Source organism: Pholis gunnellus, assembly GCF_910591455.1.
Source record: "Pholis gunnellus genome assembly, chromosome: 2".
NCBI lineage: Eukaryota > Metazoa > Chordata > Actinopteri > Perciformes > Pholidae > Pholis > Pholis gunnellus.
The window spans coordinates 14,537,549-14,681,727 of NC_136536.1; the positions used below are offsets into that span (position 1 = coordinate 14,537,549).

General features: G+C 41.3%; 11 protein-coding genes across 13 annotated transcripts in view; 6 read left to right on the forward strand and 5 right to left on the reverse strand.

The window, feature by feature from the left end:
- Positions 1-6,403: 6,403 nt before the first annotated feature.
- On the forward strand, positions 6,404-10,879 carry mmp9 (matrix metallopeptidase 9). Its single transcript, XM_079169427.1, has 13 exons — positions 6,404-6,701; positions 6,993-7,231; positions 7,406-7,554; positions 7,678-7,806; positions 7,918-8,091; positions 8,215-8,388; positions 8,482-8,655; positions 8,751-8,906; positions 9,011-9,230; positions 9,325-9,464; positions 9,571-9,721; positions 9,930-10,033; positions 10,152-10,879. The coding sequence occupies exons 1-13, from the start codon at positions 6,564-6,566 to the stop codon at positions 10,274-10,276; spliced, it is 2,073 nt and encodes a 690-aa protein (XP_079025553.1). The 5' UTR covers positions 6,404-6,563; the 3' UTR covers positions 10,277-10,879.
- Positions 10,880-11,419: 540 nt separating this feature from the next.
- Positions 11,420-23,622, forward strand: LOC306709173 (zinc finger protein 335-like). Of its 2 annotated transcripts, none has more exons than XM_079177226.1 (28): positions 11,420-11,518; positions 12,800-12,993; positions 13,137-13,413; positions 13,532-13,609; positions 13,918-15,066; positions 15,208-15,390; positions 15,512-15,676; positions 15,770-16,025; positions 16,120-16,297; positions 16,394-16,506; positions 16,605-16,623; positions 16,764-16,880; positions 17,532-17,608; positions 17,792-17,952; positions 18,059-18,294; positions 18,414-18,513; positions 19,174-19,262; positions 19,372-19,628; positions 20,038-20,152; positions 20,244-20,441; positions 20,712-20,854; positions 20,967-21,106; positions 21,206-21,303; positions 21,414-21,500; positions 21,596-21,679; positions 21,779-21,838; positions 21,962-22,067; positions 22,900-23,622. In XM_079177226.1, exons 2-28 carry the CDS (start codon positions 12,802-12,804, stop codon positions 23,019-23,021), a joined length of 4,800 nt encoding a protein of 1,599 aa, XP_079033352.1. In that variant the 5' UTR covers positions 11,420-11,518; positions 12,800-12,801; the 3' UTR covers positions 23,022-23,622. The 2 variants fall into 2 exon arrangements, with proteins under 2 accessions (XP_079033352.1, XP_079033353.1); XM_079177227.1 differs by having other exon boundaries at positions 21,414-21,491.
- A 649-nt stretch (positions 23,623-24,271) lies between these two features.
- On the forward strand, positions 24,272-26,125 carry LOC306708352 (uncharacterized protein; the record flags this gene model as incomplete). The annotated part of the gene is made up of 6 exons (XM_079176180.1): positions 24,272-24,305; positions 24,401-24,706; positions 24,931-25,051; positions 25,212-25,330; positions 25,442-25,488; positions 25,613-26,125. 6 exons carry the CDS (start codon positions 24,272-24,274, stop codon positions 25,781-25,783), a joined length of 798 nt encoding a protein of 265 aa, XP_079032306.1. The 3' UTR covers positions 25,784-26,125.
- A 1,888-nt stretch (positions 26,126-28,013) lies between these two features.
- Positions 28,014-30,841, reverse strand: LOC306702048 (pepsin A-like; the record flags this gene model as incomplete). Its single annotated transcript, XM_079167541.1, has 9 exons — positions 28,014-28,151; positions 28,250-28,348; positions 28,568-28,718; positions 28,808-28,921; positions 29,008-29,204; positions 29,309-29,427; positions 30,082-30,199; positions 30,384-30,525; positions 30,786-30,841. 9 exons carry the CDS (start codon positions 30,839-30,841, stop codon positions 28,014-28,016), a joined length of 1,134 nt encoding a protein of 377 aa, XP_079023667.1.
- Positions 30,842-32,342: 1,501 nt separating this feature from the next.
- prok1 (prokineticin 1) lies at positions 32,343-34,507 on the reverse strand. The gene is made up of 3 exons (XM_079179019.1): positions 34,355-34,507; positions 33,247-33,372; positions 32,343-32,811 (listed from the first exon to the last, which is right to left on the reverse strand). The coding sequence occupies exons 1-3, from the start codon at positions 34,427-34,429 to the stop codon at positions 32,692-32,694; spliced, it is 321 nt and encodes a 106-aa protein (XP_079035145.1). The 5' UTR covers positions 34,430-34,507; the 3' UTR covers positions 32,343-32,691.
- Positions 34,508-42,296: 7,789 nt separating this feature from the next.
- On the forward strand, positions 42,297-44,840 carry lamtor5 (late endosomal/lysosomal adaptor, MAPK and MTOR activator 5). The gene is made up of 4 exons (XM_079179589.1): positions 42,297-42,427; positions 42,521-42,582; positions 43,858-43,975; positions 44,735-44,840. Exons 1-4 carry the CDS (start codon positions 42,393-42,395, stop codon positions 44,793-44,795), a joined length of 276 nt encoding a protein of 91 aa, XP_079035715.1. The 5' UTR covers positions 42,297-42,392; the 3' UTR covers positions 44,796-44,840.
- A 949-nt stretch (positions 44,841-45,789) lies between these two features.
- slc16a4 (solute carrier family 16 member 4) lies at positions 45,790-66,525 on the forward strand. 2 transcript variants are annotated; one of them, XM_079172632.1, is made up of 11 exons: positions 45,790-45,973; positions 46,315-46,409; positions 47,419-47,556; positions 51,299-51,431; positions 51,814-51,946; positions 52,098-52,241; positions 52,445-52,606; positions 52,748-53,407; positions 57,694-57,905; positions 60,764-60,857; positions 62,987-66,525. In XM_079172632.1, exons 4-11 carry the CDS (start codon positions 51,315-51,317, stop codon positions 63,193-63,195), a joined length of 1,731 nt encoding a protein of 576 aa, XP_079028758.1. In that variant the 5' UTR covers positions 45,790-45,973; positions 46,315-46,409; positions 47,419-47,556; positions 51,299-51,314; the 3' UTR covers positions 63,196-66,525. The 2 variants fall into 2 exon arrangements, with proteins under 2 accessions (XP_079028758.1, XP_079028759.1); XM_079172633.1 differs by having other exon boundaries at positions 46,318-46,409.
- Positions 66,526-71,596: 5,071 nt separating this feature from the next.
- Positions 71,597-74,353, reverse strand: rbm15 (RNA binding motif protein 15). The gene has a single exon (XM_079178140.1). The coding sequence runs from the start codon at positions 74,221-74,223 to the stop codon at positions 71,665-71,667; it is 2,559 nt and encodes an 852-aa protein (XP_079034266.1). The 5' UTR covers positions 74,224-74,353; the 3' UTR covers positions 71,597-71,664.
- Positions 74,354-77,749: 3,396 nt separating this feature from the next.
- On the reverse strand, positions 77,750-84,645 carry alx3 (ALX homeobox 3; the record flags this gene model as incomplete). The annotated part of the gene is made up of 5 exons (XM_079178210.1): positions 77,750-78,100; positions 78,280-78,405; positions 78,525-78,799; positions 82,274-82,589; positions 84,499-84,645. The coding sequence occupies 5 exons, from the start codon at positions 84,643-84,645 to the stop codon at positions 77,750-77,752; spliced, it is 1,215 nt and encodes a 404-aa protein (XP_079034336.1).
- A 21,927-nt stretch (positions 84,646-106,572) lies between these two features.
- Positions 106,573-119,996, forward strand: slc6a17 (solute carrier family 6 member 17; the record flags this gene model as incomplete). The annotated part of the gene is made up of 11 exons (XM_079178151.1): positions 106,573-106,873; positions 110,629-110,786; positions 112,469-112,595; positions 114,168-114,349; positions 115,193-115,303; positions 116,386-116,627; positions 116,739-116,931; positions 117,485-117,677; positions 117,768-117,927; positions 119,374-119,536; positions 119,634-119,996. The coding sequence occupies 11 exons, from the start codon at positions 106,573-106,575 to the stop codon at positions 119,994-119,996; spliced, it is 2,193 nt and encodes a 730-aa protein (XP_079034277.1).
- A 17,557-nt stretch (positions 119,997-137,553) lies between these two features.
- The window catches only part of kcnc4 (potassium voltage-gated channel, Shaw-related subfamily, member 4), a gene marked incomplete at both ends in the record, with an annotated part of 17,045 nt that continues 10,419 nt past the window's right edge, over positions 137,554-144,179 (reverse strand). Inside the window, 3 exons of the mRNA XM_079178178.1 lie at positions 137,554-137,621; positions 140,896-141,072; positions 141,883-142,819. Of these exons, the coding sequence (XP_079034304.1) occupies positions 137,554-137,621; positions 140,896-141,072; positions 141,883-142,819 (1,182 nt within the window). The remainder of the gene's footprint in view (positions 137,622-140,895; positions 141,073-141,882; positions 142,820-144,179) is intronic.

Below are 144,179 nucleotides of genomic sequence, written 5' to 3' on the forward strand. Positions count from 1 at the left end.
TGGTGAAGGGTACAAAGGTCACATCTGGCTACTTCATTAAGCTTCTCCCACAGGTCCTGATGGCGCTTTTATTTGAGATCTTTTGATGGCGACTTCAAAAACCTGCTTGGCTGAATAATATCCCAAATAACTGGAGCAGGGATAAAGGAGCCAAAACAAAAAACCCATTGCATGTATTTGCACATTTGATTCAATTCAGCCACATGATGCTCAGAAACAACATGAACCCACATTTGAAAAATGTGCAGATTTAAGCACTTAATCATTGTTGTTCAGTGTTCAGAAAAACATGCTTGATTAAGTTGGAATAACTCTGTTAATACATTTTTGCACAGTTTGAAAAGAATGTACTGTCAAATGTGCAAGATAGTTTAACATCTATTTTTATCATAAGCAACCTTTTTTCATTCTAGATTTGAGAACATGAAACAGTTGTTTGAAGTTGTTGATTATCTCGCAGAGATCTTCAAGATATGATCCAGAAAAATGTCCCCACATCCACATAAGAGCACACATTCAGTCATTGTGAATGTTGTTGTTTCCTTTATGAACTCCAATACAATGTACCTTTAGTGGTGAAGGAAGTATTCAAATGTTAAGGATGTAAAAGTAGAAAGATTGTACAAGTATTAACATCAAAATATACTCAAAGTTCCAAAAGTTAAAGTACACATAATGCAGAATGGCCCATTTCAGAATAATATATATATTATATTACTGGATTACAATTAGTGATGCATTAATGCTGTATACTTGTTGTATACTGCTGGCAATACATCATAACCTATTAGCCTATTTATATTATCTATTAATAGTATAAATCTGTAAAGTAACTAAACCTTTTAAACAAATGGTAAAAATGCTTTGCCCGAGGTAATGTTATGCTAGATCTACTGCTGACCATTTTGGAGATACAGGCAGAGTCATCAGCAAAATGTGTAACCACTAACAGTAATGTCAGGGTTCAAGTTGTTTTGCTGCATTACCGGAAAATGGCACAGTGTGTGCACCACGATCTGGGTTTTTGTCCTGGAGGGAAATGTTATATTTATCATAGGCCACGCAAGTTCAAACTCCGGCAACCCCACATACGGTAACAGAGAGCTCAAACGGCAGCAAACACACATCAAAAGGAGGGATTATTGCCTCCCTCAACAAGTCTGAACCAAAGTTTGCCGAGGCAGCTGAAGTGCTGAGCCTGACTCACTTCCTGCCTGCTATCAGCTGCTTTTCCTCTATCAGGAAGGGGAAATTCCCAATTTCTTTCCCATTTTCTGGGATGCTGGTTTTAAAAACCTGGTGAATGGACTTCCCCAAACAGGACTCTTTCTTACAACACAAAAGGCCTATCTCTAAAAAGGACTGTTTTTGTTTTGGTTAACAGGCCGCAGATTTTGAAAACAACTCTTTAAAAGTTCTGGAGGCGTTGCTCCATATGCAGTTTAAAAGCAATAATATTTGGTGCAATCAGAGCTCCCCTCGTGGTCCATGCTGTCACTCCCTTGTGGCTGTGCTTTGGATGGCAGAGGATGGAACGCCCATAAAGGCCTCTGCTTATGACTGGCAGTAATTAGCTTTTAACGGTGGTGGTGAAAGATGGCTGTCCATAAAGTCAACACAACTCCGCCTGCCTGGACTTGCTCTGCAGTGGCAGCCCACGCCTCAGCAGGCACAGTCTATACCCTCATGCATGGCTCCCGGCCAAACCCGCCTGCCGCTTTTTAGTGATATAATATAATTACAAATGGTCTACACTACAGTATCACAACAATATTATACCTCCCCCCCTGCGGTGGCCTTGTGGCCTACTGGAGGTTAAGCTGCCGACCATGAACCACAACGTGCCGGATCTCTGCTGCATGTCATTCCCCATCGCACACACTTCTCATTTCCTGGCATCTACTGCCACTATCTGAAAAAGGCAGCGAACGTCCAGATATATGTGTGTATCATGTGTATTTATCCCTCAAACACTGCTGTCATAATAATTTGTTCACACAGGTGAACCATGTGCACAACTAACTGTTCTCATAAAGTGTCAAAGTGCCATATGTATCCATAGAAAGTCATTGCAAAACGGATGCCTTCAGGACTTTGTCATATCCTGTTTCACTAATCAGTAGCAAAGTGTCCCAATCATGGAGAGTCGTGTAGATCATGTCGATTTTTGTTCTGCGGTTGCTCCCAAACAATCGGTGCCAGAGCAATGGGAAAGAAAACAGCGATAAGCAGTGATGGTTTATATGACATGCATCTTTTAACAGCTTTTATCACCTTGACATGCACTGTGCTTTGAACCCTGGCAGTGTGGTGAAACTTCCTTTCCCCACATCAAGATTGAGAAAAGTTGTTGTCTGCTAAGATTAGGTTTTAAGACAAGGTTTAAAGATGATAAGATTAGAACAACTTGTATCTACATTTAGTTTTGGAATGACCTGCTTACACTTAACCCGGTATTTTGAATTGTTCATCTTAGGTTGGATGTGACATGGACGACACACAACTATGAGGATCAATATTATCACTTCAATATCCTTTCAGCATCTGAAAGTACTGTCATGCATGTAATTGCATTGGCATGTTATTTGTATGACTCTGAATATCCAACTTTTCCATCTCACAATCTTTATAGCAGATTTATGAAATTGTTACACTGCAGTAAACAAGAAATATTGTCATAAGTGACTAATAGTCTAGATTTTTGATTAAGCGTTTGGTGAAGCAGAAGTAACCCTCCACGGAGACATGAGTCAAAGCTGTGGCCACTGGTGCTCCTCCGGTCCCATTCATATGACTGTACACAACTTTATGGTAACTGTTTAGAGTTTGTTCTTGGAATTATTTCTGTCTTACTTATCACGCTGACTTGTGACTCATTACAGACAAGCTGTTATATGAGTGACACTTGAGGGCTTGGAGGCACAACAAGGTTTCCGCCCTGGCCATTGCTTGTTTTGATCAGATTGTGTTTCGGCTGCCAGAAGTTTTGTTTGTTGCGCTCTGAGGATCTTTGTGTGCCAGTTTCACCCACAAGCATGCATAGTCTCTTGACAAATTAAACATATTTCGAGACAATACATTAGACATGCCGTTCATTATGGTTTTAGTTTCATTGTTATTGTGATAATGAAGTGAACAACATAGAATGACCAGAAATAAAACGAAACACGGGGGCAAACTCCTTGTAAAGCCGAAATAAACTGTTGTGAGAGTTTAGTGGGGTATAAAAACAAAGCTTTTCCCAGAATAACTGCAAGGCACAGCAGACTCAGCAAGGCTGGGTAAAGTACCTGGACGTGGTGTTGGAGTAACGCTCCCTCCACATCAAACACAGTCTCTATGTCCCACCGCAAAGTCAACAAACCAGTCTTCATAAAACACAACGCAGCTGAACGAGGAAGCAGGAACCACATCAACTGTGGCAGACAGGAAGCGATTTTTCATTTATAACTGCCTGCTAGAAACATACCATAAGAAATAAACAGTTTGCTTTAACAAGGCAGGGTATAAACTAAACAGGGCAGGTCACAATTAAGGAGAAAGTTGCAAAACTTTCTGTACAGCGCTGAACTGGAAACACTGAAGAATCTACCATCAACTAAAGAAATTCAGGGCATGAAACATGCTGAGTTTTGATGAGAACAAAGGGCATATGGTCAGAGTTTTCACCATGAGCTATTAAGGACCTTAAAATGCCAACATTTAGACCATGTCTGAGACATGCAACATTTCGTTTCAGCAGCTCCAGAAAAAATAGAGAGCGGTCACAAATGACGACTTTTGATATTTCATGGCTCTGTTGTTGCACGGTTAACCTAATCATAAAGATCCGTGAGCTGTGAGGGTCTTGCTGGTCTACTATGATATTATCCAGCTCTCTGATGACGCAGTTGGCCTCATATGTGCGTGGGGGTGTGTGCCAACAGGCTGTGTTGTGACTGAGAGCAATTTTGGGAAGTGTGCCACACAGAAATGTGTATTTTTTAGTATCTGTGCCAGATGTCTTTTTAGAAGCGAAGTGGCAAAACCTAATTAAATGTGGCATTTGTTAAAATGCATGGAGCCGTTTTCATTAAGCCTTTGACGCCATGTCAAATCAGTGGCAGATGTTTTCAAGGGAGGCATGGGGATCTACTGAGGAGCCACACATAAACAGAAATAACCTTATGATTGTGTCTGAATGACCATAAAAAATGAAAAAGGGCTTGTCTATTTGAAGCTGGATAGAGCTGCTTTCGTCTGAATTAAATGTAATCCATGTGGCCACAAATATACTTGCAATATGAACATGCGTTAGAGTTGGAGTTGGGTGAGTTGGGTTTCTTTTATAGAATACCATGTGGATAATGTGAGAGTCAGCAAAGGGCAACAAGCATAATAAAATGAAGGGAATTAACATTTTTGCAATCCTTCTTACTGTATTTTGACCGGTCAATATCTTTGTTAAAATCTGGAGAGGTATGTGTGTTATCAAGACTTAAACTTTAGAGATTTAAAATTGATATCCCCTGTGTAGACATACTGATCTAACAAAACAAATGATATGCATTATTGTGGCTGCTGCTCTCCGTGGGAAAATCACAACAAACAGTAGAAATTACATTGCCAAAAAGAGGAAGTACTTAATTAGGAAATGACAATGTGTTTTAAACACGTCAATATTAAGTTAGAAACATGGGGGAAGATTGACGAATGTGTCAAAATGTGTTATCATCAACCACATCAGGAAACCATAGATTCAAATATGAGGAAGGATACCTCCCTCATCAAACCGCAGGTCCAAAACTTCACACCTCCTCTTTATTAGGAAATTGATAGGTACAAATCGTCTTTGACCTTAAAAGGCAAGTCATTAGAGATAATGTGCGGATGTGCACTTCATTCTTTTCAACTCTCCAAAGTCTCAATTGCAGATAATACTTTTTTAGCCACCAAACATTTTTCAACATGGGCTTGGACAGGGACTTCCCCCTCTACTTAACATGGAGTATTTTGACTTGGCTCATCAGTTATAAAGAGATGTTTATTTTCCTGCATCTGAAAATGCATCAGAGCAACTGACTAAAGATGTTTGCACGGGAAGAAAGGATGTCAGCAGTGTGCTCATTGAAAAAAAAGCCCCTCATCTGCAGCTTTGGCCATTTATGTGGGAACGTAAATGAGTCATGACATGCTAGCTGAGACACATCCTTGCCCACAACACCTTGATGCTCACGTATCTCGAAATATCAACATATACCTACCCAGCACAAACACACTACTGAACAAAGTTGGTGATCTCAAGATTATAGATCAGCCAACATAGAAGTTGTTCTTTAGAATAGAAAAGTTGGCTACTTTTGTTTGTTTCTTGTTTTTTGTTTTGATTCATGGCTCAAACTGTTATGTAACACAAATGTGCATGAGAAACAGAGAAGTAATGTAGAACATACAGTCATATTAGGTGCAATGCTCATTGCCAAATGTTTAAGTCATTGCTAATGAATTGGCTCATCTTATGGAAGAAGCCAGTGAAGATGTTGCATCAGCATCAGTGTAGTGATGATGAAGCTGGTATTTCCCCAAAATCTGGCCAACAGCAATAATGTAATACTGCAAAAAATCCCATTTAAATACATTGGGATTTTTGAATCACCTCAATCATAGACAACTTAACGTTTACCATGCCAGAAAATAAAACAACTGACAGACATGATATTTCTGTAAGAATTTATTTTAGACTTGACCTAGTTTGATATTTTATTCAGTATCCAACTATAGGTAAAGAGGAAACTAATCTCTATTTATGAAAAGGGTGGAAGAAACTTTTCATATCATTGCTTAGACCATCTAAATAACAGAAGTGTCTGGCTGGGTCCCATGATGAGTGTGTTGTACTCAGGTAAAAATACATTAACATGACAAGAAGATCTTTTCACATGAAAAAGGATAACAAAGACAATGTACACTAAGCATCTACACATTGTGTTTATGCTCTCTTCAGGTTATTTCCTGAATATTTGTACGATGATTCATAAGATAATAAGTATATAAGTCATTCGTAATCTGGTTTGTAATTGGTTTGGGTTTTCAGGCAGCGTGCTTTACTTTATTAACATAATATGAATGCAATCAAAATACTTTTCCATAATTGGTCTTATTTACTAATGTCATTCTTCAACTCCTCCAGCTTGAAATATTTCCAACAAAGAACAATTAGCTAACCACTCACTAGCTGTTAGGTAAGGCTAAATGTGGACATTTTGGAAATTCCCCGTGTTCGTTTAACGTGCAGTCTGTCAAGATGTAAGTGGGAGGGTTGAGGTTAGTAGTGGGTGGGGGCGAGGTCAAGTGACTAAGACTTTACGTTGCATAAAAACAAGGTCCACAACCAAGGGCGGCACAAAGCAGAGACAACAAGAGCCACCAGTCAAAACAAAGAGGGAAGCCAACGCTGAAGGAGAAACACTGGGGATTGTCAGTGGAGAAGCTTTTTTAATAATTTTTGTCTAACTGAGCACTTGTTCACTGCAAGGTTCTTAGTTTATATATATTTTTTGCAGCAATCTGTAACAGGTCTCATCATGAGGTGCTGTGCTTTAGCTGTGTGTTTCATTTTGGGGATAAGCATACAGGATGGATGGAGCCTTCCACTCAGGTCCGTCTTTGTCACCTTCCCAGGAGACATCGTCAAAAACATGACTGATACGGAGCTGGCAGAAGTGAGTAGCAGATGGTTCATTTTGTCTTGATACTCTGAAATTCCCAAAACAGCGTGCAATCAAGCTGTGCAGGGATGTAATTACCTAGACAGAGACCTCTATCGTGATGTTAATGAAAATAAGAATATGCTCTTCTGAATTCAAGCTATATGAGGGTTTAAAAGTGAGAACAAAAACACTGGGAGATACTTTTCCAAACCTAAGTTTACTCCATAAGGACCCACTCTATCCTGCTCATGATATAATCACAATCTGGACTCATTATTGTGGTTTCTCATGTTCTCCTGCCAGGGTTATCTGACGAAGTTTGGCTACATGAACACGCTGCAACGCAGCGGCTTCCAGTCGATGGTGTCCACCTCCAAGGCTTTGAAGAGGATGCAGAGGCAGATGGGGCTGGAGGAGACTGGAGAGCTGGACAAGTCCACCCTGGAAGCCATGAAACGGCCTCGCTGTGGGGTTCCTGATGTGGCCAACTACAAAACATTTGACGGAGACCTCAAATGGGACCATCAGGATGTCACGTATAGGTGAGTAGGTAGAAAGAATCTGTTAACGGACTGGATGACATTATAATGCCTGTGCTTTGTAATGCAAGGTACCAAATACAAAGAGTCTCTCTGATGGAGCTATATCACCAAGTTCCTTCACTTACATTGTCAATTATAAGTCTGAAAACAGAGTCGTTCTTCTCTTCTATACAGGATCGTTCGCTATACTCCAGACATGGAGATCTCTCTGATTGATGACGCCTTTGCCAGAGCCTTCAAGGTGTGGAGTGATGTGACCCCTCTGACTTTCACCCGCCTCTTTGATGGGACAGCTGACATCATGATTTCATTTGGAAAAAGCGGTATGTGTTTTTGCTCAATTCATGGGTGTTGTTCATATTAATGTCACATACTTGTATAATGATTTTGAACTAAACACAAGTTTAAGATCAAAAGACTGACGTGCACTTTGCTTTTCTGTTCAGACCATGGAGACCCATATCCATTCGATGGTAAAGATGGTCTTCTGGCCCATGCTTATCCCCCTGGTGAGGGTTTGCAGGGTGACGCCCACTTTGACGATGATGAGTACTGGACCCTAGGAAAAGGACCAGGTATTTACCAAAAGACAGTACTCCACCACCAACAAATAATATGAGGTTGTCTCCCCCTAGCGTTCACTTTATACATTACATTACATTTATGTTTTTTTTCTGTCCCCTAAGTTGTGAAGACTCGCTATGGTAATGCTGATGGTGCCATGTGCCACTTCCCCTTCACTTTCGAGGGCAAATCCTACAGCACCTGCACCACTAATGGACGTTCGGACAACCTGCCGTGGTGTGCCACCACAGCTGACTACAGCAATGACAAGAAATACGGCTTCTGCCCAAGTGAACGTAAGCTTGACAATTTGTTCTGCAAGGGAAACCATAGGTCAGAGGTCAGCTAGAGCATTTGCATTTGTGGCATGCTGACTCGCTTCACCCGCTCATCCTTGCCCCTTATTCTCATCCTGACAGTTCTGTACACATTTGAAGGAAACGCAGACGGAGCGGAGTGTGTCTTTCCCTTCGTCTTTCAGGGGGAGGAATATGACAGCTGTACCACAGAGGGCCGCAGTGATGGCTATCGCTGGTGCGCCACCACCAGCAACTTTGACAATGACAAGAAATATGGATTCTGTCCCAGTCGTGGTGAGTGACAGGAACCACAATTCATGAATGCTGTCTAGTACTGCCACAATGGCTTGTTATCTTACCGTTGTTATTATGTCTTTGTCTGGCCAGACACCGCTGTAACTGGTGGAAACTCTGAGGGGGAGCCTTGCCACTTCCCCTTTGTGTTCCTGGGTAAAGAGTACGACTCCTGCACAAGTGAGGGACGAGGAGATGGCAAGCTGTGGTGCGGTACCACTGAGAGCTATGATGACGACACGAAATGGGGCTTCTGTCCTGACCAGGGTGAGCAACATGAATATAAGACAAGAAAGTGGAGAAGATAAATGCTTTACGTATTTACCCTTGCCATTCGTTAATCCTTTCTGCATGTGTTCCAGGTTACAGTCTGTTCCTGGTGGCAGCCCACGAGTTTGGACATGCCCTTGGCCTGGATCACTCCAACATCAGAGAGGCTCTCATGTACCCCATGTACAGCTACGTGGAAAACTTCTCCCTGCATGAAGATGACGTTGAAGGCATTCAATATCTCTATGGTGAGGTCATGACACAGTGTGTTATCATACAAAATCACCCCAAAATGCTTGAATTTCTAACTTCTCAGCACTCTCTCTCAACCAACACTATTTTATTTTTTCAGGACGCAAAACAGGCCCTGATCCCACCCCCCCTCAGCCCGACACACCCACCACTACCCCCGACTCAGACTCTGATGAGACTGACCCTACAGATGGACCCGTTGATCCCACCACCACCACGACTGCCACCACACCTGTGGATCCCACCAAAGATGCCTGCAAGTTGACCAAATTCGACACCATCACTGTGATTGAGGGAGAACTACATTTCTTTAAGGACGGGTAAGCAAATAGTCTATTCTTCTTTGTAATATCAGCAACATAAACACAAACCAGCCGTGCCGATGTGTTAATTGTGTGTTGTGTTGATCAACAGACATTTCTGGAAGATGTCCAGCGAGAGCAATGGAGGGCTCAAGGGACCGTTTTCTATTTCAGAGAGGTGGCCCGCTCTGCCAGCAGTCATCGACTCTGCCTTTGAGAACATTCTGGCCAGGAAATTGTACTTTTTCTCAGGTAATAAAGCAACATACAGTGTACATGGGACCACTAACACTGAAGCCAAAAGTGCTAGAAAATGTTTTTGTGTTTTTTTTTTCTCATGATCATTTTCTTTCTGCAGGGACCCGATTCTGGGTGTACACAGGGAAGAGTGTTCTGGGTCCCCGCAGCATAGAGAAGCTCGGCCTCCCGAACACCGTTCAGAAGGTGGAGGGAGCTCTGCAGAGGGGGAAAGGCAAAGTGCTGCTCTTCAGTGGGGAGAACTACTGGAGGTGAGTTAAAATGATGTCTGAAGTCAGGATGGAAAGCATGTCTGTCGCTGGAAGATTTTCAGCTCAAATTCTACCAGCTCTTCTTTGACTACTAGTAGTCGTTGAGCAAGCCAGTTCAATTGTCGTTTTTTCACAACATAATCAAAGTATGTAATTCAGCTGATTGTTTTTGTCATTTGAATGACATTCTCTGCTCTTGTCAACACAGGCTTGATGTGAAGGCCCAGAAAATCGACAAAGGGTACCCCAGATACACAGATGCCGTTTTTGGTGGAGTCCCCAATGATGCTCATGATGTGTTCCAGTACAAAGGTAATTTCAAACATTTGTACTGAGCTTAATAAACTAAATTAGCATTTAACAGTAGATCGTTGCATGAAAGAATCCTTTCAGTCTTTTGTTGAATAAAATGTCTATATTTCTTCTTTAGGTCACATCTACTTCTGCAGAGACCGCTTCTACTGGCGTATGAACTCCCGCAGGCAGGTGGATCGTGTTGGCTATGTGAAATACGATCTCCTCAAGTGCTCAGATGCTTCAGGCACTCAATACTGATGAACAAACAGGGATGAGCTGGAAATCGTCTTTAATGTGGTAGCACCTACTTCTCTCTCCTGTGCAGGTGTCAGGGAGAATGTGGTGCAGTATTTGAGTATAACGTCTGTTGTATGATGCGTTTGTTTTCTGGCATGTCAAAGATTGTCCATCACTGATGTTGGCTAATTCTATAACATACAGCATTGGCCCAGAGTGAAAGCAAAGCCACGTGATCTTTGGCAATGCCTTGCCCTCAATCCGATAATCTGTGAACTGGTTGGTTGCGGTGGTCTAAAATTGAGACCCTTAACCACAACTAAAATATTCTCAAAAGCTATCTGGATTCCAGATTTGCTGATGGTATCTTTATGTCTGACAGGTTCAGACTCTTAAAAGTATTAGATTATTTTGGTATGTATAGCAATATCTAATATTATTTTTGTGTCCTAAAGCTTTTTTGTTTTGTATAAATATATTTGTTGTATTTCTGAAAATGGCTTCAAAGCCAATTACTTGCACTGGAAGACAATTTAATGTCTCCTTCACTGAAATTATTTATGTGACTGATATGTTTTGTATTTGTATTAAGTTTGTACTTTCAATGCAATAAACATTCTGTGAGAACTACATCCCACTACCGGTTGTCTTAATCGTTCACTGAAACAACTGATTAACTGACATGCACCTGGATTCTGACTCTATCACGCTCACATGCTGCATTATTGTAAATGTGAATCCATGTTCACACAACAGCAAAAACAAACATGTCTACTCCACATGTTGCTAGTAGTAAAGATACACAGAAGTAGTTATTTCCCATGTAGCCAGTAAGGATAACACGACAACGAGCTGGCAATAGAAAATTTAACTTCATTAATTTCGGCAGTAAGGATTATCTATTCTCCTGGAACAACAACCCCGGTGAACGCATATTACTCCGCATCTAATTGCGTAATACGCCTTCCTCTAAAAACAATAGTCCACTAAGTGATTATAAACATAACTTTTACCGAATATGTGAAACATATAACGACCAATCTGTGAGTAAACATACATTGTTTAAACAGGTAAATATACCAATGTTCGCGTGAACGACGACAGTTTTAAACAACAACAATAAATAAGATCCGGTTGCACGGACAGGAAGCAAGGAGAGTCTCATGGCGCCCGACTAGAAAGAAGGAACAATTATCAGTTGCTAATGTCTGTTCTATTCAGCGCGTCCACACCACGGGATACACTTCTACTCGAGCATAAACGGTAAGAATAAAGCGTGGAGATTGCTGTGCCGGAGATCGAAAACATTTTAATTTTCTTCAGGGAGAGCATTTGGGCGGTCTGCCGCAGCTGAGGCCCTCGAGGTCCCCAGTAGAGCTTTCAGAACGCCTGAGTGTAAAGCGGGGCTACTTGGTGGAAAATGGCGACGCGGAGCAGGCAGGATCAAGGGCAGCTGGGCCCGTTTAAAAGGGCTAACACACGTTGTTGTGTTGTTATACTCGACATGCCGACCTGCGTATAACTGTTCTTCACCCATGACGCATATTCAAACTGCCACTGGGACAATTTGATTTGTTTTCCAGCTTCATTTAAAAAGATACTGAGTTGACAACAATGCCTGTTAGCCAGCTAAAAGCTAACGCTAACGGCTCTGGTTCATCGTGAGCGGACGTTGGTTCCCGCAGTCTCTAAATAACTTCACTGCTGTCCAGGGCTCATGTCATTCTACAAGTATAGGCACATTTGACCAGTCGAAACGTTAACTGTGCTCCCCCAGAACAGATACCTTTAATTCACACATACGTCGACTTATTATAACTTGGCTAACGTTTATTTAAGTGACTTATGCGGAGAAAAAGCTGGAGCTATCAGTTATACGTTGTCCTAAATAAACACAGTTCTGTACGTTGATCACCAAGTGAGGAAAACTCAACATCCTTCACTGAAATGTAGGAAACTACCTATGCGTAATGTAATACATTTCACTGAGCTATTCAGTGCAGTAGAGTAGAAGTATACACTTTCAGAAAATAGGAAGTGTCAGTAAATCAAAGTTGTGTTCAAGTTTATTTTAGTAAATGTACTCATGTTACTTCCCACCCCTTGATAGAAATAGTACTGTTAGCTATTTTACACTTTGTTTACATGTGCACACATGTATCACAATCTAAATAAAGACCTCATAAGGACAAACATTAACTGTAAACTGCTAAATTAAGAGACTTTGAATGTATTTATTATTACTTGAGTTACTTTTCCAATATACAGTATATCCTTGCACATGTTTGAACAACTTTCAGTTTTCCTTCCAGGATCTCTGCAGGTCTCAAAGTTGTTATTATTTGCTTTAAAATCCATACCTAACTTGTTAATCTAGTGACAAAGTATCCAGGACCATGAAACATCTTAATTATTGCAAACTCTCATAACACTAATGACGAGAGTTGTGTTCATCTTAACACAATGAACTTGCAGTTCTGGCCAATGCATGCCTAAATGTGACTTCAAATTGATAGCTAATTTGTGTTTGATTTTTGTGGATAGTCATGAATTCGGAGGAGAATGAGGTGGAGAGCAGCAGTGATGCAGGTCCCTCGGGGATGGAGGAACCGTCTGAAAGCGGCATGGGTGTGGAGTCATCGGAGGCCATGTCTGCGGACAGCAGTGATGCAGCTGCCTCTCATGCACAGGCCCCAGAATCTGACTGCCATGTGGGTCAGAGCTCAGAGGGACTTGTGGTAAGCATTTTTTAAATACAAAAATGATTTTGTGTGTGAGAAAACAGACATATTTAAAAGAACAAAACCAGATTTAGCAGTTGGGCTTTTGTCATTATAGTTTCTTGATGTTGCAATCATGTTCTTGCCCCCTCCCTGTCTAGGTGTTTGCCTCAGAAACCAGCTCCAGTACAGACGTCAGAGTTTCATCAGTCCACCTCCCAGACTCCTCCTCAGTGGCCCAGTCCACCAGCGTGTCCAGCGTCTCCACAGTGACTCAGTCAGTGCTGGTGTCTGAGTCAGCCCAAGTACTGGTCCATTCAAGCGCTGCATCTGAAGGAGGCATGATGGTTTCTGACTCAACTGCTTCTACCTCGTCAGACCTCGGGTCTGCCATTGACAAGATCATTGAGTCCACCATCGGCCCTGACATCATGAATGGTATTTCCGCTGACACTTTCTGTTATATCATAGGCGGAGAAGCTTTTATGTGGTGTCAGTTTGATTATTTTACCATAATGTAGCAGATATCTGATCTTGTCTACTGTTCTTCTGTTAGGCTGCGTAGCTGGGACCAGTGCAGAAGATGGAGGTGCAGAAACAACCCGGTATCTGATATTACAAGGACCAGATGACGGTAAAATTGCTATTGTTATCGCTAACTCATTATGTCTTCACCCCATTTCAAAGCATTGTGAAAGTTAATGAGACAATTACGAACATGTTTAAATTAATAGTAACAATATACTGAATGGGATGTTACTCAGACAACATTTATTTATTGAGTAGATACAGAGTTATTTAACTATTCCATGTCAACTTTATTCTAGTCCTCGAACAAGTGAGTTTTTATTTAGTTCATTTATAATCCACTTATGTTGATGACACAGTATGAGAATAGTTTTTAGTGTGTTCAATCCATCTACATGTATTTGTCTGCTATAGGGGCTCCTATGGTAGCCCAGATGTCATCGTCGGCCCTCTCTAATCGTATAGCCATAGAAGCTCTCGCTGAAGGGCCCACGTCTACCTGTCTGGACCAGGGAGACCTGCAGGGCAACATTGAACCTGATCAGCCTGGTCACTCTGGTTACCCAGAGGACAGCAGCAGTCAGCCTGACCAGCCCCAGCACTCCCACCCCTCCCAGTATATGGACTGCAGTGCAGACGGTCCAGACCAGACAGGGGGGTCTTCATCTTCCTACGTGGAGTGTTCAGGCGAGGAACCCGACCAGACACGCTCCCAGTCAGGTTTCCCTGACTACAGCGGTGATAACAGTGACCAGGATCTGCCTGGATATGTCGAATGCAGTGGGGCTGACTCAAACCTGACCAGCCGACATCACTATGTGGTGGAGTGCAGCTCTGGGTATCTGGAGTGTGGGGTGGACGAGGGAGAGCAACCGCATCATTCACGCAGTTACATTGACAGTAGTGAGGACCACGGGACCCAGACAAGTCGGCAGTACGAGGCAGAGTACGGAGGAGACTGTGTTGCGGCTGCAGACTCTGAGCAACCAGGTTGTTCTCAGTATGAAGCGAGAGACGACGACGACGATGATGATGACGACGATGATGACGATGACGAGCGGAACCAGGATCCAGACCAGCCGCAGCACTCCCAACAGCAGCCGCAGCACTCCTGTTACTTGGAAAGCAGCAATGGTCCAGAGGCCTCTCTCTATGCCGATGACAGCTCCTCATCAGACCACCCTCTGGCAGACACGGCAGGTTCAGGTGGGCTTCCTGAGGCATTGGAGTGCAGCGAGAGCCAGCCTGGGGCCTACATCAGCAGCAGTGGGACATACACCTCCAATCCAGAGTCTGGATCTGAGCTGCCCCAACAATACTCACCCAGCCAAGAGGAGCCCCAAGGCTCCCAGGGGCCTCAGGATGAAGCTGGGCTGGTCAGAGAGATGGAGACATCAACAGTGGCAGAATGCTCCGGACACAGACCGCCAAACCTGGCTGAGTTGGAGGAGATGATGGAAGTAGTGATTGTACAGCAGTTCAAGTGTAAAATGTGTCCTTACAAGAGTGCCTCCAAAGACACACTAATTAACCACATGAGAGACAAACACTTCAAACATGCAGGTAAGTTAGTACGGTTGACTATGTATCATGAAGACATATTGTTTTGACTTTAACTTCTGATCTTTTTGGTTCTCCGATTTTTGTGAAAACTGTAAAACTAGTAATAATAGTATTTCTTTGTGGAATGATGTGTGGTGTCAGGGGACATGTCAAAGAAGCGTAAACGTGGACGGCCTCCGAAAAGTGAGACGTTTGCCCGTCGTCGGGCAGAGAGGGAAGAAGCTGAAGAGAGGAACGCAGCAAAGGCGAAGGCTGCTCAGCCCCAAAAGGCAGAAGAAGAGGAGGATGATATTGTGGATGCTGGTGCTATTGATGATCCTGAAGGTCAGAGAGGAAGATTTTCACTAAACCCCATTGCAGACAAACGTTTCTGACTTAGTGAACCAGTCAAAGGTGAAATAATCATATTCACTTTCCCTCTCTCTGCTCCTTTGTTTACATCCAGAGGACAGTGACTACAACCCTGCAAACGAGGACTGCAACGGAAGACCACCTGCCATCATAAAGAAGCCCGCTCCTCCGATCTCTTCCTCCTCTCAGGGGCGTCCTCGACGTAAGGTTGGCCGTCCAAGGAAGTACAGCCTTCTAGAAGAAGGCTACAGCAGCAAAGGTTAGCTTTCAGTTTTGACAAAGTAAAGCAAAAAACAGCCCGTCACTGTACCGGAGAGCCTACACATTCTTGTCTTTCATTGGTTTGTTACAGAAGCAGAGAGTATTGCTAAGAAGCCCAGGGTGGGTGCGGATGCTAGTGTACCTGAAGAGGCAAGCTCCTCCGGGCTAAACAATGGCCCCGCTATAGGGACAGATGGAGACACAGCTGAGGCAGTAATAAGCCAATCAGACTCTGAGAACAAAGACCCTTCATCCAACACACAGCCAGAGGAATTCTTTGAGAGGAAACGCGGCCGACCCTCAAAGCGTTTTCTTCGCAAGAAGTATAAGAAATATATAAATCGAAAGTGAGTATCAAATCATTATATAGACTTGTGTTACAAATAGTATTACATAACATTACAACAAGCTAATTGCTTCTTTCCCCTCATTTTCTTACAGTCGGTACTATAAATCCCTGAAACCGCTCCTGAGACCTCACAACTGCTGGATCTGTGGCTCACGCTTCCTCACTCAAGAAGACTTGCACTTCCATGTGGACTCTCATGAAAGCAATGACCCAGAGCTCTTTAAGTGCCTACAGTGCAACTATCGCTGCAAGCGCTGGTCTTCACTCAAGGTCAGTTGCAAGAAAGCAGGTCACAACATTTGGGTTAACCTCAGTTTACATGCATGTTTGCACGGTGCCCAGAAAGTCTTGTGTGCTGTTTTGCAGGAACACATGTTCAATCATGAGGGCACCAAGCCGTTTAAGTGTGACGAGTGTGATTACACAAGTGTCTACAAGAAAGATGTCATTCGCCACTCAGCAATCCACAACAAAGACAAGTAAGTAACTCAGTCAACATACAGCACATACACAATAACTTATTCGTTATACAGAACATTTTGCAGTTTTTAAAATCATTTTCATTTCCATCCTACAGGAAAAGAAAGACAGAGTTGGTAAGATATTTCAGGTCTCCAATATTTGAATGATGGTTAAATGCTAATTAGCATGCTCATGGTGTAATGATAATATTATGCGGTCGTGTAGCAGAATTACTTTCAAGTAAATGTTATTGTTTTTGTGCTCACTCTTGCAGGTACCAAAGGTGTCAGAGTTCCTCTGCCCTGTGTGTCACAGGGTTTACCCCATGCAAAAGAGACTCACCCAGCACATGAAGACCCACAGCTCAGAGAAACCACATATGTGTGATAAGGTCAGATGATAAAAAAACATTTAATTACACTAATATTTGAAGAAAAAAAAAGAGATTATGGCACGGAATATTTTAGGTGGTTACAAGCAGTCATAGGACAATATGGAAATTGATGATCCTGACAACATCCTTCTTAGTGAAAAACAAACAATCTTAAATAAGTTAATCAGAAAATCCAAGTCTCCACATTGTTTACATGATAATTATATTCTATATTCACAAATATCCAGATTTTGGACATTTTGACACTTATTGTGACTGTTTTTATCGCAATCCGTTTCGCGTTTGAGAAGTGACAACTACCGGTAAATACAAACAATGTAATGATTTTACATGCATTATCTGTCGAGCTTACATTATATTGTGCATTTTTTCACTAAATTAGTGTACAGAATCTCTGGACACCAGTAACCAATTTAGGATTCCCTCTAAAGATATTCTTGATAAGGTCAATAGTTCTAATGATTTTCCTGTAAGATTGTTTCTCCTGTAAGATGCTTATTTTTGTCTCCCTTCCCTCTTTTAAAAGAATGCATGATTTAATGTATAACGATGACAATCTTTACAGGAAAGTGAGTGCACTCATAGTTCTATGGATTTTTTAAAATCTTCTTCAAAGCTCTTGTTGAAAATCTCTTTCTGTCTTTGTAGTGTGGCAAATCCTTCAAGAAGCGGTACACGTTCAAAATGCACCTGCTGACTCACATCCAGAGTCTTGGAGACAGCAAGTCAGTATTTTTATTCCATCTCTTTTATTTTGTCTGTATTTCAAAAGCATGGATGTAACAGACTTGTCTGATCAGCAATGTGGCCTAGAATATGCCTTAATGAATCAACATTAGTCATTTGTTGTTGATGTTAGTAATAATGATATTATCACAATGATTAACTCTTGGATGTGCATGTGCAAGGTTCAAGTGTGAATTTTGCGATTACACGTGTGACAACAAGAAGCTGCTGCTCAACCATCAGCTGTCCCACACCAACGACCGGCCCTTCAAGTGTGACTACTGTAAATACTCCACTTCTAAAGAGGAGTTCCTGGTCTCCCATCTGGCCATCAAACACACAGGTCTGTGTGGCAGAAAGGCTTTCTTTAAGTTTATTCAAGATGAGTATGTTCACCTCATGAATGCAACACTGTACAACACCTTTACAATTAACACTGTCTTCTTCAGGGGAGAAGCCTTTCTCCTGTGACATGTGCCACTTCACGACCAAGCACAGGAAGAACTTGCGTCTACATGTGCAGTGTCGCCACCCTGAGACGTTTGACGAGTGGTCTGTGACACACCCTGAGGAGCCTGTCAGGAGGCGCCGCAGGCCCTTCTTCACGCTGCAGCAGATAGAGGAGCTCAAACAACAACAACAACAACAACAACATGATGACACACAGGATTTGCAGAACACTATTGTGAGTCTGTTTGTGGTTTTCTGTTATTTATCTCTGGCCCACTTTGGATTTTATTTTAGCTTGTGTTTATATTTAGCGGTATTTGGACATAACTGTTTTTTTTTACCCGCCTTCATTAGGTTGCAGTGGATTCTGCGACACTACAAGCCATGCAGGGTATGGAAAATGCCTCAGTGACCCAGGACGCAATGGGAAACACCACCATCATCTATGAACAAGGTCAGTCCTCTTTTTATTCAGGAGACATTATTAGTATTTCTGCTATGTCACCATCCTACCGACTGGGGTACACACAGACCGACAGAGGTATACTGTTTGTCATATCTCACCGCTACTTAATTTTAGCATTCCAATGTTTCATGACTTTGTCAATCAACTTATCATTTTTAATCAGCTTTTAATACCAATGTATTGGTATCTTAGGGGGTGGGGGCCCCAGTCAAAAGCACTTCATTTTGCTTATGTAATTTTAATAGACGGACGCATTGTCGGAACCGCGCATCGCTCGATGAGTCCAGGGAAGTAAAGAAGAGCTTGGTTGTATATTAGAATATCCATCATCCAGCAGCAAAAATGTTACTGCAGTCAGTGACCCTCACCGCCTGTAGCGGCTCGTTGCGGACGACGATCTCAACAAAGTCCGCAGAGCCCTGAAGCCAATTAACTGTAACTTTCCTAAAATAATATTCTGTTTTTCTGCAGATGACATTAAATACGTAGCTAATTATGTTTTGAGAAAATTTTTTTCACATTTTGCTATGATGGTTGTTATTTTTCAGTAGTTTTTTCTCGGGTTCCAGATTCGGTAGTCCTTGTTTTGTTACATATGTTGGTAGGATAAGAGGACAAATGCTGACTTCTTCACCATGTGCTCCTCAGTTGAATCCAGCGACCAATCCGCCCAGAATGCCCTCGACCTGCTGTTGAATATGAGCAATGCCCGGGAATTGGTTGGAAACGCCTTACAGGTTGGTGCTCATCAAAAGATTTCATTTTACATCAGCGGGTTACATTTATGTGGAAAGCATGTTTGCCTTTTGTAAATAAGATAAATGATGTCATGATCGTGCTCCTCAGGTGGCGGTGCTGAATTCAGAGGGCAAAGCTTTGGAAAAGGGCATGTGGAGCACGGTGACCACATCATCGGGCCAGGCACAAAAGGTTGTGACCTTCCACGTGTCTGAGAACGGTGAGACGGTGCTACAAGAGGCCTTCGAGGCAGCCACCTCTGAAACAGGAGAGCTGACCCAGATTGCCATCGAAGCCTACGAGAGCGGAGGAGACTTCAGCGTGGTGGAACAGGCGGCTGAAGAGATCCACAGCCCTGAATACAGGTAACTTAACACACCGGATGTAATCTGTGGCTACAAGCCGGACATTGGCCGCCTATATTCGCCTCCCCTTCAGCTACTTACCTGTTACCGATTTGCAAGGGCACCATCGCTGCATCCTGTGCTTAGACATTTGTAATTGGTTTGAAGAAATACAAACAAACCAGAGCCTTTTTTCCTCTTTCGTAAAATGATGCCTGGAGCCAGACCTTTTTTTTAGTGCTGACACAGCACTGTGGAAATAAGTCTGGCTATGTGAGACTACATAACACACAGTGTGATTCTTTTTCTGATTAGGTGGGACAGAAGTTTCACTGGAAAACACAGTCACATGACTACTTTATTTATAATGAGCTTGAATGTAGGATTATTGATGACCTTCATGATCTCGTCTCAATCTATGTCTTTGCAGTAACGATGAGAGCAGTCCTTCTCAGGCTGTAGAAGACTCCGGGGCAGAGAGCATGAAAAGTGACAAGTACTACCTAACGTCAGCACTGCCGGATGGTGTTCTGCAACAGGTGGAGGTAACTGCGAGCGATCAGCTGTTTTGGCATGTAAAGCTCTGTCTACATCGTGTACCCCTCCTCTCTGACTGTGTCCTTTGTTTTCTGTCAGCTGAGCAGCGAAGCTCCAGCCTCTCCCTCTGATGTGAGCTCTCCCGGTCAGAGCACCAAGAGGTTTTCCTGCCGAATATGCATGGAGTCTTTCCACGGACGCTCTGACATGGAGAACCACAAGAGGGCACACTTGGACCCCAACACCTTCAAGTGTCCTGATTGTGATTTCACCTCCACATCCTGGCAGGAGGTCAAGGTGAGTCTCTTTGAGTTGTGCAGCACTGTCTTTACACTTTTTTTTAATCTTATGAAAAACTCATTTGTTTTTATAGCAAAGGCAGACAGTGATCACCATTTAAAGTCATAGCAACAAAAGGGGGCAGTCTCATGAATAGCTCATCAAATAAAGTTTTAACAGGGTGAAATACTACATAGGGGCATTTCCACCCTCATGTGTAATTTTTAAGTCATTTGTATGTGTCAGTCATTTTAAAAGCATTTCTGTTTTGAATCCCTCTTTCTGAAGGCTCACATGGAGCTGCATTCCTACTTGCGCCCTCACAAGTGTCCAAGCTGTAGCTTTGCCTCCAAGAACAAGAAAGACTTGCGGCGACACATGATGACACACACCAATGAGAAACCGTTCTCTTGCAAACTTTGTGGTCAAAGGTGGGTGTGAAACTAAGGAGCCCTTATACAAAACAATTTGTATACATTAGACCGCAAAGTGGTTATGGACAGCTACCGATGTTAATGTGGTTTTTTTTGCCCAAAATCTCAGGTTTAACCGTAATGGACATCTAAAGTTTCACATGGAGCGTCTCCACAATCAGGATAATCCTGCTCGCAAGAGCCGTACCCCCACATCTCAGCAAACCATCATAGTGAATAGTGACGAGGAGGCCCTGGCCACACTACAATGTAAGGAACACAAATAATATGAAAATGAATGATTTAGTGGCAAACAAAATCACAAAAATGTCAAACTTGATTTGTGTGTTTTGGTGTGTTTTCTAACAGCCTTACAGGCACATCAGACAGTGATCACTCCAGAGCGGTTGCAGGCCCTAGGACAGGAGCACATCATTGTAGCTCAAGAACAGGCACTATCAGACCAGGTGCCAACGTTCACACGATGCTGGACATGTTTGTAGATTTGTTCTTTTTGCATACAGAATGTAGGCGATTTTGTTTTGTAACTAAATGCATTAATTTCTGCACTAATCAGGAGGAGGGCACATACATCCAGCAGATAACCACCATAGATGGACAGACAGTTCAGCACCTGATGACAGGAGAGAACCAGGTGACTGAGGTTAGAGCCATTTTGTAGATTCTACTGTTAATATTTATTTCAGAGCCCTTATTATATATTTTAGCTTTCATCTCAACTCATTCGTCCTGTTTCAGGTTCAGTACATCATCTCGCAGGATGGCGTGCAGCACTTGCTCCCTCAGGAGTATGTGGTAGTAGCTGATGGCAACCACATACAGGTCAGTGCGTTGCCTCATAATAAGTCTCCATAACTGAAGGATACATGCAGTGTTTTTGAGGTGATAAAGTCATGTTCTAACTGCCCTTTTGTTCCTCAGATGCCAGATGGACAGATCATCCAGTATGAGCATGACGGGACCTTTCTGCAGGAGCAACAGGTGAGGCTGAGAATTTGATCACTCAAACTTGACAAAGTGAGGCAGATAACCTTAAATGCTCTACAGTAAGAGTTTTTGTTTTGTTTTGACAAAAGCTCATTGCTCCATGTTCTTTGTGTTTAGATTGCTGTAAGCCATGACGGTCAGATCCAGTACCTTCCTATGAGCTCGGAGCAACAGATGATGAATCCTGAAGATCTGGAGGCCGCAGCCAACTCTGCTGTCACAGGTCGGCTCTCTTAGGGAAAAAATTATACTTTACTTGTTTTATATTCAGTCCTCCTCTACACTGGTGGGTTGTTTATTTACCAAATTGCCTGTGTTCAGCATCAAGCATTTTTTTCAAAGCACACCACACATTTCTAGGTTTATAAATGACATTTCAACTGTTGACTTCCTCTGAGTTCACTTTGCTTCTTGGAGTGTTGTTCAGAACTGCTCTGTCGTTGACTTCACAGAAGTGAATAAGTATGCGGTCGTAACGTTAGTATATCCAGTATCCAACAGCAGTAGTGATCTGCAGTCAATGAGCTGCAGCTTGTAAAGTCCTGCTGCAGACGTCAGTCCGCAAAGCCCTGAAGCCCCACTGCTGCACAGAGAGCTGTTAGTTTGTTTGTTCACTTTATTCATATTGAACATACTCTGCATGTCCTTTGGTCCATAGCAATACACCCGCCAACTGTGAAGTAGATCCGATAAGTGTTTCTTGAGACATACGCACACACAGACAGAAATTCCTTGTTTTAAGTTAGATAAAAAAAGAATAAGAAAACACTAATGTTGGTGTGCTGTTGATCACACCATTGAGGTGTAACAATGACTAATGTCTCTGCAAATTCAAATGCAAACCTCAGTGAAGTGAATGGAAACATTGCTTTGGAAAATGGTGAACATACATCCTCCATAGATAATGGGCTAAAACATACTGAACCATGGCTGACTAGTTTTATGATCTTATTCATTTTAGATAATATTAAGCTTGATAATAACATGAACCATGAAATCGCCGTTATAATGAACACCTATAGTAACTACATTGCCAACAATCTTTGTTCTTGTAGGCGTAGCAGACACAGCCATGGCTCAGACCCAGACAGTCTACACTGAAGCTACACCTGAACAGCTGGAGCAGCTGCAGCAGCAAGGCATCCACTATGACGTCATCACCTTCACAGAGGAATAGACGGCTTCTTAAACCTGCTGGGAGACAAATGACTAGAAACCACTATGAGCTGACGAGTACCGTGACCTCAACTTATTTATGCATTCAGCTGGCTGTGAACTAAAACATCATCTCCTCCACACTGTCGCCTGCTCGGCGGCAGTTGCACTGTTCAATGAGATCAACAACTTTTTTGTACATTCTAATTATTGCTTCTAACTTAATCATAGGGGCTGTGTATTTAAGAGTTAATTTAGCAAGGTTGGTCTGTTCTGTAATTATTAAAAAATATTCTTGTTTACATGCCTCAACTGCATCCATTTGCAAGACAATGTTATCAAAGAAGATGAAACGCTTACAACATGCTTTAGAAAAGCGTCCAAAGGAACATTTTAGGTTTTGAGTGGGGTGAAAGGAAAGGGGAGTGATTGTTTTTGCTCTGTTATAATAATGTTAATTGTTAGAATGCCACAACATTCTGTTTACTAAATATGAATATGTACATACCTTTTGCATTTGTTTTCTGTTCTGCGATGGAGGATATGTTTTGATTGGGTGAATATGAAGTGTTTAATAAGCTGAAAGCTGACACCAAATAAATCACTTTGTGTATACTTGTGTATATGTTGTCATGTGTCCATAAATGTCCGGATTTTAATGACATTGATTTCATTCATAAAGGAACCTATATCTGCTTTAAAATGTCTATAATTCTCATGCGTTAGACATAATAAAAGCAAAGCCATTACAAAAGAGTCGCTGTTTACACACTCAGAAATGAGTTGATGCAACTCTATAGTCATTGTGAGGCTGTCATGTGTGGTGTCCTATTGCCCTATAATGTGCTAATGAAAATTCCAGTAAGTGTCAACATTTTGCGGTAGAAAAGTACAGGGAAATGACGAACAATGTAACGTAATCCTACACAAGCATATCACAAACTGCAACCTCAAAAATTAACAGTCAACATCCTCTGACAGTGTGACCACACAGTGGTATCTATACAGGTGTTCCTGTTCCTGTAGCCAGCCACCCTCTGTACATCTACATTATGGAAACAGTTAACATGTACTTCAAAATAAGTTAAAAATGAAATGTAGAAGAAGTGTGCCTCTACAATACTCAAAAGAGTTGGCACGGACGCGTCTGTCTGGGCCCTGCAGCTGCTGAACTGACAACTCCTCTTTTCTTCAGCAAGGAGGGGCCTCGGATCCTCTAAAAGGAGTGGAAAAGTGTCAACGTGCTGAGCCTCAGTGAGCATTACACTGAAGATGAAGTTCTCCTTTGTCTTGTTTCTTTTATTAGGTAGGGTTTGTTTTTTTTCAAAGCGGTCAAATTTATAAAGGTTCTGATCTTAAGTGCCTGTAATTACAAACTAATAAGAAATGTTTGTTTTCCAGATATCCCTCATCTAAAAGGGCAGCAGGAGATCGAGGAGCTTCAACATGTTCTGCTGAAACTCACCTTCCCTTCATTTTACAATAGTTACAACAAGTACTGCTGTAAACTCTATCCGGGAGGATGTTACAAGCTGCTGGACAATGCAGGATTCACTCATGAATTTCTGAAAGGAAGAGTTACGAAAACTGAGAAAGATGGCTGGATAGAATTTAAAATATCAAATGTGCGCGTCGTGGACAGAGGATATTACAGATGTATTGTGCTGGGAACTCAGATCTACAGTGATTACTATGTTGAGGTGTCTGGTAAGCAGTCTTAATCTTCATTAATGTGGTGTTATAAATGTGAATTATACCATAGCCGCTTGTACACTACCGCATGGGCAAAAAATGCATCATTACAGCTTCATAAGATACTTGCGAAATAATATTTTAGTGTTGGTTTTCCCTGGTAAAGTAGGGAAACGATTGCAAAGGTTAATTCCAGCCATAAACTCTGGAAGCTTGTTTGATATTCTTGCATTTTGCAGAGGTTTCAGATCCCCACAGCCGGTCTCAGCCTTCACTGACAACAACCGTCAAAGCCCCCAACACCTCCACAACACTCCCAGACTCCACTTGGCCTGCTCTGGCACAGGACCACAGTGACAGGTATCCACTGCAGATTACTCATTTTTGCTAGTCGGCCAAACTGCTGTCTGGCTGAAGATAAGATATATGTGTGTGTGTGTGTGTCTATATATATATATATATATATATATATATATATATATATGTATTTATTATTATGTGTTATTGTTTTCTTCTCCAGAGTTCCATGGAGTTTTGGCCTGCCACTAGCTGTCATTGTGTCCATTGCAGTGATGATTCTGATCACTTCAGTTATTGGTGTTGTTTGCTGCAGAGTCAAGGCAAAACGTAAACAGCCGGGTAAGCAGTTATCTTAAATGGATGATCACAAAGATCTGAGTGTCTGAAAAGAAATTGTGGATATCTTGGAATGGGTAAATAGAACCAATGTGATTTTGTTTTTCCTTGTAGACAAATATGCAGAAACTCTATGTGAGTCACGGAAACAAGAGGCCCCAGTAAGTGCTAAACAGGGAACATGTAGCCTCTGTGATTCATTGTCACTTGTTTTCAAAGGATTGCACATTTATGCTTTAAACTTCCTCCACAAGACAGTCTCTTGACAAAGTGTGTCTCCCCCAGGAAATGAGCAGCATAGTCTACACAACAGTGGACTTCAGAGCTCACCTGAGACCAACAGAGGTGTATGCAAACCTGAGGATGCACAAAACGCAAGCAGGATCCCCTGACTCGACCTGGAGCGCAGAGCATGATGGGATGGTGGAGTACTCCACACTGGCAATCCACCAGTGAATCCACCTGTGAGGATCTAGTTCATTTCAGATTTTAATTAGACCGATTCTGTTTTTTCCACCACTGTGTTTGAAATTGTAAAATGTCAGTTTACTAAACATGGTGAGTACTCCTCTGACAGTATAGAGTTTGACAGGGATTCACCAGGCAGGGAGGATCCAACAAAAACATGCATTTCATTTGGTTGCATTGTGGGAAATGTATTGTAGGATCCAGCATTTGTGGAGCTTTACCCGTATTAGGGACTACACATCCTCATGATCTGCTCCTTTTGTTTGAACTATTCTTTTGTCTTTAGTGAGTCCCCCAACTTTATGAAGGTGCAATATTAAATCACTGAACTACCCCGTGTATATATAGCATGTGTTGTTTGTGAAAATGAGAAGACATAAAAATGAAATGATGCATTAAAGAAATTAACAAAGTCTGGTGAAATTAAGAAAAAACACTTTTGTTTGAGTCCTTTCAACAGTGTTCGCGGGTTGAAAAAGCAGCAGCGTTGTCAGATTATGTCATCAGGTTATCTTTTGTTCATTCTATGTTTGTCCTTATCAGTTTCTTCTGCATCACAACCTAGCCTTCTGGCTATTCTGAGAGCCGCTCGATATCCTATTCTTGGCCTCTTCTTCCCTTACACAAAAAAAGCTGGTGGCAATCCTTTTTGAATCCTCTGTAAAAGGTCAAGTTTCTCTTAAGAGTGAATGAATGAATGGACTGAACAGATTCTTATTTCTGTGACATTTCAGTGCAGCGCTGTAACACAAAACGTAGGCGTCTTTGAAGCACTGATGTGTGAGCTTTGTTGTACTCACCACAGTCAGGCCAGTGGCAGGCCGTGCATTTTATACCTGGGCCTTTACTGCTGTCCTGCAGCTGAAACACAGCTACGGTTATTATTTGTTTCCTGTAAAAATGAAGCTCAATACCTATAAATACACTAACTGCAGAGTGCAGATACATGAATACGCCGAGATTGCATCTCCTCTCTTCTCTGACTGCAGCTGGGACTGCTGCGCGAGGCTGCTGTGAGAGTAGCCGCTGCTCGTTCACGACAGTGCAGAACGTACGTGCTTTCACGTCAGAGTCAAAACACCAGAAAAGTCGCTAGATTTATTGCTAGTAGCTTTTGACAAAAAGCTACTAGCAATGAGGGTTTGGAAAGTCGCCAGATTTTGCGAGAAAGTCGCCAAGTTGCCAACACTGGCACCGGCTAAATATGTCCCCAGCGCAACTTTGGACGTAACAATAGTTCCTATCACATATGAAACCAAACAAAAATCCATCTTCATAAAAACAAGTTGTACAAATAATAATATATAAACAAGCATACTGCAGATCTAAAAACAAAAGCAGTTCACTTACCAAAGCTGTTGTTCACTTAAAGATAAAGTCCTCCTTCTTTCTTTGTTAACAAAGAGTTTAATCTCACGGTTGTTCAGTACATCCGTGCGTTTTAGTTCCAGTAAGAAGTCCTTCTCGATTCATGGGCGCCAGTAAAGACAGTCGAGCCGCCCTAGTTGTATTTCTTGAATACGTTTTAATGCGTTTGAGGGCTGAAAATGTCCGCTCGACAGAGGCAGCAGATATTGGGATTGTCAGCGCCCAACATGTCACACTAGCCCACTGACCAATCACGTACTTGTAGGCCAGCTAGCAGGCTCGGACACGTCAAAGAATACGCCCAACATGTCAAACTAAAGATCTGATTGGTTGAACACTATGACAATCAACAATATCGTCCCCATTCACTGAAATGCAAAGGGATTCACTTGTGAGTCTGCAGGCCTGGGGCCTCTCTTCTTACCTAGAGACACAGGGCTGACATCTGATTGGATAAAAGCTCTCCATAAAACAAGCTGCACTGGAAGCAGAGCAACTGAGGAAGACAGTAGCTGTGCAATGAGAAAATAAGATAATGGGGAAAAAAATGATAATACACGTAGTGTATTTATGAAAAATTATTAAATTATAAAATAGCTATAACTTTGTGATTCTGTCTAGGCCAGCAGAGAAGGCCTTGATGGCCCTGACGGCCCGTCACTGAGTCAGACGGACACGTACGCAAAAAATTCACAGAATGATTTTAGTCGCTATAATCAATTTATTGCAAAGGCATATGTTCAAACGTATTTCCACAATCTCCAATTGCACAATTTTTATTTATTTCAATCAGACAAGCCCCTAGACTGGGTGTATACATTTATAGATATCCATCAGGTGTCTCATTTGATTACACAGACTTGGCCAGGCCAATGTTCTGACTCTGGGAATCAAAGATTACATAGAACTCCCTGATGAAGACATCTCCCAGGATCCAGAGCGGGTCAGAGCCACCCTGGCCAAAGCCACTGTAGCAGCCTTGGTTGCTCTGTGAAGAGACAACAGAAAATACATTTACTTCCCCCAAATCTTCCTTATAGTGCTGAAAACGTTTCTGTTGCAGTATGTGGCTGGGGTCTAACTGACCTGTGCGACGTAGGCAGATGCAGGGATGGTGAAGGCATGTCCGTTGAGAGTGAAGGTGACTTCAGGCATGCTCTGGATGTTCTGGCAGTACACTGTAGCCTGTGAAAAGAACGTCACACACACAGTTGAATACCGTGTTGCAGCAGAAATTTTATTTATTGGAATTGTAAAGGTTTCCAACTTAAGCAAGTAACCACGTCCTGCTTAATTATTTTCATTTGAGAGTTTTGACGTCAGAGCATGAAATGTTTGTTTACTCTGGGTTCAGAAAATGGGAAAAATGTACTTCAAATGGTACGGTACGATGGTATGACTCACATCTCCGTATTCAGAAAGGTCGGTTGAGGCTCCAACCCAGGCATTCATGTTGTTGATGTCCTTGGTTGGGCCAATAATCAGGGAAGTACCAGTGTCAATGATGGCCTGGCAGCCACCAGAGCAGGCCACAACCTCTCCATTGATGGTAACACTGGGAGGAGGAACAGCAGAAAGTGGATAACAGTCAAGTTGCACATCTTGTGTTTGTGCTTAGTATTTTGTTTTGTGCTTTCTTGGTACCTGTCCATTTTTATCTGCCAGTAGGTGGCAGAGGTCAGAGGGACCCAGGTGATTTGTCCAGTGTAGTGGCTGCTGTCAATACCACCGAAGACCACCTCACTGCCCTCACTATTGCTAAGAGAGGAAAAAACAACAAATGAATTAAACGTCACAGGAAATGACACCCTGCAAACCAACAGATTTCCATCCTCTTTCAGTACCTGCTCAGGTAGACGGAGAACAGGGGCTGAGACACAAGTCCCTGGTTGACCATGTTGTCAAAGACAGGCACGACGTTGTCAGAGGCAATGCTCTGGAAGGCCAACCCCAGGATACCATCAGCTATCAAGCTAGCCATGAAGGGAGCCTCTGTTAGGCTAATTCCAAACACCTGCTTGGACACTGTGATGCCGCCCACCTGTACATACAAGACAGCTGTCAGTCACAGTTCAACAGACCACACAGATATGCCCTTTTGCAGTCTAAATAGACTATGCATTTTGTTCCAGGGGCTTTGGTTACCTCAACATTGTCAATGGCCAGATGTCCAGTCATGCTGCCGGTGCCATACTGGATGGACAGAGTCCCGTCGCCCCATTGGAAGGTGCTGGACTGCTGTGGGTTGAATTTCCTGTGGTTGTCTGCAGAGGAATGGGGTCTTTGTCAGACCTCCGTTGATACTTTATAAACCCTATTAGTTGTTAAACAAATAATTAAATATTCTACTAGTAAAATACAGCAGTCTTAAAATATTGCATTACAAGTTAAATTCCTGAAATCTAAGTTATATCCAAGTAGAAGCTCAAACTTAATAGCAGGAATAAGTACTTTACTTTTAAAGATAAAGGTACTGATGTTGCTGAATAACTCAGTGTAATATTATTATCCTGCTGGGTTATTATTCCTGATGCATTACTATTTATTATCCTGCTGGGTTATTATCACTGATGCATTAGTATGTATGTTGCAGCTGGTTAAAGTGGAGTTACAACTACTTTAGTTTATAAACCGTTAGCTAATGTAATCTATAATATATGTAAAATATTAAATCAATGCATCATTGCATTATTTGTATGTAAAATAATATCCTGCAAAGTAACAAGTAACAATAGTTGTCAAATAAATGTAGTGGAGTTAAAAGAATGGAAATGGAAACCTCAAAGTTGTAGTTAAACAGTGCTTGAGTAAATATAATTAGTTACTTTTAACTGCTGTGTAACACACTAACCAAATGTTTAAAGCTTAACAGCCAACTTGCAACCCCCGGCAGCAGTGGTAGTCTCAGTAACACTTACTGCAGGCCTCGCTGGAGCAGGAGACTGAAGGGACCCACAGGTTGGAGGAGCCGGTGTCAAAGATGACTCTGAAGGACTGAGGAGGGGTGCCAATGGAGATCACACCATAGTAGGCTATCTAGTGGGACACAAGGGATGAAGTTAACAGGTGAAAATGAACATGAACCTGTCTTAAATTATAGCATAAATTATGTTTTTGTTATTAAGTGTTGCAGCAACAGAGGTGGATATCATTTTTTGTTCAACACACCCTAAAATAGCTGCTATTTGTGCTTTAAATGTCGTCTCTGGTGTGGACTTACGTCAGCATCGTTGGTCATGGACTCAGAACCACCCTGGTAGAATTTTGCCATGGGGTTGTATGGATTCTGCTTCCTGTACTCATCCCATAGTCCTTTCTCCTGCAGGTCTTGCCTGGCAGTCTTTCCCTTGATCAGGGGAAACCTAAGCACAGAAACAAAAAGAAAAAATCATCAAAATCTACAGATGTCTGACATATTATAGCCAGACAAATCATAAAGTGAGCTTTACTTTGAGCTTTGTGCAAGTTTGAAAGGTGTGATAGGTCAAAGCAAGATGGCCTGAAGACTTTCCCCTCAGGAATACTAGGAGAGATTGCATTTCAACAATTCAGCCTATTCGCGTGTAAAATGTCAAAGAAATAAAAGAACTGGCTGCTTCTCAACCAGCCAGGTCAGACTTACTTCTGGAAGCATTCGGCGAAAGCCACGAGTGCTGACAGGACCACGAGCCACTTCATCGTGTGACTTTACTGTTGGACTCAGACGATTGTCGTTCCAGTTGCTGAGTCCAGCCCTTAAATACAACAAATCAAGGTTGTGTCTCCAAAATGCCCTTCCACATACCTTGATATCGTGTATCAGCTGGAGATAAGAAATATGCGATGTGGTGCCTCTTATCTGGGAGCAAATATCCCGTTAAACAAATGAACAATTAAAACTTCTGCTGGAATTCTAAAACTACTTTGTAACAACAATTTCCTGTAAAATCAAGTATGCTTTATAAAGTGCAGCTCATATTTAGCATGTATTTGTTTGAAAATGATTTGTTAGAATAATCACAGCTAAGAGAAACTGTGCTTCTTAAAACTATGCTTTGAAAGCTTTGTTTGACTTTTTCGACTACTGTACTGAAGAGAAATCCTTCATGCAAAAGTTATGTAATAGAGCGAATGTTTAGCTCCGCATTGTTCATTTATTTTGCTAAACTCACAAAGTCGTAGAAAAATTCTTATTTAAAGGAAACGTGTCAACGTGAGGATTGACTTTTGTTATCTGACAGATGATTTGAATTTACTGTAAGGGCAAGTTAAGTGTTTAATGACAGATACAGAGCACACTTAATGTGTTGACATGAGGTTTGATGCCCAGAGCTCCAGTTTAACATTGATATGGAAGCTTTCCACAGGTTTCCAAAGGTGTGAGCTGAGGTTACCTGGGCAGGATTATCTGATAACAATAAGATGCAAAACAAAGACTCAGTAAAAAATGCAATAATATGTGAACAAGTTGCAGCTAACCCAGAACATATATTGTAATCTGACTTTGATTGGAAAAGTTATTACATGTCCCATTTACGTTTTTAAATCCAAATTAAAAAACATGTAACACTGAAAACGTTATCAAAGCACAGTGGTGGGAAACATATTAAGATTATTTACTACAAATCAAGTATGCTTTATAAAGTGCAGATCACATTTTGTATGTATTTGTTTAAAAAGGATTTTGTTAGAATAATCACAGTTAAGAGAAACTTCTTAAAACTATGCTTTGAAAGTTTTGTTTGACTTTTTCGTCGACTGTGCTAGAGAGAAATCCTTCATGCAAAAGTTATGTAACAATTACAATAATGGTTATTATTATTTTAAAACACTTTAAAAAAACCTATTATTGATATTATCATAGTAATTATCAATTCATATACCCTTATTATTTGCTTCTATCAAACAGAGGGTGAATAATTTGATGTCTTACACAAATATACTAAAACAACAACAAAAAACAACTTAAATCTTCTAAATCTTGTAAACATTTTGGTGGATTTCAGTGGAGGTCGGTCAATTAGGTCGTCAGTTCAGTTGGTCATAAGTTTGCTTGTGGAGGTAAAGGACGTTCTGTACATGACCTTCATCATAATCAGACCGAGATTAAAAGCAGTTGACATCCCATAACACTCATTATGTTTATTCAAGCAACATAGACTGCGTGGGAAAAGAAAACTCCAGAGAGCACGTATTCAACAACGATGTTGTAATTATACTTTTATTGACAATAATATTTATACATATCTTTTGACAATTTAACATAAAGTGAGCATGAAAACAGAACAGCAAATGTTTCAATTGTTCACAAATATATTCTTTGCTTTTATAAAGTAAAAAGTATCAGACGTCTGCTGTGGCTCCTGTTAATAGGTTACACTCTCTTGACATTTCTTTCAGTCCTTGATGTGTGGATTGATAGAATCCAAACAGTACGCAAATGAAGAAAACAGCCAGTGAAGATTAAATATGTGTTTCTGATCCACAGCCTGTTTTTTTTCACTCTGAATGCTGTTTCTGCTATGATCTTCTGAATGTTTGGGCGTCTGTTAAAAGTCCAGGCTTTTGAAGTCGTCAGTACATCTATACTTGCTTTCACTGTACCTGGTGCACATCAAGTGGGGGAGACAGGGGCAGGTGTGATGTTGCCTTTTCCCCGGATAGGGCACCTGGAATTGGGAAGAGGAGGGGCAAGGACAATCTGACAGTTTAAATCCTTCATCAACTGACAAGTGGAGCTGATAATCTTGAAAAACTGCTCTTTAAAAGTCTGAATTCAGAGACGGATGTGGTGTTAGCAGAACTAATTGTTGCCATCTCCAGATGATCAAAGTGATGTATGGCTCTGATTGGCCGGTTCACTCTGGAGAAGATCAATAGCCTCTGCAGTTATCAGCAGCTTTTCTAAAGCTTCAGCCAACCTGCCAGCAGCTTGATATAATCTAAATTTCCACTAATGCAGAAAACAAGTGCGGGCAAGAGAGTATGACTGTGTGTGTGTGTGTGTGTGTGTGTGTGTGTGTGTGTGTGTGTGTGTGTGTGTGTGTGTGTGTGTGTAGCAGAGTGTGATACAGGAAGATTAGTGACATAACATTTCTCCCCACCTTGTGGCTAAAGGGGTGGCATTCATCCCCTTCCAGACCTCTTGGGGCACACATCCTCAGGCCCCTCAGCCATAGACTGACGGCACAGCAAAGACCAAAACCACACTGCACGTCCCTCTCACAGGCCTGGAAGACAGAGGGAGAGACGAGGTGGTAGAGGACAGACAGAAAAGAATAAAAGAGACAGACATGCAGAGCACTTTTAATGCCAATGACTTTTATTCATGCTAATAGAGATACCCTTTTATGTTTGAATCTATTTCATTTTGACTTATTGTAATAGTAATCTCTTGTTCGTACAGTGAAAGCCATTTTATCCATTGCCTGTCATCTCCCTAATCCATTTACAAATGAATATCAATCAGAGGACTAATTTCCTCTGTTTTTTTCCATTGGACTTGAAGCGGAGGAGGATGTGGTCTCCTGTCAGTCTTGTGTAATCAAATTTCACAAAATTATCCGGAAAAGTGAACTGTGCCATTTGTATGTAGTTTTTTTTGCAATATTTTTAGTTTGAATACAAGAAAATCAAATCAAATATCAAGGGATAGTATTAGATATAATACAAAATAAAACAAACTGTATATTGGAGTTTGAGTGCAAGTGCTGCACGCTTAGATCAGAACCATTCAATTCATCAATTAATCCATCAAAAAAAAGAAGCAATTTCTTAAGTCAATTGTTCATTTATCAAGTAAAAATGTCAAACATTTGCTGGCTCCTGCTTCTAAAATGCAATTTGCTGCTTTTCTCTGTTTGATATTGTTGTAATTTCAATATTTTCATGCTTTGGACTGTTGCGACATCACCTCAGACTCGGGCGTCTTGTGATGAGCATTTGTCATCGATTCTGCATGTTACAGACTAAATGAATAATTGAGTAAACAAAGAAATAACAGACAGATTAAGCCATGATGAAAACAAGTGTTGACAAGTTTGACTGTAAAATCTTAGCGTCTCAATGTACTTTTAAAAAGAAAGAAGAAAATCACAGATGGAGAAGATGATAAAAAAAATGTAAAATGTTATCTTTAATCAGGCATGTGTCAAACGAGTACCTGGAGTAATTAGGAACAGTGTGCAGCAGAGACAGAAACCTCTCACTCACCCCTGTGATGACGGCTCCTCTGGAGCAGCTCAGAGACACCAGGAGGAAGGACAGCAGCACCGCCCTGAAGCCCATGACAGCAACAGGAGATCTGGACTCTCTCAACACCCTCAACACTGGACAACAGCTGTAAGCGGTCTGTCCGGCACCTCGTACTGGATCCCCGGCTCTCTGGTCTGTCATGAAGGTTCCCAGAACTCCTCAGAAGGGGGAGCCACACTCTCTCCCTCTTTTTATCTACCTCAGACCCCCACCCAGCCCTCCCTCCCTCACCATGCCTAAGATCTCCCCACGCCCTCTCTGTCTCCTCAATAGCTTCGTCATCTTACTCATCCGGATGACAGTGACGATGAAGGCTCACAATAGTCCCCTCTACTTGTACATCTTTGCTTATTGGGGTCTGACCATGCGCAAAGCAGAGGCTGACAGAGTTTCCATGACTCAAGTGGTTCAAGCTAACACAAATAAATATGGAAAGCTGCTCAACAAGTGATGACATTCATATGAACTAAAATGAATCCGACACCTTTTTGTGGGGAAAAGAGCACCAGGTGCCATGAAATCCAGAGTTATCTGTCAGTCTGAAGCAGCTGAGACAAGACAAATCAACATCAAAGCCATGTAACCAGTTTACTGAAATTACCACGGGCTGACTCATAAACTGGGCTTCACATCAGGATGGAAAGTGATATTCATGGTTTTATTATGGTATATATATGTGCCATAATGCCGTGTATTTTGACAGCTATACCATCAACTTCAGCTTCACATCAGCATTCATCCCCACTGAGAGAATAAGGCCTATAAGGTTAAAAACACATCATCTTCATCATATAAGCTACTCTGCAATCAGTGGTGTGCACTCATGATGAGTATATGTTTGTTATGAATTTAAATATCTATTTTGACTGAAACATTTTCTATTTTTTTTAGATTTCTGAGAGTAGAAAAATTCAGTTTGTTTCCAGGTCTGATATGATCTTAAATTAATTCACTATTTGCATTTGCTTTATTTGAAAACAAATGAATCACAAGGCTCAACGTTTGAGCAAATTTGGAGAGACTCCATCTCACCACACTTCATTGAGTTATTGCTTATTAACGCTAGTAACACTTGATGAATAAGAGAATAGGAATAATGACTCTTATGTGTGCTAAATTACATAAATAATAGTGAAATCCGTACATTATTTCAGCCATTATAAGTATATGGCAAGGTAATGATAGGAGTCAGACCTTTTTGTTCTGAGTTCATTTGGAGATTTACTGTGATTGGCCAAATATCCAACCTCCCTTCATACAAGACTCCTTGCATGAGTGTGTGCGATGCACAACCGTGAATGTGTATGTGTGACAAGGGGAAAAGATATCACATGTAAGTAGACCTTGTTAATTATTCTGCATGTGTAAAAGTGTGCGTGTGTGTTTGCCTATACGTGCACGCTCTGACAGTGATGAGCAGCAGGTTGTCAGTGGAAGCGTCTGGGCTCTGATTTAAGCTGCGGGGAGAGAAATATGAGAGAGCAAAGAGGAGAGGAGGGAGAGCATACTCCATAGGTTAGTCAGCAGCACATTATCCTGCTGCTGTGATGGATTCCCCCAATGCAGCAGCCACATGATTACATTCACCCATTTCTGCCCTGTCAGCAAGAGCACTGAAACCTCGCCGTCTTGGGACAGACAGCAGAAATTATGCAGGGAGGCGAGCCCAGGCAGGCCTCCCAGCTAACTGTGGAACAAAATACAAAATCCATCAACAAAAGGCTGCGAGAAGCACTCATAACATTAATACTATATTTTATGTTGAATAAAGTACATGGTAAAGTTCACATTATGTTGCTTAATTGTTTATCATGCTGAACATTGTTTGCACCAATGTGATGTTGGTTTTGTTTTTAAAGATGATTTAAATTCTAAGTGATTAGAGCTGAGTGTCAAACAAGGACTTCATGCTACTCCAAAAATAAACAGTTTTATGACAAATGATCATATGACACTGGAGTTATTTTGCCTGACATCAGCTTATTGTGAGTCATCTGATTGTGGCCGCCTGTGCAATGCTTGAGAAAAAGGTGGGAACTAGATTGTCAATAAAGATTATATATTCGAGAGGGAAAAATAGCTCAAGTAATCTAATTTAATATGAACTCTGAATATATCATGTGTTAATACATTTTCACTGTGTCTGGTGTAAAGAGAGTAACACATGAATGATGAAATATATACAGGCAGGGTTTCATTTCACAACTAATCCAGTTTAAACAATGAGTTTAGTGAATGAGGAACTATTGCACTCGTAAAAAAAACCCATTAAGCTTATATATCAATCTGCTGTCTATCTAAGGACTGCATCAATATGGCACCACGATAAGAAAACACTATTTTAACTTGTGTTGTACCCTTGCAGTTTAGATGGTGGAAGTGGATGTAATGACGTAAACCATTGGGCCAAAAGGGGCGTGGCCTGACGTTCTCCTCGGTGCCAGAGGGCGCAGCTGGACTATGTTGATCAGATTTGTCACTGAATGAATGAAGACATTTTTAGGGCCACCAAACAGGTTAGAACTAACTTGAATGAACTAAAAGGACAACGTGAAAGTGTTAAAGCCGTAAGACGAAAAACAGGCCGGTCAACGCCGTGGCAGCGACCTGTCAATCACAAGACAGCCACGCCGTGAAGCAAACCCTCCTCTATCGTCAGTCTTACTCTAAATGGGACCATTGTTTCCGAAATGAACATCATGCTGTATTGCAGGATATTTGAACTAGCGATCGAGACCATCACTTCATGTTTACAGTATTGATTGAGGTGATAAATCCAGTGAGAAGTAGGGTCATTGTATCATACACTTATATTAGCTCTGACTTCTTTTTGCTACCAGAGGGGTCGCCAGAGAGCACATTTAGTGCACTTCCGCACTGGCTTTACTTTGAGCCAGCAAAGGTGGTTACAGCCATGGACAATTCTGTTTTCTTAGTTAAAGACTTTTTTTCTAATTAATATATTATGACTTTTTTTCCGACAATCTAAACTGTCACTTTTTAATGATTTTTTTTTCAATATACTATACTACAAAGAAACTTTTTTGACATCCTATAATCCGACATTTTTATGACATTTTTGACATACTATGCAATGACTTTTTTCTACATGCTATACAACGATATATTATTTAACTTTTTTCTAATTAATATATTATGACTTTTTTGTGACATTTTTCCACATACTATCCTATAGTTTTTTGTCATTCTATATTGTGACTTTTTCATGATTATTTTTTAACATAATATACCATGACTTTTTCCTTACCATGATTATTTTCTATATCATTACTTTTTTTTGGCATGCTATACCATGCCTTTTTTTCTACATTATATACTATACTTTTCTTTATTTAATACTATGACTTTTTTCAAAATACCTTACTATGACATTTTTTACGTACTTTTTAAAGACATTGTTGACATGCTATACCGTGAAATTTGTCATCACTGTTGTCAACATACTATAAAAAAATGTTTTTACATATACTGATTTTCTTTAACTTTTTTTATGTATTTGTTTTTCGACATGTTATATATATTATTTTAAGACATACTATACTAGGACATTTTTTATGACATACCATGAAAATGTGTTTGACATAGTTTTTTTATTTCATGACATTCTATACTACACTACTATTAACGTGTTTACAACAAATGGCATACTAAGACTTTTTTACGACATTTTTTATGACATGTCATTTTTGGTATAGCATATACTATGACATGTTTTACTCCATTTATATGGCACACTATACTATGACATTCTATGACTTTTGTATGACATACTATACATTTTTTACATTATTACTTTTTTCTATGAGACATTTTTATGAAATACTATGCTACAACATCTTACAACAATTTTTGGCATACTATACTATAACATATTTTTTATGACATACCATATTATTTTTTATAGAAAACTATAATATGACATTTTATGCCATTTGTGACATTTGCCAAGGCATACTATACTATGACATTTGACTACACTTTTTAATGGAATTATAGACATTATTTACAACTTTATATGACATACTATGACATTTCTTTGACATACTATATGAGTATGAGATTTGTTGTACTTTTTTATGACATGGTATATATACTTTTTTTTCAAGACACTATACTATGACTCCAATTGACCTAAAACGATGCATTACCTGCACTGACAAAAACTAGGAAAAGAGATCATATAACTCCTAAACTATTAGTTTCTCTGTAAAATACAGAATAGAATTTAAAATCCTTCTCCTCACCTACAAAGCCCTTAATGGTAAGGCACCATCAGTCTTAAAGAGCTCATAATACCCTGTTAACCTACTTGACCACTGCGCTCCAAGAATGCAGGGTTACTTGTGGTTGCAAGAGTCTCCCAAAGTAGAACGGGAGCCGGAGCCTTCAGCTATGAAGTTCCAAGATATAGGTTTAGACCTCTGGGGGACTTCATTTGATGCAATGAGCTCCTCTCTAATGCTCGCCATCTGTATGCATTCATGTCCCATTAATGCATATTACTTACTTGGCTAACTGCTCAAAGTCTTTGTGCTTTTTCGCCTCACAGGTTTCCATGGATCATGGTGACACCTGGACCGTGGTTGTGCCTGCCGTCCTGGCCCTGCTTGACACCCACCGCCGCTACTATTTTTAGGGCCAGAGCACCGACAACGTCGGGCCGCGAAGAGTTAGTTTGCCACACAAGCGTTATATTCCCACCACGGAATGATTCTATTCACTGCCGTTCACATTTCCAGGGTTCTCTTGAAATGAGCACAATTCAAAAAAGACAGCTGTTTATGTGATAGATCACTAAAAAGTAAGTAAAATAAACAGTTCACATACTGAACGACAGAGTTTTCTCTGTAAAAGGTACGTTTGATATCCAGTCTTTACTCTACTTTTGTATGCATAATTACATTTTTTGTCAAATATAATTTAAAAAAAATCCAATTTCCCAGTTTGTTATTCCAAGCATTATTCCCAGAAACAAATCGGGAATAATGCAAATGAGCAACAGATTTTGAACAATTGACAGTTAAACCACAAAGGCCACACAAGTCACATGTACTAACATGCACGCAAACACTTGCTTGCTGCTGTATCAATGCTCTGAATTTCAAATTTAGCACCTTTGAGTCCATTCATCATTGGTGATTTCTTTACTTTTTTTGGAGACATACAATCCGCCAATAATGAGCCTACATAATAATAGCCTACATTAATGATACAGAGGTAAGCAATTGGCTTCTTGCTGTCCAGCAAGAATTTCCAGCATTGGCTTCTGCAATTAAACAAACTAAACTTCCCCCCAGACAGTGATTGTACAGTCATAGCTTAGCAATTGCTAATAGGCACAACAGGTCTTCCAGGCTTTGGATTTCTTTCCATCATACTGAAGCAGTGTGCATGAGACTGTACAAGACTTAATAGCAGGGTGGTGCCTCTTTTTTAGCCTTTCCTAAACTAAAATACGCAATATTCTTAAGAATGGATTGAACTGTAAAATCTTTAGTCGTCAGCAAAGATAAAAGCTTGCTTTAGTTTACTTCTGTGCAAAGTCAAAGAGCCATTGTTCATAAATAATTGTGAATTATTCTACAATCCTTCATAAACATACCCATCTGTGCAGCCATGTGACGAAACTCCTGTCGCATGAAATCCTGCTGAACCACCTCAACGTTGAGTCACGGAGGAAAGTCCAGAACAAACAGCTACATGACCAACGCTTGACATGACAAATGTATTTATTATTCATAACTTCATACTCATTGCAACAAAATGTACATTATTGTGCAACAGCTCATACAAATACATTATATATATATATATATATATATATATATATATATATATATATATATATATATATATAAGCTCAAGAACATTGTTTCTGCTGTCTGTTAAGGCTGAAAAACATTTGCTTCTGATCATAACCCTGAACTCTCATCTATCACATTTCTCCACGTAGGTAGCATCCCCATAGATCATAGCTTATGCAGCATGACATTTCAATTTTATGATGACACCTAGGATGATATGCAGTAGCTCAAAAACACTTCTCAATTGTGGTACAGTGATGGCAGAATGTGTGGTCTCCTGTCTTCTCTAAGAGCAGGAGACCACACTGAAAGATGTCTTAATGTCTGTGTCTATTACAGACCATATCCTAAAATGTCATGTATTTTCAAAAAGCTTGAATTGATTAACTGAATTTGAAAAATGTTGTATGCTTTCAATTATCATTCAAATTAAACACAAGGCAGCTGGTACTAACACAAAGTATCCTCCCTCAGTGCATCAGCACAGAGACGATGTTGTCTCAGTTTGTCTGCATAACATTACTCGTCTTTCCAGATGTCACCCATTGACTTGCTACAGTTGTCAGAAAAATAAAAGCACACATCTTAACATACAGCACAACTGACACTTAAAAGTAAAAGTTATACAATAATAATACACTTTTATAGAATGTATAGCTATTTATATGTAGCATTGCCACAGGAAAGTGTATTACAGACTAATGTAAACTAGATCCTCCTCTATATACTCAGGTACAGTAGGCGGCTGTGCGCAACTAAAAGTTGGCATTTGAAGAAGAAGACGATGACACTGGAAAGTGGAGTATTGCGTAATGTTCATGAATAAAATGACAAAGATACTGAGATTTGAACAAACCTGAAGACTCTTCCATCGTTCCCACAGAACGTGTAAACACGGTCCCCCTGCAGCCATCTATACGATAAAACAAAATAAAGTCATCACAATTTTGAGTTATCACTATCAGAGATTTTTTTCAAACGAAGTATTGTAGCATTACCAACACAAGATCCCTGGTGGTTGAACATAATGTGACGGTGCTACATTGCATTGTACTGAAGTTATTTAATATTTATCCCAATGAAAAATACCCCAAATTATGCTTCTTTATTTTGTAAATAAGCATTGCAGCTTAACCAGGAGGAGCTCATTGATGTATGTAGTAATTTTGATCACACTACACTTTATAACAAAATATAAATAAGCATTGTAGTACAAACAGGGGCAGACATTAATGTGTGTCGTCATTTTAGACAAATTACACTTAATAAAAGTGAAGTTATTATTTTTTTCCCATCAAAACTTCGCACTCGTCTCGCACATTAAGACCAATGTTAGTCCAGCTAGTTAGCTGTAAGATAGCTAGTTTATGAAGCAGGTTAATTAGGGTCAAGATGAGTTCAAGAGTTTAACTTCCTGAGTTGAAGAGGCACAGTGGCGGACTGACTGTAGTCATTTGAAACAGCAAGTGTATGGCTCCAACGTGATCTCGCTATGAATATTCGTAACGTTACGTTAGCTAACTTAATTGTGTCTGAAAATACCACTCACATCATTTTGTTTAATAAGATGTCCCATGTCCTCCGTCTTCTGTAGTTTGGGTGTTTTAGACATTGCAGACGTGACGTTTTTTTGTTGAGCTGCTGGGCGAGTGGAGTTCTTCTTCGCCTTGTTCTTCTTCTTCTTTGTTTTGTTTAATGGCAGGTGCATCTATCATTAAAGTTGCATTACTGCCACCTGCTATGTTGTAGTATGAGCCAGAGTTCCCTGGTGGTCAGTCCCTTAGAAAACTAAACAAACTAAATAGGAAGGGAAATGAGGACCTGGAGTATGAGCGGTCGTTGTTTCCGCGTGGTCCTAGTGCGTGCAAGATACCCTGTCATTTGTTTGGTTTTACAAATATGAGTTTCATTTTCGAACTATGAACGTTGATGGTGCCTATATGTAGCCCAACGTTCAGATGTTACATACAGGTAGTCTGGAGGCCTACCTTTTACTGTCACGTTATTTGTCAATCTTGTACCTCGCTTAGTATGGTTTGGTCCTCACAGCTACCCTTAGCGCACGTGACGATCAGCTGACTCCAATCGGAAGCTTTGAGGAAGCAGGCTCCAAAAACAACAGATCTTCACACACAATACTTGACTTTTGCAGTTATTTACGATTAATAATAATGGAGTCGACCCTAGAACAGCATCTCGATGATACGTGAGTTAATACCAGACTGTGGTTGAGTTTGTATTTAACTGTTGGGACGTTAAAGACGACTGAAAGCTCTTTGTTTGTCTGTGTTGTTGGCAGCATGAAGAATCCAGCAGTTGTCGGAGTGCTCTGCACGGATCAACAAGGACACAATCTGGGCTGTAAGAAGACACTGTTTGTTATCCTAGGTTCATATAAAACACGTTAGTCAAATGTATTTAGACCAAACTGGCCTTTTATTAAAAATCTATATATGTTCAAGCACAGATTGCCAACAAATCAAATGTGGATATTGTCTGGTGTTCTCAGACAAGTATGACAGTAAACTGGACATGTTGAGGTTTTGGGCTGTTGTCAAACAAAAAAGGCAATTTTGAGATGTCGTCATTGGCTCTGGGAACTTGTGATGAGCATTTCCCGCTATTTACTGACATTCTATAGACCAACCGGTTAATTCAAGATTTAAGGTGCATGTACCGTTATTTTAAAGCACACGGCTGCACAAAGAAATTAAGTTTATGCTAAACAAGAAATAACAAACAAAAACAGAACATTGATTAGTCTTACAGCCTGAGGAAAGAAGCTGCTTTGTCTGGTGCAATGCAGAAATGCACGTTTTCTAAATTTGTATAACACAAACAACTTGCTACCCGTAGTGTTTTGCCAACCTGGGTCATAAACAGCCCAAAGTCAATGATGTTCACAAAGTTAGGCTAATAATTGCTCTTTTTGGGGAAATGCGTTATGGATGCTAAATGACATGGTCAATCAAAATGCTCAGAAACCTTGCTGCTAATAAATAACAGAGTGAAGTTATTTGTGAGCATCACTCACAATAAGTAACAGAGTCAGGTATAGAATATGACTCTCACTGCCAACGGAAATGTGGACACAAGACTTTTTCTGTGCAGTTCTGAATACAACCAATTTATTTGATCGTACTGGCGCTGTATCATTTTAGGAGGCCTTCCGTCTGATTTTTGGTTCTGACCGATGTGATCACATTTAAAATGAGAAAAACCCATGAGAGATTAAAATGTTTAATGTAAGGTGTCCCCGTTGTTCACCTGGTTATATCTCGTTTGTTTAAGTACAAAAATCAAAGTGTCAAAACAACAAATTGTGGTTTTACAGAGATTTATATGGCCGGACCAAAATGTTAACGTATTCCTTCAAGGGGAGCAGTTAGGGTCACTGGACAGTAGTGGAAATACAAGCTGATTGTCTCCTTGAGCAGAAGGATTATTAACTTGATAAAACCAAAAACATGTTGGTTTTTTTGCAAATGTTAAATGTAGCTCTAGACTTTGGAGAGACACACCTAAGTGATGATGGATGAATGCCTTTCAGTTACCAGAGGAGAACGTTTAATTAGTGCTCCTTTTGACGTTTCTTCAGTTCTGTTTAGTAACTCTTTAATATCTCACAATCCACAGGTCGTGGCTCCCTGTCTGATGAACACGGCGGTGTTGTGTCAGTTTTGGCCAAACAAGCTGCAGCTCTCGTCAAAGACCCAACAGATAGTCCGACAGTGTGCTTGGAGTCTGAGTCAGGGTGAGCCCTACCAAAACCTTTTGTGCTTTTTTGCTTGACTGACTTGCATCTTCTCCTTTGTCTCCATCCCAGTGAATTTAGGAGGGTCTGTCTGCAGTGGTTTTGATTTACACTTGTGGAGATCAATACATCTTGGGAATAAAACTGTTGAAAGAGATCCAAAATCAAAGATTGAGTGTCTATTGTTTGAACCTCAGACTGAGCTACACGTCTTGGCAAAGGAGTTTAGCTTTCATTTGCGCGACTCTGCTGCCACCTTCTGGACTCTGCAAAACATCTTCTGGTTCATGGGTGACCAGTGACTAACACCAATGCTTACCATTATTAGAGAGAAGTTATTTTAAATGTTAGACCTTATAGTGACTGAAGATGAGTCTGCTGCTTTGTTGTGACTGGCAGGCTGCTTTGTAAGTATGGTAGAATTACAGTATTTGTCAACAAGGCATAAATCAATGACTTCATGACTGGGACAGATATTAAATCAAAACAAAAATTGACAAGTCGCTAATCCTCATGTTATTTCACTGTTGGTTAAGAGGTCAATATTTGTAGATATTTATGCTTTTTAAACAGTACATTTATGAAGAAAAATTATTTATGGGACTATTGCTGATGACAATGATACTAAATGTAATTCTTCCAGTCATAACATCACCAACAATATTAATGCATGCTTAAGGGATTTTATTAAAGAGTGTAGTATTGTTTACCAGGTGAATGTTTGTCTGAGTAAATTGTATTTGTTTGCTTGTTTTGTAGAAACATTCTGGTGAGGAGTCATGGGACCGTCACAGTAGCAGTTCACAAGATAGCATCTTGAAGACAACACAACTTACTGAGGAGTTACACAACCTGGTTGAACTCTTAAGAAAGATGTTAAGTTTGCAGGAGAAACCTGGAGTTTCCACATGTTTGTTTTCTGCAGATAACATTTTTAAACCAGAACATGCTTGCCAATTGCTTGCCATGCTTGCCAACACTTGGAGTTAGATTCCCTTCTTTTAAATATATAAATATGTACACCAATCTGTCAGTAATGCATTAATAAAAAAGGCCCATCGTGTTATTTCCAGCCATGTTAATACTTGGTCTGTGTGTCTTTTTGTTGTCATCCTTCATTCCACGGCACTGATGCACAGAGAACAACCCTAAATAAACTTCAACTCGACTTTATGTTGCCCTTTTCCGTGTTAAGTATATTCCTTATTACCTCCTTTGATCGGTGTTTTGTTGTTAACCAATTGATTTTCTGCGGCAGCTGCATGTCGTAAATCCCAGAAGAAAAAAAAACTAAAAACCGTTTCTTTTGCAATCAGTAATCAATCAAATCTGTGATGAAGCGGAAGGATCTCACGCATATGATTATGTGGGAACAGGTAACCGGGAAGCTTTAGGTGTTTACTCGTTTACATTCACCGGGGAGATTTGACTCATCTCTGGGTGAAGGTAGGCTTTGCCAATCGAATGAATACTGCCCAGGACTGATTGATCAGAAAACCTGCGTGTCCTGTTCACCACACGTGGTTGCATATCTTGTAGACTTGCCAGTGCGTCTTGGTGGCGCACTGCCTGTGAACAGGCAGCTCTGGTGTTTTCACCGCAGAGCTTTTTTTCTCGCTATCTCTCTCTCTCTCTCTCTCTCTCTCTCTCTCTCTTCTCTCTCTCTCTCTGATGAGGTCCACTGCTACGTCTCAGTCACGTGGCTCTCCTCAGTGAACGCTTAGCTTTCTGCGGCTCCTCAGCAGAGCCAGCGGTGTTGAGGCTGCGATGTGAGACGCAACTCAGAGAGACTCGCTCATAGAGGCAAAGTTATGGCACGGTCATCCCCGGAGAAAAAGCTCCCGCAGCAATCTCTCTCTGCCAAAAAGTCCCTCACTGGTGATGCGCACATCCTTCTGGGACGCACAAACCCGGAGCGAGAAAACCCCAAATTACGCGTCAAATTGAACTAATTGAATATTGGGGCAGAAGCGCGTCGAGGACTGAAGGACATTTCAGGTATGGACTTATTTGCACATACACGCCAATCAATTGTTTTCAATACAAGTTGACCTAACAAAAACATTATATTCACATTTAGACTGTACTGTTTGTTACACCAAACTCCCTTCTCTGAGAAGTCAAGCACAAGTTACCATCCAAACTGTGTTCCTCTGCGACCCTCGAAAGTTATATTTGGTTTCCAAAGTTTTCTCCCACGTCAGTGTGCATGTTCGTGACTGTTTTGTATCGTACAGCTCAATCTTAAGACGTCCAATGACGCAATTTACCGCTCAAGGGGCCCGAATTGTGAAGATATTGTGGCATCTGCTTGAACCACCCTTTTCTCGCCTCCCCAGCAGTTTTGAGTTGCGCGAGGGCCACAATGCAACAGGCCTGTGAAGTGAAGATATCAACCAGCGTGAAGATAACAATCAGCTCACAGCTACACACGGTAAGACCTACCTGTTTTCTCCCCACAATAATATGGGTTTGTGTGTGCCTCCGTAGACTATAGCTAAAATCTTTCAGCTAAACACCCTGCATTTACTATATAATCTCACAATTCTTCAGTACCGACGTCTGCTTTTCCTCAAGTAAGGCTGTGGTTATATAGCTGGAGGTGCATTTTGGTTTATCTTGATTAACAAAATAGTCAGGCAGACAGTAAGAAATTAAGGAAATAACATAAGAGAAAGTTATTGAGAGCAAATTTTCACAAACTGACTTTTTTTGCCAATCTTTTTTTAGAGTATCAGTTTTCCTCACTTTACTGTAATGCAGAGCCGTGAAGAAATTCAAACACTGGCAAGTTAGTAGTTCGGCTGACAAAGTAATCTACAGGAAAGAATAGAGATAAAACCAGTTTCCCTACTATCTTAAAAAGGTGTCACCTCATAACTCCATACTGCCACTCCATCCATCTGTTGATGGCACGGCTGACTCTTTTCTAATGGCTTTTCTTCATTACTACACGTTATTAGCAATTAAAACTTATTGTCATTAGTTCTCATTGTAAATGGAAACACAAAGAGGGAAGAAGAAGAGAGCACCATTCTTCGTAGTGCAACACATCTTTTGAGTCAGATTGCCGCCTGAAGCACTATTGCTGCATACCATCATGGGCCACATTCTTCAAAGTTTGACAGTGTAACGGTATGGCTCTTGAAATGGCAGTAATGATGTGCCGATAGATCCGTCATTTCGGTCTGAAATATCTCAACGGTTAGATAGATTGTCACTCAATTTTGCACAGAAATCTGTAGTTCCAAGAGAATGAGTTTTGAGGAAGAGTGAAATATTATATCAACAAGATGGATTGGCACCAAATTGTACATATCTTGTTGTGTAGATAATGCTAGTTATGTATTTGCTTTCAGGTTTCAGAGATGTGAACATGCATTCATTTTCATGCATTTTTCCTCATGTTCTTGTATCTTATCATGGTCCACTCCTTGTTGCAGGCGTAAAGCTAATCTTGATGCAGCCATAGTTACAAGTGCCCTTCAACCAACCTGAGAATGACACTCGGAGAATAGGACTCCTGAGTTTATTCTCCACATCCAGAGGCTTCAGGCATACTACCAAATCAGCATTAACAGGTAACTCAGCCAGTTAAGAATAACTGTTATCGTGTGCTGCTGATGCTGTTGCTGCTCGGGTTAACAACTAACCAGGGTCCCCACCCATGTTACATGTAGTTACTTGGTAACTACAGGGTATCTAGGATGTGTTCTGAAGCATTACCTGTGTGTGTGTGTGTGTGTGTGTGTGTGTGTGTGTGTGTGTGTGTGTGTGTGTGTGTGTGTGTGTGTGTGTGTGTGTGTGTGTGTGTGTGTGTGTGTGTGTGTGTGTGTAGGTGTGTGTGTGTGTGTGTGTGTTATGTGTGTGTGTTTTTAAGGGTTCCTATGATATTATTGCATGATGGACATGTGCAACTTTATCATTCAGAGCAGCTGAAGAGTGAGTTGTAACTGAGCAGTACTCTGGACCAATAAATGAGTCCGCAGATGAAACTGAATAATGCTTCATGAGTAGTTTTACGCTCAGAATTTAAACAGTGAAAATTGAGGACAGTAGTGCTCTCTATAGTAAATAGGGATTGATTTCCGACAGACTAGCACTCCAATAAAGGAAAAAGCATTTTCCAAAATTGTTTAACAATTCTCAAGGCTTCCCTTTGAGGCTTTTGTTTGTAAAAGGTTCCCTGTGTGGTTTTTGACCTCTAGTAGAGCCATGGAGCCGGTGTCTGCATGGTGCACACGGGTGATTTAAAACATATTCCTGCCAATAACTTCACACTATTCCACTGATCAACAGTTGGCAGTAACACATCAAGATATGCAGCAATGTGCCAGCAAGCTTGTAAACATGGATGTCAACAATGCGTGATTTAAAACACATGTGGTATAAAGAAGGAAATGTTCTCCACACAGTTTTTAGAGTTCAAGGATACAAACAATGAATTTTGGTGAGTAACACAGAGCTTTTGTTTACAAGAACTCCACAGGGCCGCTTTAAGACTTCTTTTTTCAGTTTGCTCAGTCTACATGCACCAATTTGGACTCGTAGATTAGCTTTCAGAAGGTGGAGATTAAAAGATAGGTTTAAAGTGTGTCATTGTTTGTTGGGATGCTTTTTTAAATGTAAAGCTCAGATGTGTATATGTCGTATAGGGACAGATTTAGGACATTTGGACATTATTTGCCATTAACCTTACTAAAATCCTATATTATACTAGAAGCAGAATATACAAGTTGTAGAGAGAATCTCATGGTGGAAGTGTGCAATAACATGGTGTTATTCTCAGTTGCTTTGGTACATTTCCTCAGATCAGAATAGAAATTCTCAAAAATTCTCTGTTCAGTAGCCTTACCCCCTAAAATATCTAGTCATTAGTCACATGCAAAATAGTTGAACCAGTTGTCATAATCTGTCAAGCATGTTTTAAAGACATTTCTATTTGATTTATTTTGTACATTTGTCCTGAATGGATGAATTGCTCACAATTGAATCTTGACTTTCACTAATGAAGGAGACTTTATGAAGCGTTAGATCAACCAATGATCAAACAAAATAGCTCAGATGTTACATTTCTAATTATGTAATTTTTTCCTTTGTGCTATGCACTGCTGTAAAACAATCTTGTCTTTTTCCTTTCTGTGTCACAATGATAGGGACTGTCAACAAATGACAGTACAAACCGTAAAGGTGTCAATTTCATTCCTGTTCAACCTGTAATCACTCTCCCACATACAGTAACGTGTAACTTTGCACTGTTAAAATACAGAAAAACTGCAGCCTTGTGCCATTTCAATCATCAAAACCATAGCCAAAGTTTACATCAGAATATACTTACAGAGCACACTGTTATATTGACAACATGGCTAAGCATTTTGACAATCTTGTTTGTAAAGAATGACACAAAGACTTGTCATTCTGATCTCACTGACATGTTCATTGACATTTACTTTTGAGACATAAACTAAGGACTTGGAGCAGGTTACAGGCAGGTAATCCCTTGTGTGGTTCTGTTTGTACGAATTATTTCAAGAGATGCACTTTTTTGCAAATGTTAAGGATGATTCGAGAAACGTACCAAGGCGACTGAGGAAAACTGTAATACCGCGCTACAAAGCTCTGATCTCCAATCCCCCATCGCTCAAACCCTCAGACCACATTCACAAACATGCACTCAAGCACAGTCTGAGGAAAACCTGTGCACAGCACATGGGGGAGAAATACTTTCCTCGCAGTACACTGGCTCAATTCATTCCCCTTTTAATCCGCTCTGTGCTCTCTGCCTAATGTGGTCTCTGCTTCTTATACATGTCTTAGTCGGACTGAGTTAGTGATGCAGGCTACAAAGGACTGGTGATAAACACAGCTTTATACGCTCTCTCCTTCTAATCTGTTCAAGACCTCTTTGCTTTCCAGCATATGAGGCTAGGCAGTCATGTTACACCTTGATTTCTTCAGGTTTCATTAAGACTGTGTCCTGGTCAATGGTCAGTATTGGATCTGATGTACTTCAATCACATTGATTTATGATACGGTTACAGCAGATTAGTAATAATGTATATTCTAACTTTGTATGAAAATAATACTACCTGTTGACTTTACTTGACCCTTCTGGGTTGCATTTATATCTTCACCTCCAGTGACAACCAGACAGTCTGTGACACCAGACTTGTGCATGTGCAATGTGGAGATCGTGTCGTGTAATAAAGTGGACATGTCATGTTGCCTGCCAGACTGAAGACAGACCTTTCTCAAAGCATCGGTTCATGTCTGCAGGAATTGACTACTCCACCTGGGCTGGAAGTCCCGCCCAAAGCCAGTTGATTGACAGCTTTGCCCTTCATAGAATAGCAAAAGCAATAGGGGAAAAATAAAGGGATACAAATAAATAAATAACACTATATAAAAGTGTCATACTCCCAAAAAAATATATACACTAATATATATACAGTATATATAATAAATGAACAAATAAATGTGAAAATAAAATGAAAATTCTTATAATATTGATATTTTATTTTTCATATTTCTGCATTTATTTTTCTCTTCATACTTCCACAGATTTTTATTTACTTGTTTATTCTTTTGTTGTTTTGTATTTGTATTCCACTTTTTATAACTTACTTATATTTTCTTTTATTTATTCCTCCCATTTATTTCAGTTCCAAGAAAGGCTCAAAGTAAATCAATGTCACACGTTTCCTGTTGAGGTGCCAAGTTAAACTGCAGTACAGCTCGTTCTTAACACAGGCATGGACAGTTCGCTCCTCATCCCAGTTGATTATCCCCCTGTTGACCCCCCCCTGCCAGGTGCCAGTAAAACATCAAACTGTATTATCTTCATCATACTTGCATTTCATGGTTATTCTGATCTCTGCTCTAACCTGACTCCTTAAAGGACAAGGGAAAGTCATTACTGTAACTTCATGCGCTTTTAGGATTAAATCCCAAATACAGCTATAAAATATTACAAAGTTCATCACCACCAAAGGAAACCTTATCCCATAATGCTGAGGTCATGCTGACACGTAAACACATGGTCATGTAAACACTGCTGAGACATTATGTCCCGCAGTAGCTGTAATAAGAGAAAAAGAGGTGGAAAATTAACCATGTTTCGTTGCACTGTAACTGACTTGTTTCACAGCTCAGTGACTTAGCGAGTATGACTAATGTCCGTCATCCCCTCAGGATCATTCAGGATCATTACAGATTCATATCTAACATCATCTGTCTTTTTGAATGGGTAAAAAAGATTTGATTAGTATTTTGGTCCACAGTTATTGAAGTTATTTATGTTTTGTTTCCTTTTTTCTCTTCTAGTGAAACCAAGGCAGCCATGAACCTTTTCAGGAAGGATGCCATGGCCTCTAAGAAGGAGAAGGAAAAAGAGATCCATTATGAGGATCCTCCAGATGGAGGTTGGGGCTGGATGGTGGTGCTGCATTGCTTCCTGGTATATTCACCTCAGTTGTTTATGATCTCTCATATCTCATACATGCAAATATTCAGCCCATTACTTTCAACCAACAAGCTTTTAGCTTTCCCAAACACCGTACTCAAATCCAGGTATATTGTGTGGCAATGATGTGGTTTCTCAACAAGGTCCAATTAGGATGGTGGCAGCAAAAAGACTAAAAATGCTTCTCACTCCATAATTGTTGATTTAATAGTCTCCATATGTGAGTTTTACAAAGCACATTCTGTTAATTCAAATTAAGCCTGACGAAAATGTTTATATTTTCCTCACTTGCACTCTTTGTCTGCACTGATCTCATCTCCCTCCCATTATTTGTGTGTGTGTGTGTGCGTGTGTGTTGCTATGTGCGTCCCTGCAGGTAAACGTCCTAGTGATGGGAACACTGAAGAGTTTTGGCATCTTCTTTGTGGCATTCCAAGATGAGTTTGGAGGCTCATCAGAAAGCATCAGCTGGATCGGTTCCATCATGTCCAGTCTGCGTCTGTCTGGAGGTTTGTGTCAGAGTGAAGCCAACTCTGTCTGCGTCCCCTTCACAGCCCTGCATTGAGTTTAAAAACAATGATATTTTACTGTTTGAAGCTACTTTTCCTCCGCATTTTTAAACATTGAAAAACATTCTACGTCTTTGTGCTTCTTCTCCAGCACCCCTTGCCTCTGTGGCCTGTGCCAAGCTAGGAACCAGGGTGACCTCCATCACTGGGGCGTTTCTGGTTAGTGGAGGCTTCCTCCTCAGTATTTTCGCCAACAGTGTGGTGTTCCTCTACATCAGCATGGGAGTGGTAGTTGGTGAGTAGAAATTTGTGGTACGCCAAAATGCCTCAATGAGTCCCAAACCTGCTGATAAATCTAAAACCACAAAGCCAACCCAACGTATCCTCTGCACGACGACCACTCTTCCAATCTATCTCGATTAATTATTTATCTTGTCTGCCCACATTCCTGTTGAAGACACAGTGTCTGATATTGATAACCTTCCTTATTCTTCGTAGGAATTGGTTTTGCACTACTTTACCAAGCCTTCTCAGTCGTCACAGCGCTATACTTCCGAAAGAGGTTAGCAACAGCCTATGCGATCGGGCGTTCTGGGATGGGTTTGACCTTCGCCCTTGCTCCGTTCACTCAGTTGCTCCTGGACAAGTATGCTTGGCAAGGTATGCAGGAAAAAAATCTGTTAATGACTGGTGCACACTGTGTAATGTACGTGAGCATGTTTTCTGGTGTATTTCCTTTTTTGTGTAGGTAGCATATCCAAGGTGACATTTTAGGTCCTGAGGTCTCTTTGTCCCCCACAGGTGCAATGCTGATTCTTGGCGGTCTCATGCTGAATCTGGTGGCCACTGGGATGCTCCTGCGACCAATGAGAACCTATGTGAAGCCTCCTGTTTCAAACCCTACCTCTTCTCCTATTCAAAAGAGCCCTGCTGCATCCCTTAAGAGCTCTTCAGAGAAGGAATACACCAAGAGCTGCTTGAATGGCTCCCCTCACTTATCCAATGGCATCTCCAAAGCAGATTCATTGCCATCCCCTCCTCCTCTTCCTCACGGGGACGCTGAGAACCTGGGGGGCCAATGTACTCAGGGACCCCAGGACCACTCAGTGAACCCTGAACTGACCAGACTGGTCCTTAATGGTGTGAATGGACACGAGCCTCACCATGACTTGGGTCAATGTAAACCCACATCTCCAGACATCTCATCGGAGCTCAATGGCAGCATGAATGGGTCCACCACTGTTGGATTACCCTCGCATGCCAGCACTCCGAATGAGGTGACCATCACAAAAACCAAAGTACTGGATTTCTCCCTGCTAAAGGACCCTTTCTTTTGTATCTACACTTGGTCCTTGGTCTTTAGCCAGCTGGCCTACTTCATCCCCTATTTCCACCTGTCCGCTCGAGCTAGAACCCTGGGCATCAATGCCATGGACGCTTCCTTCATCATCTCTGTGGCAGGTGAGGCAGCCATTGGTCAACATGTTCTACTATGTTTTTATTATCCAACTTAAAGGACTAGTTTGACGTTTTGGGAAATAGAGCTTACTCTCTCTTTTTTTTGACAAAAGTTGAGAAGATTGATACCAAACACTTGTCTGCAGAGTAAATATAGCTGCAGCCAGCTAACATAGCTTAGCATAAAGACTGAAAACAGGGGGAAAGAGCTAGCTTGGCTCGGTCCAATGGTAACAAAATCCTCCAACCAGGAACTCTATAGCTCATTGTTTTAAATGTTGGATCTCATCAACGTCAAATCTTCAGTGAACACGTTATGGCTTGCGGAAACCAAGCGGGTTTCCCAAAACATAGAACTGTTTTGCTTATTATGCAATTAAACTATGATGATTGTTCCTATAAATTGAGTTTGAGATCAAGCACAACTTCACCTCTTATGTATAGAAGCATTGTCATACTTTTCTATTAAGATGTACTTTAATTGTTTTAAAGTTGAGATTGGTGGATTTTATCAATTAAACTATTCTCATCACAAAATGTGTTGCAGAAATGTTCCTCTTCTGGGTTAAACACCAGTCTACATTGACTGTGTTTGAAATGTGGATGCTCTTTAGAAATCACTCCTGATTGAATAGACAGTGGATTGCTGCCATTTGTCTTTGAATGTGGCTTCCAGCAGGGATTTCACAGTGACTTTGAAAAGGGAGATCCAGGTTTTTTTAGGACTGAGTTTAGGAAGCTATGCAAAAAAAGTCCTCAGTCAACTTTTAGGCATTAATTATTTGTGAGCTCCTCAGACTCTGCAGTCTTATGTAATGAATGTGCTTACATAAAAGCTGAACTTTGGTCCACTGGCCAGGGTGGGTGGGTTTAGCAGTATGCCATTGATGAGGCCACTCCATTATTTACAGAAAGCAGCATTAACATGTTGACCACCGCCCACATGTGCATGTAATTCTTGACGATTGCTTCGTCAGGCTTTGTGAATAGTTGAAATACTCCAGACGGTTAGAGGCTTCCGTTTTGTAATCTATCCATTGGTAATCAGTCCTCAACTAACAGAGATAGTATAACATTGTAATAGTCTTTTAGGGCTTTGTATTGCCTTCATTCTGCAGCTGGAGAATGACAGGAAAGGGGGAGAAAGAGGGGATGACACGCAGCAAGGGGCTGCAAGTCTCTCTACAGGGTGAGCTAAAGGCCGCTCCAGATAGTAATACCTTTGATGAAAGGTGCTTTTTAGTTAAGAATTATTACAGTTAAATGGTCCCATCAATTATTACTTCTTTAGTGATGTAAAAAAGGGAGATGATGTGAGGGACGCTATTGTCACAGTAACACAAAAAGTTCATACATGTGTGAAATTAAATTAAATTGTTTGAATTATGCATCAGTGCCTCGGCTTTTGGGGGGAAGTGGTTTAAATTCCCTAAAGGACTGTTTCGGTGTCCCAAAAAGCAAAGTAATTGTAATGTACGGTATGCAGATGGCCTATTAATATGCAGCGTTTTCTTTTGTCAACATTGGTGCAGCTGGATATAACCACTGCTGGAGGATTAAGCCAAAACTAAGATGGATGTCAAATAACACTGCTGTATAAAATTAGATGGGATAAACTAAAATTAACTGACAAAGTGGCTTCATGGGCCCTAAACTAGTCTCTACATTGTCTCTATGGCAAAAACCAGAGGACATAAAGAGTTCCCTGATGGTCTATGGGGTCACTTCTGAGCTTCACGCCAGCGATCAGTGCCAGCGAGCAGCAAGACTGACCGCTTCTTTTGATTCAGACACGTTTGTTCAGTCACATTCTCTGGTCATGTGCACTGAGAGAGAGACAGAGCTAGAGAGACGGGGTGCCACCCACACCACAAAGCCACCATCCCAGTGTCCCTCTTTCCCCGAACTAGCGCTTGTCATAGAAGCTGAGGGAGGGAGGCCACTGTCGTCCGGGTCAGTCTGTTCGTCAACCCTCAGCCACCATCACTGGAGCCAACTGGAGTTGCTAAGCAACACCTAACTGAGTAAAGTTGTTGGCGTGGTGACAAGAGGGGCTCCCAATTTAGTTTGAGTCCAGTCCTGAAGTGCCTTATACTTTGCAGAGGAGCACTGAGGCTGAATACGTACAAAAGAGGAGGCAAGACAAGCCAACTTCCACCTCAGAGAAGCTGGGAAAACCAACACGTCTTTTATAACCGCTTTGCTTTAATCTAGTGACAAAATATCCCTCCTTGAAGTAAAGGGAATGGCACCTCTCTATGCCTTGCAACCTCCCCCTCCCTCGTCGGTTAACGCCCAGAAGCATGCATACAGTATACACCTTCTCTACCTGTCAGCTCTACGGGGACAACTAACAATGTCCCTAATGCTGTTGGCTTAAGGTGCTACTTGGAGAGGCCAAATTTAAACTGCAGTGGACTGAGTTTGAAAAAGAACAGCTGCAGGCCTGAACCAACATGCTGAGGCTAAAACACACAAACAAACTCACAACTTGTCTGTGTGCAAACAGGGACACCCCGGGACACTGTCTTGGGTCACTAGAGGAGGACACATAAACACAGCACAGCTGCCTCATGTCATCTTTCTAACCTCGGAGGAGAGGAATGCTCTAGAGTTATGTAAGGAAAGTAGAGGTGTTCACTCACGAGGCATTTTGTTTTTCGTTCATGTGAACTTCAGTCAAAGCCTTGAAGAGTGAAGACGTAGCTGATCATCATTAATTACATCATTACATCAACTAGTAACCTTAATTAACCTTTATTCACAATGAAGGTAAATCTGCATACTGTATGCAAACTCATCCATATTCAGCTGAACTTTCATCTGTTTCAACCTGTGGGTGGCTGCAGGCTGTGCAGTTGTGGTGCAGAGGCTGAGCAAAGGATGGGTAACTGTGATCTGCATAGAACCAGTTTGTTTCATTGATCAATGGCTCAGCGCTGCCTGCTTGTAGCTATTCCTGCGGCGGTCAATACACCACTGCAGTTTCCGCACTGCCTATCGCGTTCCAGTTGACCTCAGCAGAGAACAGCACATATCTGCCCAGTCATCATACCCGACTGGAGCAAACAATCAATCAGATGCTACGGAGTGCATAATGAGTAGTTTGCCTGGGTGTTGCAAGTGTAATACAGATGTCAACAAAGGATATGTTGCCACCCCACTGTTTGTGGAAACATTCTCGTTTCAGAGGACGGGAACAACCGGAACTCAAAATAGATTTGTCTAGATGTCCCGTTTGTTATTCATGCAGACCCGTGTAGTTTAGCTGCAACGCGTCATTCTTCCCTCATATTCTGTGTCTGCCGCACCCTCACTCACACACGCACGCACACACGCACGCACGCACACACACACACACACACGCACACGCACACACACCTCCTCCTCACAGCTTTTAGACAACAATGTGTATGATTTCAAAGGAATGCTCACAAGTCCCTGCATGTAACCTTTGGTAGATGCCCTCATCTTAGCTGCACTTGAACTTTGCATCACACTTAATTTCATGGAAATCCATTCTATAGTTTTCCAGGTATTTCACTGAAACAGAAATGTGTACCTGATGGTGGGGCTAGAGGAAAGATCATGGATCACCAAAGTTATTAGGATTCATTATCTGGGAACAATGAATGTCTTTACAAAATGACATGGCAGTGCATCCGACAGTTGTAATATTTCAGCCTGGACCAAACTGTCTGCATTGAGATTTGTGTTTTTTCAAATTTTTAACATTTGGGTGAACTGACTGCTTTATGCATCTAACTTTCAAAAAAGTCTCTGAACATTTGCGTTGCAGTAGTAGATTATTCCTAGTGCTTAATAATCAGTCTGCTTTATTCAGTTAATTGCTCTGGTCCTGGACATCTGTGGCTGTAGATTGGATCTGTTTTCTAAATGTTCAATGTGAAGCTTTGTGAGAAGACATTTTTGTCTAAAAGTGAAGAGAGCATGCTCTGTCTTTTGGATTCCATCAAAAACTCCATTACCAAAGAGCAGCTTATACCTGAATATTTTATTGTATGCTTTCCCCAGTCTGCCTCTCTTTTCTCACTCCTTCCTTAAAGAAACAGTGAGGAATATCTTACTTTACTTTATTTAACCAGGATAATCAGTACATACTTTTGAAAACGTAACAATAAGACAATCAAAGCCAAAGAAACAAGAAGGAAGCTGACAGTTTATACTGAAGTCTACTTTTCACTTATTTGTTATCCTTTTGCTCTCACCCCCAAGACTTACAGTTTTACTTTGACATTTCTAAGCCTCACGTTTTGCCTTCGTTGCAGGTATCACAGAGACCATCGCCCAGCTGGCCTCGGGCTGGGTGACAGACAAGAACCTGTTCCATAAATACCATTACCACAAGGCCTACCTGATCCTCTGTGGCCTGGTCAACCTGCTCTCCCCACTGGCAACCTCTTACATCCTGCTGATGTTTTACGCTATCTTCTTTGCCATCTTCTGTGGTGGATACATGGCTCTGCTCCTGCCCGTTCTAGTAAGGAGACCACCCTATTTGAACATGCATGCTATGCATTTGTACTCTTGACGCTTTACTTCACAGGTCCCGGCATTTTTTATATGTAATTAACTAGGAAGAATTTAAATATGGGCTTACAGATTATCAATGGATGAATAATGAATAAACAAGGGGTCAGTTTTAAAGGCCAAGCCCAACGGTGAGGGCAAAATGGAAGTTCTTGGGCGGCTCTAAGTGCAGAAGCTGGGTGATGTGGTTAATAGATCAGAGGGTGTGGTGATTAATAAATAAACTCTCAGCCAGTCACCCTTGTCTCCTCATTCTCAAACCGCTCTGGCAGTCACAGAGATGAATGACGACAATGGTTCAACAAATGGAAAGAGGCTTGAAGAGTTTTTGACATTTTTGATTGAAATGTGTAGCGTTACTGTGTTGTCACTGCACATTTACTTCAATTATTGTGTTTGCCGTTGTTGACCAAATCGAACGATTGGCAGGAGGTTGACATAGCGGCAGAAACAGATGTGGTTCTGAGGCGTCTATTCTCAGCCCAACGTCTAAGACACATTACACCAAAATACCAACAAGTCACTTTGTGCTGCCTCATTTGACTGAACCTCCTACCCGTCTGCGACTCTCTTCACACCTGATCATCGCACACTCACTGGCACTAAAATATCAGACAGACGGGCAAAGCAAATATCCTCTGTGAGGCTGCACTTAGTCACAGTGGTGCTTCGAGCTACACTAACATCAGCATGGTAATGTGGTTACAATGACTATGCTAATATGCTGATACTAAGCAGGAGTTTACCATGTTCACTAACTTAGTTAACATGCTAACGATTGCCATTTAGCACTAAACACAAAGTAAAGCCGAGGCTGATGGGAATAATTTTGGAAGTATTTGGTCACGAACCAAAGTGTTGGATATGTAAAACTTTGACAGACGATGGCGCTAGATGAAAAGCTGTGTTGATCCCCACAGTTATTTCAATGCAGCCTGAGGGGAATATGAATTTCTCTATAAAAATGTGTGCCAGTCTTTCAAGTAGAGATATTCCATGGAGCAAGTGAAAACTTTAACCTGCTGCTTGTACAGAGAAAAAGTCAGGGGATCCCCAAAGTCAGTGCAGTTCATCCTCTGGGGACCATGAATATCTTTATAAAATGTCATGGCAATCCATTAAAAGGTTTTTTGAAATATTTGAGTCTGGACCACAGTGGTGGACTGATGCAGCATGTTGAGTATAAATGGAGCAGTTCTTTAATGGAAATTGCTCTAGAAATCAGTAACTGCTTATGAACTCAACACAACTAAACTCAAATAGCTAAGGACTATTTTCAATATAAAGAGTTCCAATTTACATAGTTATTGAAGGGAACTTGATAGTAAATTATTAGGAAGTTACAGACCCATAAAATAAACTGTTACCTAACCTTTGTTCAAATTCACAGGCCTAAGAAATGTCTCAACTAGACACTTGGTGTAAAAAAAAAAAAATCCAGAAAGATATACAGTCATGGCTTCTTTATCATATTACAAGGCACTGCAGGGCAGATAGAAAGTGATTCTGAACAAATTTCTAATGAAAACTGTCCCTTATAAAATCAATAAAGGTTTGTGAAAACAATTAAATAATAAGTGCTACAGTGTGCTCTCTCAATACCATTTGACTTTTCACAGAATCCCGCCAGCGTCAGTCTCACCATATTATCAGAGTGTAGATAATTTACCAAGCAAGACCCGGACAGTAATCACACTCTCTAATCTGTTTGAATCACAATAACTGTATTTGTGTGTTGAGACTTTTGTATTATCAACTGTGGCTTCATTACATCATTTTGTCACACGCTGAGATACAAAAGACTGTTTCCAACTGCCTTAATGGGTGGAACAACATATTAAGCCAGCGATTATCCAGTATCGTCAGGTTATAACACACGTGAGAACAAAAACGTGAGAACAAAAACGTGAGAACAAAAACGTGAGAACGAATGTGGTGTGATTTCACTTCTCAATAGTGTGGTTTCAAAGGGAAAGACATGCCTCTGGGCCTCAAAGTGTGATCAGTTTTATTTTCCTGAATGTGAAGGGAAGAACCAGTCGAACCAGTCTCCTCTGCCTATTGATCTACATAACTGATTTTCCTGGCAAAGTTTTACCCAGGATGAGTTTGAAATGTATGTCAGGTGTTTACATCTCCTGAAACATGCAGACGTCTCACCTTGTTTGACTTGGCAAGTGTTGATGTGATGTTATCTCAGATGACCTTTTACTGGTATTTTGCTGACAGACATGTGCATTTAAAGTAATTCAAACATAAACAAAAAGATGCCCCACCCCACCTAAACCTGCTGCGACTCTCATATGAATTGACATCTGGTTAGATCGCTGATTCATCGTCAAGCTGCTGTCATCGTCAAGCTGCTGTCATCTTGTGTGCCAGAATTAAAAGCTTCCAAATGCTATAATTTTATGCATGTTTTAGACAATGTATTACAAGTCAACTGTAGACTCCTACTGTTTCCCCAAGCTTACCATACTTTTTAGTTTGTATGTTGTTTGTCCTCTTCTGTAGGCAGGTATTTGTTTTCATCCTTATCATGCAGTATCAACTTGCAGATATTTTCAACATTTTTGACAGGTAATGCATCATGTTGAATAGTTCAAAATAGCTCAAAACATTCATCCATTTAAGATTGTTGTATTCTTTGGAAAATGCCTGTTACAATATGGTAGTAATATGACGGAAATGTGATTTGCATAGTGTTGAAATGCATGCAAAACATTTTTCTTTCAATTTTAAAAAGCCATTAAGAAAGAATATGACCCAATAAGAACCGCAGGTTGAATTTGTTGTTCTGCTCTGCAGGTTGATCTCGTGGGGGCAGAGAAACTCAACAACTCCATGGGCTTCTCCATGTTCTTTGTCGGCCTAGGTTGCCTGACAGGACCTCCTTTGGCAGGTGAGTGGGTCCCGTCATGGAAAACCTTTAGTCAGACACGTGCTAACCCACTTTTCTACAGGCACACAATAACAACCCCATACATATGCACTGCATGTGTAGCCATGACGTTTCTGTCTTGAAGTGATTTGTTACACAGAGGGCAAGGTGAGGTTTGTACGTGTGTGTGTGTGTGTGTGTGTGTGTGTGTGTGTGTGTGTGTGTGTGTGTGTGTGTGTGTGTGTGTGTGTGTGTGTGTGTGTGTGAGAGAGTAGATAAGTCTTTCTCATGAACATATATTATTTGGAGGGTGTTGAGGCACATTTTTATGGGGCCCTGAATTCCTTGCAGTGCCTCCAAGTGTGTGCCTGCCTGTCTGTGTGCATGCAGTCATTATGAAGAGTGAAAACTGAAACACACAGGAGAAAAACAGCCTATAGTTAGTGCAGCCCTTAATGTCGACTGGGACTTTGGGGTTGCTTTGACAAAAATGCATACAGGGGTTACTGGGTCACATGTCAGTAGAATAACAGTGTTGTGTTTATGGCAGGCTTTGAGTCACTCTGTTTAACTAATGGCAGATTGTCTTTGTTAGTCTTAGAGGGCCGTTTCTAATCTGGAATCAGTTTGTTGTTAAAGTGTTTTTCTTTTACAACAGGTTGTGGCAGATTCATGAACTACGCTTTCTCTCGGTCAGCCCCAACAAATAACAAAAACTGTGTGTGCGAGTAAAACCAGTTTTCATCTTCAATGCATGGAATGATGAAACTTGCTTCGAGCTTGCACAACATATTCACTCACATTGTATCTGGAAAAAATAAATCTTCGTGGCCTTAGGTAACGTTTGGCTCCAGTTAAACCGGGGGGTTCCCTTGAACCTATTGACATGGACCCTGTAAACTAAGTTGGGCAGTCCCTTCAAAGGAGCATATGGATTTCGGGGTTGAAATGTGACTAATGACCCCGTTTAGGGTTGTATGGAAATAGCATGTGGCTCTGTTTACCATCCCTGCCCTGCTGTTCAAGTAAGAAACGTACAGAAGGTAAACTGTAGTCGTTGCGTGTGACAACATTTTTGTCATATCCAGTTCTTCCGGATTGACAACTGTCCAGTAAACCTGCTTATTATCTGATCCAGTGATACTTTTCTGTCAAGTGAAAGGTTAACATGGCTTATGTAAAGAAGACAAATACAAAGACAGAAACTTATGAGTCACCTGCAGTATACTTTTACACCCAAGTCACACATGCTAGAAATGTGAGCTCTCACCATTCTGTAATCGAGATGTATGAAGAATGTAAAACTGTGTCAAATTAGAAATAAAGGGTTCACTTTAAAAAAAAATGTAACATCCATTTTGGAAAGAAATACCTGAATGAAATTGTATAACATTTGACAAACATATGTGTCCTCAATTTACCAACGTCTTTGTAATTGTTGGTACTATGACATGTCTTGTGCAATACTATACTATGTCGTTTTAATTACATTTTAAATGACGTTTTTATGGTATATCATATGATACCTATTTTTTTATGTACCATACTATAACATTTTTATTATTTGAATTTATTATGACAATCTTTTTTTGTCACTTTTGTCACATAAAATATCACTTCATATAAAGTGTTTAAAGGGGCCGTCTAGAGTCCAGTTTCACTTTGTTTAGCACCTTCTAAACTGTCCTCACCCCACATGTATTGTATTATTATTCCATTACAAACCCAGTTGCAAATCTGACTTGCATACAAAGAAAATTGCACTGGCTCCTATAGAAAGTTACAAATCGTTATTGATAATTATAGGGTATTTCAAAACAACATTGTTCTAGTATTTATACACAAAAATGTAAGAAATACAACTATAGTTGTTTTATTTGCATGCAAAGGGATTTTATCCCAACTAATTTTATACCTTTTCCATTGAAAGTCCATGTGTGCCTGTGAATCAATATTGATTCCAAGTTTTAAAAATGTCTTTTGAAAAATAAGATACAGCATGAAATCCCCACAACAACACTTTCGACAGGCTTCCTCAGCTCGTTGCCACATGATATTTCATGAAGTTATGTTGCTATAAATGAAACGTGCTGTGTATTACTCAATAAATAGACAGGCTCTTAAAGTGTTCCTGTTTTTGTGTTTTGCAGGCTTCCTGTACGACTACACTCAGACTTACGACTGCTCTTTCTACCTGGCTGGGCTCTGCTATCTCCTCTCCTCTGTCTCTCTGTTCCTGGAGCCGCTGGCTCAGCGCTGGAAGGCCAGGAACAAAGTGACCCGGACCAAGAGAGCAGAAAGCAGCTGTAAGACCAACGGCTGCTTCACCCCCGACCGCCTGCAGAACGGCGCTGTGTAGGAATGAAACCCAGGGAAGGCCTTCGATCTTGAACCAGCATGCTCACAACTTGCCATGGGCCTGCATACCTTGGACCTTGGACTCCAGCTTAAAGTTGTGACCAAGTGACCCTTAATTTCAGCAGGAGCGAATCATGGGCCGAGGAAACCACAGTTACATGTCTAAGAACATGCAGTTCTCGGGACGACGGTGAATAGATGAATATGTTGAACTTTTAAAGAGCCAAACTTTTAGCGTTCTGCTAAATATTTTACTTCAGATTCTTGTTCCTATCGGAGGCACATGCATCCAAACTGAAACATACATCATCCAGCATATTTTAATACTAGCTGCTTTGCAACCTTAACTTCTTAAAACACAATCTAAATCTGTTTTCCAATGCAACAACAAAACTGCATTCACTATGCAGCATCTTTTTATTGCAGATACTATTGCTGGAAACTATCTGTGATGGCATTAATGGAAGCACATATCAATGAAAGAATACTTCTCACTCAATTTCTGTGGAAGCTTTTACCTGTGTCTGTAAACCTGTACTCACTGGTATGCACTTTGGGCCAAGTTGTGATTTTGCTGCATGACATTTCCTCTGAGCTTTTAAATGCCAGATAGTTAAGATACTGAACAACCACTTAAAGTGAAACTGCGGCCCCTTTTATGTGGATGTCCAATCAGGTAAATGTAGACAATTCAAGCAATGCATTCCTCAGTGACACCTATATTGAAAAGGGAAACTGGTTTTTGCAGCTCACGGAGCCAGCTGTGCCTATATGTACCATTGCACGTGAGCTTCTGACACCGGAGGGTCCCTGCCAGCCGTATCCTCTTGCAGGTCAAATGTGGCCGCTGCCTTTCTTCGGCTGTATACTCTGGCTCGAATAATAGGGCTGGATATCAGAGTCAGCCAAATGACTGCTAAATGTGTCCTCGTCCAAAACATCCACTGCACTCATATTTTGGAAATGTAGCTATAGTTTGCAATACAAGTAAATAGAACAAGTAAGTTATGTTTTTGAGCAGCATCTAGAGCATGCCTTGAACCACGGCACTGTACGGCGCTGAATGCAGAAAGAGCAACACATAGTGCAGCTGCAAAATCAGCTTTCTGGGTCAGTTTAGCACACACCGAGGAATTTATTGCTTCAAACGACTACATTTACCATCAACACTGATTGGACTTCAAAATGAAAGGTAGCAAAATTCCCCTCTAATTGCAGCCTGTCTCCATGACACAATGTGCAACCTGCTCTTCAAAGCCAAAAAGCAGCAACTACTTTATTATAATAATCTCTTGCCCCAACTGGATTATTGTAGGCACAGGGGTCGATTGTATGGCATGTGCTATAGCATTTAGAGATATTACCATATTAAAATCTTTATTATTGATATGCTGGCTGCTTCAACTAGTTCAGCATACTTAGACATTTAAACTTCAAAATGTTAATCTCATTTAGGACACTTGTCCTTCTGTTCAGATATCTTTCCTTCAACTTTTCCCCATATATTATAATGGACAGAATGTTCAAAGTTTAAACATTTTATTTTTCTCTTTAACCCCTTCATACTCATTCATACCTTCGTCTAACACTGTTTGTGCTTAATAACATTAGTTCAGTTGTTTCACACCTCATAGTTTTTCTGGAATTGCAGTTGATGTTTAAAACCTCTTTTCAGAACTTTTCAGGAAATATGTGTGTGTGTTATATGTGCTGCTAACACTTCAACTAACACCTCAGCCAATAGCAATGCTTACAAGTCAAATAACTTCAACTTCTTTAATCACGTGCTTAACACATTGTGACCTGTTCACAGTGTTTGCACCTGCAGTTTTGAGTTCAAGCGAGCACACCTTTCTTTAAAACTTCAACTCATCGAACTCAGCGGTGACTTCTTTACATCCTACTGACTAGACACTGCCTCCTTCCTTTTCTGGTTCAGTAATAATTAATTTTAACAACTTGACTTGTTTTACTTGGCAGCACCTGCAGACTACAAAACAGTCACGCATAGCTCATTGTCTGTGAGCTGTTCTATGCAAGTGCACACAGAGAGAGATTTCTGTAATTGACAGCTCACGTGCACATCATTGTGAAGGTTAACTGCAAAGATACCACGCCCTGAAAGAAGAAGCCCGTTTGGTCGAGATTTAAGTATGATTCCTAAATATATTGATCACAGTTCGGACGATGAGCTCCGATGAATAGCAGGGTTTTCTGTGTCATTGTGTGTGATTAAGAGTCATTTTGTCAACCTTGAATGTCTATTAATCTCTGACTCACTGTGTTACAAAGATGTTTTGCTGTTGTTGCCCATTTAAACTGGACTGGTAGTTGTCCAGCCTTTACAGTGCCTGCAGGCAGCCAATTAATGGCAATGCAATTTAAAATTATATTGTGTTTATGTTCGGGAGTATGGTGGTTGTTCAATCTTTTTTCTAATGTAGTAGGTGTTTTGTTGTTTTCAGTGAATATTTTGTTTTTCACCACCGTTTGCCTTACAGGGTACTGTATTGTATCTTTACTAACCTTCCTGTGATGTCAGCCAAAGACACATTAGAAACCTACCTACAACTTGAAGCTTATTATTAGTCAAAAAATAGTTTGGACTGTCTATGTAATTGAAACCAGGATGATCACCCATCATTCCGTCGTTTCAAAGTCTTAACCGAGGGCAGACCCGAATCCAGTGACGTGACATGTGTTTTGTGACGCTGCCCTCTTGTGGCAAAGGAAAGCCTCTACACAAAGAATGCTGCCTCAATTAGTACCAAATTATTCCCCCTCATCTCACTTTCACAATACTGAGCAAGGCTCTTTGTATTGTTTCAATAACGACAGTCATGCACAAAAGCTCTTTTGGCTCACGAGTTTCATTCACCACCAGTATGCTTTTGTGATTGAGGGCCACTGAATATTTTGTACCATAATAAATCTTTTATGAAATGTATGATGCTTTAAGTAGATTTTGGTTTGGGATTGTTTTACCTGTTAGTTATCTAGATATTTTAAGGAATTGTATGTTTGAGCAATATCTTGAAATCATTTTCATGTCCCTCTGGAAATGTCTTAAACACCACTGATAATGAACTGAGTTCTGTTTGATTTTATGTTTGTGTTGCAGAAAATGCATTTTATGGGTAAAGCACTGTTTTGTCACTCTGGCTCTTGGACTTTTGAACTGATCGTTTAGAAAACGTGCTTAATCAATCATAGATATCCAAGTTCTTCCTTCGAGTTCCTTTTTCCAGCCTTGTAACAGTGCGCAGTCAGCTGAAATAAACTGGCATGCGACTGAAGTCTGCGCTTGTTTGATTCGGATAATAAATGAACTGATACCACGCCAACGTCTATCTCTCTGGAGAAAAACACTCACAAGTTGCAACATCGTTTACATGTTTTATTGACACATTTTGTAGACACACTGACGGCATTAAACAACATGATTTAGACTATATTATTACATTCATTTCCACCGTGGGTTTAAAAGTAGACCCAACAAATGCTTGTAATCATTTAATATGGTAAAAACATTTTATTCATTCAGATTGTTAATGTACTGTTAATCAAAGCAAACAGGTTACTTACAGTAGATGACATCCTGTGGTGTGTGGATTGGCGGCCTGGAAACAAACTGATGCATCAACTGCTGTCCACTGTAGCTCTGTATAGGAAACATAACATGTTTTAATCTTGACAGCAGTTTACAGTGTAAAGGATCTGAAAATGATTGATTGTGCTGGTTATCGACATAATATTGAAGTGAGTGCTTTAAACCTCAATGAACAACGTAACATAAATCAAGTGTGAAATTGTATTTGACACATTTGTGGCTTTTATAGATTGTTTGTTTAATAATAAATTAGTTCTTTCTAACAGAATTACATGAGCAAATATTATGACATGAGATTTGTGGAACTGAGATGTGAATGTTGAATGTTCAATGCCATATTGTACACCAGTATACAACATGTTGAGATGTCTTACTAACACTAGCACTACATTGTAATTTGGTACCTTTACAAATGTTTATAGGTAACAACTCTTATCTGGAAATCTGGTGACACATTGACCGGGCTCAGTATAACTCAATTTCTCCAGATGTAGGTCAATTGATTTCACAAAGTAGCCTTTAAAATTGGCGAAACTTGAGAATTCCTTGTATGAAGAGGGTATAAGAGGGCCTAGTTAGTTAACACTGTGTATGAAGACGAAAGCTAATACCTCATTTTTGAACAAAACAAACAAGCATCACATTGCTGCTCGATATATATTGATTTGTGAATACCTACTTGCATACCTCTCTGGTTCTGGTTCGACACATAGACACACATGCAGCTGCTCATACAGCCCCAATATACTGGCAGTAAAGAGAACGCACACTGGTACCAGTGAAACGCCAGCTGTCAGGTGAAACAGTCAAGTATTGGCCACAGATTGATTTTGTTTCACAAGCTACATTTTGATTGCTAACTGATGGGATGTGATGGATTTAAAAAGGTCATGAACTTTAAATCTCACATTCACATTCTCCATTGCATTAACTGGAGGTTATCATTTGTGGCCTTCAGTCACTATTACTCTGAATGCAAGAGACAATTTTCTGCCAAAAGCCATTTTCTTATGTGACTACAGGTCCTTTAAATTACATTTGCCGAACTGATGTTACTACTTTAAGCTTGAACAAGAAATAATCTAACAAATGTCACTTTAAGCAGGATCAACAACATTATCGTTGAAGAGGAGGGGCTTACTCACAACGTTACACATGAAAGAATGTGAGTCTTAAAAGAGATGTGAACCATATTAGATCTTCACGACTGTAGGTCCTGCAGCAGAGTGCCAAGATGAACATTTAAGTGAATGATAACGACCACAATTTGGTTTTGCATCCACTGCTGTAGCCAAACTGTAAAATGTCAACCTTTTACATCAATTTGGCAATGAATGCAAACAAACACATCTGCATGACTTCAGTATATTGTCAAAAGAGCATACATTCCGGTATTAAAATGTTCACTATCACAACTTATAATTCAGTTTTGTTGATTTTCAAGCCGCTGATGGGAGCAGCACTATGTGCAATGAGTTATTGTTGGCATTAAACGACCCTGTTATCTTGCACAATTGAATTTCTGCCATCAGTGGGAATAACCTCAGTAATGTCTCTGGCTGAAAACCAGTGTGCCATTTCGCATGTGTTATTGTAAAGCATGTGGTGTTGACACTTTATACTTACCACTGCTGCCTAAGCCACCGATACAGACCCGGCAGACAGCTCTTCCTCTCCTTACTCACCCTCATGTCGTTTCTATACAGCAGCCAAAGATACCAGCTCCGTCCGGGGTGTCTGCTGTGCATGAGTGTGATTTGTCAGGTAGACTGTGAGAGGAAAGCAGGAGCTCCATGGTCCTCAAGATGGCAATGTTTCTCTAGTGAAGTGAGGGGTCCTTCTCAGCACAGAAACACAGCATTTGTTTTCACATTAGCATGACTAAAATGGATGGTAGGAGGAAATGGAAAACTTTCTTTCCTGTGGAAAGTGGCCGTAAACTTATAAAAAAGGGCAATGGCAAAATAAACAGGTCTCCTAGAGGAATTTGGGAGAGGGTTTGGGGTCCGCAGTGTGGATTCCTTCCAGCAGTGTCAAAAAGGGTAAGCAATTTGGCCTGTTCCATGCTGCAGCAGACCTCAGATGACGATGGAATACAGCTTCAGCACCGCAGAACACACTTCTTCACTCGTCTCCTCGGAGAGGGTTCAATCAGAGGAGAACACGAAGACGGGGGCAAACAATATTCCTAGCTGAGGTTGGGGGCCAATCCTCTTCCCTGATTAAGTCAAATCAAATCATAACCGGGCAAAGAATAATAAAGACAAATCACCCCAGTGGTTCAGCTTGGCCTCTGCAGGGAGACAGCTTGAACTGTAGACGCTATGGAAATTTCAGAGAGGTGTCACCCACCATCTCCTGAGTGGAGTGTGTGTGTGAGACGGCCGGTGATGGGATTTCCTCAGCTCCTATTCAGGACCAGGAACAATGCACATGAAACCTTTAGAGCAAGGAGCAGGGAAGACAACAGGTTACTGGCTCCTGCCCTCGACTCCCGAACTGCACCGCCCGTCTGCGTCTGTAAACAACAGGCAGCGGAGAGGCTCCTCCATCCTGTTCAGGTGTTCACATGCCAACAGGAAACGTTGACGGTATAACGGAGATTCATGGGGGAGTGATTTATGATGGGCAACTTAGGAGCTCAGAACAGGCCTGTAAGCAAACAGCGATCCTCACGCGATACAGGGGTCTCTCTCTTCACTGGCGCTAAACAAACTGCAAATTGTCTCCCTCGTGTGCAGAAACAAAATTTCAAGTGACAACTCCGTCGAAACACAATAAGGTATGGCAGCGTGTTCCTTCAATTCACTTCCATCGAAGAAACATGTTTCCCTTCAAATGAACAATTTATTGATAATCGGTCACATTAAGTGCCCAAACGCACTTGCAGGTATGTGAACAGCTTCGCATGGGCTCTATGGATTTTCCTTTCCCATGACATCAAAGTGTACATTGCTCAATTTTTCCATTTAAAACAGAAGTCATCACAGGTGCAGTTGGGATACACAACTTAACAGTTGCCTCATTAGCGAGGACTCACAAACACCTTCTCTGCAGAGAGTTTCGTCTCTGCACTCGTCTCCTCGAGAGTCCAACGTTGAAGTGGGTGTGATGTTCACACAGAACAAGTTTGTTTTCAATACACATTAAACCATAATCAGCGGTTTTCTATTGCATGACAAACATCCAATGGCAAAACAAAATTCGATAAGTAGGCCTTGGGAACATGTTGGCAGGCATGAGTTAAATAGTGTCCAATTTATACTTCTAAAATATGATTCAAACATGAACATGAACGTGTTTCTAAAACTGTAAAATGACTCAGACCTACTTACTGAACAAAGAGCAGGTTTTTGTCACTTTGTACCAACATATTACTGATACTGAATATTAATACTATCATTTGAGGACCTACTGGCTTCAGAGCAATAAATGAAACAACACAAAACTCTAAGCTTTTTTTTTTTTTATCCATTACTACTGTAGTTTTTCATAGATCACATTACACAACCATTTCTAAAAGGTAGGGATGCACAAAGTAAAATATGAAGTAAAAAATATGAAAAACACGTTAGTATTTGCTTTACTATGCTATGCGCGTTGTGTTATGGGCTGTTCCCTGGGCGAAAATATCACATCTGTTAGTATTCAGCATTCCACATAGAGTTGATGTAACAGTTTAGTGTCACCAGTGGACCCACACTGAGTTCATTGTCTATCTTGCAATTTGGTGTTCCAACACTGAGGGACACATCCATAAAAAATACTCTCAAATCCAAACCGTGAACCTGAACGTCATTTGTCTCTTTTTTTTAACAGAATTCACAACGTGGGTGACTGAAATGTGCCAGTGTATCTAGAGACGTTTTAACCGGGGACCTTCGAAATGTTTTCCAACTTTGAGCGCACACACGCGCAAAACACATCCCATAACTCTTGCGGTACACTCCATCCACCAAACTGTTTTAGCCATCGTGCTGACATCAGGGCGGTTACCCGATGACGGGAGCCTAAAAGCTCTGGTGAGTGTGGTGTGCCGGAGAAAAGTTGTGCGAAATGTTTCGGCCTTCGAAATGATTCTTTGTCTTGATTGGCTTTGTAACTGCAGTACCAAACCATTAACTCCACCGTCACTGAGAACCGTCAGTTAAGAAATGCTCAGTGGTAGAAATATCATTGCACTGTAATTCAAAGCCTTGTAAAAAGGATGTTTTTCTGATTCTCCTCATGTAAAAGCCTATAGACACAATAACACCTATACAATCTAAGCTAATGCAGTATAATAGCCGAGACACAAACACGACCTTTTTAAACTTGTACATTTCAGCTTGTTGTTAACACAGAGTCAGGGAGGCGTGGCCTCAACACTACAGTAGCCTGTGAGGCCATTGTTTGTGGTAGTATTGTAGTGGAGGTGTTATTGTGTCTACTCACTGCAAATCAGAGTTATTTTTTAGTTATTTTCTTGTAGTAGAGTTGGAAAGCTGTTTTTAAACCTGTAAATTAACCAAATAAAATAGTTTCCTATATGCCTCATCTATTCTTAAATTAAATGTTTTCAACAAATGCTCCTCATATTTTACTGTTTTCATATGTTCTGACTGAATTACTGTGAGCAATTCATACACCCTTTAAAAATAATTTCAAATACACACATCCTTTTAGTTTAGTAGGAGGGCAGGGTTTGCTATTTTAGTGGATTACATGGTAACATACAAACACTCAAGAACCATACTAGTGTACCCCATAATGCAGAACACACAGCATGCAATAGTTACTGACATACAGCAGATTTCTTTTTTTTTCTTTTTTTTTTTTTACACCACTTGAACTTGTGTGTGTTCTGATTTTTTTTTTTTTTTAAGATGCTCCACGAACCACAATCATGACCAGATAGTCCTCTTCACTTTTAGCCAGAGCTTTGGCAGAGGAATCCAGGAACTGCTGGGAGAAATCACAGGGAGGGAAAGCGTGAAGAACCCCTGTGTTGTCTTTATCTCGGCTCCCTCCCACAGGTAGGCTGATGACTCCAGCTGCCTGTTTTTGGTTGAGGTAGGACACCAGGTTGCGAAGCGGCCGCTGAGTTGAGGCTGCAGGGTCAGACGAAGACGAATCCTCCGTGGTCCCAGGAACTGCCAGCAGGACGGCGTAGCCGCCGGGACCCGCCACCTTGATGCGCCGGGACACCTCGTCAAGCTTGGGCTGGTCCAGGCGGAGACGCTGGGTGATCTTTAGCTCGCTCACCTGCCGCCCTGATGTGCCCTCAACGAGCAGGTCGCTGGCTACATTGTGATCGCCCTCCAGCAGGTGCATGTTGGCCGGGAAGTTGCTGTTCTTGAGTAGCAGCATACCATGCCAGGCCAGGCCGAGTTTTGTGCCGTCCGGTTTGGGCGGCTGGCCTCCCTTGGAATTGTTTTCAGAACGTTCTCTTTTGGCCGGCCCTTTACCACCATCGCCGGCTTTGCGCTTACGCTCTGCAACTGATGAAACACTGCTGCTTGGTGGTCCCTTGTCAGAGAGACTCTGGCCTTTGAGTCTCCGTTCAGCCACACTTTTTTCCAGGCTGCCGTGACGTTCTCGTGCCGGAGAGGGTCTCTCGGCCCGCAGAGGGCGCTCCGAGTCACTGAAGCGCCCACCATCCCTGCTGCTACCTCCAGGACTGCCATCTGGAGAAGCACGTCTACGCCTTACTGTCCTCTCAGTGCTGTCAGGGGAGTGGTCTATATGGCGTCCGTCCTCCATTATACGCCGCTTGCGTGCAGGTTCTCGTCCCTGTAGCTCTCGTTCCAGCGACCAGGGCTCTCGTGCCCGCCGCTCACGTTCCAAGTGCTCCAGAGGCTCAAAGGGTGAAGCACGTACCCGATCACGAATAGCTGGATTGGGCCACTCAGTTCCAGGAAAGAGCTCTCTTTCCCTGAAATGAAGTGGCGGTGGAGTCCGTTCCCTGACCCTCAGAGGTTCAGGTGTGGCACGGTGGACAAATGACTCCGCCACCATGTCAAACGGTGGTATTGGGAGAGGCTGCAGGAACTGCTGCTGGTAACGATGCTCAGTGTCAGCAAAGTCCACTCGAAGTCTTCTCTCTGGACCTCCCAGCGGAAAGCCCCTCATGTGTGTGCACGCCGCTTGTGCAGCATCCAAACTTTCATACTGAATGTAGGCCCAAGTGTCCCCCTTTCTGTAGTCAATGGTCCTTATAGTGCCAAAGCGATCAAACTCTCTTGCTAGGGCAGCTACAGGAACCCAGGGTCCAAGTCCACCCACCCACAGGCGTGTGGTGGGAGTTGCTTTCCCATAACCTATCTTTATGGGGTTGTGGCCGACTATTTTGCCGGACATACTAAGTTTAGCACGGTGAGCCATGTCAAGATTCTCAAATTTCAGAAATCCATATGTGCTGGTTTGTCCTCGTGTGGGTCTTTTAATGTCCACTTCAGTTATGACCCCAAACCTGTCAAAAGCTCTCCTCAAGTCCGCCTCTGTAACAGTTATGTCCAGATTGCCTAAAAACAACGTCCTATTGGCTCTTTGGTCATCTTCTGGAGATATAAAATCCTCCTCGCGAAAAGCTGCTCGCTCTGCAATGAAAGCGGGGCGTGCCCTGGCTTCAAACAGGGCAAACTCCCTCTCCCTGTCCCGCTCCAGCTCTCTGGGCAAAGGGGGCGGCGGTGGAGGGGGGAGCCGTCCCAAGGCCAGCTGCTGCAGCCGGTAGTCTCTGTATCCGAGCCCGGTGGGCGACAGGGGTCTCTGCAAATGTCTGTGGCTTTGAGCTGCACCATACAAGTCCCTCTCCACGGGGGAGCGGCTTCTCCTCCTGTTTATGTACACGGCCTCGATTTTTAACGGCCGATCGTACAGCACCAACCGTCCCCTCGCGTGCTTCGCGGCTCTGGCGTCCTCCGGCTTCCTGAAATTCACGAACGCTATCCGCTCGTCGTTGCTACGGCTTATCTTAACGCTCACGTCTCCGAATTTCTTAAACTCGTGAAAGAGTCCGTCCTCTATGTCTTCGTCGCTCAGCTGGGTGCCGAGGTCGCTTATTTTGAGTGTTTTGTACTCACTCTCGGTGCTCGGCGGCTGCACCCGCTGCTCCGCCCGTGAAGCGGTCCTCGGCGAGGCTAAGTCCAGCGTGAGGCTCAGGCTGTGGTTCTTACCGATGGAGCTAGCGGCAGCAGACTGACAACTGTGGTTATTTCCAGTCCGACTGTGGCCGTCAAAATCTCTGTCTCTTTTTTCACCGAGTAGACTCCTTCTCGTCGAGCCGCCGTCGCTTTTGGCCGAGCTATTTCCATTATTACTCCCACTGGAAACGGAGAGAGCCCCCATTTTCTTGCTGGTCGGGTGGCATCCTCCCCTGTCTCGTATGTCGTCCAAGGCCCGGGAGCGTTTTTTGATCGGCGACCGCTCTTTACCTTTCATTTCAGTCCACGCGGAGCCGACTTTCGGGACACCTGGGCTTTTTATTGCTGTTTCTGCAACTGAGTGCAGACGATTGTTGAAATGAAAAACGGATTTATTCACTGACCCTGCGGCAAAACAACAACAGTCGCCATTTTGTACAGATTAATGGGAAGGCCCGCCCCTGCGACCTGATTGGTTAAAAAGCAGGGTGGAAAACTTTTAAGCGCATGTCAATCACCCACTGGGACGTTTAAATGTAAATATGTATTTATTCGTTTCCACTTTAGTAATTCTGCACCAATTAGCAATTTACTGCAAATTAATCTGTAGCCTGTTATAAGTCAACACCTCTCTGACATTGTCTCAATACTAAGCGTTATAAGCCCAACAAGGTAGTGTTTATTTAGGGATTTACAATTTATTGCAGGGCTATTTTAATACATCATTTTGTGAGCTGCCCCTGTTTTTTGTTCATCCCCAGTCAAAGTACTAAACTATTATTATGTCAAATGTTTCTCCATCGTTTTAAATACGTTGACCTCATACCACAAGGTGGCGGTATTTGAACAGGAGCTCAAAGGGTACAGTAAGCACACAAGCTCATAAATTACTTAAAAATGACTTTGGATGTACACATGGCCCTTCTGTGGGTATGTGGACAACTAAAAGCTGCTGATCAACAACTTGTAATGAATTGTATCATACGTATACAGTTGCCACGCTCCAGTCATAATTGTATTGCAGGTTACTTGGGTATATTTTAGGCATGTTACATCTGAACACCTGGTTACTTTTAGTTATAATAGTTTCCTTTTTGGAGGTGAAAGCTAAATTAAAATAATCCCAGGATTTGGCCTTTTCTTGTTCTTTATTTGAGTTATTTACCATTTACGAGTCAAAGGAATGTTTGAATCATGCGGAAACAAGATAACACTTCTACAAACCACTTCTTGCACTTCTGGATAAGTGTACAACATTTAGTGCACATTTAGTGCACACTTGTAAGTCACTTTGGATAAAAGCGTCTGCTAAATGACTGTAATGTAATGTAATGTAACAATTAAATGCAAATAGTCAACTCAGTGTGGCAGCCCTTTTTGTTTTTTACCCTTCAAATGATGAACTGTTAAATTAAGTTCAATGTCTTGAAGCAGCTAAATACTTTATGGCAGACTGTGTGGAACTCGCCTCGCTCCGCTGTTTGACTGTGTTACAGAGATGGCCGCAGTGTGCAACCACATTGTTTAGCTTAGTGGGACATGTCAATGCCGTCCGACTGCTTCAAATACAAGGATCTGTTGTGTCACAATATCTGCACTTCAAGGCCAAAATAAATCTTGTTGAGATCAAAGCTCAGAGCAGTGGCCAGCAGGCAGCTGTACAGATTTTAATGAGCATTAAATCAGATTGTATTTGTCCATTAATGAGGCTAAGGGTATAGTAATTTTCAGACTCAAGTGACAGTCTTCACCCGATGACCCTTACACACAAAGTGATGCTTAGTTATTAACTGCCCCCAGCATTGTGCAGTCTTAACTCAACATTTTTCATTTCATTTTTATGACAAATCATATGAGGCCTTTTCAGCCTGATATATGAACCAATACAGATCAAAGCGCCTGCCATACCACTGTAACTTAAATGACAACTTAATCAAAACTTATGGTTGCCTATTGTAAGATGAGGTAATTCGTTTTTGTCCTGTTTTTAAGTGGACGAAACCATTCTGCATTTATATTATTGTTATCTATTCTTTTACAACTGTCCTGACAGCGTTCAAGGGTTAACATATCAGGTTCACTAAGCCACTGAGTTTCCTCTTTTGTTTCAGCAGATTTATTTAACCTGCTCCCTATCTAAAAAATAAATACTAAAAATGAGCGCTGATCCACCATCTGCTATTTCTTCAGCTTTCCTAAAGATGGCCATCTCCTCAATCCCTTATCCCCACTGACAGGTCTCCTTATCTTCTCCACTTAATCTGGGATTTAATCAGGGGACTATGTAACTGCAGTAAAGGCTGCCGTCTCCCAGGGCCTGGCTGGAATTTGAAGCTGTGGGTGTGGAAAGCGTTTCTGATGGGTTTGTGCATTCTTCTATTGGAACCACATGTTAGTGGCTCACACAAAACCCCGGCACAGACTCAGGGAATGGCAGATGATCCGCCTCAGCATGTCTGTCATGTGAAGCAAGCAAAGGGAAAGCAGAGCCAGTATATTGTCCCGTAAGCCATTTCTGGGGAGTAAGTGGAGTAAGTGGAGCTTGGAACGGCTTTGTCCACCAGAGGAACTTTCTTTTTTCTCAATTCAAGTTGCAGTCTCAATCTCTCACAGATTTAAATGTTTGCACATCTGACATTAATATGTTGGTATTTAGTAATTTACACCAGATGGGATATGGTACCGTGCAATTCAGTGTTTCCTTGACAATAAAGTACATTGTTTGGGGAAAAGCACAACAAGGAGATTTCCTGAAAACAACTGTTAAGAATGCATTCAGAGTACATGCGAGACTAAGCACGCCACAGATTTATAATTATCATATTCTTGTTTAAAAGACAACATATGGATACATAAGTATTTATAAATAAAAGCAGAAGTACTGGCTTCAGTGGTTAATATTACCAAACAAAACACGCTCTGGGCCATGGTAACCCCAATTTCTTCTATTAAACTGTAAGTCATTACTCAGTTGGTCGGGTTTACCACTGATGCCAGATGTGAATGAGAAATGGCTCAATGTGAAGCCATCCTTCTGAGGAAGGCTTACTTTATCATCAATAGTGGAGTGTGGTTGCTCAGTTAACTTTACATTAATGAACCTGCCACTCGCTCCTGATACATGAGGTGCCACCTGAGGGCCTCTTGAAGTGAGGCCAAGTATGCTGCACATGTACGGTCTCTCTGTGCACTTCCCAAATACAAAAAAACTCACTTCCCGCACAGCAGAAGTCTTTGTGTTTATGGCAACCACAGCCAGTGAACCTTTTTTTGCCCCACAAACAACACTCACAGTTAAATATGTGACACAGATTTTTGGTTGGTTTTTTTAGGAGTCATGTCAAGCCTAAAATCATTTCGGCTGAGATTGTTTTTGTTCTATTTTCTTAATCTTTTTTCCCCAAAATAGTTTCCTACTGAAAAAACAGTATTTAGATGGAGGCCTTTATTACTGGTCACACTATAAAGCACAACAGACACAAAAAAAACAATGATTAAAATGATAATTACAATTTTTACATGCTTAAATAATTGTTTGTCTTTGGTCTCAGCAATGTGATATCAAACTAAAACTGGAAACAACAAAGTTCCTATTAATACACTGGGTTTTCGTGCAAGAGGCTCAAGTTGCCCTCAATGTTCATGAAATTCATATTCCACGATCCTTCTGAATTGTGAAAAGTCGCCAAGTTTACATAAATGTTAGGAGGAAATATTTGAGTCATATGCTGAGATGGGTGTGTACATCGGGGACTGTTTATGGTTCAGGAATGTAATATGCTTTGGCTCAGTCAGTGCATAATGGGGTTTTGGCACTGTTGTGGTCATGTAGGCCAGGAGAGAATGCTGCCTGGCTCTTTGGCTTTCATACGCAGCGCCACAAGGCCCGTCGGCTTGTAGTCAGTCTCGGGCCCCTCAATGGAAGGGGGCCCGAGGCCTCCTGGAAAGCTGTGGAGTGAATAGAGGCCGTTGATGCCTGGATGGTGAGACGGGTGGTGGTGGTGGTGGGGATGGCTGGTGGATGCAGGCATGCCCATGAAGCCCTGCAGATTGCTGTGGGGGTGAGGGTATGGACTCATGCAGGATGAGGGGATGGAGTCCGCTCCTAGGACACAGCCAGCACCTGAACCACCGCCTCCTCCTGAAGCTGCCCCGTGCCACAGGTTGCCCTGCATCTGACGGGAAGAGAGGAATGAACATGGAAACACTTCATACTTTGCTATGAACACCAAATCAAGATATCTGCAAAGGTCGAATTGAGCAGGAAAAACTAAATAAGTTCTCACAGCAGGATCGATAATTTCTACAGCTTCTACCACAACATGTATGTCATGTGAGATCTGCGGTGGCCTACCTGGTATGTATCATGGCGAGGGAGAAGAGAGATATCATATGTAGCCGCAAAGTGGTTGCGGACTTCCTGGATCTTTCCATAGCGTTCCCGTTTCCTCCACTTGGCTCTACGATTCTGGAACCAAACCTTTCAAATACAAAAATATTGTGGATCAGAAGACAACAGGTCTTATTCAGGTCATAAACTCTCTTCTGCACATAGTTATAAAAAGGTGTAATATATGAGGCAGTTGCCTGAAAGCACACCTGAACCCGAGCCTCAGTGAGCTCCGTCCTCAGGGCCAGCTGCTCTCGAGCGTACACGTCAGGGTAGTGTGTCTTCTGAAACACTTTCTCCAGCTCCTCCAGCTGAAACGTGCTGAAGGTGGTACGATTGCGCCGTTTCTTGTTCTTGCCCGATAAGTCGATGGAGTCGGCGATAGAGTCCCCATGCAAACCAGCACCTGGCTCTTTCAGCTTGCCACAACAGTCCGTGCCAATGCCAGGATATCCCATGGTCTTTGGAGCGCCTTTCTCTCTGACTGAGACATAAGGGCACACAGAAAAAAGGTAGAAAGTTTTATGTATTCCAAAATGTATGTATATGCAAACTTCTATATTGTCAGTTCATCAGAATTGATTCATTGTTTCATGATTTTAGATTGCTGTTAGGTTTTCTTTACGGTACCACATATTTTTTAGGGTGCTGGTTTTACTTAAGATTTTGCAATCATCAACTTCTGATTAAGATTCTAGCATTGTTTCAATCTGATCCTTCATCAAATACTTTGTGAAATAAGTTTTACTTTTTCTGGATTGTTATTGCTGCCCATCTTGGCCGGGACCAAAAAATGTGATGACAATGATTGTGGTTTGATAAAGGTTCAATAAAATCTATATATATATATTGTTTAGGGTTTTGTAAGGTTGCAGAAAAACTATGCGGGACCCTGAGAAACATCACGAACAAACCAGCGGGCTTCGACAGGCTAACACCGATAAACATTTATACCTGTAGCTAACTTATCATCACTAATGAGGACGAGAAATGCACAACTTTTGTACAGAAAAGTCCCTTTGTATGTGAGGCACCAGTACTAACATCTGAATGATCAACCACTCCCATTTTCACTGCAAGTGAGAAAGTTTAATATTAAGACCAGCGGCGTATAATTCTACACACTGTTACAAAACCTAATTAAACAAGAGATCACATCAAACATTCTGTCTGAAAATCCATTAATCTCCTGCTTGTTTTTCATGCTTCTCAATTTAATTCCCAAACTCAAACTATCATAAGAGGCTGAGCTGTGACGCTGAGAAAAGCAACACACAACAGCCAAACAGCGATTTAATTTGATTAGCTCAGACAACCCAAAGTGAACTCTCAGTAAATTGGTTTGGATTAAACCCACAAGGCAGTAAGTAAAAAACACGATTCGATTTGTCACATTTGGATAATAAATAAATTTACATCATAAAATAAATGTTTAGGCTCGCTTTCTAAACAAACAAATCAATTTATTCTTTGGGAAACTTATTGCAATGTTCATGTCAAAATATTAACATTAAGAGTAAGAAAACTAGGATAAAGCACTGGATTAAATGTCAAATATATATCCGATAAAGCACATGATTGAATACAGTCGGCCCTTAACATTCAGCAGTAAGGGGACATCTGAAAGCATTATTTCCCTTCCTGTTAACAGACCATGGAAAGGGCTGTTCCCTCCTGCAGTATTTTGATGTTGTTGTCCATGTTCATTATGTTTAACCCTGAGCTCCAAAACCAAATCACTCTGCGTCTAACTGCAGGCACTCTCTTACTGGGGGCAGCAGAGACATTACTTTGCTATTCTCCTAATTCAATATGGGGCCCAACAGAGAGCACTTTTCATTGCAGCATTAATTTCCTCTTGTCCATTAGATCCCACCTCACACCGCAGCTCATGCTGAAAATATTCTCCGTTAAGATATCAAACTGGGGCCGCCAGACATTGTATAGCTTTTACCCTGTCAAACACCCACATCCGCTCTGCCTCCGGTGTAACAGGAGATTTAGGTGAAGTTCAGGAAAAGGCAAATAGAGGATAAATTCAAAATGCATAGGAAGAAATATCATGCTGTGAGTTTGGGGATCAATTCTAATAAACTGAAATAGTCGTGGTAGAAATTTATGCCACTTCTTTTCCAGGCCTCTTGCTCTGTACATTAAGGTTTTCAATTTGAACAAAACGGTACTTCAGTCTTTTAAAACATGTTTCATCAGTTTCTTTAACGGAAATATAATATTTAATGGTTTCAAATTAATCTGCGTTCGTTATTATAGCAGATGAATAATAAAATGGAAGACAATTTAAAATAAAGCTATCTCAGCCTCTAACAAAGAATTAAGGTTGTTTATTATTTATTTTAATAATGTGAAACCTTTTGGTATTTTTTTTGGGGGGGGGGGAGTTTTAGTTATAAAAACCAAGCAATTTATGTGAAACAATTTCAGAAAAATCTACTCACCCATTATTCAAATTTGGCTAATTCTGTATTACAATTGCAAGAATTGATTGCAAGCAACAACATTGCAAACTAAATTAAAACTTAAAAGTGTAAAGATGGTTGAAGGGTTTTAAAATGTGTTGGCCTGCCCCACCATCAATAAACTTTCATCCCATTGTAGACAAAACAGGAAGACGTGTCTGCCTTTGAAGCTGAACGAACCCAAACACACACATGAAGAGTATAGACACATGCACACATCTATTCTGCACATGCATGCAAACCCTACTAACTTACAGTGATATACCCAGTAATGTATAAAATTAATTAAACTTACACTGAACAATTCTCAGTGCACAAGCATGTGTGTGTGTGTGTGTGTGTGTGTGTGTGTGTGACCGTGACAGAGAACTGGGGAAACCATACATTTCCTAATTTAAACCCAATTTCAAAGCAAAGTAATAAAAGTCCAATTTCAAACATGACAGCTGATATCGTTATAATAACTAATTGTGAAAAAAAGTCTATTTGTCTATTTGGCAGTAACATGAATCAATCTGTTGTATATTATTCTGGACACAGATATCACAAAGACCTTATCAGTACTCATATCCTCTGTTGCTTTGCAGAATCATCAACACTAATAAATAAAGTGGAAGACCACATCATTTCTCCAGGCTTCGGTTCAACATATACAGGTTTTACTTTTCTTCCCAATAATGGACATTTAGAGGCTATTATGTCTGACAGCTCTTTGAGCAGAAATTCAAAGCCAATTCACATGTGTTTTACAAACCATGCACATGAAGAGAATAAGAAGCAATTAAAAAAAAAAGAGGGCAAGGACTAAAATACAGAAATATTAGGCTGAATGTTAGCCTAAAACCTGATAACTGACTAGTGGCCTAATGACACATCCAACATCCAGACTGACCTTTAACCTCTCTCACTTTACATCAAGGTCTGTCAAGTGAAAGACAACTTGTTGACATTTTCATCACAACGCTGCTTTCATTTGCATAGCCAATACAAATCAATCAACATTATTAGCTGAAATCGCACACTTAACACGGTTGCAAACTGCAAAAAAAGAAAAACTGCCTTACTGGAAAACTTATCCACCGGATTTATGGATCTCTTTCTTACTAAATTGAACAAGGATAAAGATTATTTTCATGTTCTATACCTCCATTCATCCTTTTTTTGTTTACACCCACCTGTTCTTTATATTAATTCATTTTTGAAATGTCAAAATGGGGGAGGGGGGGGGAATGCTAATCCAGGTATTTCCTTCCGCACTAAAGACTTTTTGGCAAAAAAATACTTTTATTCTTTTTGCATTCTTTTAAAATATATATTATTAAAATCCATTATATTGTCAAGCAATTGTGCTATCATTCAAAGATAGTTTAGAGAAACAAGCAAAAACAAGTCAAGGACTTGCTGTTGCTCCTACTTTAATTTATAAGTCAGTTAGTTGCTGTTTTCTTTTCTTTTTGTAACAGAAATTCTCTCTTACTCACCTTCCGAGTTGTTCTCATAAAACGCCGGCTTGCCGTTTATCGCTGTCCCCTTTTGATCCTGGTTTATACTCTCCAAGAACTTGCTGTGTTTGGACGGTGAGGCGGGCGGGTTCGTCGAGGCAGCCCCGTGCGTAAAGTCCGCCGCAGTATCCCCAAACCTCCCCATGGCGGCGGCGTACAGGTCCCCGCGCAGGCTGAGACGGTGGGGAAGAGGAGGAGGAAGATGCGAGGGTTTCTGCAGCTCGTCGCAGGGGAGAAAGGAGCCGGAGCCGCTGTGCTCCAGTCTCGGTGAGATATCTGGCGTCCTCCTGCTGGTCTGCGAAGAGAAAGGCAAACAACTCTCTCTCTCCATCTTACGTGTCCAGCAGGCAGTATAGACAACAGTGACTGGGCGCTGATAGTGTGGGCGCCTGAGTGGGACAGTTTTTTTCTCTACTGTGTTCATGTCAAGTGGGTGGGATTTAATAGATCAGAAACAAAGACCCGTGAAACCGGGGCTGGAGTGTGTGTGTGTGTCGTGCGTAAAAGAGAAAGAGGGAAAGAGAGAGAGAGAGAGAGAGAGAGAGAGAGAGAGAGAGAGAGAGAGAGAGAGAGAGAGAGAGAGAGAGAGAGAGAGAGGCTGTGTTTGCGTGTGTGGTAGGGTGTATATTGCAGCATCCAGCAGTCTGATATAATCCGCCAAAAATTCAATCACGTGTGGTTTCTGTCCCTCCAATTAACCATTTAATTCCTATTTCGTATATTGTTATGGGCCTCATCACCAAATCAAGCAGGACAGGAGAAACAGACACAGACACACACAACAGTTTACGCAGGGATAACTGACCGATACTTTTCCATGCAGCTCGTGATGTATGTTTCTTTGTTTTTCGGTTTGTTTTGTATTTTTTATGTCAATTTCGTTTTACTTTAGTATATTCTATTTATTTTGTTCACAGTCGGGCATAACGAGTGGGCCTAATGTTTATTTTCATTATTCTTTGTCAAACTGACTTTCTTCCTTTTAATTTATTCTAAACGTTTAATTCAGTGATTATATATGCATGTGTTAATTATTCCCTATTAGGTTTCGATGCATTATTTTACTTCCAATAAAGGTATGTGTCCTTCTGCCGCTGTGCCAGAAAAGGGACGACATCGATAGAAGCTTACACGACACAAATGACCAAATTCATTCTTTCTCTTCTGCCCATTAAAAAAAGGCCCATGTAAAAAAAAAATTAATGCAATTACAAAGCATGTATAATCAGTTCAAAGGACTGCCAAGGTCAAACTAATTTGGATAAAAGCCTATTGACACAAATCCACACGCAAACACAATCACTAAACATGATAACTAATAAAATACGCAAATGTATTGAGATGATATATTTCATTGTCTACTCAGGGCAATTTAGGTTTATTGTTTTCGCTGTCTTTGTCTTTGAACAAATTCAGCTAAAGACAACAATTTCGTTGAAAATGCGTCGGCATTCATCACCCAATGTCACGGCATATGGCAGTTCAGCAGGTAGGCTTTTATTGTATGAATCCCATGGAGATATAGAGCTAACTCGAGACATTTTGGATTTCGGAGGCTGTCTATATAACATTAGCCTAATTTAAAAAGGACGTTATCGTCAACTATTAATTTAAACAAAATGATTATTCAATCAACAATCTTGAGGATAATGCAACATACCAGAAGAACAATTTTAAATATAGGCTATCATTATTAAAGTGACAAAACAGATTATCACAAAATACTCCGATATACCGATGTGTCTGCTGACATTTACAGTGGTTCACTTCGCCGTTTCCTTGTCCTTCAGCTCTAAAGTATGGGGCTGATTTCCTGTGGTTTCACTGAATAATACTGAAAGTCTTTCAGAAATGATGGAAACAGCAAAACAATAGTTATGAAGGTCATAACATCTCCTGCTTGCAGTAAAATACACTTTTAATTAATGCAATACAATTCTTAAATCTTTGTGGGATTTTTACTTGAACTCACTTGACAACTGTTTTGATAAGAGTCAATATAAAAATAATAGCATCTAAAGTAAAAGCAGAAAAAATGCTTTGTCCATGATACAGAGCACAAGATGTGTTATTTATTTTAACCATGCAGCTCGAAACTGACTGACTATCAGAAAGAGTTGGACTCAGCAGTAAGATAAAAGGCCTTTGATACTGACACGTTATCTCCGATCTAGACAAACCTCGTCTAAACACAGTGCACTTACCAGGTTCAGACGCAGTACCGTTGGTTTTGGGGACATCTCACCATCTCTTTGGATACCTGAGGCTGCACGCTGCTCAGCTGATGGACAAGTGTGTAAACACAGGGTCCATTTGGGCTGAAAAGCCTCATAAGCCCCATTTGATTCCATTTTGAGCTCTGAAATATCAAAGTGTCCACAGTACACGTTACAGATCCGAGTGTAGTGAAAAAATCTGTGCAACAAGAAATATGGAGTTAAGATGGCATGTGAATGAGGGCTCCAAGGGAGCTCAAATTCTGGCTTGAATTGTTGTTTGTATACAAAGAATTTCAATGACGAATAAAGAAAAGATGATTAACCTTGCAACTGTTTTTGTCCCCAAAAAAAAACACGTTACAATTCTAATGATAATCTTATTCATAGCTAATGTGATAATTGCCACAAACTACATTCATCTCTTTACCAAGAGACTCAAAAGTGTAGTCATGACCAAAATGAAAATTCCATTCTTCATCTGGACACAAAGTGCAAGACATGGATCCTTGCATGGAAAGGAAGCGCTCCTTCAAGTTTAAAATGATTAGTGGCCTTAGATATAAGGCCTAATGACATTTATGTGTAACATGACTTAGATTACCATGTTAGAGCGAGGCTAAAAAAGACCGCGCTGTCATGTTAATCACAACCACAATGCCACCTTTCACCCTCCCACACTCTGAGTGTATTCATCCCCGTAAACTTCAGCCTACATGTACTTGCCAGCATTTATCAAACTGTCTGGCTGACCACCATTAAAACATCATAATTCTGTTATAGGGGAGTATACGTTTTTTAAGATGTGTACGGGACACGGATATGTTTCTCAAATCTCGTGACAAGCATGTCCTCTGTAGCCCGAGGCAGCAACGCACGGACCCAGCTGAATAAATGCATTCCAGAAATGTGGGCAAGAGGAAGAACGTCTCCGCTATGATCTCTGAGCAGCCGCAGGTAACAGTGTTTATATGAATACTGCATCAAGAGAGCATAAGATGTAGAGGATTATGGATATGTTATTTGCTAAGGAATCAAAGCCTCCTAGGAGTCTGTGTGGACGTCTGTGTGCTGTGGTTTGTTTAATTATACATAAGGGGTGGGGGTCCATTCATTCATGCACTAAAAAGTCAGACTTTCACAGAGTATTGTCCTTTATAAAATAAGCACAATGGGATCTCAAACACAGATGTGTGTGCATTCTTACTTTACCCACTTACAGGGAAAGATGTGGGGGTTAAAAGCAGGGACATGGCAGAAAATAGCATCAACTGGCTGTCCATACCATGACCAGTTTCACTCACTGCTCCCCGTGGTCCTAAACCCTTGTCCTCCAAGCCTGTCCTGGGCATGACCCTGCACAGGAAATCAGTTCAGCCTGTTGGGAGTTCCAGGTCTCCCCCAGCTGCCTCCCGGCTCTGGGCACAGACAGAGTGGATAAAGGTGACCCTGCACTCTCACCACCCTGTGGCCCTCGGGCTAGAGAGCCACTTCCATCCCTCCCTCCACAACATCCTCTCGGCCTGCATGTCAGTCTGCAGGGCTTTGTCACACCCTGTTACACCTTACATCCTCTCTCGCACACACACACACAATTTATGGTACACTGGCTTGCATTGGACACCGACACAACTATAACCAAATTAAGTGATCGGGCACTAATCTTTTTACATAGAATCCTACTCTTTAAAAGTCTAAATGATAATGTGGTCATGTTTGTGAATAATATTTGTTATGTAGAGAGTAAACAAAGACCTGACCTTTTCCAGTGACGATCTGTGTGATCCTCCAACAGCACGTAGATGGAGAAGTTATTAAGATCGACCCGCCATAGGAACAGCAACATAGACAGCCAGCTATATGAAGTACAACTCTGTACTTCATACAAGCTGGCTGTCTTTGTCTGGCCATCTCTGCCTGGGGCCTTTCCTCTCACGTACAGGGTGGTGATTCAACCTGAGGTTTGTATTAGAATAGGAGAAGGATAGCTAATTGAATTACCCGCCATGAATGCACAGAGATGATCCCATATGCAGAGCCAGGGCTCCTCTCAGAGGCCTCCCTCACAATCTCCAGTCTATGTCCAGAAGCTGAAGAGCCAGCTGAGGATGTGATTGACAGCTGCCGACCCTTGGGTCAGCCGGTTGGAGAGGTGCATTCTGGGAAGTTAAGCTGGTCTGCTGTTGGGGGTTGAGGTTTCGAAAGGGAAATGGGAAGTGGGGTGGCTGTCCTCTGTCTGACCTCATACGAGGCGTCGTGGAGCCCACTGAGAGTTAGCAGCAAGTCAGGATCCACAACACACATGAGCCAGGTACGTATCGGTCAGAAAGAAAGAACATTTCTCACAATATATGTTAATCATGTTTTGATCCGAATTTTACTATATTGAAAGATCATTTTCCTCACGACTCTGACAGATAATGAAACATTGAAGAGGAAACGTTGTTTCCATTCATTTCACTATAGCCTACCAGGAAGATCGCAACATATTAAACTAAAGTTACTCAATTAAGCCCCTAATGATCTTCAAACCAAAGGACCAAAGTGCTGCAGCCTTATTCAATTGTATTTATATCATTTTTCCATAGTTATTGGTTGATTTATCACAAATGGTTTTTCTGCTGCAACCCATGCTGTGTGTTGGTTTCTCACTGTAGTTTTAGAATTTGGGAGCACATATTTAAAACCCAAGACAGAACTCACATAACAGGCTGACGTGTCCCACAGCAGATGACCTGTGCCAATTCACTCACATTTTTTTATGTTGCACAATTACTTTTTCCAGCATAAAAAGAGAGGCAGCTATTATGCAAGACAGACCTATAAAACAGTTTCCAAAAACATTTTCGATACCAACTGCTGGCTTGTCATAGCAACACGCTCAAGGACGCATGCAGGTGCTAGTTTAGTTCACGCTCTGCCGTTTTAGCAGTTTAATATGAGGCTTAACCTATTTCATATTAGTCATAGAGAGCTGAATAAGAAGGCTTGCTCGGCACAGTAGCTAAGCCAGAGAAATGATGCATGTGTGTGCGGGAACACCGGGTTATGAAAGCTCTGTCTGTCGTGATAGAAGCCTCTCTGCTTGGACTGCTCTTAATGAAGGACAGACCGGTAGAGCCTCGCTCCTTACTCACAATCTCCAGGAATCCGTAAACATGCACCTTAGCAAAACCATCTGGAAGTATCAGCTCAGGCCCCAATACAGCAGACACACGCCATAGCTAAAAATAATCCCTAAATGTGTTTTAGACCGAGAACCGTTGACGAGGAGGCCCTGTTTGGCGGCAACGCATGCGTATAACGGAGTAGACTAAAGAATAGCCTGCAATTTCCGTTACAACTAATTTATGGATAGGTTGTTGCTTTTGCTAACAGTCAGCATATGCGGCTAAATATATGTAAATGTAAATGTATTGTTCAAACTTATATATATATATAAAGACCAATCTAAATCCCTGTTTATCTCATTGGTAACCTGAGATTTTGAAGTCATAGCCTATAAAATAGCTAATCATCGTCTTTATCGGCGCAGGTTAGAATAAGATAACATTAGATTATAAATGTCTAACAAAGGATAATTCCTTGAGTTGGAAGCAAAAAAAAAGTTACGGTTGAAGTCGGCCCCAATGAATTAGCCTACTTGTGACAGATTGTATTTTAAGAAATTGGGGTGAAAATAGGTTTACGTGACTTCAAACGCAGGACGAGTTGTATGATCACTAACAGCTATAATCGTATTGATGCTGTTTTTGTCGTTTTTATAACAACCTCTAACGCTGACGGTGACCCGGGGTCTCGGATTGCATTAGAGGTGATCAAGCAGCGGTAAGCAGCGCAAACGGAATATCATGGGATCTTCATTATCCAGAGCCAGAGGACAGGAACCTCCTCACGTCTTCCTGTCCCACAGACACTGCAGGTTTCCGGTGAGTATTATTAAAAGTGTCCACGCTATCAAGACATAAATCACCTGTATTCATCCTCGAAGAAAATCTGATGTCCAGTTGTCAGAGGGCTACTGAAAAGTGCATTTAAATAAATATACATTAGAAAATAGAACAGAAAGAAAATAATTAATCATGGTATAATTGGAGAGAATTTAGAATTTAAAACTTTTGTTCACAAAACTATTTATGGTATATCCCAAAAATAATGTAATTAGGATATCATAGGCTATCATTTAACCAATTCATTTTTTTCTCACTCATTGAAGTTATAACCTAAAATCCGGCTGTAAAGTGTGACATTACAGTGAAAATACTATAATGACACTGGAATACATACTAAATAATAACGGTGCATTAAACTCAGCAAAAAGATTGCCGTTGTTATCATTTTGACCATTAATACTTAACATTATTGATCAGTTTCTTTCATCCTCTACAGCAGTGAACATTAGCAGAATATTTGGTGGGAGCATTTGCTTCCGTTGACTAGGCTATAAACTACCCTTTTGTTACATCTCCAGTATTTATCAATCTTATTTTCCGGAGATAAATTAAGATCGTTTATCACTGATTGAAAGAAACGCGTTTATTTTCAGATTCTGTGACTGCTAGATTGGAAGTTCCCATATCATATCACACTTTTCTGAGGCCACCTTTCCATTTTGTAATAAGCAATTAAAGCAATTAAATGAACGAAGGATAAACAATACATTTTCATTGGCTGTGTTCTTTAAACTTCTTATCTGAATTGCGTTTTTCCAAGCGAAAAAAACAACAAGATTATTGTTGGCTAATTATTTTAGGATGAAGAATTGAGATATCTACTCTTAAATGTTCAGTTGTTGTCTACAGTGAGAGGCATTTTAATTAAGCAAATTATAGCCTATCGAAATACAAAATACGTGAAATCTTTCGTATGCTCTTGTGTTCCCAAAAAGCTTAAATCGGTTATTGCCTACAACATTGCAAAAATATAACAACCCATTCTCTGTTTAAAAGTGTAGGAAAATAACCCATATTTTACAATAACCTATATTTTCCTCACTTTTATACTCTACGGAACATTAGGCCTACAGATTAGCCATAGACAACTTCTTATATTAACAACTGTTAACTTAAATATAAATCTACAGTCGATCGTTTAAACTACAAACAGCATCTTCGACGGGGAAACCTGTCGGTGATTGTCTTATAAAGGTCGCAGCCTGTATGCTTACATTCACGTGTGTGACAGTGTGTATGATGGCGCGTGCATTGTGACAGACAGACAGACAGACACAGATCTGTAATCCGGAGGCTCCAGACAGGACCTGCGGCTTTGGCAGCGGCCTCCGTCTCCAGCGTATCAAATGAGAAGACTCCTGACGCACAGGAGGTCTCCGGTAGCTTACCAGCTTTTTTGGAAGAAACCTGTCAGCAATATTCTGGATAAATATGAAAGTCCGCGGAAGAGCAACTCGATATTTTTTCGCAGTGCTTCACAATAAATCCGTCTGTTTTTGCAAGCTCAGCTGAATGGATGACAGTTCCAAAACAATAAAGGCTAACCAATTTAACGTGCTCATCTTTTTTTATGTTGCTATCAGTGGTGTCAGAAGGATTTGTTAGACTATGATATAATTGGTTTTACAAATGAGGCAAGGTGTGAGAGACAGACAGACAGACAGACAGAACAAACCAATCTTTTTTCTTACTGTTATATTTTGTATATATATATACATACATATGTGTGTGTGTCCTTCGTAAAACGACAATACTCACAACATAATTATGAAAATGTGCATTAACATTAGCACTGTTGGTGAAATATTGCAATATTATGCTGCATGTCTTGCAGAAACACAAAATCTAAATTTGCAAATTTAAACCCATGTACCTTACAACATGTTCCCATCATTCTGAGAAATACAGATCAACACACACTCATGAACTATTGGTGAGGGTATAGGAGCAGCGATTCTTGTCTTAGAGGATCAGTTCTTATATCTGCTGAATGCCAAACCCCCTAGTGCAGCACATCTCTTTGTTCCTGTCCAATCAGATACAGCTGTACAAGCTAAACTCCACAGGGATAGCTGGGGTCATCGTCACAGCGGATGCTTGGGCCCATCCTGCTACTGGTGCCCCGAGGGCCTGGGCACAGAGCACGACCCCCCAAACAGCCACCCATACACTGGCCATAATGCACCACTTCACCCACAGCAACTGAAGCTAGCATGGTGGCTAGTGTTTTGTCTCTGCCGTCACTCATCCTCCACTTTCATATATATTTATCGTGCAGTACATAGCTGCAGTTACAGTTTTTATATGCACGGACATTAAAGCACAAACAACTGGTCGGCCTATTACTTGGCCGCCTGTGCAATCTCTAAAAGATTATAAAAGACACGGAGAACACCTTTTTCAATCAATACAATGAATGTTCGGCTGTTCTGTGTAATCTGTGTGAAAGGCCTCATGCAGCTGAAAGTGGCCCCGTTGTTTCGTTATCAGAAGATCTCAGGCAAAAGATGAGGTCTCTAAATTGAAGGAACTCTGACACATCTGAATGAGGCGGTCACAAGTCTGCTGGGGAAGAACAGACCAGCATAGCAAATTAAACTGAGTGGAGTTCCACCAAGAAAGGACATGTGAGAATTCTGCCTGTTTAGAAAGAGAAAAAGCCAATGACCTTGGGGGCTGAAGTGGCTGGATAGAAAATAAACTGTTTGGAATTACTCTGCACATTGAGGAATAGAAAGCAGCTGCAAAAATCTGAACTTACTCAGTTGATTTCTCTGTGATTTGGAAAAGCTTTCAGCAGGCACATCACACTAACCTCTAGGCCCAGAGAGCAGAAGCAAGAGTTGTAATGTTTTCAACATGTTTCACTTCTTAAAAGAGACAAATTGCCACGCTAGAGGTTCAAGTTAGACTGAAACTAACTTTTTGCTTTGACTTATAGTGAAGAAGCCATGCAGCAGCAAAGAGCTGATGCGCAACAGAGATAATTTCAGGTATGTGACAATGCATCAACAAAGTTTCAGGGATTTAGGTAATGATAATGAAAGCAGCAGTTGACGAGTGGGGTTCGAGCGCTCCAGTAAATGGCACACTGGAGACTACGTCTGCACCAAGTTTCAGAAAATCTAATTTATGGGCACTTCGCAGCAGCTGGATTTGCACTTCCGACCAGGGGATACCATTACCAAACACCACGGAGAAGGCTGAAGGATATGCAGGAGTTGGGACATTCTCGCTCTTGCGCCTCAAATAGTGTAAATCTATAGATGCACACCAACATGCACATGCTCACACAGCAGAAAAGCTGCATACCAGACTAAAAGATCACACTAGCCGTCTAACTAACTATTCCTGTGCAACGTTACACAGGAATAACGTGATGATTTGTATTTCCCCACTATTCTGATCTAGGTGCTCTTGTATTCACTTTCCCTTCTCTATATGCAACAACACTCTTAGGTCAGTGGACTATACATGGGTGGCATTGAAAGGGAAATAGCACTCATTTGAAGAATTTAATAAATGTCATGGACTCATGGGTATTTTGGAACTAAATAACCAAGCAACTCGCAACGCCAGACAGCTAAAACATTAATCTGTAACACCACATAGATCCACAGTCTGGAGCTACTCCACCGAACACAAATTGGAGACGGACTTTGATTTTGGTAATGAACCAGAAAATACATCTTTTGGAACAAGAGTTCATCGACCTTTCTGTCTTTTCCTGTTTCAGGGAGCTGAGATGTGAGATCACAGATTAGAAGCATACTGCTCTTTTTGTTTCCGTCCATGGGAAACAACATTAAATGTTACCCCCAATACACACTGAATTTGTCTCAGGTATTGGAAAATCATTTTTGACATCTGAAATTCAGTGGTGTATCCCAGTAAGGATTTTTTAGCTCTGCCATGGAAAGTCAAGTCAGCTGCGACCGCGATTCGCTCCCCAAGAGCCACAATTCAGTGACTTGGCGAGGGAGTGTAATCTTGCAACAACCTAGAAGGAAAAAGAGCCAAAGCCTTGCACTTACACTAGCTCCTTCTCTGCCTGATAGTGTCCACTATCTTTCTCAATCAGAAGCTTCGGCCCTCTCACTTTCTAAACTTAGAACGGTGCCTTAGATTACAGAAAATGTTTGGTAATCAGATACACAGGCTGAGACAAGACAGTTGACATTCCCAGCCTCAGATTTCAAATGTTTTTTCAACAACTTCGTTTGAGTCCCTGTCAACACAAAGCCAACAAAGCAACTGTTGAGATGAATCATCTTCAACAGATACATCGTCATTTTTGTGGACGCGCTTTGTCAGATAATTCGTTGGTGTCGTGTGGAAAACAAACCAGCTTCACCGCGTTTGTCAAAGCTCATTTTGATGAATGCTGGGATAGTGGAAGTGACCACTGTCCCCTTGGTTTGGAAACCTGACAGTGAACTCTGAAAGGCCAGCCACCCCCCAGACAGCTTCCCCTCCAGCCTCTAGTCTCCATTATCCAGCCATAGCCTGGGGACCAATCACCCCGGCTGCCCTCTCTGTCTCTCTTTTTCCCTTTCTCCTTCTCTTTCACTATCTGTCTCCATTACTCCCTCTCCCTTCCTCTTTCTCTCGTTTTCTCTCTCTCCAGGCTCTCTTTACCCGGTGCTTTCAAGAGCTCCCTGTGTCACCAGATTGATTAAAACAAACACTGACCCTATTTTGGTATCTAATCCAATTGTGCTCTTTTTCTTCTCACCGGCCCTGGAGCACGCAGAGTATTAGGTGTCCTGGGAGCCACAGGGCCCCCCTCTGTGACTGATCTTAGATTTCAAACACTCAGGAACATCACATATGGTGGGCAAAGAGTAAATAAAGTCTTATTAAACTCCCTCTTAGCACTCATGTGTAAACAGGATTTAGCATACATCATGATTATGAGACTAATATTCCTGTGGTTGGAATGGTGTTCAAAATGATTGCATTTGCACTTGTATGTGGGCCCTCCGTGCATGTCTGTATGCTAGTTGTTTGAGTAAAGAGTAAGGGGATGAAAGTCAACTCTGCTGGTGAGGGTGCTGACTGGGGGGTTATTGAGAGAAGACTGCTGTTTATTGTTATATTAACAAGAGCATGTTGGCCTCACCAGGCTTTACCTTTGACCCCGAGGAAAAAGACTAAAGAGCAGCCACCTTTGTGTATCAAACAGGCAACTGTGCTTATTGAAGTCTGTGTGTTTTGACAAAGTGCAACTTTCTTCTAGCTTTGTTGCTTTACTTTTATGATTTTCAGCAAAGTTTTGTTTGCTTTGTGCAGTTTTTTGTTATTTTATGAAGAATTAAGAATATATTTCCTGCACACAAGGGATGTGAGTTCTACTGCTTGAATTCATTTCATGCTATCCGTTGTTACAGCCAGAAAACCGGTTTGTTTTATCTGGCCTGCTAACTGCAGTGCTGGAATACCAGTTGATATCAGATATCAGAGTGTATGCCCATTCAGAATTCTTTATTTACATCAGTCGTATTGCTGCGTAATGAAACATACAGTCCGACAGAGCATTAATTGAAGATTCACAATGAACTTCACAGGAAGCTGACATGTGTATTATGTGTATAGAGATGATGACGTTTTGTAGAAAGACAACCAGTCCCCCAGTGCAACGTGTAGCTTGTGTTTATCTCGAATGAGCAGCAACAGACTGACATTTGCAACGTGGATAGACTTTAAAGCATCAAGCCGGCTAGTCATCATCACTATATCACCTCCTGAAGCACAGCGACATTAATGATACCATCTAGTGGTGATTAACAGTTATTTCAACCGGAAAATAATGTCCTGCACTTGTATCCACTGTTTTTGATTAATGGACATTTATTACATGTTACATACATGTTTGCCACTGGTCTATGTATTTAACTATGTCTTAAATATACCTATACAGGGTAAAAATCAAGTTCTGTACAATCTAACCATTTAATCATGTGCTGTACTTAAGTGTACGTTTGAGTTAGTTGTACTTTTACTTGAGTAAAGGCTCTGAATGCTTTCTCCAGTGTTTCACCTCTATATTCTGTAAATATGTAGAACAAGGTCTTGTAAGCCAGACAAACGGCCTGTCAAACAGGCACCTTCAGTGTATGGAAACCAGCTTTGATTACGGCCAGAAACTCTTTCGCGGGCCTTGTGAATTATGGCCAATTACCTTTACCCTCTTATAATAATAATTTGTTTTCCCTCCTGTCACGAGCGAGACCTTGGAGTTGCTATTACCTAAAACTTCAGTAGGCGACTACAGGTTAAAATATATGGCGATAATCATTCCCACTAATGGCCGTGGAGCTCAGAGCAAAGGCAGTTTTTATTGAGCCCAGAACTGTACATCAAACCCAGTGGCTAGCCAGATTTTATGACCAGGTCATTTCACCCTTTACTCTGTTGTTTATGGTTTTAATGGCAGACTGTTGCCAGCCTTCATGGCTGCGATGGCTGATTTTAACTCAGGCAACATGCTGCTGACCCCAAAGTTAAGCATCTTTACAGCAAGAATGACACTTTTACTTAATCATTTGAACCATCCTGTCAAACCAACAGTTGTGAAAAGCATGTGAATATATAGTTAATGGCTCCTGTAGTGATTATCTTTGTCTTTAGCCTGCAGGCGTTTGCTACTGCTGTGTATAAAAAGAGCACACTGCAAAAAGAGACATCGAGCTCTTGTCACCCTGCATAAAAATCGATAGTGAAATGGGGTGTGGCAAAAACAAGGGATTAAATGAGAGAGGTAGAAGGGGAGGGGAGGGGAGGAGAGGAGAGGATGAGACAGCGAGCAGCGGTAATCGATGGCGGCCACAGAGCGATGGCAGAGATGAGGTCGTTTGTCTCCAGGGGAGGGAGAGAGAGAAAGAAGAGCAGGTTTACAGACAGAGCTGTCTGCTGATAGAGCTGGGAGCTGGCCAGACTCTGTATGAGAGCGTCTGAACAACAACAGAATTCATCACAGTGACTGCTGGCCTTGTTACTAATGAAGACATGAATCTGACCAAGAGAGGGAATCAGGCTGGAGAGCAGGGCAGGTATATCAGCCATGCTCTCAGCTGAAAACCCCAGACCTGGCGTCCAGTGACTAACCACCACATTTATTCAGTCTCGCTGTACTTTATGTACATTTATCCATTTATGCTCATAATGCTCCCTGTCACCTTATAAGACTAACATCTCGTGTTTTAATGGCACAAACCACTGTATTCTCTTCTATTTCAGAAGAGCATGTTTTTTGTTTATTTATTGAGTTCTTCTGAATACACTACCTTAGCTTTTCAGACTCACTCTTGAAGAAAAGCTTTTTCTTCTGGAGGTTCCTAGAGTAAACATAGGCCTACAGAGTGCTGCCTGTCATCCCAGAATAATTCACAACAGACCACGGAGCTAGGGGCTCTGCAAAGCTGGACAGTTTTGAACAACCTATTAAGCATCTATTTTGTAGCTATGAATGTTTTTAGGGCTGATGCCTTTGATTTATCGTAGTTATTTCGTTATTTTGATGGATTTCATTTGTTTTTCTTTGTCCTCAATTTCAAAAGAGGCTCTTACTCCTCCATCCTGTGCCTTGCTGATGGCACATAAAGGTTGATCGTGTGTCTTGGTTGCCACTACTTGTTGCAGCCCAGATGGCAGTGAAGCCCTCCCTCCGCAGCAGAGGTCTCAGCAGCCTGCCTCAGCAGCCGGAGTGGAGATGGAAGGAGGAAAGAAGATTACCATGATAATCGTTCTGAGACTTGAGACTGATTGTGCAAACCTGTGGAAAAGCAATCAACATTTGTTATTTACTGATCTTGTAGAACAGTGGACTAAACTAACTACTGTAAACACCACATCATTACAAAGTAACCCACCTTTTTTACATCAATGTGTGCAGTTTTTCTTTGAGCACTTCCTCTATTTTCATTTCACACTGCGGGTATCCAGATGAAACTAACTGGATTGAAATGATCTCTTATGCTGGTTGGTCTTTAGATTCACATCATATGGTGCTGCTACAATTCTAACCAGTAGAGGGCGCAACGATATCACAGAGGCTCTTCCAGAATCGTAACTTTCATCATAACGTTACACTCAATGGCCACATTATCAGGTGCACCTTTAAAATATAATGCAATCCAAAACAACAGCTCATCGACCTTTACAAAGATTATAATCAGTGTGTGAAATACCCGGTGGTAATCGGCTGGTCCCGTCCAGACAGACGTGAAGACCGGCACGTTTCACGCAACCTGTTTCGGCTCTGGCTGGCTGTGTCATTTACGGCAAAAAAAAAAAATCCTCTCTCGCACTCACTATTCATATTTGTGAATTAATGTTTTTGCAGTGTGAAATATTTAAAATTACTGGGATTTTAGTGACAGTTGCAAAACTTTTTTATAACTATTTGTATTATTGAGCTTGTAGTTTTTCATGTTTAATTTACCCCCATTTACAGACAGAATATAATAGAAACACATCTCAATATGATGCAATACAGTACATCACCACTAACTATGGCCTCAGTAATAAATACATAGTTGAATGAACACCTCTCACAGAGGGAGAGTGCATATGATTGATGCACAGACAGCAATTCTATGTATTGTACACTGTAAGCAACAATTTGGAGATTTACATTTCTGTCATGTTTCTTAGAAACTGCATCCGCTTTGAATTAGTTTGCAATGTGACAAGTGGACTTCAGCAAAGAACACTAACAAAACCAAAAACACACAGAGAGATGGGAGTGTGAAACTGAGCAAACACACATTTTTTTATTTGCAACCTAAAGACATGTTAAGAAGTGATGCTTTCTTAATTAATAGACAATGTTTTTAACGCTCCTCTTCCAAATGCTGTACAAAGAAAGATCAAATCTAATAGTCTACTTTTTGTCTAGTTTGACACCCCGGCTTTTCCTTACAGATAAGTGTAAGCACTGAAGTCCTTACAGAGAGCTGGCTGATGTATTGTAGGCAGCGGAACAATGAATGATGCTGTGGTTTGTGAGCAGTGGCCTTTAAATCTCATAGGTCCGTTAGGTGTTCGCTCATGAATAAATAAGCCCCACTGCATACGTTCTCTGTACGCATGGAAGCTGGGTGAGATTTAATTGCAGTAAACATCCACTGCAGTGTCAGCACAGCAGCGGTAGTCACATGAACAATTCTGATCTTCCCCAGGGAGTGCTGATTTTTGACAAGAACGCAGCCGACAGGGCCACAACAGCCAGGGTGCAAACATTTTGTTCACAGTGTCGTTACATAAAAGATGGTGTATGCTCTGCATCTTTAAGCACTGTTCTGCCCTGTTGGCACCAGTCGCTGCAGATTAATCATCGAGAGGTGGCAGAGAAGCGTCCACAGTCTGAGATGGACTTTTCACAGGTCACTTACTGGGTCTGTGGGGTTTTGGTATATCATGTCACTGTGTTTAGAAACGCTCCTCTAGTCACAATGGCTCATATCACTGGACTGCTGAGGTATGACAGGCTCTATATTTAGCCATATTGCATAATAAAGCAAAACACTTTTATCATAAGTATAAATGATGAGAGTTAACATTTACCCACTGTTAGTGTTCAGTTTACAGGATATAAATAAACCTGAGGAACAACAACTCTTATTTGTTTTTATCAGGGCAAACTGGCTCATGCCCATTAATACCAACAAGGCCCAATGAGTTTTCATTATGCATTAGATAAGGATGAATGCACATTGATCTATGGACTAGCAGGAAGTCTTTACTGTAGTGTTTGTGCATTTGTTTTACTGGACAGCCTCAAACATCAGGGTCTGAACAGCCACCTGGTATACTGGAGTGAAGTATAGAACCAGTGTACACACTATATCACCAAAACCTACAGGGATAATGTAAACCTTTTCTGAGCATTACTTTACACTATGACCTTTAAATGTCATGTTAAAGCAGCTGGCGGAGGCACTGCACACTAAAAACAAGAATTGCCGCATTTGTTTCATTTCACAATTCATTGATTTTGGAAATGAACATTCAGATTAGTTTCTGTCTTTTGAAAAGCAATCACACAGTATGGCAGTTATATTATCATTTCTCCAAAACACATCGCGCAATACTTATTTATTAACCCACTCCTGAGTGAGTACACCTTGCTCTACGGTTGGAAGGCATTACGTTTTTACTGCAATAACCATGAACACGACGACACAAGTGATTCAGTTAATGGCAACTTTAGTTTTCCCATGAATAGCAAAACAAGTGCGACATTTGCATGAACATGAAAAATAAAAATACAAACTGGGCCCTTGAAGCCAAGTTCAAGTGTCTTCCAGGTTAGTGTCTGATGACCAGAGGGAGATTGTTTAAGTTCAGATCAGAAATACGTCAGATCGGTCAGAGTCTGATGACTCAGTGTGGACTCTCTGAGCATGATCCTCCAACAAAGCAGATAGTTCATCCGTCTGTTTCTGTGGCTATGTAGAGGGAGACTCGCCATATACTTGAATCGTTGGATCTTCTTCACTGGATCTCCTCACTCAATTAAAGACCTGACCTGCATTTATAGTCTCTGTTCGGATTTCCTTCATATTTCACAAATGTTTCTCATATTTTGTACAACAATTGTGTAAGCACTAATTGAATGCAAATATTTAACAAATTGAATATTACTCGTTACTCTCTAGTTCAAACTCACATGTTCGAATTATTTAGTTCTAACAAAATATGCTGAGCATACTGACACAATACAAATATCAGACATGAAAATATAATTAAACTTTTAGCTTAGCCACTATCTGAGTAAGCAATAAAGCACTTAACGCTATCTTACACTTGTTTGAATGATGAAATGGCAGTGGCGGGATTGTCTTGTTCTTTTTTTTTGCTTCTGATGATAAAAGGCCATGTGTCACTTCTCTAGCTATAGGTAGTAAATTCACTCTCCTTGTGGAATGGTTTTTCATCTAACAGGTTTATTGTCTATTCTTCTGGAAGGAGACCACACGTATTCCTCCTCATGCAACAGGATCACAGCCTCAAATTGAGATGCTATTGTCGTCTACATGGTTTATTGTGTCAAACCATCACACCCATAATGCATCACCATGATTTATTTTGTGTTTATTACACAACCATCTCTGCCATCGATTGTACCGCTGCACATTCATCACAGGTGTCAATACTCCTGTGGTCATGACTTTGGTGTATGTTTCTTTATCTAGGGGAAAAGATGTAAAGCTTTACCAGAGTGCTAATGAGCCTCTTGTCACTTGAACAGGATGGGCAATTAGATGCAAATAGGCAAAGGGCAGAGGAGGACTACTTAATGAGATATCTGTCCTGGAACATTATTGCTAACACCAGAGAACTGTTTTTTTAGTGAACAAATGTGAAAAACACCACTTTTTCAGTATCAGCAGCATTTCTGTAAAGAGGACAGGCATTATGGCAGTTTGCTCTGTTGGTGTTGCACCCGAGCCTGCAAAGTTACAGTTACAGTCTTCTCTTCCTCTTTATTCATGGTCAGAACAGCAGCAGGGGAATAGCCAAAGCACCCCTCCCTCCTCATTTGTCCATCTCTTTCCAATGGCAGCACTCCCACACCCAGAAAGGAGTAGGCAAAGGTGTCAGCACATCGGACTTGGGACTGCACCATTGATAGGAGGCAAAGGGGGGAGCAGATAGAGGAAGTTGAATTGTGATAGCTGAGGAGGCTCAGCTGCACAGAAACACCCCCCGAGACGCGGATCCAATTATGCCCGTCGGTGTTCGTCAGCATGTTTAATTTGTGACCTGGCAACCTGTCTCTCCTGAGGTTGGAGATAAGGGCCGGTGCTCCGCCGATTGTGAATGGGGTTCTCAGAATATTATCAAATATAAACATCCCCACCATTCACAATTTGATTTCAAGCTGAAGGATAACATCCCATTGAGTAATGTGGTGGGGAAACATGTTATCTCCCACCTGTTACAAAGCCAGATTTCACATCCCGAATAAAATCAATATTTGATGGTGACTCTTGGATTGTATTCTTGCATATGGCTGCAATCAGTCTTGAGGTTCAGTCTGTCTTTTCTCTATTTACTGGGTCTTTAGCAGTCCGACTCCACAGAACTACACTATAAATATAAGGCTCAGTAAATCACAGCCCAGTCTGACGGCTCACTGCCCCTCTATTCTGTGCTCTAAGGTGAAATATTAAAACTGGATCCAAGGGCCCCACTGCAGCTTCCCCCTCAAGTCTTCTGTGTGAGACGAATAAAAAATAAAAGCACCCAGCTCAAGGTCAACAGATGGAGAGCTGTGTTTAATGATGCACTGGGAGGTACATTTCTCATGTGGCACCATTTATCAGATATGACCCCTCCCCCCCTCCATTGTGATTATTTATAGAGCTTTAGGGTGAGCGATACAGCAGAATTCTGGCTGTGACAGGAGGAGGCACGGCACATTGTGTCCCCTGTTGCATAATTTAAAGGTGTGATAAACTATGTGTTTACATGAGACGAGTCACTCATCAGAAGCGATGAACCACAGGCTGGAAAACCAACCTCGTGATAAGTTGTGGGTTTTTTTTAAGGTGTGTGTGTGGGGGGGGGGGGGGGTTACTTTACTTCAGTGGCTCATTCACAGCCGTGCTGCAGAATACCAGTAGGTGCAAGAGAGGAGGGGGAGAACAGAAAGAAAGAAAAATGCTCACAGGGTGAGTAACCCTCATATGATCGGTGGTTGCCATGGCAACTGATCCCAGCAGTCAGCCCTTGGAAAGTGAGTCACATGAGTGAATTGAAGGAGACAGGAGCCCTAGTGTCTATGCATGTTGTTGGCTGATGCAGTACTACTTGGTCATGTGAGTGTGTGTGTGTGTGTTTTGGGGGTGTCTTGTGATGAAAGCAGAAAATTGCTCAGTGTTAGCACGTACAGCAGGGTTAGGATGTCCTCTGTGTATGTTCTAAGACGTTATAGGTCACATGATTGGAACGTGATGTGCAGTAACAACAGCAATCACCGAACACCTTCACTGTGATAATCTGACACTGACACATATTCTAGATGCTATGACGATAGTCAGGAAGTTATCAGTGGAAAAACAAACTGTCACTCCTGCAGGATATCCTTCAGCGTCTAGTAGCACATTGCATTTCTAAATACTCTAATCCCCCAAACAGTATCTGTGTCTTTGTTTGACTCATGCCTTCTGACAGCCTAATTTTCACACTCAAAGCTTGTTCTGGCGACAGAGGGAGGATGTTACCACTGAAACACTTCTGTACAAATGGCCCCTGCACTGTTTATCCTTGTGTCCTAAATCGTCAAGGATTATACTCACAACTCCCTGAAACTTCAAATTGAAGGGTACCCATGCAATGTTGACAAAACCCTGAGTTGTCTGAAAGATGAACAATTACATGCAACAAAACAAAGGAATCAAAAAAAGTCATGCAAACTTCTCTGTTAATCTCTGTCTATTTAGTGAGAATAAAAAGCTTCCCATTAGGCCAGAAGAAATAATGTAGAGTGGGGAGCATTGGCAGACAGAGCCAAGGGCAAGATAAATTGATGGAGCCAGAGAGACAAATTACTGTGCCACAAATTATCTACACTTGAGAAACGTCCATTAGGAGGCACATGTCTTTACACACCTATTTCAATCTACAACAACAACAAATGGCATGTCAGTTAGATATCAACATCAAGCACTGCCTCTGTAATTGAGGTAAACTGTGTCAGGGTATCGCTTCCATCAATGTAAAGATGAACTGATAGGTCTGTATGTTTCTTAAACTACTTCTACAGATAGAAGAAGAAGAAGAAGAAGAAGAAGAAGAAGAAGAAGAAGAAGAAGAAGAAGAACCACACCAATAATCATAGTAAATTGATAAATAAAATAATCATCATCATTATTGTCATTAGCGCTGCTGGGAAAGCATTCTTATTAATCCAGACACTTTCCACTAGCAGCATATTAAATCAATTCGTTTGATGTACATGATTGAATGATACATGTGTAATTCTCTTATTATTGTCCTGGGAACACTGCAGATGTTTTTTTCCCCCCCTTTTTGGATCAACTGCTGACGTGCGCGCGAGTGGGTGAGTCAAACCTGCGTCAGACTTCGTCGTGACTTGCCATGGTAATTTCTCCATACTATGGGGAGCTCATTTATCCCACAACACAGCCATAACCACGTGGAAACCAGAGGTGTGGGCAGGTATTTTGCAGAGCTGCAGACCACCGTTAAAGGGGTAAACAGTTGCGATAAGCCTTCACCTGCACAAGTTAATGCAATTACAGTAACCAAACTTGTGGCAGGCGTTGAGATCCTGCGTCAGATTTAACTTACGCACCATGCGCCCTGTGTGACTGCAAGCGGATCTCGCATCTCTGTGCGCGCAGAGATGTTGTGTACAGAGACGGTGGCTGAATGAAGAGACCGTCCACTCACTTTGGATTCATCCCGTCACGCTGACTCGGACGTTACAACCCGCTCTGCTCATTACATACGGTAAGAATTCATGAACCATCTTCGCAGTTTGATCATTATAGATATGTGTGCTTTACTGAGTCAAATAAACCGTATTGTCGAGAATCGTTCGACTGACCAGCGATAGTTCCCCCCGCGCCCCCTCCCCACCCCCACCCTCCTCAGCTATTTTTTATTTATTTACTTGATAGAGACGATCCTCATCACCTGACAGATGGTGATTTCGCCGCAACATTGACGGTGAAACGTACGCTCATCAATCCTCCGTGTTTGACGACACCGCGCCACGGGTGTCCAAATGTGCCTCGTATAGGCCTACGTGACAAATTCTAAGCGGCTGCTCATCACCTGCGGACTTGTAGGGTTGTTTGCATCTCCGCATCGCTATACTTATGTGATTCATTTGACCTTGACGAGGCATCGGAGGTTATATCCCCGTACAGAGTCAGTCCGCCAGCTGTACGCGAGCCTGTGTGTAACGCGTCTGAAGGATGCCCGAACACGGCCATGCAGGTGCTGTAGTACCTGTCAGAATCACTGTGCTGTTCAGGTGGAAAGCAATTCATCATTGCTGAGTGGCATCTGTACCTTATATTTTACAATGACACACTTCTCTGCCTGTGATGGCTGACCCTGTGATGGGGGGGGGGGGGGGGGGGGGGAGATAGGCGACCACGGATGCTGCAGGGATGGGATTTCAATTTTGCAGGAAGAGCCATTGCTTAGCAACCAGACAAGATAAAGGTGGAGTGGAAATAGAGAACCTTCTGTTACGTCATCAACACCAAACTGTCTATGGAGAATTATGAAATATATAGTTACAGGTTACAGTTACAGTTGATTCACACATCTGCCTCATTTGACTGCACACGTTGGTCTCAGGGGTCTGAACCCAACACTCCCATTGCTTTGAAGTCAATACATCCTTCAGTATCTGCAGCACCTTTTCCTTTGCATTCATGTTTTGTTGCTTCCTTAACACTCTTAAAATCCTGCATTTTTCTCCTCAGTATCGTGAAGAAAAAAGAAACTTCACCACCACTCGCCATGTTTCCCTCAGATTGATCCTTGAGTCACTCTGTAACAGTCTTGCACTGTACATGAAGTCCTGCTGTCTCTATGTGCCATCTGTGTCAGCACATACTGTGAAACTCTCAAAGCTGCTGGTGTATTTCTGCATCAACATCAAAAACTTTCACTGCACACATGATTAGAAAGTCATAGTGAGAATCGACCATTTGTGTGTAGCGGGCCACCAACCCGTGAGCAGTAACTGGTACAGTTTGTTACTAACTATATTAACATTTCCATTCATGTGAAAAGTAGGACAAAACATAGTGTGAACAGTCTGTCAGAGCTCCACTTCACTCGACACACATTAAAATCCCCAAAACTCATGCATCATGGCCAAAAAATGTTTGCAAACATGCACATCATCGCTTCACACCAAATTCAGAGAGTGTTTGATGATGACTCAGTATCGTGTATCTGTAGACTGCTGTGGGAAAGGTCACTACTGTTCTGAGATCTGTGTCGAGCTCTCAGCCTCTGAGCTGCTGCGTGTCGTGACTGCAGGGGCTCAGCGCCGCTGTTGAGGAATGTAATGTGCGTGCTGCTGGTGCGGCCTATGGGAGGGCTCCGAGTCCAGCCGGCTGGCAACCGTTTTTGAGAAGTCACTGTGAATAAAAGCCCAACTCTGATGATTTCTGTCGGCTGCATCTGTTTTCAGATTAGAGGCCTTATCTCCAGATCAAACACTTCCGGTTTCTATTCTCTGCTCTTGAGCTGCCAGAGTGAAAAGTCAGACAGCTGAACCTGAAATCTGTCTTCAAAGTACGGTTTCTGTCATTTTCTGCTCCTGTAGCTGCTTCTTTGGTATTTAACCAAGATTGTTAAGATGACCTTTAGTTAATTAGTTATTGTGCAGTACATGCTAACTGTCTCACTATGCTTTCATGTAATTTTAACACCAGTCTTTGAGGGTTAATGGTCTAGACATGTTGAGCCTTTAATGCTTGCAGCTACAAATTTCCATTTTAATTTAAAAGGATTAGTTCTACAGTGTTTACAGGGTATCCCACAGTGTTTTATAGCAGAGGAGGAAATAAAGACCACCTCCTGTAACATCATTAAAGAGCAGAGATGCTTTTTCACCCAGAAATACCATTCATTTGGAAGAAACTGATTACACACATCAAAATCTGTCAGGTCTTGGGAGTACTGTAAATGTGAAAAAAAGTAGTTTGAAGACTTTTGTGGCTCCAGAAGGAGCATAAATGACCTCAAGTGATTTCACTGGACTTAGCGTTGGAGCTGTACACTGAAAAAGAAAAGAACATGGGAGTGAAGTTGAAAAGAAGTGAGCTCTGAAGCTACTTCAGCCATTGTTAGCACAACACACCTGACTCTCTACCCTAACTGTCATTGGTCAAGTTGCATTGTGGGTAAGGTAGACACCAGGTTTTAAAAAGGAGAAAAATTAGTGGAATAATTGATTTTGCTTTTTAAACTGTCCATCTTGAGTCTGTGAGACGTGTTATAGGAGTGTAATGCTAGATTGATGGAGTACTCTTTTAATCAATATGTCTTGGTTAACTGAAGTAATCACAAGACAAGTCGTCTGAGGATCTGGGTGGCTGACCTTCAATTTATTCTGACACAGTAGCTCTTATACTGTGCTGTTATCTGCACACAGAAGTATTAGTGGATTGGATTTGCAAAGGGCCTCAAAAGGTGACACATACCAGAGAACTCTACTTTCCAGACAGCTTGTTTCTTTTCAGGAGCTCTTGGACTCTTCAGCCTCTGAAATCTTAAAACAACCTACCGACAAGACGTTAAAGCTGTGTGATGAGAAATAAATTCTGACATTAATTAACGATGAAACATGTGCTTACAGGCTTTAGTTTTATAGCACTATGTTCTCCTGAGACCAGCAGTCACACAGACAGACTTTTCAGTGCTGTGTATGCTATTCACATGACTCAACTTTGGTATAATGAGCTCTGCTGTGAAATTGCTTGTAATCCAATATTTGTGTCTCATTCTCCATAATGAAGTGGATTCCTGAAATACCTCACTCATGGCTCTTAAGTGCTGCAGTTCTACAAGCTTTCCAAAATACTCCATGTGCTTATTAGCAAACAGGAAAAGCAGCGTGCATTGTTCTGAACCGTAATGCATGTAGAGGGCTGCTACAAACGATTATTTTCACTATCAATTAATATGATTTATCTCAATTAATTGATTTGTCTATAAAAGTATCAGAAAATAATGGGAAAAAAGCTGATCACAGTTTTTCAAATTCCAAATTGACATATTACAATTTCTTGTTTTGTCCAACCAGCAATTCAAAACCCCAAATTCTGGTATTTTTTATAAAAAAATGACTTCAACAAATAATCATCAACTATCAAAATGAGTTTCCCATACCTTAAGCTGTATGACTTAAGCTTGACTGTTGTGATAACATTTTATGGTTAATTTCCTCCCTAAGCACCTACATTTCCTGTCTGTTTCCAATATTTCTCTTCACAGATTGAAGAAAAAAAAGCACAACTTTATTTCCCTGCTTCCTCCTGATCACCTCAGGCTCTCCTTGCTTCCTCCTCTACCTTCAACCTGAAGGAGCTCCGGTGTTGCAGCCATGCCAAAGAACACCAAGGTGACCCAGAGGGAGCACAGCAATGAGCCGGTCACTGAGTCGGTGGCTGACCTGCTGTCCCTGGAGCACCCCATGGACTATAAGAGCAGTCAGATGAGTATGGGTCTGAGTCCCGGCTCTACTGCTCCAGTAAAGGCCCTGATACCCTCCCCTGACCCAGACGCAGAGGACGGCCGACCGGCCTGGAACAACAAGATGGAGTACATCCTGGCCCAGGTGGGCTTCTCTGTGGGCCTGGGTAATGTCTGGAGGTTTCCCTACCTGTGCCAGAAGAACGGAGGAGGTAGGTGGATGTATACCTGAACATGATTTTGGTGCATATTATCAGTCTGAATCACAGAAATGTGCAGCCCATTGTGCAAAGTGTAGAAACACTTTATGGGTAGGGTCGGCGCCTGCCAAGTGTTTGCTGAGACATGATTTGATTGAGAATGCCCACTGGTCTCTGTGATTGGTGTGACATTTTATGCTGAATTGTTCATCTCATCAAACCACCATTTGCATAGAATTACAAAAAGAAATGTGTTCTACTAATTCAGCTCTTATTTCCTCCACCAGATATAAATCAGTAAGCTCTGTACTTTCTGTCTGTTGTTGTATCTGACACACCCACCCACACACTCACACACACACACACACACACACACACATATACACAGCACTGACCCAGTTACTCTTACCTTAATGTAAACATTCCAGCCTCCTATGTTTTCTCAAAAGCCCAGAGTCTTTGAGGTTTATAAAATACCTTCAACTTTTCATTTCCCCTCAGTCTCTCTGACTGGACCGGCAAACAAACTGAGCAAAAGCTTTATAACTGGGGAAATATCAATGTCTGCCCTAACATTGTCATGAGGCTGTTCTACTACTACTACTACTAATAATAATACTATATTCTAATATAACGTCATACGTAAATGTTCTTCTGTTGACCTAATATTCAATTCAGAGTATTGAAGACCACATTTTTTTGGCATTGTTGGGGATCAATTTGCAATTAGAGCAGCCCAGATTATTGCGGTATGGATTCTAATGTGGCAGATTTGTCAGCTAGACATTCATTCTGTGAACTCTACTCCAGCATAGCGTCACAAAAATGACAACGCCAAATTCCTACCCTATCTATGTAATGTAACGTAACTTCAAAATAGAAACACAACAGACTATTATGTTGTGTCTTTCTAGGTGGCAGGAGCAACAATTAGTCATCCTCAACATTTGGTGTATTGACTGTTGGAAAACAATTACGTACAATCATGACTGAATGATTTTTTTTTAGCAACATTCATGTTTTTCCAAAGTAATGTGCAGACTTTTAGGTATTTCATTATCAAATAGCTTGAAAAATAGTGCATATAGCTGCCGTAAATGGTAAAAAAGAAAATCCCCCTAGGGAGGATGCCCCCTGACCCCTCTAGGTTTGGGCTGAGCCCTGAATGTTTACGTCTGGCTCCGTCCCCGTGGTGACAGTTTCAACCACATCAAATGTTGTACTCGTCCAAATTGCCACAACATCTCAGCACCGTACAGACTTTCAACATTATTCTGAGCCATTAACACTCTGCTCAGAAGAATAAGAGAAAAGGTAATGCTAACACACTGCAAAACAGCTATTCTAAAATAATCCAGGATGTGATAAAGAAAATCTCCTGTAAAGTGTACCATGTACATACAGGAGTTAATCATTGGTGGATTTTGCTACACCAGCATCATAATAAATGTTGGTGACTTTCGGTGAAACCGTATTATTATGATCATATCATCTTACAAAACGATGTTATCCAATTTATTGATTTCTAGCACATTGCAATTAAAACCAAAGTTTTTGGGTAGATTTGGATCCTAATTTAGATTTCAGTAAAAACCTTTTTCCAGTACATATCATGGCCTGTGCTGCACCTCTCTCACCATTCTCTCATAAAAGTCCTGCTCAGTTTGCCTGTTGACGGTCCGCAGCCTCCTCCTCTTTGACAAATTGCATCCTGTCAACAAATTAGCCAACTAATCGTCCAAGTCAGAGGGGCAGTCTCTAAAGCGTTTTTTAGACTTGTGCCGTCAGCAGCTACAAGATCAGATAGTTTTCCCGCCATCAAGACGAGGCAACATTTTGGGATCTGGCACAACGCTGTGAGATCCTCCTGTTTAGTCTATATTTGCTGTTCTTGCAGGTTTCTCAGCCCTATCTCTTTGGTATTATGATTTACTGGTTTTATGGTGAGATGATAATAGGGTGATGACTAAGACGGAGGAAGTGGAGGAGTAAATACTGATTTGCTGGGCTTTCAGACATTGTTGGTTTTACCTCGAGTAGGAGGTGTGTGTAAAGAGGGTATTTGAGATGCATGATATAACATAGCTGAATCATATTAATCAGAGTGTTTGCAGTAATGAGTGTGTATCCCCTGCTGGATTTTGACTGTGGGAGGTGTTGTATTGTCTTGTCTGGGCTTGTTCCAGAGATGAGGGCAAACTGTCTTTTTCTGTCTCTTTCTCAGAAATTCTAGTCAAGTGAAGGTTCACATTGTTTTCTTTCATCACAAAGATCAGTCACAAAATAATGTTATATACTCCACAACAAAATAACATGTTGACAGACTTACGCACCTCTAACCAAGTTTGCCTCAGTGGAGCAATGAAGACATTTATCTTGCCCTACAGATACACAATTTAAGTAATTAGTTTGAGGTATCTTGCTTGTGTTTCCTGGTGGAACTTGCATTACGTAAGTTAACTTTTGTCTTTACTGCAGAGCGCAGCAGAAGACAAAAGTACCAAGTAAACCTTTTTTCAGGACAGATGATGTTCTTTATGAAGCCGTGACGGCAAAGGGATGAAGACATTACGACAGGAAGCACAAGATTAAAGGGTCTATCTGAGGGTCTATCTGAGGATCCTGAATGTGCTCAGAAAAGGTCAGGTAGTTACCAAAAACATGAGGATTTATCCTCTGAGGAGCATGAATACCTGCTGCATATTTCATTTCAAATCTAAACGTTCATCGACCAGTAGATGGTTGTGTTGCAGACTTTTTAAACTTGTTAGACTTTTCTTTATTCCACAATGAACCCATCAAGGAGGTAATTAAAAAACAAAGAAACAGAAATAAAGTTGAATTTGACAGACTATGACTACCACACCTATTTATAGAGATTTGCTCTGAACAAAAACAAATAAAGCATGTCAGACAATCAATCAGTCTTAAAGTGTCTGCAGCTGCTACACCGCAGGTTATAATGACCTCATTTTGCCAATCACACAGATCTATATCATTGAGTCTGAAGTTAACCTGAGATTGACTCTGTATTGATATCTCCATGCTTTTACCATAAATACTTTCATTAAGAATATATTTTAACCTTAGAAATCCAGAGAGCCAGAATAAATGTCAATATGTAGTTAAAATAACAGCACCATCCTCAAGGTAACCATACTGAGCTGGTCCTGGCCACTTTTTGATTTCCTCTGTTCTGTGTGTGTTCTGCTCAGAATAGACTTCAAAGATCGGTGAAAGTGGGCAGTAACACAGAAGTCACTTCTAACGGTGCAGATAATAATACCACTGTGTAACACAACACTGTGTGCCTGTCTGTGTTTCCTTTGTCTGCTGCTTGCTCTTATAGCCACTCACAACGTTAATAAGTATTTTTGATCGAGTGAAGCGTCATTTGTTTTCAGCCTGGAAACAAGCTGCTCCTCCCAGCTGTCCGTCAGTATGAGCCCGTCCTCTCTGGCTGTGGAAGGTTTGTCACCACGGTGCCCTTTCATGTCCTGACGTGAAGGACGGACTGGACATGACTTGTTGTCTTTGAGTGCCCTCTGCTTTATTCCTTCTGCAAAAAAAGAGGAAAAGTGTGAGAGGGAAGAGAGGGATGACTAATGAAGAGAATAGACTCACTGAGAGAATTTAGCAATGTCCCTTCTGCAGTTTTACAATCAGCTTTTGTACTTCACTATACATGGATTTCGAACATTCAGATAACCAAAGCAGCTGAACACTCTGCAGTAATGCCTCTTTCCTCTGTCTCTCCTCTATCTCAGGTGCATACCTGGTGCCCTACTTTATTCTCCTCATCCTCATCGGCATCCCTCTGTTCTTCCTGGAGCTGGCAGTGGGTCAGAGGATCAGGCGTGGCAGCATCGGGGTGTGGAACTACGTCTACCCAGAGCTGGGAGGCATCGGGGTCTCCAGTCTGATGGTAAGCGCAAACATGAGCCCATTAACCGAAGTGGAATAGGGTCCTTCTTTTGGTACAGGTTTTCTTTATCTATTCCCATTTAAATTTCAACAATATTCACAGTCTTACTTAACAGAATCGCGGGCTAATGTTCATCATCAAACCACATCAGCATTCCAAAGTGCAGCTGATGGGAAGGTCATTCATTTTGGACGTATTTGGTTATAAAATAAAGAATTGGATCAACTGAAACTTTGACCTGATGATGGTGCTATACAGAAAGCTACGGGATCCCCAAAGTCACTGCACTTCATCCTCTGGGGAACATGTTCATCCTGTAGTAAAAACATTTCTGTCAGGACCGAGGAAGTGGAGCGACCGACCAACATTGGAAGTCTTTACAATAGAGTCCTAAATGTAATTTAACAATTATGTGCAGATTGTCATAACATGTGAAGGGATGTGTGATACAATTATGGCTGTAAAATGGGAGTTTCATTCATGAGGTCAGCATGAAATCATGTCAATTACCATGTAATCAGGTGGTCTTCACTGTGTAAAATGTCCAGTGGGGAAGTCCATTTTGCTGCAGGAGAGATTGGAGAAGAAGAAGATGAAAACTTCCCACTGGAATCTATTGTAGGTGAAATGAATTAAAGTCGACTACAGCCACTCTCTCCACTCACCTGTCTCTTTAAAGAAACCTGTCCTGTTAAGCTGTTTCAGTGCCTACCTTCTGGAGGAAATCTGATTTATTAATGACCTACTAATATTTGATGTCTTATTATTAGTGGAAAAACAAATGACATATGTTTTCCAGACAGCCATTCACTGTAAAACAATAAAAGGAGCTACAATTTCAGGAGATACTCACCAACCAAAGGGGCGTCACCCATTTCTTATTAGCTTTTAATGACTTATCACTGATCTGTTACACATTAACAAATTATTAACAATTAAAAAAACAATGCGTGAGAATTTATTACCCCTTTTATAAAATGCCATAAAAAGAAATGTATCATAATTATTGTACACATGATTACAACAAGCTTTGAAGAAATACAATCTGTATTTGAGACCCCGAAACACCAACTTCATGTTATTGGATCAGTGTTCTATCTAAAATGGTAATTTTGTTGTGTGCAGAGATAACAAACGTGCTGTAGCACTCAGTCTACTGGACCCTCTGCCTGCTCGTATTGCTTCCTCTTGATGTTTAACAGCAAGCAGCATGCAAAGACCGGCGTTAATCACCGTCATAATCTGTCCCCATCATCTGCAGGAGTAGTGACCCATCATGCACCCATCCCATCAGCGTCATCCGCCTAAAAACAGTGATTGACTGCGTCCGACTTTCTGTTTGTCGCTCCTTTTGATCACGATTTCATCAATCTAGTGATAAAGAGGGGGCCTGTCCTGTCGCAGTTAGGCGTGTGGCAGCCTGGATGTGGCAGAGGGAGATTCAGCAGCTATAAATACCTTGTCATAGAAGACCCCACCCATGGCTGCTGAGAGCAAACAGCTCAATAATTCATCCACTTAAGCTGTGTGCTCGGCGTCTGTGCTCTGACTCAAGAAGAGGTGTTCACCTCAACAAAATGCATGCTGTTTGTCGACAGTGCTGTTTGTGTGTTTTTGTGGCGAGACAGTGATTGTTTTTGAAGAGTGATAAGTATTCCTTTTTCTCTCGTTCCCCTCTTCAGGTTTGCGGTTTTGTGGGCCTCTACTATAATGTGATTATCGGCTGGAGCATCTTCTATTTCGTCCAGTCTTTCCAGTATCCACTGCCTTGGGCTGAGTGCCCCATCCAAATAAATGGAACCCAAGCCAGTGAGTGCACAACACAAAGACACACAAGGCCACCGCACAACACAGCTGCAACTATAACGGAGATGTGCGGCACAAGACAAGTGCGCATACAAAAGAGCTTTCTATTGTGAAGCCCTTGACACCACGTAGAGGAAATAATGCCTGCAAGACAATTCCATATTCAGCAAAGCATCTCAGCAGACGCACACAGGCTGCCCAGTGCTTCGCAGGGCGGTGCTTTAAAGCTGCAGAACGTGTCTTTGCATTGAAACAGCTTGCCTCGCTGTGGCTCTGCAGTGAAGCAGCAGTGCCTCTGCAGGCAAACAGAAAAGAGTTTGTGCTGTCTCTATAGGCGGGATGGCGCTGCGCGTCATCCTACAGAGCAGCTCTGTTGGCGAGGCCTGTCAGATGGTATGACCCGGGCCGACAGTGTCAGTACCTCGTATAGCTGGCGGCCTGTGGTGGAGGCACATGCGGGTTCTGGCAGAGCAGAGGGCATCAGCTTAACATTAGAGGGCAGGATGTCAACTCTGCTTATGATTATGAATGCAGCAGGGATGCTGTGGAGCGTCTTACAGGATTCAGTTAAGCTAGTGCAGTAGTAGAAGCACTGAGAGTAAGTACATATACTCAACTACAATTATGAAGTATCTTTACTTTACTTCAGTATTTTTTTAATATGCTTCGTACCGTTGTTCTTTATACTCCACTACATTTATCTGACAGTTACTTGCTTTTGTTACTTTGCAGATTAAAGGAACTCTGTGGAGTTTTTGACGAGCAGCACCACAGAGCGATGTTTTGATCGCTCCGTAGTCGGTCCCATTTTGCGTGTCCTGTGCTTGTGCACAGAGATAAACATGCACACGCACCCGTGTGACACGATGCATATTCCTTCCAATGGTTTCACAATATTCCACTGAACAGCGATGCTTCAAGAAACACAGCAATTTGTCAGCAAAGGCAGACTGCAAGCTAGTAAAGATGGATGGATGGATGGTCTTTGCAAATCTTTTATAAAGAAAGAAATGCAACTCCACCTTTAAGATTTTACATTCAAAACATAACACTGAAAAACCCCCATATTAGTACGATTGTTTTGTCAATTATTGATACTGAAAAGTGACAAAAAATTCTTCTCCAACATCAATGAACTTATTTCAAGATTTTTAAAGTAATCAGGGTCAGTATGAAATAATGAATAATGCTGCATTGAATCAGAAAAATGACACTTTGTTTTAGAACTTTGTTTTGTGAAAATAAGGCTTTGACTTAATAACAGACAGAAATTAAGATAGTGACGTTTGCGGTGTGAGATGTACAGTATGTTTAGAAATATGACTTGTAATTTAAGCACACAGCAATTGGCTAAAAGTCAATACTTTTTTTCCTGCTGGCATTTTTGTTGTTTTCGTCGTATTTTAAAAAAGCAGGAAATTGCTACTTTTAATAAAGCAAAATATACTCAGTTCTTCTCCCACCATTCACTATTTACAAATACATTTATTTGACAGTGTTGTGAAATGTTAAGTTTTCTGTAAATCTTATTTACAATACTGTTTATGCCATTTCCCTCCTTCGTTGCTGTTGTAGTCGTGGTGCCGGAGTGTGAGAAGAGCTCGGCCACCACTTACTTCTGGTACCGCCAGACTCTCAACATCACCAGCACCATCGACGACACGGGCGGCCTGAACTGGAAGATGACCCTCTCCCTGCTGGTGGCTTGGATCTTGGTCTGCCTGGCTGTCATCAAGGGCATTCAGTCCTCTGGGAAGGTACGGGGTCTCCATGGCTTCACAGAAGGGGCAGAGCCTTCAGAGATTACAACATACAAAGATGCATTGTTTCAACAATCAATAATTCCTCATTATCAGTGAGTGTTTTATTCACTTTGCCAATGCTTTTCAGTGAAAGGTGAGGTTCTAAAGCCTCTTTAATTAAAGCACTTGTCTATTTTTGGATCTCGTCTATATTATGGAAGAGAGACACATGCAACATTAATAAGCTTAAACTGAACAAAGCAAAGACCGATTCAGGATGCAGATGGAAAATGCTTAGTTTGGCAACAACTGCAACAACATCCTGTCATCTCTATCCAGAGAGTGAGTCATACACCACAGCGCAACATCCAGCCCTCTATTTCAATGGGAAAATAAATGGATCGCCAAGGTTTGACATGGTTTTTTAAACACAAAACGTAGTAATCCAATTATCGTCGTCAGTTTACTGCATTGATTCCCCGAAATGCTGTAGGAAGGATTTTTGACTCCTCTCTCCAAACCTCAAGTAGTCCTCACCACATTTGGTAAGATTTCACAGATTCATTGCCAAACAAAGCAGTTGTGTGTGTGTGTGTGTGTGTGTGTGTGTGTGTGTGTGTGTGTGTGTGTGTGTGTGTGTGTGTGTGTGTGTGTGTGTGTGTGTGTGTGTGTGTGTGTGCATCTATGGTTGCAGTTTTTCTCACATGTGTGAGGCACAGAAAAGCGTGTCCATGGCAACACTGTGTAACTTGACTTTCTCTCTCTCTCTCTCTCTCTCTCTCTCTCTCTCTCTCTCTCTCTCTCTCTCTCTCTCTCTCTCTCTCTCTCTCTCTCTCTCTCTCTCTCTCTCTCTCTCAGGTGATGTACTTCAGCTCTCTCTTCCCGTATGTGGTGCTTTTCTGTTTCCTGGTGCGAGGTTTGATGCTGAAGGGAGCGGTGGACGGCATCGCTCACATGTTCACCCCAAAGGTGAGACGAAAAAAAACAAACAATGAATTGGCAACTGTAAAACAGAGTCGCCTCGGCAGAATTGGGATTTTCACAACACAAATAATACAATATGTAGACATTTGCTGAGGTTGCTGTAGTCTTAAACTCACTGCAGGGTTGTTTTTTTTGGACTGTCAGTCAAACAGATATGTAACATGAGTGACACTTTGTTTATGCAAGCTGCTCAGCCATGAGTGGTTGATGGTCAGATCCACTCATGCATAAATGTCATTACTATCCACAGTCACGTGTTGGGTTGATGTCCCCCTCTAGTGGTGAATATGTATAACTACATGGAAAGTTTTAACCTGCACTTTGCTATTTGCTCTATATGATCATCATACGATACTCATTTTGTAGTTGGGCTATCTGCTGACATCACATGTCAGTGCAGTATATTGCAACAAGAGTAAACATATAGATTTATCTGTCACTCTTGCATTTGGAATTATTTTAATTAAAAAGATAGTTTGAATTGGAGATAAAACCAGATGACATATTGTTTGTCGTAGTTGCACATTCAGTTTCCACAGACTCAGACGTGTATCTGTTGTTACAAACTATTGTTCAAACCCGCATCACTTTTAATTATATTTCCAATCCCAAAGTTTCCATCCATCCATTATCTGTAACCGCTTATCAGAGTCGCGGGGCGGCTGGAGCCGATCCCAGTAGACGTTGGGCGAAGGCAGGGTACACCCTGGACAGGTTGCCAGACTATCGCAGGGCACAAAATGACAAGACAACCATTCACACTCATATTCACACCTATGGGCAATTTAGATTCATCAAGTAATAAGCTGCATGTCTTTGGACTTTGGGAGGAACCCGGAGAAAACCCCCAAAGGTTCCAAAGATACTAAATATGCTGAGTCACAGGGGGATGAATGTGCAAATGTATACAATGTATAAAATAATGTACAAAACATATTATTCAATTTGTTATATCAGAGCAATCCAGTGTTAATGGAGGCACAATAAAACAGGATTGATATAACATCAAGGTTCAAGGTTATTAAAAAAAGGTTAAATATCACATTTTTGCTCTCTCTTGTCTCCAGTTAGAAAAGATGTTGGAGCCGCAGGTGTGGAGAGAAGCAGCCACGCAGGTCTTCTTTGCTCTCGGCCTGGGCTTCGGAGGCGTCATTGCTTTCTCCAGCTACAACAAGCGAGACAATAACTGCCACTTTGATGCAGCACTGGTCTCCACCATCAACTTTGTTACCTCCATCTTGGCCACTTTAGTTGTGTTTGCTGTCCTGGGGTTCAAGGCGAATGTCATGAACGAGAAGTGTGTCATTGAGTGAGTGTGTCCTACTGTAACAAGAGCTACCTGACCAGTCTCTCTTTTTTACAAAAAACTTTACTCACTAACTCGCCCTCCTTCTCCACATCTCCTGTTTTCTATGTGCAGTAATGCAGAGAAGATTCTGGGCTTCCTAAACACAGGCGTGCTGAGCAAAGAGCTCATCCCTCCTCACATCAACTTCTCCCACCTGTCCAGCCAGGACTACACAGAGATGTACGGCGTCATTAAGACGGTGAAGGACGACAGCTTCGGACAGCTGGGCCTGGACGCCTGTTTGCTGGAGGACGAACTCAACAAGGTCAGAGGAGGAGAATTCACAAGCTGAAAGGAGTGTGATTGTTGAGTATTTGAGAATAATCTTCTTTAGCTTTCAAGATTTAGTTTGTGTTTGTGATGATACATGACAAGTTGTCCCATATAAAAAAAAAACAACAGACAAAGGGAAGGTTAAAAATACCAGGATGCTAAGCAAAGCACCGTTTCCTCTAGAGCTGCAGAAATTAGATTAAACAATCAATCAATTTGGCAATCAATTAATTGTTTCAGTAATTTTTCAAGCAGAAGTGTTATGTTTTTCTTTGTCATTGTAAATCAAATGTCTTGGTCAGATTAATAAAGCATCAATCATTTTGGACTTTGGGGAATTATAATGACCATGTTTTGAATCTATATAAAAACAACTTCATCAATAGATTGAGATCGATAATAAAAATAATCGTTAGTTGCAGCCCCAGTTTCCTCTACTAAGTCTGTTACTGCACCCACACATTGACCACTCACCAGTCAAAATGCAGTATTTTGAACCATTATCCATTTCACTTTGACCTCCACCTCCCTCTCTTGTCCTCCAGTCGGTTCAGGGCACTGGTCTGGCGTTCATCGCCTTCACAGAGGCCATGACACATTTCCCTGCCAGTCCCTTCTGGTCTGTCATGTTCTTCTTCATGCTGATCAACCTGGGTCTGGGAAGCATGATCGGCACCATGACCGGCATCACCACACCCATTCTAGATGCTTTCAAGATCCGCAAAGAGATCCTGTGTGGTGAGTTGACTGTTATCAAACTCAAACATTTTATACATCAAATTGAAGTGCTTGTGATTCTCACTGGATGTTTTTTCTTATTTTTCTCAGTGAGTTGCTGCATCATAGCCTTCCTGCTCGGCCTGCTGTTTGTGCAGCGCTCAGGGAACTACTTTGTCACCATGTTTGATGACTACTCAGCTGGTTTGCCTCTCACTGTGGTGGTGATCCTGGAGAACATCTCTGTGGCCTGGATCTACGGCACTAAGAGGTAACTCGACTGGATATGTAGACGCTAAACGTTAAATTAATTTGTGATCTGTTTCAAAACTATATATATATATGCGGCTGTATATATATATTACATTACAGTCATTTAGCAGACGATTTTATCCAAAGCGACTTACAATTCAGATTCTATCACAATTCTACACCGTAGGCACAGCTACAGGAGCAATTTTGGGGGTTAAGTGTCTTGCTCAAGGACACATCAACATGCAACTAGCAACGAGCCTGAGCCGGGGATCGAGACGCCGATCTTCTGATTGACGGGCGGCCCCGTTATCCACTTCTCTACAGTCGCCCCTCCATACGTCGTACAGCCTACTTAACAATCTCTCCTTAATTCAAGTACATTTTATTTATATAGCCCCCTATCACAAATCACACATTTGCCTGGGGGGGGGGGCTTTACAATCTGTACATCATACAACACCCTCTGTCCTTGGACCCTTGCATTCAAAAGGAAAGTTCACCAAAATCTAAATTATTCTAGCCACGCTAGCAGCTCAAACAATAAAGCCTGCGAAACAAACGTCCTTGCATCAGCCTGAGCTGAACCTTGTGTTTAGAGCTATGAGGAAATGTTAGCATGCTAACATGTTAAAAGGAGGAAGAGACACAACACTTAAAAATAACTTTGTCTTTGCGAGCATGTTAGCATAATGGTTAGCATTTTGATAGGTGCTGTATTTAACATTCCAAACATTAATATAGCAGCAAACAACGTTTACCAATGTGAATATAAAGTGGAGTGATGTGTGTTGTTATCCAAGCTTCTCCTTCTTTTACATAGCCGGGCTGAGAGCACATGCTTTTAGTCTATGTTAGTGCATGCGAGCGTGCCCCACTGGTTTGCTCACGGCCGCGGCTATGCACTGCTTTCATACGGCGGTTACAGCTGACAATGCCGTCCCGAACGACAGCGTTGTTGCGGAATTGTAGCACCCACCTTACGGTTCCCCCTCAGGTAAACACTGTTGGCTCTGTCAGCACTTTTGCAGTAGTTAGTGTTAGCGCTGTTACCACAGTTAGCGCTGTCAACACCGTTAGCTGTGGGCCACCAGCTCGCCATTGACATGTTGAGAGGCAATCCCAATGCTACCAATCTTGGATCTTGCCCATTTAAAGCAACACTGTGACTAAGTACAACCTCACAGAGCTGTTAGCATGGCTGTACACACTTTAGCCCAATCCCAATGTCCCCCCTAAAGCCTTAAACCCTAAACCCTCACAGACATTCGTATCATTTAAAGCCCTCACAGTCTCACACAACCATTTACCAGGTGATGTCAGTAAGTCCCTGAGGGTTCAGGGTTTAAGGCTTTAGGTGGGACATTGTGATTGGGCCTGGTATTGTGCCTTGATCATTGCCTGCATGGCCAACTGGGACAGAGATGGAACTCCTTCAAACGTTCTTTCTTTCACTTCCTCGCAGGTTCATGCAGGACCTGGAAGACATGCTTGGTTTCAGGCCGTACTCCTTCTATTACTACATGTGGAGGTACGTGTCGCCAGCTATCCTGGTGGTTCTCATTGTCGCCACTGTCATCGAGATGGCCGTCAGTCCTGCAGGATACAACGCCTGGGTGGAGGCTGAGGTCAGTGTTTATGTGTGTTCACACAGAGTAAGAAGGAGAGTGGGAAAGGAGATAAACATTTCTTCATGCTCTTCTGTCTGCACTCTTTGTTTGCCAGGGCGCTGAGCGTTTCCACAGCTACCCTCCGTGGGCTTTAGCCATGGCTTACTCCCTCATCGTGCTGGCAATGCTGCCTTTACCAATCGTCTTCATCGTCCGCCACTTCAACCTGATCTCAGATGGCTCCAACAAGCTGTCCGTCTCCTACCGTAAAGGCATGATGAAGGACATCTCCAACCTGGAAGAGCAGGACGAGCAGCGCTTCATCCTCAACAAGATCCCCAGCGAGGCTCCTTCCCCGATGCCCGCCCACCGCGCCTACCTGGGCCCCGGCGGCACCCAGGAGATGACCAACACCAACTACGGCACCAGCACCAAGACGGGCTACCAGAACATTGGCTCGCCCGAGTCTGAGCTATGATCCACTGAGCTCATAGGTCCTCCCGTCTGTTAAACCCCAGCCCTGCTTGGAGAGAGGGAGACAGGAAGTAAGGGAGGAACAAAGGAAGTCAAGAGGGAGAGAAAATCCACTGCCAGTTGTTGCAGCGTTCTTCACACCTTAACCCCCAGAGCTGAGTCCCTCTATCCCCCTTTTTTCTGCCATAGGATCCGTGCTGCCAAATCCCAGCTGAAATGAAGGGATCATGGGAATGTGAGTCCCACCAGATCTGACAACCTTTTCCATCTGTCAATGTATTAAAGGGGCAGAGAGAGAGGGACAGAGACAAGAACAGAGGGAGCAATGAAAGGCCCACTGAGGGCTTCACTGCAGTTTTTGTAATAAGCTATGGCCGAGGTTAAGCTGTGCGCAGCGCTAAAATGCTTTACGTTGTGCTGAACCATGTGTTCACCAGTTTGGAGGAGGTTATTTTTGAGACAGTTGGATTTTCCTTGATCTAGGAGATCCTCATCTCTTTCTGGTTCAGTTGTAGAAGATTGTTCTTTGTGGGGTTAGGATGGAAGGAGACTCAGACAAGAAAAATACTTTCATGATCTGTATCACCGTGTGAGAAAATGTCTCATCTAGAAAACAAAATGATTACAAATGCATCCATAACAGTATGTAATAAGTGATTTTGATAGTGTAAACAGTGTTTCAAGCACATTACATCTGTATTCTGCCTATCATGCATCAGCAATAATAACCAGTCAAAGTAGGGTCCTCGTAAAACTGTGGATCTCCTTCTATCCCCATTGTTCCCACTGATGTAGAATACTGTACATATGTGTTGCGCAATAGTCTGAGATGTCACCGTAAATTAGGTCTATACACCACAGTAGTGCAAAATGATTGGAAACTTTTCACCTCTTCATTTCTTCTCGGTGAACACCAAAGCACAGTCTCCTGCTATCGTTTTAGAGCATCTCTGAGCCTTAACACAGAGCAGCACTTTTCTTTGAAACAACCTTTCTCCTCGACAAACGAGGCTCTGGAGCTGTTGCCAACGTTGTTTCTGTGCTGTTCCTGTCGCAGCCGGTCTAGACAAAGCTTTTCCATTTAAATTAATCCTTTTAATCAAGCGATTCCATTTGAATTGATGCCTTAAAAGGGCAGAGGGGGCAGCGCACGTGCAGAGATAAGCAGAGAGGCTTCACGCTTGTCTGTGTTAGAGAGGCAGGCGCAGAAGGAATAGGAAAATGTGAGTATTGTCTTTGTATACGTACAGATGTGCATGTGCAAGTGTGTGTGCGTCAGTGTGTCGTCTGCCGCCGAATGAGAGCTCCCGGTGACCCTGCCGCTTTAAAAATAGAGCTGCGTTTCCCAGGGGAAGCCGTGGCAACGCACCATAGATACAGATCCTCTTCTGATGTGGAGGAGGAGGAAGAGAGCGGACACCTTGCTTTGTCTGCTCCACCTGCACAGCTGTTTGTTCAGCAATACACAGATGAGACATTTTACTGTTGAGATCCTACAACAATATATCTCTAATGTTGTTACAGTGCATTGAATAAGAGGTTCAGTTCCATGCCGCGCTTTGGCTTTATCATACTTCACCCCTACGGGGAAGATGTTTGTACATTCCTCAAATTATGACCACTACGGACACCATTTCATAACTACTACAATTTACACTTTGATGTATTTTTGTGAACTGAGCTGTGAAGACTTTTTTTAATGTATAGTCTTGTATGACGATGTATGTTTAGGGGGGGAAATGTGCAGTGATATAAAGGTTTTGAAAAAGTGGTAATACACAGATTTCACCACTGGGTGTCTCTGCTGGCGTGCGGAGGAGCCAATGACTCTCTGTCTCGTGGCCCCTCCCTGAGACAACAACAATACTTGAGACTGAACAGATGTAGTGTGAAACACAGTCAGTCACATTGTTTGGTGCCTGAACAGCATCCCTGTTGTCTGTTTGCCTTATGCTTTTGTCAGTTTGTTTTCCCGATTATGTAGTGAGTTTGGACCAATGTCTCGTCTCATTCACTTGAGCACTTTAATTAGGTAGAGACCCTGGAGCCGTTTGTAAAGTACAGTTTTGACAAAAGCTTCGTCGTTACTCTCAAAAATGCTGTCACGGAATATGTATTGGTTAGCAATATTTATAGAAAGAAAGATAGAGGGATGAATATCCATAAAAGGCACAAATACACAAATGTATCGCAAGCCACTTTGCAAAAACATCTTACATCATTTCTTGTCAGTACGGCAGATATACATGTCTTCAAAATTTGAGCATTTATCAAGTTGTAATGTTTCATCTTATGATGTTAAAAGCGCGTTGATGCGTTGAATTTTGCCTTGCTATCACACCAGTGTTGGTTCGATATTTCCATGTCATTGGCTGGCACCGCTGGGTCCTCTCTATCATATGTAATGTAAAACCAACACCTGTTGTTATGATATGTGGTCATGGGACCTCTCTAATGGCTCAGGTTTCAGCCTACAGAAGCTGTGATATATTGCTTGGTATATACTGAAGTAATTAACAGACTAATACCCTAACACCTCTATATTATCTACTTTCCCTCCTGTCTCTCATATCCTGGCATGTTTTTCAAGGTGCTGTTGTCACACATTTTGTAAGAATAAGTAAAGTAGAGAAAGTCTGTATTACAGAGTGAAGGACGGTAATACATCACTACGAGTATGTACCACTGTGAAAACGAAACAATAGAAAAACAAGTGGATCTTTGCAGACAAGCTAAATGAACACGTAAACATGCCTTAGCTGGATAATAACCTGTTCAGTCACTAAAAGGGAGTGTGCAAAAAAACTACTGCGTTAACATGTACAAGAAACCAGATATTTTTGGTCAATTGGCTTGTGATATAAACGGCACATGACCTCAGGTGAGTAGAGGTGAGGGCACTCATCTCTACTCACCTGCAGCTTTGGCTTAGAGTTAAAGCACATATTATAGAAGCACAGGAAAGTGAGCACAAAGGAGTTTCATGCCCTGGTGAGCAAGCACCAGTCAATGAGTTCAAATAGAGCCAGTGTGGATGAACTTGATGATATAACTTGCAGATCATGTTAGGTTTGGTCTGATTCCTGCATCCTCCTGGGGCTCACTGGAGGATCTGCACAATTAAATGCGCTTCAATCTTCACAATAAACTAAATTGCACCATTGGTTTGTTCTGTAGCTGATCCGCACAATGATTAATTGAGGGTTTAGGAGAGAGCACAATCAACAGAGTTTATATAGTCTCTCAGAAACAGCATCCTCATGTTTAAACCCCTGGCTCATTTCAATACATGATGCACAGTTTGCCACATTTCACCAAGGAGTTCCCACCTCTCCCGGCACAGCAGGTCTTTGCCTCTTAAGTTTAAAAACACTGTTGAAATATTTTGCACAGTGTAAAAATGTCTTCTCATGTTAGTTCAGATTTGCTCAATGATAAGATATTGGCATTTAGCATTGATATTTGATATTTATTATTGAAAACAAAGACTCCAGGGTCTCGTTGTCTTGTCCATGTGTCAGCGATGTTGCATTATGTATTTTAAAGCAACTTCTAGAGGTTTACTGTGATTAAAACAATAAAAACAGAGTAATAGTGTATTCATTTAACCGTGCAAATAGTCTTTATGTGACAAAAAACATAGTTATATTTATAGTATTTAAGACGATGTATGTAATCTGTACATATTGATGTACATTCTGATAAATTCACACGGAGTATCTACAGTAAGAGTGACAGGGTGCATACTTGAGCTGTAAATAATAATTGTATATTTTGAGATATTTTTTGATTTTTGTAATATTACTTTGGTGTCTGTTGGTGTCTGGTGTTAGTGTGTGGTTGTTCTCAATCCAAATAGCTGAGTGCCTGTACTTGTGTGTGAGTGTGTGTGTATACGGGTGTGTGTGTGTGGGTATATGTAGGTTTTTGGTGTTTAAACGTGTTCTTTTTTCTCCTCTCTCAGTGTTGTGTGCTGCTGATCTAATTCAGTAGATTAAATCCTGTTGTTACAGTGAACTGGGACCACTAATGTAAGCAATCTCTCCTTTGTGTTTCTGGAACTGCAGCAGCTTCCAGCACAAAACTGACAACACAATCAGAAGGAAATGTCTGATGAGAAAGACACCGAAGTCTTTTGGTTTAAGAGTGTGGAACATGAGCGGAACAGGAAATTAAAATAAACCGTTTTATCAAACAGACCATGTTGTTTGTCTCATTTATTCTGATTTATGTGAAAGTCCAAATGCAAAGATGTGTTTTTCAGGACAATGTTTTGTTTATACTGACATGACTTAACACATACATTATGTTTGTGATTTATGGATTTCAGACACAAGAAATTCTTAAAACTGCATTACTGCATTATATTTTCTGGCCTATGCTCAATAAGAGAGGCAGTAGGTAATAAAATATCTGACCATGAGCTCTATTGATTTCTAACAAACCAAAATTTCAATGTGGATTGATTATAACCAGACATACTTTTAAATTCTTTAATTCGGTATAGTCATTTAATTTCTGATTAAATGTGTTTCTTGTCTACCAGTGGACAGTTTCTATATGTCGCTGACAAAATGATTGTGTGTTAAAGGGACATAAAAAACTATCGATGTGACACATTCTTAGAAGAACTTTTTTACTTATATGATGAAGAGAGGTGCATGTCTGAATATCAGTTGTATCTGTTTATTAGCCCACTCTTAATGATAAAGTGACAATCAATTGCTGTATTGGCATTCAATAACCAAATAGGATATTTTGTTAGTTGCATTTTCAGCATGAGTGAGTACTTCACTCGTGCGGCTTCTTTTTTTTTTACATCTTCCCACAACTAAATTGCCTAATTTGCTCGTCTCATGCCTCGCTCTGTGGCAGATGGTCGGAAATGGACGCAGCAATTTGGTCTGGCAGCCCACAGCGGTTTGCACTATGTCTGGTTCAGCCTACCAAACTGCCACGAGCTAAACTGCAGCATGTGCAACACAGATCCAGGCTGTAATAGCACTGACACATCATACATCCATCGCAACGCAGACTTATTATGGACTGTCGACAGGGACACATCATCATCCTTTAGAGCGACGAGGTCCATCACCTGCTAACGTTCTATGCAGCTGCTGTAAGTGCAGTCAGATGGTGCAGATTCACATCAGGGTCATGCAAGAGACACATTTGCTGAACATCACAACGGTGTGAAAATATCAAGTTTCGATTGTCTTTATATACTTGAACTTAAAAAACAACAGAGATCAGTATTTCAGTCTAATTGTAGCTTAATTTCAGCTGATTAGTGGATTGGATAAAATGATGCCCCACTCCCACATGCCATCCTGGTGTCTGCGGAGTGATGTTACTTATATTGACATTGGACAGCATGCACTCACAGTTCTAATTAAACAGAGACTGATGCTGCTGCATTGGTTTGGGCCTCACAGATTGTTGTGTGTAAATGTCGAGCTATTTGTCTCCCAGGCTGCGTCACACTTCCTCTCTTGACTCGGCTGTCCGGTGCACTTTGAAGAACATCTCACTATCTGTATCCTGTAAACAAATAATTTCCCACCACAGTGTTACATATGAGAGACACAAAAAGGCTGAGGTGACTTGATAATACACACACACACACACACACACACACACAGAGTGTGTATGCACAAACATTAATGGCAATCCCACCTGCAGGATCCCTTACAGATGTTTATCTAAAAAACAGCACATGCAGCCAAGAAGCCGTTTCCCATTTTCCCACTTCCCCGCCACCTGATCCAGGAAAAGACTGAGTCGGTGGATATTTTTCACACTTTGAGCGGCATTTTCCTGGCAGATTGGGTTTGCGTGGGCAGAGATCCATCAGTCATATTCTCACATGGCTCTTTCAGCTGCTGTCAGCCTCCACAGTAGAGGCCAGATGGTCCTCTGTGGGGCCTGCTTGGAGGACTGACCCGACAGCCACGACAGCTCATTACTGTTTGACCAGCTAGTCTCACTGCAAACAACGCTGAGCTTTCACAGTATTCTCAGTGAAGGAGGCCACATGTTGCTCTGTGGCAGACAGGGATTTCATGCTTTGGAGATGGATTTCACTTTTAATCTCATCTCTTTTAACAGATCTCAGCTAAATACGTTGTTTTTTCAAATCACAAGGGGAAAAAGCAGCAGGTTGGAGAGATGTGAACAACAAATATTTTTTGGTTTTAATCCTTGGATTATCTGCTCAGTGGATAGGAACTGCAATGGCTCCAAAATGTGAGTTTGTAACCTTGTGAATGTAAAGCATCTAAGATCTTCTTTAATCAAGAAATGTTAGCGAACCGTCAGGTTCGGGCCTGTCAAATGTGAAGATTGGCTGATTTTTATGTAAATCTTTTAGACTGAGACAAACCATTTGAAAATGTCATCTTGGTTTCTTATAAAGTTTGACATTTAAATTTTCCCTACTTTTTATAGATCAAAATAAATAGACGGCTTCATGAATAATGAAAGTAATTGTTAACGGCTGCCCTCGTGTTATTTCAAAAATGTTGAGCATCACATGAAGGCTTTTTGATTGGAGGTAAAACTTCTGAATATGCCATGAAATGGACTGAGAATTTCCACAGACGTTAGCAGGCTAACACGCTAAACAAACATGGGAAACATTATACATGCTCCTAGCGTCAACATGTTAGCATGCTGATGTTACCATTGAGCTCAAAGCACCTCTGTGCCGACTGACTGACTGAGCCTCACAGAGCCGCTAACACACTGAACACATTCAGATACCAACAGGCAGAAACAGTTTTTGAACTATTATAATATTACACTAAGATGGAGATGTTGTTCCTATGTGTAGGCCTCTACTCTAGCAGTGTCAGAAAATACATTTCGGTAGTTGGGGAATTGTTGAACCTGGCAAGCTGTTTGAGAATACTATGACGTAGATGTGTGGTGAGGGGTGTACTGTAGATAGCAGTCGTAATCAGCTGAGAGAAACAGGTAGAGCAGGTCACGAGAGGCGGCTGTTTCCGCTTCATTTGTTTTTTCCTGTTGGATGAGCAACAAGTTGTGAGCAGGGCTACATGCACTGCTGCGAGAGCTGTAGAGGTCAATTATCTGACGCAGAGTGAAGGGAAGCAGGAACCATGAGACAATTTAAAGAAACATCCAAATTTATCTTGAAGCACTGTTTTTTTTAATATGATCAAGTAATTATATAGTAGTAGTATAGTGATCTTTACATTATGATATAGCCACATTAAGGTTAAATATAAAGAAGAACATGGCAGCATTAATTAGCTACACACTCGAGCCCGGATAGACCACAATGCACCTTGTCTTCCTGGATCCCAATTAGTTGGTTGAGGCGAATGCGGCCCCAGACGGCCACTGAAAACCGGCTACCTTTAACAACGGCAGCGTTCCCGTGGACTGTGAAAAGAATAACCTTTCATGTTTCACTTGACTTGAGCCGGAGCTGCATGAAAGAAGAACCAGAAATATCTCTGGACAGACAATAAAGGTAGAGGATTGTGTTTTCAACAAGATCAAAGGATATAAAACCCTCTTGGCATCTGTGTGTTCACATCTATGTTCACATCCTAACTTCCTATAGGAGGTTAAAATTAAAAAACACTACATTACAGAGAAAATGCTCAGCTTGTGTCCTTTTTAAGCAATAATGTTTAAATACACAGTAAGTGGTTCCATTCATCTTCACATAAAAGCTGTATCTGAGAGGTTGAAGCGTCACAGGTAAACAGGAAGACGTTTAAAATTCACCAGGAAGAGGGGGAGTGCAGAGGTTACAGGATCCATCAGAGGAATATGATAAACACAAACCAGTCCATAGACAAACACTGCCTTCTGACTGCTTCAAACATGGAATATATTAAGGGACATAATTACTCTGGTTATCTAAGAATGTTGTGTTATGTATGTAACATGTAACGTTATTAAAATGAGGCTAGCATCCAGCTTTTCTGTCTTACCAGCTAATGGCGAATGTTAGCTAATGTTGACGTTAGCCAGCTACTTTGTTTAAAATCTAATAAAAACAGAGAGAAGGTATACTAGCTGAGCCATTTCTACTAAACTTTATACATAGTAACTTTATTACTAAACCCTGATACCTGTTTTATTTAAATTACAATGTCACAGGGAACTTTAAATGTTCGTTAGTTGTGAGTTTAATGTAATTGGCTAGCTAACGGTTAGCCGTAACGGGCATTCAACTGATATTTAACTGACAAGTTTGAGCCTAATTCAATTCATCCACATATGGTATATTACATGTTCATACACAGATAGTTTTAAAAAGAAACTAAAAGAAATGTCTACAAATAAAATAAGTGCTACCAACTGAGGTTAGCTAAAATGATTTTACTCTGGATCAAGGCACAGCGCCTTCTCTCTTCTTAGCTGGCCAGTCAAAGAACCCGTAAACAGAAAAAGCTCTACATGGTGTACAAATCGAATATTAAACCATTTGTGGCAAATGTTGTTTTTTTTAGCTGGGGAACAGAGCCCTGCGGCTCCTCACTGAATCTCTTCACTGGAGCTATATGATGTTTACACTGAGTGAAATATTCAAACCAGAGACTCCATGTTTCCTAATTCCTTACATCAAATGGATGAACTTCTGCATCATTTTATCCCCCAAAATGTAGTCGACATATTCACCATTTTATTGGAAACTGAGATCTCCACTAGGACCTAAATGGATGAACTGTGGGTTTCAGCAATGTTTTGGCTGCAAGGCACAAGTTTGTGGTGTGTCATTAACAGCAAAACATAACTTCTGATGTAAGAAACTGTTGCTGGTAAGAGACAAAGTGAAAAAGGTTTCACCAATAACAAAACATACTCATCAAGATTAGAGACAGACCGATGAGCAGATTGAAATATCGACATGGCTTCCTGGGATAAGATCTGGCAGCAGACGGAGGGTTCTCTGGAAATATTTGGTATCAGTTAATTGTTTTAGATTTTTCTCCAGCAGCGCTTGGCGGGAATCTTGTAAATCCATGTTGTGATATTGATCTTCCTCAACTGACAATACAAAATACTAACACATGGTGTGACATTGATGGACCACACCGATTTGAAAGGCAGACATGCTGTATTTCCCACTTGAGTGATCTTTACCTCTGGTTTCCTGGAGGGCACCTCTTCAAAAATGTGAGAAATGGGATTGTGGTTGTGCTGTAAAACACTGATATCCACACAGCTGAATGATGACTTTAGGTATGTAAAACATGAACCATCCACAGAGAATTGATGTTTTACCATTTCTGTGACGGATCACCACAGCTGGAAGACTATTGTCACACAGTGGGAGGGGTGGTGGTTTCCCTTTTGTGAGTCTTCAGATGGTTGAGGGGGCTGATTTGTTGAATTTATTACTGCATTGATTGAAGTTGCTCCTGAAGAGATCTTCATTGGTTGCTATGGTTTCAGGTCTACGCCGAATCCATCTGTTGAAGCTGCCGCGCAGACACTTCTGCTCACACCAGGCAGGTTTGGTGTGAATGAACGAAGGGAAATAACCGTCAATGAATAAATATCCCAGATGGTGATGACTGATGTACAGACATGGTTTTGGAGGTAAACTTGCATGTCTAGTCTGGTTTCACTTTCTTTGTTTTAACTTTAGCAGCAATACCAAGAGAAGTGATAGCTGTGATATATTCAAGCTGCAAAGGTAGGCAAGGCATGCCCGTTTCTGCTGTGTACTATTGTTTAGAGGTGTCACCATGTCTCAACGTGAGAGTTTTTTCTGCTACTTGGTCTGGCAGACCAGTAGCTTATGGTGGCTAATGTTAGCACACATAGATATTGCTGGGGTTTTTTTGATGACTTTTTGACTCTATCCTCTCTTCATGTGCTACTGTTACACTACATAAGCCATAAACATTTAAAGTTTTACCGCAAAGCAAGAAGAAAATACTGTATTACCGGAAGACCTGTTTGTTGTGGCCTGCTTGTCCACGCCCTTAAAGTCCACGTCTCAAGCCTCAAAGGAATCTCCCGAAACAAAGTTTAATGTCAGATAATCCACCCAAATGCAATCAAAGGCTGCAATTAGTAAATAGACAGCAATATGAAATATTGAACAACCTTACATTTGTACTGATAAGTTGAAGGTAGCACAATGTTTCCTTGATGAATAACGGTGGCGCCTAAATGATGCCACACCTATCTGGGGGAGGCTTCATTACTAATGCATTAGCCATTTAGTGCGTGGCAGGGATGATTGCACCCATTCAATGATTATTTTATCAGTGCAGCTCTGAAATGACAGCTGAAGAGCAGTAGGCACTGATTACACCGCTGCTGAGAAAGAGTGCATGTTCTCACTCTAACTCCTCAAAGGTAAAGACTTTATTATGCATAAGTAATGACATCCTGTATGGTCGAAGGTTTGTGATGTAGTGTTACTGTAAAGAGAAGATAGAGTCTGTTATGTTTTAACAGAGGCCTTTACAGCAAGTGACAAAGTGTTTTTGAGGGAAGCCAAAGGAGCAATGAATAATCATATTTCCACTTACCCACGTTTTTAATTATTCCCTCTCAAAGGGTTGGGAAGTGACTTTATGGGTATCTAAATGGACCCAGTATTTCTGAGTGCAAGTGCACATAGGCTGCTAATGGCTGTGTTATTTCCCGCCTGTCTTCAGACATAATGGCCAAGCTCTTACACAAGACATTCCTCCCATCTGAGAGGAATGTCATCCACCAGTAACATGAATTGACTAAATGGTAGTAAAGAGCTTCAAGAGAGGACGTCCAGAAAACACTGAACGTTTCCTAAACTTTCCTGCTGTTTAGTGGACTCCAGATTCAAAACAAAGATATGCAGCCACAGTTCACCCAAACATTATCAGTTAGCGAGTTACTTGTCGCTCTGACTGATGATATTGTTTGTAAGTTTGTTCAGGATGCATAAACGTTTCTTGGAAAAGCACCCCATTATTGTCGAACTGTTTACATGCACAATCCACTGGGAGATATCTGCGTAAGAGGGGTCGGCTTCTCAGAGGCAGCAGATTTCTTCTTTTTTTTTCCTCAGCTGGCACGAATCCAATCAGCTGGGTCACTTGGTGAAGGTTGAATGTTGTGACTTCCAGAGCAGCAACACGACCCAAACGTCCAACAATCAGGACACTTGAGAGGTAAAAGATGGATTGCACATGGGTAAGATTTTTATTTAGCTCATACGTTTCTGTTATGTGAAATACAAATGTATGTTATTCTTATTTTATAGATTGTCGTTTCATAAATACGCAACACAAAATGTGTAAAACATATAGTTAATCTGATATTGAATGTTAAAATCTAAAGTATATTCTGAAAAAAAGTTATTTTATAATGTTAAGGTTTATTTTTGATCATTTCAAAACATAGAAAGAATTGTCATAACTGGTTTTACAGCATTTACAGATTTTTTGGGGGGAATACAAAATATGAATGCTCAATGAACTAAATGACTTGTTAAAGAAACATTTTGGTAAAATATGTTTATTTACTTTTTGGCTAAGAATATCACTCTCCTGTCTGTGCGGTAAATATACAGCTAGCAGCCAGTTAGCTTTGACTGGAAACAGGGGGAAACAGCTAGCCTTATCAATCCACCTACCAGCACCTTTAACACTCATTCATTTACACCTTATCTTATTTAACTTCTCATATTTTCCTCCCTCGGTCAAGGCCAATTGAGCTCATGATGAAGCGACTCTGCTGCCTGGCCTTTCCATTGGCTTCACAGCTGCACCTCGTTTACTCATTAAGATGTGGATGCACAACATGTGAGTCTGATGGAAAAAGAAAACAGCATTTATATTCAGTCCTAAAAGCAAAAAAACAACACGTAAAAACATGCCTAGTTAGAATCATATTCAGCAGCTATAACATTACTGATCAAACAGCTGTTTGTGACTGACTCAGCTGTTTCCCATGTCCTGATGACTGCTCCTCTTGGCCTCCTCTTAGAGCTGCATACAGTAAACTCCATCAGTACCTTTTAGTGTCAGTACTGGCCAGTCATCTCACATTACATCCACCTTCGGCTAAAGATGAATTGACCCTTAACCAGATTAGAAAAACCAACCAGCCAGGATTAAAGACTAAAGTGTGTGATGTTGGTGCTGTGCTCGTTATGTGAAGGGTCAATGCTGACACACACACACACACAGACACACTTGGGCACAGGAGAGCCGGGAGTGTTGCCCATTAGTGGGCCGCAAGAGACTGGCCTTGTGCTGAACACATAATGCTTCTGCGGCGAGAGGAAACTCCCTTTAGGACAGTTGACTGAGAAACAATTCTCCTGCTCTTCACAGATCATTGCGTCTCCATCCACGCTCACAGATTGGTTTCACTTATTATTTGGGGTTTTGTTGTTATGGTCAGTGGGCTCTTCACCTTAGGTAGGTCATGATCATGAGGCACTCGGGCAGAACGGCAGCTGTGGAAAATGTTGATATTTGGTGCCCCGACAACATTTTGGATATTGTTTGAGGATACTTATAATGTATTGCTTATGATTTTTTTTACCATCATTTCATATGGTTATGATGACACTGTTTGCTGTTTGCGTGCACGGCAGGTCAAAGTTGAACATGGAAGGTTTTAACTGTGATGGATTTTATTTTTTATTTTTATGGAAAGCTTGAATGATAATTTTACCGTTTGTCTTTGTTTTCTCACGATTCTCACCCAGTCAGATTTATTTATAGCAACATTGCTGCATTGCAAGATCTCTGCAATAAAGTTGGTAAGTACAATATTGTTAATGCCGGTAGGAACAAAAGCCCAAACTATGGAAGTAAGTTGTCATAATCCGTAATTATTAATAACCTTTAATTATATTAATGAGTTGTGAGCTCAGTCCAGAAACAACATGACACAGCATTTTATGAAGGCACTCAAGTTATGAAGGCTAATAAAGGTTGGCTCTCCAAATGGGAACTACTGTCTAACTCGGACAGTGGAGAGAAGAAAGTGGGAAGAAAAAAAAATAAAAAGCCCCAAACCTCCATCTGCATAGCAATCACATTGTGTCATCTGGACTTACAAAAGCCCTTTAATACTGTAAAACAGTGTCTACATTGCTCAGGATTCAGACATGTTTGACATGTCATCTGCGTGGCTTTACCGTGGCTGAATTGTGATGTTTTAAGTTGCTGAGTCCTGCTTCAAAAGATGAGAATAAAAGCCAAAGCCTTATCCCTGTTTAAAAATATCTTCTCATTCATAATAAAAAACAAGGATATGTTGCAAACAACATGGACAGTTTTTTTTTTCAATAAAGTAGGTTCACGTAAGTTCAATACATTGATCCCAATCTCACTTTGCACATAGGATTTGCAGGCCACAACAATTTAATAATGATACAAAATCAATATATTACACAGAAGCTCCTTATCTCTTATATATAGTGGAAATTCCACATATTCCACACCCTCTAAATCTCATCCTCATAAAGTGATAAATTAGTGAAAGTTTGTTATTCCCACAGCGTCGCACCAATCAATGAGCTGGTGAAATGGCTTGGGCTCAGCCTCTCTCCATGGAAACTGCGTTCAACATTGTCATGACAACCTTCAACCGAGGAGGAAAAAAAATAAAACAAGGAATGAGGGGAAAATGAAAGGGGGTTCTCTCTCTCTCTCTCTCTCTCTCTCTCTCTCTCTCTCTCTCGACTTCCAGCTCCCACTTCCTCTTCTCCACAAGCTCACCTTGTCTCATGAATCACAGCCTCGCAAATCTGTCAATCTTCTCTCCTGAGCGGGAGATGCTGCTTCACTAATGGAGCTATTCAAGAGTGAAGTATCAGGTACTGGCATGACGGCTGCTTTGTGTTGATAGTCATCAAAATAGGGCATTCAAACAAATCAATGGATCCAGCTGGTCAATCATCCACTGAGCACAGAGGTGTACAATTGTAAAGTGTTGTATTCCCCTCTGAAGCCCAATAGTGTTGTATGTTATCGACAGTGTGTCTGCTGAAGGGGTGAGGTGGCCTCAGTTGTCGGGGATTGGGGACGCTGATGTAGACTTGATGGAAACACTGAAATAAAATCTGATTTAATTCATTATGCACAGGAAAGGTCACTATAGCCAACAGCAATAGAGTGGAATGGAATGTTGTTTGGGTGCCCACAGCATTAACAAATAACTTTTAATTACTTTATTTATAAGGTAATGGACATTAATCAACATTTCTGTAGATGTGCCAGTGTTAGTCAGTCGGATAATGTTCAACTGCAGGCCTTCTGTTCTGTAAACAATAAAGTGACAGGTTAAGAAATATACAAACATAAAACAAGAAGATGTCAAAATAAATACAAAAAAGCAACGTCAGAATGCAAAGGACACAAATTGCTTGCAGAGGAAAGCAAAACACTCACGCACCAGTACAATGACAACTTCCACTATTCAGTACAGCAGCCACGTAAATGAGCAAAACCACATTTAAAAAATATATAAATAAAACATTCTACTTAAGTATACTGTAGTCCCCATGAAATCTGTGTGTTGGATTGTTTTGAGTAATGTGGACCCGTACCTGGAATGTGAGCACTTTAATTTCCTTTTGCCTTTATTGTGTTATTATGGTGGAAGCAGATATTTCAACCAAGAGAAAGAAATCCAAAACTGCCACCTCGAGAGGTGACTGAGAAAATTGGTCTGTGATTGAATGCATCTTGCTCATGAAATAAAATCCACAAGTGTTCAATGTTTCACAACATACTGTATAATCCTCAACTTCAAGCAGATGCAGGTCTTGAGATGTCGTCACATGTACAGACTCCAATAACCTTCCAATTTGTGCAGATTAATATTTCTCGTAACATCTTTACATCCTTACTTAAGTTAACGTCACTTCATATCAGTGGAGCCAAATACTGAGTTTGACAGAGTAAGAGCATCTTCTCGTCATCGCCCTGCTTCTATCGGACCAATTAGTATCTCAGTCCACATTTAGCTTTGTTAAAAGACAGAATCTACTTTTGTACGGAGACGTGGTGTCTGCTTTCATATTCATTCAGCCTCGATGGCTTAGACTCACTCGTGACATCTTGGCCCCCCCCCTCCCTTCATCGCCACAGAGCACTGCACAATACATCCCCGAATATCAAAACGTTCTTCATGGGCAACAACAGTCATGATGATCACGCTGAGCTGAGTATGTATGTGTGTGAGAGAGAGAGAGAGAGAGAGAGAGTGAGAGAGAGTGAGTGGTGTTTCTTTGCCTGTGAAAGACAGAAGGAGGGGGAGACGGAAGCAGCCGAGCAGTAATTAGTGTTGCCTGTCATCCCAAATCTCCATGGTGACAGGTTCTGTATGCCATCTACACCTTTGGTACATAATCATGGAGGCGCAGGAGAGCAGGAGGCTGTGACTGCTGTTACACCAGACAAGCCACCAAGCCAGACTACACTGGTGCCACCACTATAAATAGCCGTACAGTAGGTGACACAGCAGCAGCAGAGAGATATACACCCCCGCACTGTGCAGGTAATGGGGGGGAAAAAAGGGCAGAATCCATAACGCAAGCTGTGAATGAAAATACAAATGTACAGAAACGACAAGATCTTATCTTCAACACCAGAGGGGGTTGGGGTGGATTTTATTTCTATTTCTGCATAGAAACACATGCCTACATGATACAACATCACACGCACACATCTGGCAGTTGGACTGGGTTAAATTCCATCACACCTATACAATCCATAATGGGGAGATATGAAACGGAGTGTGCTTCTCAATCACATTCGAGTTTACAAACAGGGAAAACAGGAAATGAGGCGAAACAGATTAATTATCAAAATAATAATGCTTCCTTATTGGCCAACGTCTATTTCATGGTGCGTAAACATGACATATAAAGAAGAGGAAAGAGTTGAAGGAATGATCCAGAATTATTCGACATGTGCTACGTACGTACAACTGTGCTTATACATAATTACAGACCTCTGGGTCATAGAAACAGAGCTGAGTCTAATGAAGATGAAATGAACTTTCCCTTTGTTTATTAAACATAAGGCCACTATGGTAGACCATGAGGAATATATTATAAGTCACAAGTGAAAGAAACCACACTCCTGCTGCTTCTTCCTCTGCTGAAACATGTAACAGGGTTTCTACAGATCCGACGCCACAATCAGAAGTGTTAAGGTACAAATTACATTACTGCACACATTTAAGCTCCATTACTCAACATGAGCCACACATGGAACTGATGGCATTGCACTGTATGTATTTTATTTCATTTTACTAATGATAGTACTAAAAATCGACCATGTAATCTAATAGAATCTACATTTGGTCCTGACTCAACCAGCGGTGATGCCTTAATTGTATACAGCTAATGTAACAGACAAACAAATACTGCTCAACTGATTTTTTTTCTTTTGTTAAACCCTTATTGTACAAGGATTTACAAACAATGTGTTGCCTGAGCAGCATTCATACCACTCTGGGGACAAGCTGTGTCCCTGTGGTCAGTGTTAAACAGTAGTGGCACGAGAGAAGGCAGAGACCGGATGACCAACGGAGGATTCTGGTTCTGTTTGGTTGAGGATCGAACAATGATTTCAAATTCTCATCTAATCCTAGTTCACAGTAACAGTTTTGCTGCACAAACCCATATTCACAAGTGTTTGGGTGTTCTTACTAGACAGTTAACATTTATAGACGAAAGACATTAATCCGGTGACAATTAAGTTTTATGTTGTTTATAGTTCAAAAACGGACACTTCTGTACATACTGTACTACTACAAAAGGTGAAAAATAAAGAAAATCACGCTAACAAATCTCATTAGCAAATGAGACTCACCCATAAAACCCATGAAAAGTCTTCCTCTACAACATTGACTATTCATGACTAAATAAGCAATAGTCAAAGATGACCAATAATATTAACTTAAGTTTATAATATTTATGAAAAGTTTACGACTGAAAACTCTATTAATCTGCTTCATCAGCACTGTGTGGGTGAGATTTGGTCCGATTTGATTGACAGTGACCAAACAACCCACCAACTGTCATCCAATTCAAATGTTGCCAAATCCTGATTGGTGCACTGACATACATGACATCATATGTTTTCGATTGAGCCCCGCCCACTTCAAACTTGTAAGAAAAGCAACGCGAAAAAAAAAAGACAGAAGTCTATGATGTTGAATAACCAAAACTATTCAAACGATGGCAGAAACTTGTGTGTTCATGTAGGACCCAACAAGAAGCTAATTAAGACTTTGAGACACATTCACTAAATGATAAACAGATTAAATGGTAGCCACCACATTGTATAATGGTAGATCATGCAACACATGCAAAATGCTCTGTAACATGCAAATGAGTGTACATCTGGTAAATCTCTTATGCAACTGGTTTTCTACTACAGGGTTTTTGGATGTATGACAGAGACAAAAAAATGAAATAAAAAAAAAATCGTGTCTTGAATAAAGAGAATCCATTCCGCAGTTCATCCAGAACAAAACAGGAGCTCAGCGCAGCATGTACTCCACCGAGAGCTCATGCTCTTCCTCTTTCTCCTTTTAGTAGCCAATCAGCATCAGGTCAGCGTGGTGACCTCCGGCTGAGCGTAGTTTCCAGTGGCAGCGAGGATGTCTTTACAGGTCTCTGTTAAGAAACACAATGAAACACGCTGAATTAAGATTTAAGCATGAAAGACCTAGAAAAGGGACCTGGAGCATAATTTTGTCGTAGTGACATAATCTCTGCTGAATAAAAGCTGACCCTGTTCATGCTGGTAACCTGTCACTGTGAACTAATGAATCTTCTCATTATTAGTCAATCCTTTATTTTTTGAAAACCCAAATCAATGCGTTTTATCTATAAAATGTCATAAAATAGTGATAAATGCCCACAACAGGTTTCCTGAGTCCAAGAGGACATCTTCAAAAAGCCCATTTTATCTGACCAACAGTTCAAAACCCAAAGAAATTTAAATTTTTCAATTATGAAAAGTCCTAAACTTTGAAAAGCAGAAACCTATACATGTTTTACATTTCTGCTTGATAAATGACAAAAAAAAAAGTATTAATTGAAGATCAAAATTGCTGTTTAAAGTTTCCTGTTTGAGGAGTATTACTTTACCTTCACTCCACAGACAGAGAAATCCTACAGATCTGAACTGTAGAGGCCAGCAGGAGGCTTTTGATTGGACCACCCATGTTGTTAATGGAAACTTATGAGGAGCAATCATCCAGTCACTCGGGAATACGGAGGCCCATCAGAGCTCAGGAGCCTTTTCTCTGCTTGTCTGAATATCCGCCTGCTGCTTCCTTTTAGCAGCACTTGAACGGTTTGCCACACCATTATGCACTCATCATAAGGATACGAGCTGGTGGTTTTCACGTCGCTGAGGCAATGCACTTCCCAACAGGACAGTGTTTGCACGTATAAATTGTGACGGTGATTGTTGCAACAATGCCGCATGATTCCCTGTGACTGGCCGTAATCACTTCAAATTCACCAGCATTTTGTTCCCTCTGCAAGGCGGGAGACCATTTCCTGTCACTGATAACCATCTGAGCATCTTCAGATCTGCTGCGTCCATCTGTCCTTCTCTCTGCTTCCTGCCATACTGCTCTGGTGAAATATGATCCATACATTGTATCCTGTAACCCTGGAATTAAGCTAACACCATCCCTTATGGGCATAGCTCTGAAGAGCAGAGCCACTGTGTCATAATCCATCTCCATCCAACCAGCTCAAAATGGCTGCAATCACAAAAGGCAGCTTCTTGCATGTTGGACAGAAACAAGGAGTTTTTGATTTTGAACTCTGACGCAACAGTTTTAACACTGTCAGGAAACAGTGAACAGCCCTTTTTGCAGATAATGTGCGCTAAAATGTGTTGTGTATGTGCGATATTCCCCTGTAATAGACTGGGATGTCATTATCCACATACTCACCAGACACAGGGCTCAGGATTGAATTACCCCCTCCCCTCTCTCTCTCTCTCTCTCTCTCTCTCTCTCTCTCTCTCTCTCTCTCTCTCTCTCTCAAAGATTAGTTTTGAGATGTTCTGGCTTTGCTTAGCTTCCAATCGTTTTTGTCTATCAGAAGAGAGCTCGCTTGGCAATTTCATGAGCTGACCAGATACTTCAGCGCAATATTAGAGAAGTCAGCGTGAAAGCAGGCTGGTGATGATTTGTGTTTCTCTGTGTTTGTGTCTTTCCCACTGTGACTGTGAGGCTAGGGATTTTATATTGACTAATGACTTGTCGACGGACATCCCTTCTTCATGGTCATGTGACAACATACCATTAGCCGACACCAATCTACACCACTCAACACATTCAGTGATTGACGAGGCTTTTAACACACATGTTCAAATACCATTTCCTTGTAATGGGTTGTCAAAAAAGGGAGAGGAGTATATTGTCTCATAGCAGCCAAGCTACAGTAAGTGCCCCATTTATGTGTTGTTTTTTCCTCCACAGTGATGTGCTAATGACCTTTGGTAGAAAAATGCATCTCGGTAAAGTGCATTTTTGCAGGAAAACACCTTCAGTGTCGTTGTGCTAATTGCGGACGAAAGTCAGGATGTTGACTGGGTGGGATGTGTGCTCAGGATGTCAGGAATGAATCTATGACTGCCAAATATAGAGCCTCTTCTCACAAGGGGCTTTTGGGTACTTTGGGTAGCTCAGATGTGAGATCCGGCAGCCATTCAAGCAGAGAGAGACGGCAGGCTGACAGTGGATGTCAATTGACACATTTAAGGGAGCTTCACCTTTTTTATTGTGCACATGTTACCGGTTTCAGACAGCTCCTCTAATAGTCAAAATTAAAGAATATTGGTGTTAAATAAGTAATCACAGAGAGTCGGAGGTCAAAGGTGTATAAATGCAATCTGAATGTCGACAAGATGACTGATTTGATTTAATCCAACTTGCATTACAAATGCTTGTATATGAACCTGAAAGCATATGCTTGAGTATATCGGGCTTTTCTTACAAGTCTTAACAAATTGTTTGGTACCAAAGTGTAAAAACTACTAATATGTCATTTTTGCACTTCGATATTTGTAATAATAAATAAAACAAGATATAACATGTTAAAAGGTGCAACATTTGAAATTCAGACCACATCTATTGCCTCCACACAGCCCTCAATGTGGCAAAGGCTGAACCCGTAGCACACAGCTAACGGTGCTACCAGCGCTAACAGCGCTAACTAGCAAAAGTGCTGACAGAGCTAACAGTGTTTACCTGAAGGGGAATCAGACGGTGGGTGCTACGCTTCCACCGTCTGTTGGGACGTCATTATCAGCTGTAACAGCCGTATGAGAGCAGTGCGGAGCGGTGGCCGTGAGCTAACCAGTGGGGCACGCTCACATGCACAAAAAGCTCGCGCAGCGGCTTGGTTGTGTCAATAAAGCAAGCAGAAGCTCGGATTACAACACACACAGATGGAGAGCGACTTCATTCTCTGCTAAGGTAGACATCACTCCACTTTATCTTCACATAGCAAATGGTTATTTGCTGCTATATTAATGCTTTGAATATTGCATAGACAACTTTTAATTAGTGAATTTTAGAGGAGCTGGTAGGTATATCTATACCTTTGGACAGAGCCAGGTTAGCAGTTTGGAGAACAGACGTGAGAACGGTATCAATCTTCTCAAATAACTTCACAAAAAAGCTGATTTACCAAAACGTTAATATCTCCCTTTAAGTACCTGTAATCTGTCAGGAACTTTACTGACTGACTAACTAACAGGATGTTCTTGAAGTCCCAGAGAGCGCCAGTGGAGGAAACACAACTCACCTCATGACATACCAATCGAACCAAATTAGTATTTTTTCAGAGAAGTAAATGGTGTGCAACCGTACAAACAGTAAATGTGTATATCCAGGTGTGCACTGATATGTATGTAACTTACCAGTATGGACGTTGGGGTCTCCAGGGGTTAGGAGGAAGCAGGTGGCCTCCTTCTTAGTCTTGTCTCGCCCTCGAGAGCACCGCAGGGACCACTTTTCACTGGGCGACAGCGGCTGGGTCAGGCTGCAGCCTTCCTCTTCTGAAAGGGCCACATTTGCATCACCGTTCTGTTTGGAGTCTGACAGGAAGACAAAAACACACAGAGACGTAAATGCCAAAGCTTTTACTGAGACTGCCCCGAGTGCCCAGACAAAGGCAGAGGTATATTGCACAAAATCTGTATTTTTCTGTGATTAAATTAAATTTGTCGGAGAAGTTATGAAGAGTAATTTGATCATGGTGTCTTACCGTCTATATGAATAAGCACATTTCATCTGCCAGACAAACTGTCAGGCTGCTATGTTTTAACTAGCGCAAGACCTCTCAAATATTTATCATCACAAACAAAACAATCTTGTAAATGAAAAACCTGATGAATAAATTCAATAAACAGAACATCAGCTTAAGAGGGTCACTTCATCCAAATTACAAAGAAAATATTTTTTAATTTACCTCTAGTGGTTTTTAGTCATGAAGACACTTTTTTGTTTTATTTACCCCAATTTTTGCCTTAATACCATTCAGGTGAATGCAAATGTATTTGTGTTGTTAACAACACAGACATTTTAAATAATAAATAGTAAATCAAAAACATGTCCAACATTTCTCTCCTGCAACAATGCCCCCAATGCTCTGGATAATCCAAAGAAAACACGGATAACAATTTGAAAAGAGAATATTTTCATGGTAGAAAGTATCTAATGTTCAGTGAGGTCTATGGATTATTCTGAGTAACTAGGACAACGTTGACAGACATTACTGTTTAAATTAAAAGGTAATTTTTCAATGATGTGAGCACCACAAATATTTGTGTGCAAATGTTTTCATCAGAAAAGATGACACAAAAGACAACGTGGATGAACCCTTTAACATTGCATTGCAGGCTGACCTGAGCGGTTTCTGCTGACGCTCTCCTCAGCAGCCAGCGGACACGTGTCGCTCTGAGTGCTGTCTCTGTGCGAGTTTGTTTCCGACTTCCCAAACGAGGCAGAGTCAGTCGGAGCGTCTGGGATTGGGTTGTGCTTCTTCTTCTTCTTCGGCAGCTTCTGTTTGGCCATAGCCAGCGAGTAGTACATCCCAAAGTTATTGACGATGACGGGGACCGGCATGGCGATGGTCAACACCCCGGCCAGCGCGCACAGCGCCCCCACCATCATGCCTAGCCACGTCTGTGGGAACATGTCTCCATAGCCCAGCGTCGTCATCGTGACCACCGCCCACCAGAAACTGATGGGGATGTTCTTGAAGTGCGTGTGTCTGAAGTCTGTGGGGTCGTTGGGGTTGGCTCCGATGCGCTCGGCGTAGTATATCATGGTGGCAAAGATGAGCACACCCAGTGCCAAGAAGATGATGAGAAGGAGGAACTCATTGACACTGGCCCTCAGCGTGTGGCCCAGCACGCGGAGGCCTACGAAGTGCCGTGTCAGCTTGAAGATCCGGAGGATCCGAACAAACCGCACCACGCGGAGGAAGCCCAGCACGTTGTTGGCAGCTTTGGACGACAGACCCTTCAGGCCCATCTCAAGGTAGAATGGCAGAATGGCCACAAAGTCAATGATGTTGAGCGTGTTCTTGATGAAGACCAACTTGCGTGGGCAGCAGATGATACGCACCAGGAACTCAAATGTGAACCAGACCACACAGATGCCCTCCACAACGATGAGGATGGGCTTGGTAACCATCTCCAGCCTCTCCACGGTCTGTGTGACGTTGCCCACGAGCACCGTCTCCGTATGGTTATGCAGTTCATTGAAGGCTTCATGGGTCTCCATGCAGAAGGTGGTGATGGACACCAGGATGAAGAAGAGAGAGGCAAACGCCACTCCCTATAAAAGACAAATAAAACAAATAATTACAATTTCATGCCTTCCAACTAATTAATATGCATGGATTTTTGTGTAATTATATTATAAGACTTATTTTTGTCAAACTTTACAGTATCACTGACAAAAACGACATTGATGTGAAAGCAGCCTGTTTTGAGGGATTATTTTCTGGCGGCGGCAGTGAGTTTGAGATGATTGACAGTAAGCAAAGACTAAACACTGATATTAACACTTAAGTCAAGAACAGAAACATTATGATAAGACACAAGCGTTGACAATATCAAAGTGAGGATTCATGTTAATTGTGATGAATCATTCACTGTGAAGTTAGTTTTTCACTTAAAATAATGACTTCATATGAAGTTTAGAAATTGAGCCCTGATATCTCTTAACTATCCTCAATGTAATAAAATACAAATATACCATATTCAAATTATACAGAGGTGGAGGGCTACCCAGACTACTATGGAAAAACATTACCCGCCAGTATTCCCCAAATGGGAAAGAAAAACCTTAATCTGCCTAACATGTGTGAGGCTGCACTGCAGTGTATTGAGCTAAATGCAAATGTGGTATTACCGCTAGCATACTGGTGTTTAGCAGACAGTGTTTACAATGTTCACCATTTCAGCTTGTTAGCCTGCTAACATTTGCTAGTTAGCATTACACAGTTAGCACAGCTGAGTTTGGAAGGTATTTGCAAACCAAAGTGTTGGACGAATAAAAACATTGACATAATGATGGCGCTAAATGAGAAATCAGGTGGCCATCAAAGTTACTACAATTCATACTGAGGAGGAAATTAATCTCTGAAACAAAGTCCATGGCAACCAATGAAATAGTTCAGTCTGGACCAATGAGCTAGTCGACTGACAATGATGTCATCCCTACACTGTACCACTAGCGTGGCAAAAGAATAAATAAATGAAGAGTTCACAATGAAAGCAAAGGTACAAAAATGCACTGCAAATGTTTGTTTCCAGGAAACCAAAACAAATGAGTGTCAATGATAATTAAGATCATAAAAGGCAACCATAATACTGTCATTTTATAGCAACTATGCTGCCCAACTATACCCCACCCCCTTCCAAAAAATAAAACCTACTAACTAAACATAATCAACTTTTTTCCTGCTCCACTGCCACTACGCCTCCTCATGACATCCTATTACCTGCCAGGATTGAAATCATTCTTGTGATTGTCCACTGCCACTCTAGTTCTAAGATTGATGAGAGAATATATATTTTTCTTTTTTTTAAAGGACTTGGGAGCCAAGATAATTTTCTTTCTTGACAAAACGGACCAATTTCAAACCAATTACTGCCATGAACACAGAGCCTGAATCATGCTGAGGCGCTCA

Coding starts and splice junctions, on each gene's coding strand:
- mmp9 (XM_079169427.1), top strand. CDS start 6,564: ATGAGGTGCTGTGCTTTAGCTGTGTGTTTCATTTTGGGGATAAGCATA. Junction 7,555..7,677: donor GATTTCATTTGGAAAAAGCG/GTATGTGTTTTT, acceptor TTTTCTGTTCAG/ACCATGGAGACCCATATCCA. Junction 7,807..7,917: donor GACCCTAGGAAAAGGACCAG/GTATTTACCAAA, acceptor CTGTCCCCTAAG/TTGTGAAGACTCGCTATGGT.
- LOC306709173 (XM_079177226.1), top strand. CDS start 12,802: ATGAATTCGGAGGAGAATGAGGTGGAGAGCAGCAGTGATGCAGGTCCC. Junction 13,414..13,531: donor CGGCCCTGACATCATGAATG/GTATTTCCGCTG, acceptor TTCTTCTGTTAG/GCTGCGTAGCTGGGACCAGT. Junction 18,295..18,413: donor AGGATTTGCAGAACACTATT/GTGAGTCTGTTT, acceptor CGCCTTCATTAG/GTTGCAGTGGATTCTGCGAC.
- prok1 (XM_079179019.1), bottom strand. CDS start 34,429: ATGGGCTTCAGGGCGGTGCTGCTGTCCTTCCTCCTGGTGTCTCTGAGC. Junction 33,373..34,354: donor GAGGAGCCGTCATCACAGGG/GTGAGTGAGAGG, acceptor TCTGTCTTCCAG/GCCTGTGAGAGGGACGTGCA. Junction 32,812..33,246: donor GCCACCCCTTTAGCCACAAG/GTGGGGAGAAAT, acceptor TCCCAATTCCAG/GTGCCCTATCCGGGGAAAAG.
- lamtor5 (XM_079179589.1), top strand. CDS start 42,393: ATGGAGTCGACCCTAGAACAGCATCTCGATGATAC. Junction 42,428..42,520: donor GAACAGCATCTCGATGATAC/GTGAGTTAATAC, acceptor TGTTGTTGGCAG/CATGAAGAATCCAGCAGTTG. Junction 43,976..44,734: donor TGCTTGGAGTCTGAGTCAGG/GTGAGCCCTACC, acceptor CTTGTTTTGTAG/AAACATTCTGGTGAGGAGTC.
- slc16a4 (XM_079172632.1), top strand. CDS start 51,315: ATGAACCTTTTCAGGAAGGATGCCATGGCCTCTAAGAAGGAGAAGGAA. Junction 51,947..52,097: donor CAGTCTGCGTCTGTCTGGAG/GTTTGTGTCAGA, acceptor CTTCTTCTCCAG/CACCCCTTGCCTCTGTGGCC. Junction 53,408..57,693: donor CTTCATCATCTCTGTGGCAG/GTGAGGCAGCCA, acceptor CCTTCGTTGCAG/GTATCACAGAGACCATCGCC.
- rbm15 (XM_079178140.1), bottom strand. CDS start 74,223: ATGAAAGGTAAAGAGCGGTCGCCGATCAAAAAACGCTCCCGGGCCTTG.